The 106,531-nt window shown below is 45.5% G+C and overlaps 1 protein-coding gene across 1 annotated transcript; it reads right to left on the bottom strand.

Annotated features, from left to right (window-relative positions):
* Window positions 1-6,460: 6,460 nt before the first annotated feature.
* CFAP77 (cilia and flagella associated protein 77) lies at window positions 6,461-101,436 on the bottom strand. The gene is made up of 6 exons (XM_035102217.2): window positions 101,009-101,436; window positions 45,930-46,029; window positions 42,852-43,080; window positions 27,720-27,825; window positions 25,673-25,774; window positions 6,461-8,104 (listed from the first exon to the last, which is right to left on the bottom strand). Exons 1-6 carry the CDS (start codon window positions 101,192-101,194, stop codon window positions 7,976-7,978), a joined length of 852 nt encoding a protein of 283 aa, XP_034958108.1. The 5' UTR covers window positions 101,195-101,436; the 3' UTR covers window positions 6,461-7,975.
* Between the last annotated feature and the right edge of the window lie 5,095 nt (window positions 101,437-106,531).

Genomic DNA, 106,531 nt, shown 5'->3' on the forward strand with positions numbered 1-106,531 from the left:
TGAAAAGGCGCCCCCTTCTTTTTCTAGGCTAGACAGGAGGCCAGCTAGGCTAAAGCTCTGCACTCCTAGTGGAATTTTTTTTCTTTTTAACTGGGAACGACCAAGTCAAGGACTTCTCAAAAAGAAGTTCTACTTGCCTGGGGGCGAGGGTGGACAGCGACAGGATCCCAACAGACCGAGAGCTGCTTCGGATGTTGTTATTCCAAAGGAAGATGCTTGCTTGCTTCTTAAAGTGGGGAGGGCCATAACTCAGTGGCAGAGCGCCTGCTTTGTGTGCAGAAGGTCGCACCTTGTCCCCTGGTCTTACCGTTGCCAGTCAGTGTAGACAGTACCGAGTTAGATAGACGAATGGTCTGACGCGATAGAAGGCAACTTCCTTACCTTCTTGTATGAAGAGTAGAAACAACGAAAGAAGCAGAAGTTGAAAAGTAGGGGAGAGGAGAAGAAAGAAAACGGGGAAACAAAAGGGAGGGAGAAGGCGGGAGAAGAAAGAGGAGGAAGAGTAAAGAATTGAGGGAAGAAAGAAAAAGGAAGGAAGCAGGGAAGGGAAGCTGCTTGGGACTGAGCAAACTAATCATGGCGCTAGTTCTCAGTGTCCCACTCCAGTGTCTCTCTGGGTCTTAAATTTTTTTAGGCTGCAACCCGAGAGCCACTTCCCTGATACTTATTGGGACTGACTTCTGTATAGAATGGTATGGTCAGATGTTAAATCACTGTTAAAGATCTGGAATGCTCATCATAACTCATGTCATTGTTTCTGTAGCCTCCAGTTCTCCCAGCGGTGGGAAAGTTCAGGGACAACTTTACACAGTCACTATCCCTGCAAGGAGTTTTGAAGACCCGTGGGTTTTGGGAGGGATTGGACTGTATTCACAAATGCACCCAAGGCACCATCCATAGGAAATTAGGAAAGTGCCTTATTACAAGTCAGACCACTGGTGCATCTAGTTCAGTGTTATCTAAGAACATAAGAAATGCCCTGCTGGATGAGGCCGGTCGCCCACCTTGCCCAGCATTCTGTTTTCACAGTGGTCAAACAGATGCGCTAATGCAGTGATGGCCAAATTGGCCCTCCAGCTGTTTTGGGACTACAACTCCCATCATCCCTAGCTACGGTAACAGGACCTGTGGTCAGGGATGATGGGAATTGTAGTCCCAAAACAGCTGGAGGGCCAAGTTTGGCCATCACTGCCCTAATGTAAAGCTTGGTAAGTAGGACCTGAGCACAAGAACATTGAAACATTTACTGCCTCCAGCAGTAAAGGCAGAGCATAGCCATCAAGGTAGCTAGCAGCCATTGAAAGCCTTATCTTCCACAAATTTGTCCAATCCTATTTTTTAAAAGCCATCCAAGTTGGTGGCCATCACTGCCTCTTGTGGGAATGAGGTGTTTTTTTGTTTAAATTAAGTCTTTGTTTTTGGCAGTTTTTGCATCTATAGGCAGCCTTGAGTACCATAACAGAAAAAGGCAGGGTATAAATAAATAAAGATATTATAATAATAACTATTAAGGACTACGGTATATTACCCACCATCAAAAACCATGATTTAAATCTCTCCTCTCTATTTGTCTATCTAATTTTTGAAGCATTAAACAGCACTTCTGACAAGTTTGTTCTAGATCTTGGAAGGAAGCAATTAATGACCAGAAAACATATATTTATTACAGTAACTGACGTAACAGGGACTAACACTGCAATGACTATCATAACAGACCAGCACAATATCTTAAAAGCAAAACTTTTTCGGTTTCCATCTTCAGCTGCTGTGATGTGAATCAAAGGGCATATTAGCCAAAGTGCCACCATATCTGAAGTGCTGCTTGATGCTTTTTTATACAGTATATATAAAAAGAACCTCCTTCTCACCATTTCTGCGTGTGAGAGAGTGAGGGCGGAAGAGTTGTTTTTCAAAGCTAAATAATATGTTATTATTATATTGCAGCATTATCAGATTGTATTATTTCCAGAGGGGTTGGAAGAAGAAGAAGAGGAAGAGGAAGAGGAAGAGGAAGAGGAAGAGGAAGAGGAAGAGGAAGAGGAAGAAGAAGAAGAAGAAGAAGAAGAAGAAGAAGAAGAAGAAGAAGAAGAAGAAGAAGTGTATGTGGGGAGTGTATGTCTCGTGACTCCTGAAAGATTAACACATTTATTAAGGCATGTAAGCTTTCAGGGACTACAAATGTAGACTATGTTACGTTGTGTTTCAATAGGTTCAGAACACACAAATTCATAATCAGCTTATGGAATTCATTCCCACAACACAGCCACTAGCTGATAGCTTTAAAAAAAACCCCACACCATATCAATGGAGGATTGATCTATATATTTCTATTAGCCTGGGATCATTGGCTGAGACTTCCATATTCAGTGGCAGGCTACCTCTGAGAAGCAGATTCTGGTCAATGGGGTGGGTTTGATTTAACTTTTCCTGATATGGGAGTGACTTCAATCCTTTGATCATCTTGGTTTAAGAAGCTTGTGTAGCACAGTGTCCAAGGGACAGAGGAATGAGCTTTGAAATTGCTGTTTGCTCCATCTCTCTACTTGCCTTACCTTTCTTACCTGCAGTATGGTCGTAACAGCAGCACCCCACCTTACAGGGTTGTTGATTACTGATAATGTTTCTTTACCAGCAGCTAGGTCACTAACCAAGAAGTCTCAGGCCTTTTTTTTTTTGGTCGGCTGGAATCTTTTATTTATTTATTTAAAAAGACATTTAAAAGCCGTTTGAACACTTAGCCAGGTATAGAATCATTAGAATTGTAGAGTTGGAAGGGACCCCGAGGGTCACCCCTCCCTGCCATGCAGGAAACTGAGTTGAAACATCCATGACAGTTGGCCGTCCAACCTCTGCTTCAAAACCTCCAGAAAGGAGAGTTCACCACCTCCAGAGGGAGTCTGTTCCACTGTTGGACAGCTCTTACTGTCAGAAAGTTTTTTCCTGATGTTTAGTCAGAAACTCCTTTCTTGGAGCGTGAAGTGATTGGTTCGAGTCCTACCTTCTACAGCAGGAGAAAACAAGCTTGCTCCATCTTCCTTTAGACATTTGAAGTTGGCTATCATATCTCCTCTCAGTTTCCTCTTTTCCAGGCAAAACAGACCCAGCTCTTTCAACTGTTCCTCATAAGGCTTGGTTTCCAGACCCTTGATCATCTTGGTCACCCTCCTCTGCAAACATTCCTGCTTGTCAATATCCTTAAATTGAGGTGCCCAGAACTGGACACAATATACTAGGTTTGGTCTGACAAAGGCAGAATCAAATGGTACCATTACTTCCCTTGATCTGGACACTAGACTTCTGTTGATATTTGCATGCTAATGTACTTCATCCACTGCTCAGAGTCCTCCTGAGGGTTCTCCCCCCTGTAAAAGCTTATTTCTTTGGCATCTGGAAGACAGTCAAATAGCCATCCAGAATATGATGTCATCAGCCTTGAAATGACCAGGATTGCCTTCCAGGGTCTGTAGGTCACTGGTGGGTGGGGCCAGAGGAAAGAGTGGGTGGGGCACTGGATATGACTCTCATAGTAGGGTGTTTTCCAGCCACACAAAAATCAGAAATTTCTACACACCTCCCCATGTCCCCATCCATAGATGGGCTGTGAGGCTGTGGCTCAGTGGTAAAGCATCTGCTTTGCATTCAAAAGACCCCAGGTTCAATCCCTGGCATCTCCAGGTGTGTAACCACTGTGATAATAGGATGCTGGACCAGATGCATTATTGGCCTGGCCCAGGAGCCTCTTCTCAGGTTCTTATGTTCTAGTATAAGCATAGGCAAACTCGGCCCTCCAGATGTTTTGAGGCTACAATTCCCATCATCCCTGACCACTGGTCCTGTTAGCTAGGGATGATGGGAGTTGTAGTCCCAAAACATCTACCGTAGAGGGCCAAGTTTGCCTATGCCAGGCATCCCCAAACTTCGGCCCTCCAGATGTTTTGGACAACAATTCCCATCTTCCCCAACCACTGGTCCTGTTAGCTAGGGATCATGGGAGTTGTAGGCCAAAACATCTGGAGGGCCGCAGTTTGGGGATGCCTGGCCTATGCCTACTCTAGTACCTGCAATGATACACAGAGCCACCATTAATTCCGAGAGTTTCCTGTGAAAAGGGATTGACTGTTAAACCATTCTTGGATTTGTAGCTTTGGGGGGGGGGTGTTGCTCCTAACAACTCTCAGCACCCTTGACAAACCATAGTTCCCAGAATTATTTAGGGGAAGACAAGCTATGACTGTTGAAAGTGGTATCATAGTGCATTAAATCTATGGTATGAAGGTGGTCAAGGTTTCATGGCAATAAAAGGGGTAAAAGGGTGTCAGAAATATGATTTTTAAAAGGAAAGGAGAGCCAGCTTTTCCATATAAGTCATTCATCTCTAAAAAAAGAGATGTGAATGTAAGGAAGGGAAGAAAAAACTTGGTTGATGGGAGTTTGAAATGACATTGGAGTTACCAGTGGGTGTCACTACAGGACAAGGAGGCATTCGTGTGTGTGGGGTGTGTGTGTGTGTGTGTGTGTGTGTGTGTGTGATTTGAAAGATAGGAGGCAAGCAAGAACAGTGACTATCACATCTGGGAAGTGGGATGTTTCAAGGGGCATAAGGGAAGCCCAAGTGACAGAGAACCTCCATTACAAAATGCCCAGGCAGGGAATCCCTCTAGGGCTGCTGTTAGCAAATGCAGGTACTAGTGGGAAGAGGGAAGAGATTTAGTTTGGAGATGGGCACCAGCAAAGGTTCCCAGCAAACTTGCCTCTTACAGGTAATCAGGACTGCATTTCAAAAATTGTATGTGTGAGTCAAACACGCCAAAATTGCTAAGTTATTGAATTTTGTTGCCACAAGAGGGAGTGACTGCCACTGATTTGGATGTCCTTTAAAAAGAGGATTAGGCAGATTCATGGAGGATACTATTCGTGGTGATGGCTGCTTAGTACCTCCATGGTCAGAGGAAGAATGCCTCTGAATTATTAGTTTCAGGTGGGGAGCTTGCTTGTTGCACTTAGGTCCTGTTTGTGGGCTGAACTCGATGGGTCATTGGCCTGATTCAGCAGCCAGGCCCTTCTAGTGTTCTAACATCCACTTCTGGCGGCTGTATGCCTAGACCACACTTCATCATTCCCCGCTGCTTTCCCTCAGAAAAGCCTGCTGCTTCCCTCTGAATCAGAACGAACATCAATTGTTTTTTCCCTGTAGGTTGACATTTGTTCCAATTCAGCAGTAAGCGGAGGGTTTTCCTGGGGATAGCAGCAGGACAATTTTTTTTTATTTAACTGTTCATACCCATGCCTAGAAAGCATAAGAGGGGGCAGAAAACCCATTGGTCTTATGCTTTCTAGGCATGGGACATGCAGACATGTGTACAAATCCTCTAAATAACAGCTGCTGGGAATCACAGGTGCACAGAGTCCAGTACCCTTGTTCTTGGGTTCTTATTGTGGGCATCTGCTTGGCCACTGTGAGAACAGGATGCTGGACTAGATGGGCCATTGGCCTGATCCAGAAGGCTCCTCTTAGGTTCTTATTTTGAGATCATCTGTTGTGGTTATTTTCTTTATTTTATTTTTTTAAATAAATTGCAACTACTCTAGTGATACTGAAAGACTAACAAAACTTTGGGCCTATACTATACTTTTACTAGTTTCCTTTTACCAGAATGCCTTTGATGGTGGCTCTGTTGTTGAATGTCTAAGAAAACTTTCCATTTTTTAGAAGCTCCCTTTTGAGAGGATCAAAGCATTATCTTGATTTTGGGCAGGGTTGAGGAGTCTTGTCTTCTGTCTGGGGGTCACATTCTCATGGTGGTAATCTGTCAAGGGCCATCCTCATCTCTCATTTCCCTCGCTTTCTTCCTGCCACCTGTTTTCTCTCTCTCTGCCTCCTCTTCCCTTTCACTGCCACCCCTTTTTCTTTCTCACTGCTACCTCTTTCTCTGTCAGTCCCCTCTCTCTCTTCTCTATCCCTCTCCCACCCTATCTAGAGAATTGTCAGCGAAGGGAACAGAACACTATTGTCAAATACCTTCCAAACTATAGAGGACTCACCCCTCTCCACCTTCCATCACCCCATTTCTTTTGACTTTCTCTTCCTCCTCATCCCACACCTGCCCTCCTTTGCGCTCTCCACCTTGGGAGAGGAGACCCCATTCTTAGGCCTCTCTCCCCTGCAGAGATGAAAGAGAAAGCACTCCAGCTTAGCTAGATAGAATTGGGCACCTTTTTCTATCAAGTGTGCATTTCCTACAATAAACTTAAATTTCTTACTTTGCATACTCAGGTGTGACTCAGTGTGATGGCAGTCAGGGTAAGGTGTGCTGCAGATGGATCTATTGCTAAGCAAAGTGTCCACTAATACAGATAAACTCCAAACACTATTAGGGCATGACTTAGGGAGAGTTCTGAGGGCCAGAGGCAGGGGAGGGGCCTGCCTCTGGCCCCCAGGTCTGAGTTTCCTGAACCCATTTTAGATAAAGATCTCATGGCTGCTGGTGCTGCTTCAGAAATAAAGCAGTCATAGTCTCCATCCAGCCCCTCTCATGACAGATGGCTTGCAAGAGCGTGGCACACTGGAGTAGCTGAACACACTGCAGGGTGCTTAGATGAAACCAGAGATTTCACCATTTTGATGTTTGCATGATTTCCCCTTGCAAGTTTTTATTAATAGTGAATTATATAGCCCCCTGGCAGAACACATTATCAGCTGTGTTACAGCCCAATCATATCATCATTCTTATCCTCACATTATCCTCCATGTTTGATTGATACAGCTGTAAGAACATAGGAAGAGCCTGCTGGATCAGGCCATGTAGTCCAGCATACTGTTCTCACAGTGGCTAAGCAGAAACCTGTAATAAGCAAGAGCCCTTTCCCACCCTGTGGTTTCCAGCAACTGCCTCCAGCTGCGGAAGAAGAGCATAGTTAGTTACCATTGTGGCTAGCAATCACTGACAGCCTTCTCCTCCATGAATTTGTCTAATCCTATTTTAAAGCTGTTGAGGTTGGTGGCCATCACAGCCTCTGGTGGGAGCGAATTCCATAAGCAGATCGTCGTCTTCGTGATGGAGAGGATACTTGGTCTCCATGTGACTTTACCCTGTCTCTTATGGTACGAGGAACTCTGAAGGCAGCTTCCTCCATGGAACCGTCTTTATTGTAATACACATAACTGAATTGCCATATATTCCGGCGTATAAGACGACTGGGCGTATAAGACAACCCCCCAACTTTTCCAGTTAAAATATAGAGTTTGGGATATACTCGCCATATAAGAAATACGACCCGGCGTACAGTATAAGACGACCCCCGACTTTTGAGAAGATTTTCCTGGGTTAAAAAGTAATCTAATACGCAGGAATATGCAGTACATCTTTATTTCTACAACTGGCATAAGTGTTCCACTATACGTGCTTTTTTTGTTTCATGTATTGTTTATTTCACAATAAACATTACAATAAACATTACAATAAAACATTTACAATTAACATTACAATAAACATTTTTTTTGCAAATGACATAGTGTTCTTTCGTTATCCGCTTCTTTTATTTCACAAAATTTATACACTGTTTGATTGCAAACAGATCCTCTAAGCAGCTTACACAAAAAAACAAGAAATTGAAACATTAAAAGTGTCAGAATGTACTTGCAGTATGAACTCTGGGCTATTAGATTTGTAAGGTGCTTGGGGCAGAGACTGCCTTGTTCATTCCTGACCTTACAAGCTACTACAGTACCATTTTTGGGTGAACAGCAGAGTTTTTTATATATTAAAAAATGCTTCCAGTGAATGAACTGACAAATGAATTAATTGATTAAATGTTTAATGTAGAGACAGAAGGTGCTTAGTCAATTATGAGCTTAATCAACTTCACAAATACAAACAGACCTGAAATCTGAAACATGCAATGGAAGATTATAGTAGGGTGCCCAGGCTATGCAGAAGCTGGAGCTTTTATTCTCGGTTTTATCTCTGGATGATCCTTAGCAGGCAGTGGTGGTGTAAAGGCCCTGCGCCAGGGGCCCAATCCTCACAGGGATTTCTGACTGGAAGGCTTTCAGAGCCCTCTGGTACGATTCCTTGTCTTGGAAGGTGGAGAGGTGTGGACATATCTGGAAGGAGATGAGATGGACATTGGTCAAATTACCGTTGTTGCGGCAATGATTTTTAAAATTTAATTTGATAATGTACATGAAACAGAGAAAACAATTATAAAGATGGAAATTACGTAAAAGATGAAAAGCAAAACTATAAAATAAGCACATAGAATAAGCAAGGGACGCGTGTTCTGTTTCTGCCTGAGGCGAAACGGTAATGTAGCTGCCCTGCTGTTGCCTCGGCTTAACTGGGTTTTGTGCCACTTGCCTGCAAAGTGGCAGCAGTAGCTTCCACTGAGAGCTTGCAAGATTTCACCAAAAGCCAGAGCTGCTGCCAGTGGTGGGGTGGGCAGGGTCCCCATGGGGCTGCTGTCTCTTGGACTTTTGCCACCTTAGGTGGTTTCCTTACCCACCTGATGCATGGGCCGGTTCTGAGATCAAGTACACTTGCATATGGGTTGAATGACAAAGTCCAAGCCATCAACGAAAAAAAGCAAGTATAAAAGGTGCCTTCACGTAAATAAACATTATTATTATTATTATTATTTTGCAGATTTGCCAGGCTGCTGCTTAACGTTGTCTTGAAATGATGTTTTCACTGTATATGCAATAAAGGAATGCCAAATCATATAGAAAGGTTCTAGTCCCTGTCAAAATATCAAATTATGCATAGGTTTTTTCCATTATAAGTTCTACTGTATTCCAATATGAATGGTACCAAGTGTCCCATGTAAGTTTGGGGGCTGTTTTCCACTGAGTTGCAATTACTATTCAAGCTGCCATGATATTATTATGCTTATTATTATTATTATTATTATTATTATTATTATTACTTTTTAATCTCTTTTCTTACACAAAGGAACTCAAAGCGACTTAAAAACATGCATTAAAACCAACATAAAACAGAGTTAAAGCTAAAATCTAAAGCACCTCCATATTCACAAAAAAGGCAGGACTAAGACATCCTACTCGGAGACAGAGGCCATAAATGAGCCATGGAAGACAAGTGGATAATTGTGTAACTTTTCAGGTGGGTTTTCGATGTGTATCTACTAACTTCTTTTTTACAGCACAAGGTGGTGAACCTTTTCTAGTCTGAGGGCCACATTTCCTTTCAAGCAAGCTTTCAGGGACCACATCACAGTGGTGGATGGAGCCAGAAGCAAAAGTGGGTGGAGCCATGGATGGGGTGTGAGTGGGAGCTTACTGAAAGCTGCTTTGAGTTAATTGTATGGGAAAAGTGACTAAATAATAATAATAATAATATTAATACTGCTGTCAGGTAACATTTACATTTGTTGCTCTGGGCCCACCACCATCAGCACGTGGTCCCTGAAAGCTTGTCCACAGGGGATTATGGCCCTCTGCCTGAAAAATGTTCCCCACCCCTAAGTCAGGCAGAATGTGGAGCATGTAATGGAATAGAATTGTTTCTGCCAGTGTCCCTTGAGGGTAGCTGCTAGCCAGAGTAGACAGCACTGGTCTAGATCAGTGTTTCTCAACCAGTGTGCCTCCAGATGTTTTGGGACTACAACTCCCATCATCCCTAGCTAGCAAGACCAGTGGTCAGGAATGATGGGAGTTGTAGTCCCAAAACATCTGGAGGCACACTGGTTGAGAAACACTGCTCTAGATGCACCAACTTTCAACCTGGTCTGAGGCAGTTCCCTAGGAGAGGTCCAGGAGAATTAAGAGGCCAACCTGTTCTTGCCTGTTTTCAATGGTGTTTCCTTGCCTCTAACTATCCAACCTGCCCATGAGGCTTCCCACCCTCTGGGAATGGTTGATTAAGTCCTTTGTCTCGGGTCCATTTTGGGAACCTTATCCTACCATCATCAACAAGGCTTAATGAACTACTCCGATACCAAAGGCTAATTTTCTGATTGGCAGACGAACCTCCAGCTACAAAGATAATTGTGGACATTCAGGTATTAAGTCCTCAAATCTCATTAGAGCAGATCACTTGGCATTTTCCAAGTTAGATATCTAAATCCATAATTAGACTCCTGTATAATCAGGCTTTATTTCTTTCTTTTTTGAGGGTGAGGGTGGTAGATCTCCCTTGGCTCCCTTCGAACTAAGCAGGTAGACACTGTTAGGTTCTGCATCAATGTCATTTTCAGAATAGGAATTCCCAAACTGTCTGCTGTGTATGCTAAAAAAGAGGCATTGTTAGAGCCTTAATAATTAGAATAATGTAAACCCAAGGTGCCATTCACAGAGTGGAGTCTCTGTTGCATCTCTGCATGAGTCCCTGATCTGGCCTGGGCTCCTTTTTGTCAGGAATCATACCCAGTGCATGCTAAAATATGACGAGTCAGGTAGTGGTCGTGGGTAATTGGGGAAGAAGGTAGGGAGTGGGGAAGAAGGTAGGGAGGCCAACTGTAGGTGGTCAGAGCCAATGACAGGTGCAGCCACCACCCCCATCCTCCTCCAGCTGGTCCTCATCTTCTTACATCTAGTCCAGGAGTGACCCTTGTCTGTCAGCTTCCTCCCTCTTTGTCTCATGAGAACATCAAGAGAGCTCTGCTGGAACAGTCCAATGGCCCATATAGTCCAGCATCCTGTTCTTACAGTGGCCAACTAGTTCGAAACCCTCAACCAGAACCCAAGCACAAGAACACTCTCCCCTCCTGTGATTTCAAGCAAACAGTACTCAGAAGCATTACTGCCTCTGACCATAGCAATCGTGGCTAGTAGCCATCAAAAACCTTCTCCTCCATGAACTTGTCTAATCCTCTTTTAAAGTCATGTGGGTTGGTAGCTATCACTGCCTCTTGTGGGAGTGAGTTCCATAGTTTAAATATGTGCTATGTGAAGCAGTACTTCCTTTTATCTGTCCAACCTCGCTGGGTGTCTACGAGTTATCAGGGTGGCCCTTGTAGAAATTGGCAGGGAGGTGGATGTGGAGAAATGTTTTCAAGGCAATAGATGAAAAACGCAACTGTCAGGCTTAGTATGAGCAGCCGGCATGGTGGAATGCCTCTAATACAGACTAACACAGTGAATCATCACATCCAGCCATGAAACGCTGCTCTAGAGGCAGTGGTGGGAGAAAGTGGAAACTCTTTTACTCTGGCCAGATCATGCTGATTAGAAAGCACCAGAAAGCAGTCCTAATGTTTAAGGGGAAGATCTGGATTATTATGAACTTGGAGGACGATTTGAACTTTAGAAAAAAGACGGCAGTGGACAGTTGCGAGGAATTCCCAATTTCTTGAAGCATGGGAACCCAAATAAAAAATTCTTTAGATGATTTGGCATAACATTCGGTTTGATTGATATATATATGTGTATAATTTGAAATATTGAATGTGATATAATTGGTTTTAATTGGAAAATTAATAAAAATATTTTTTAAAAAAAAAGAAAAAAAGAAAAAAAAGAAAGCAGTCCTAATGTTTTTGTTTTGGTACAATAAGGTTTGAAAAGGTTAGGTTTATGTGAGCATCTGTGAGCCTTTCAGCAGTAGATACTCTCTGCCTCCTGAGTCTGCCAAATATTCTCCATGCAAATCAGTCCAGTTGTAATTCCCACATTATACTCTTGTTTGAGATTTCTCAGAGACAATTTTTTTCTTTGAATTCGTATGATCTGGTTTGATTCTTGGGAGCAAAATGCCTGCCTGGGCACGAACATTCCTAGTCTCAGCACCAGAGAGAAATAATGCTATTTATTTATTTCTCTGGAAAAAAATGAGAGCTTCTCTCATTATTAGGGGCACTTGAAAAGTATGGATTAATCCCAGGTCAGTCGTTAAAGCCACAGCAAGGGAACTTGAGGTTAGAGGTCTGTATCTGACAGCAGAAAGCGACAGGATTGTGCATTAAAACTGTCAGACCCTAATCACCCCTTGTTCTGCTTCTAAACTCTATATTGGCAAATAAAATGACATTTACTCTGTAACCCTTCTCTCTCCAGCTGTGACACACACATGTATACCCTGCCAAATGTGTAGAGGATCCTGAACCCCACAGCTCTGGCTGCTTTAATAGTGGACACTCAGGGCTACACCCGTCTTTTCTTAACACAGGAATGTGGAGGTGGGCTTTTTTCACTGACAGCACCATTGTTGTGCAATGCCTACCCTGCAGAAATGGGAGAGCCCCATCAGCATTGGCATTCCCCTGGCTACTGAAGTCATGCCTGTTTAGACAACTGTTCCCTTGACCTCCCAACTTGACCTGAACCTCCTCATTGAATAATTTCAATTGTTGCATTGTTTTGCTATGCTGTTTAAAGGTTTGTTGTATTGCAAACTTTAATTTTTGATGTTTTAAACATTCTGACAGAATTCTTGTATATTTTAATTACATGTAGATTTATTTTTACCAGTGGTTTTACACTTTTAAACCTCTTGGAAGCCTTTTTGGAATGTGATATATAAATAACCGTGTTTTCCCTTTTTTAAGAAACTGTCTTATAACTTTTTTCCTCAAAAAAACACAGGGGGCTTACTTTCGGTGGGATGTCTTATTTTTTTATTACCGGTATGGTTTTTACAGCTCAGGGCACTGGCTCAGGGCGCTGCTGGGCTCTCTTGAGTGCTCGGCGCTGCAGCAGCCACCGGTTCCGGGTGGCGGGGTGGCAGGTGTCCTTGGCTGGGCCAGGCGGAGGCCACTGGCTCAGGCACTCCGCCTGCCGCTGCAGGGCGCTCAAAGCTCCTTGGCCGGGCCAGGCAAGGAAGAAGCAGTGAGCCCAGCAGTGGTGGCAAGCATAGAAGTGGCAGGGACGGCGGTGGATGAGAAGGTGGAGCGCGGGGATGCAGCCAGCAAGGCGGGAGCGCGATCAGCTGTCAAGTGGCGCTCTTGGAGCTGATCGCGCTCCTGCAGTGCCAGCCGCATTGTGACTCTGTGAGCGGAGGTGCCTGTGGGGGTTGGTTTCCGCGGTGCGGAAGTATGGCTTATTTTCGGGGTATGTCTTACATTTCTCAAATGCTTAAAAACCCTGTCATGGCTTACTTTATGACTACGTATTTTAAAAGGGGAAACAGGGTACCATACATGCTTCCACACACAGGGTCAGTGAGACGAGCCCCCCGCAGTGTGCCTTTTTGTCACCCCCCATAGATGACACCCAGGGTGGACCACCCCCACAGCCCCCATTCCTACACTCCTGTTTCTCCTCACAGTTACAACAGGCTTAAGGGCAAACACACATGCAAGTGGTGCGATTTGGCCCTCCCTAGACCATGCCAAGCCAGGAGAGCTGCGATTGGTGTGCTCTGAATATTTTGTGCCAAATACCCATCCGATGTCTCAATGCATGAGGAAGATGCACAGCCAGACAGAAAACACTGAAATGGTGATATGCCCCTCACCCCACAAAACTAAACAAAACAAACCTCTCTTATCCACAGAAAAAGGAGCAGATTGTGAAGATAAGCCGTGCTAAATCCTGACTTGGTGACGTGCTAGCTTTCCCAGGGCGGTGAGTTTTTGATGTGGCAGGGAATGCTCAAGCACAGCTTCCCGCCTCCTGCATACCATGAGCGTTCCCCCTGAATGCATACATTGCTCCGGAGTGCTTGAGGCCCTCTGCCTCTGGCCTCATAGGGCTGGTACTTGTTGTGAGTGTTTTGTTGCTGTTGTTGTTGTTAAGGCACCTACTAATTTGAGTTTCTTCCATGGCAAACCCATCTCTTATTTTTGTGGCCTGGGGGAGTTTAAAGACATGAGGCCTTTATCGGAGAAGGGAACAACAGTGTCGCCCCTGGAACCCGGAAACACACAGATGTGCTCAGGTACACACCCTATGCCACATCTCTCTGTATATATATACACACACACACAGATGCAAATGATATCCGCAAAAGCCATCACTTGCGAGGCTTGGCAGAAAATAATGAGAAACACTAAATCTTTTATAAGGTCAACACTCGAGCAGCTGTCAAACAAGAAAAGATTTTAGCGGGAAAGGCGGGAGAAAAAAAAAACTTCCATCGCCTCATTAAGCCCTACAAGCCTGGGCCTGGCGTGGTGAGGAGACGCCGGGGCGCCTCCGTTTTGTGTCAGTAATTTGTGGCGGAGGAGGCGGAGGTACCATGCAACAGCCAGTGCCGAAGGGGCCTAGGGGGAAGCTGGGGGATCGTTAGCGCGCCAGGCGCGGCCTCGGTTCCTAATTGGAACCATTGGGCATTATCAACGGAGATTTTGCTTCGGATGCCTGACAGCTAGCGTGGCCCAGAATGATCGCCCACTTGTCAGTGTAAAAGACCATTAAAAACAGACCATTTTGATTTAATTGGAGGCGGTGCGCTGGGGGGCTCAGGTGAGAAGCCTCATCAGCTGATGGCGGCTGCGGAGGCCCTTTTAAAAAAATCCTTGGTATTGATGTGTTCTCAGACTTTTCTATACCCCCCCACGTCCCTTCAACCCCCCCTCCTTTTCATAAACTGTCTGGGAGTGAAAGATCGGTCTCCATCACGCCAAGAGCCACCTTCAATAGGGTTGTCAACAAATGCTGTGACAAGTGGCAGAGAGCGTGGTAGCAGGTATTTAAAAATATATATATTTGAGAAAGCTGATGTTATCTCTGTCTGCAACAGAACCAAACTCAGGAAAAGTACACGTGATCAGAGGGCCACCGTTGGTCAATCCCTCTCTCAACTGTACTCTTTTTGGCACCCTATAGAAGCATTTTTGTTTAGGCAAGCCTATTATAATCTGCGGGAGGCAGTGCAAGACAGGAGTGCCTGGCGTGCTATGGTCCATGGGGTCACGAAGAGTCGGACACGACTAAACGACTAAACAACAACAACAATTATAATCTAGTGCATTTATATCCCACCACTTCCCCCAATGAGTTCACGGTGGCATACATGGTTCACAACCCTGTGAGGTAGGCTAGGCTGAGAGGCAGTGACTTGCCCCAAGGTGCTATGGGGATTTGAACCCCGGTATTCCAAGGGGTTCAATGTCCAACGAGTTTTCTTGGCAGGCATACTGGAGTGGCTTGCCAGTTCCTTCTCCAGGTGGATCACGTTTAGTCAAAACTCTCCACTATGACCTGTCCATCTTGGGTGGCCCTGCATGGCATAGCTCATAGCTTCTCTGAGTTATTCAAGCCCCTTCGCCACGACAAGGCATTGATCCATGAAGGGGATGCTCACTGGAAGGACGGATCCTGAAGCTGAGGCTCCAATACTTTGGCCACCTCATGAGAAGAGAAGACTCCCTGGAAAAGACCCTGATGTTGGGAAAGATTGAGGGCACTAGGAGAAGGGGACGACAGAGGACGAGATGGTTGGACAGTGTTCTCGAAGCTACGAACATGAGTTTGACCAAACTGCGGGAGGCAGTGCAAGACAGTAGTGCCTGGCGTGCTATGGTCCATGGGGTCACGAAGAGTTGGACACGACTAAACGACTAAACAACAACATCAACAACATTCCAAGTCCTAGTCCAACATGCCAACCATTATGGCGCACTGACTCAGGTGTTTAGAAAGCTGGTGTGAATTTAATCCGCTTGTCTAAATTTTATTAAATAGATAATAGTAAATAATGCCAGAACTTGAATGTTGGAAGTTTCTGGGTGGAAGAAAGGCAATACTTTATCACACTGTTCACACTAATACTCCCTCAGTAGATAGTGATGGTCACCAGGTTTGGATGGCTTTAAGAGATGATTACACAAATCAATGGATGATGCTACTGATGACTAATGTGGCCCCTGCAAGGTTGCCCAGAAGGTAAGGCTCCTCATCCCTGAAACAAGAGGCCTGTTCCTGCAAACAGGACACATTGACTGCCTCATGTGTTCCCTCAATATCCACAAACTCCCCTTATGAACTTTTTATATGAGATGGCTTGTCAATGGGTCCCCTTCTGAAACGGTTCTGTCATGTAGAAAGAACAGAAAATGGAAAATCCCAACAGTAAGCAAGACAACCTATACTGACCCACTGTGTAGCAACTCCAACTCATTTTAAAACAAAACAGACTTTTAATTTCCTGACATGGAGGGCCCAGGAGGATGGTGTGAGCGCTGCTTGTTGACTGAGTTCTAAAATATCACACCCCTCCTTCTGAGAAATTGAGGAAATGTAAAAATACATTCTCTCTCTCTCTCTCTCTCTCTCTCTCTCTCTCTCTCTGTGTGTGTGTGTGTGTGTGTGTGTGTGTGTGTGTGTGTGTGTGTTAAACTTCCATTGTTTGTTTTCAGGAAGAATGTGGCTGTGAGTTAGTATCAGATCCTGCAGTGGGTGTCAAATTCTGATGACTAGGATTGTTCTGGAAAAGTTGATAGAGTGGACCTCATTCACAATCCAATTGTTGATGAGGAGGCTGATTTGGTCTGTATCACTGAGACTTGAATGAGCAGCGTGGAGTTGGTCTCAGCCAGCGGTGCCCACCTGGGTACTCAGCACTGCATCAGGGCAAACTTGAGGGTTCAAGAAGGGGAGTTGCTGTGGTCTATAAAGATTCTTGTATCCATTGGGAGCTTGATTCCAATGTTACAGCAAATGACTCTCAAGGGGTGTCCAGAACATTGTCTAGTCCTGTTGAATTGCATGAGTTTCAGGTGGTAAGGTTTGAGGATGTGGGCAAGGTACTTGGATCAGTCAAGACAACCACATGTACGATGGACCCTTGCTGCTCTTGGCTGATAAAACTAGCAGAGAGGAGACAGCTGCCTGGGCCAGGAAGGTGATGAATGCCTCTTTGTGAGACAGAGAGGTCCCTGCCTGCTTGAAGGAGGTAGTGGTAAAACCACTCCTTAAGAAGCCCTCACTGGATTTGGAAAATCTAAGTAATTACCAGCCAGTTGACAATCTCCCTTTCTTGGGCAAAACTCTTGAGTGGGTAGCCATGGACCAGATGCAGGCAATCTTGGAGGAAACTGATTTTCTACATACACGTCAATTGGGATTTAGGCCTGGTTTTGGCACAGAAACCACTTTGGTCACCCTGTATGAAGTCAGGAAAGATACAAGGGAAATGTGTCACTATCAATTGTCCTTGTCTCTTAGCATCCTTCTGGAGCAACTACCCAAGCTGTGGGTGGGTGGCACTGATTTGCAGAAGTTCCAGTCCTACCTTTCAGAGGGTGATGCTTGGGGGATGCTCTTTGGTCCTGTGGAGCCTCTAATGTGGGGGTTTTTCTCTAGGTTAAATTTTATCCCGTATGCTGTTTTAACTTCTACATGAAACCACTGAGTGGGGTCATCTGGAGCTTTGGAGTACTTTGTCAGCAATATGCTGATGACACACAGCTCTATTCCTTTACAACTGCAAGCGAGGCAGTGGATGTGCTGGACTGTGGGCCTGCCTTGGCAATGGGCTGCCAACAAACTGAAGCTCAATCCAGATAAGGCACTGTTAGTGGGTGGTTCCCTAGACCGGATGGATGGAAGGTTTCCTGTTCTTGTTGGGGTTACAGTCCCTCTGAACGAGCGGTTATGTAGCTTGAGGGTACTTCTGTCACTTGAGGCTTGGGTCACCATGGTGGTGCAGAGTGCCTTCCATCAGCTTCTGCTGTGCCCCTAAATGGACAGGGATAGCCTAACTTCTGTCATCTTTGGTCTGGTCACCTCTAGGTTAGATTACTCCAATGTGTTATATGTAGGGCTGACTCTGAATACAGTCTGGAAACTTTAGTTGGTGCAGAATTCAGCATCCAAGTTTGAGCATATGACACTACTCCCGGCCCGACTACACTGGCTGCCAATTAGTTTCTGGGTCCGATTCGAGGTGCTGGTTTTGACCTATGAAGCCTTAAACAGCTGAGAATCACAATATCTCAAGGACCGCATCTCTGCATATGAACCAATCTAGTTGGCATCTGCTGGTCTCAGAGGACAATGGTGGAGTACACCTTTGGGAGTGAAGTCAAACTGTTGGAAGGTTGCAGTGTCTGCTGTGGTTGTAGAGACTGATACAGGTGACACATGCTTTGTTGCAGCTGGGGCAGATGAAGGCGCCCGGTTGTGCTACTGCAGATGCACCATGGTAGGTAGTTTTTTCCTCTCTGCAATCTTCCCAGTGGTCATTCCTCCTCTGGCTACAGCTATGGTTGTATGAACCTGCCTGTCTGTCTCCAGGCATTGCGGTCAGCTGCAAGGGATTCACAAATGGAGGGGGTGATGTTGCCAACCTTCATGTCATGTTTACAGACATCTTTGTAACATAGATTTGGTCTGCTAACAGGCCTGGTGCCTGAAGCCAGCTCCCCGTAGAGCACGTCCTTGGGGATCCTGCCATCTTCTATTTTGTAGATATGACCAAGCCAACATAGATGTTGCTGAGACAGGAGTGTGAACATGCTGAGAATGTGGGCTTGGGAGAGCACATCTTTGTTTGAGACTCTGTCCTACCATGCGAGGCCCAAAATCTTCCTGACGCAGCAAATACAGAAGGTGCTGAGGCGTTGTTCTTGGCAGGTGTAAGTTGCCCACAACTCACTACCAGAAAGCAGCATGCTCAACATGTAAGCCTGGTAGACCTTCACTGGACGTTAGCATCACATTCTCCCATGTCCTTTTGGAGGGGCGAGCCACTGCCGTAGCTGCCTTGCCAATGAACCAACCAAGACCCTGCAATCATCACCTGAGGCTCTTCTTCATGTATCTCCTCTGTGACAGCTCCAGAGGATGTCAGAATGTGAATGAGCCTTCTCTGCTGTGGCTTCCCACTTGTGGAGTGCCCTCTCAAGGGAGGCTTGCCTAGTGCTTTCATTACGTATCTTTAGGCAGCTTTATACATTCTTTTAAATGTGCTTGTGGGAAGGGGGTTATTGAGTTGTTGCCATTAACTTTTATTTCTATAGTGCTCTTCATTTGAAGATCACAGGGTGGTTTACTATATAAAAACACTAAAAAATGCATACTGTCATCTGTCATGGATGCTTTAGTTGAGATCCATGCACTACAGGGGGTTGGAATGGATGACCCCCAGGGTCACTTCCAACTCTACAATTCTATGATACCGTAATAAAAAAACCAAAAAGAAACAATACCCCATAGCTTGTTTAATTGACCAAAGGCCTTTATATGTAAGCACTTATGCATTTTGTGTTCTCGTTTTGTATTTTTATGTTGTGAACTGCCCTGTGATATTTGGATGAAGGGCAGTATACAAATTAAAAGAATAAACAAACAAACAAACAAATAAATAAATAAATAATAAAGCATTATCATACGACTTTAAGGAATCATGGCTTCCTCCAAAGAAATATGGGAGCTGTAGTTTATTAAGGGTGTTGAGAGTTCCTAGGAGGCCTTGTTTCCTCTCACAGAGCTACAATGGCCAGAATTCACCAGGAAAAGGGATGGATTCTTAAACCACTCTGGGAACCGTACCTTCTGAGGGGAATAGGGTCTCCTAACAACTCCCAGCACCCTCAACAGACTACAGCTCCCAGGATCCTTTGGGAAGAAGCCATGACTGGTAAGATAATGCTTTAAATGTATGTTATAGACATATGTTACACAAAGCTCCTTTGCTTGCTTTCTTGGAGGTTGTTAGCCGGAATAGACAGGATGCTAATTTTCTCCTATTCCCAAAGAGTTATGTGATGCTAAGCAATTGCTGCTGTGTCTGCACTGGCAGATATACTACAGTTCAGCAACTTTTGCTAATCCAGTGCACCTTCCCCCCGCCTGTTCCTGATAGGTCAGTGAACTGGCGGGGAAACAAGCAAGCCCCGTAGGGTCCCAGGAGGCACAAATTAGGGCTATTTTCCCGCAAAGAGACGTCCAAATATGAACCAAATCGGAACGGCGGCATGAAAATCCTGTAAATCAAACGGTTGGCTTAATAGCATGTGCCATTATTCTGGGGCACTGGGGCCTGAACTCTGCATCCAAATGCGAAAAAATATTCAATTTGTCTAGCCTTTAGTGACTGAATGACTGTGTAATGTCACAGAGGCTTGGCCCGGAGGGCAGGAAAGGTGGACAGACAGCAATTAAGTGGGCAGTGGGGTGGGGGGCAGGAGAAGGGTTTCAGTTGCAGAGAAATCCTTCTGCGTGGTCCAGGAGGATGAATGAATGAATGAATGGTTTGTTTGTTTGTTTATTTATTGCATTTATATCCCACATTTCCCTCTAAGGAGTTTAAGGTGGCACATATGTTTCATCTCCCCCATGATTTAATCCCCGCAACAACCTTGTGAGGTAGGTTATAAGCTGAGTGAGGCAGTGACTTGCTTAACATCACACCCAGTGAGCTACATAGCCAACTGCAGTGTTTGTGTGTATGTTGAACCCCAGTCTCCCAGATCCTTGTCTTCATGTAATCCCCACAACAACCCAGGGAGGTAGGTTAGGCTGAGAGTGAGTCACTGGTCCAACGTCACACAGTGAGCTTCATCACCAAGTGGAAATTTGAAGGCTGGTCTCCCAAGTCCCAGTCAGGGACACTAAACACTACACCAGGCATGGGTGAAGGCAACTAGAGTGATGGGGTGGCATTAGTTGTGTTAGCCTACATGCTCCCCCCCCCGATAACACAGTGCATAGTTTAGGAATGCAGAAGCTTTTACAGCCCAAGGTCTGCATGCCCCTCGGAGCAACCTTCCGTGGGCAGGAGGGGCATTTGTTAGTGGTGGGTGGGGCCAGAGGCAAATGTGGGTGGAGCAATGGATGCAAATGTTATCTCTGTGCAGTGGGCTAGGTTCTATACAAACTCACCCCTGCTCTTTATCCCGGGAAGCAAGAGGCATTTTCAAAATTCAAGAACACAAAAAGGAAGGCGTAAAGAGCAGTTGGTAGGGCATGTGGTCTGGAGAGAGACCTGAGGGCCCCACAGAAAGGCTTTGAAGGCCCTCGGCTTTCCCAGACAAAACTATGGATTAGATAACATGACCAATCACCAACTTGCATGGGAGCCAGCCCCTAGGGGACCAGGAGGCTTCAGCCCCCCCCCCAAATAAAATATTTGAGGAGGCTGCCCCCCCCCAAATAAAATATTTGAGGAGGCTGGGCATTGCCATCCAAATGGTGTGCATGCACCGTGTCATATGATCGGTTATGCAGGGTGGGGCTTACCTAGGCCCTCCAATATTTTATTCAAGTTGGCCCCCTTGCCAACTTGGATGGCTTTGGAAGATGGAGCCCTGGAAGTTATGGCTATCAGTGGTTATCAGGGGCTGCCAGACTCACTATGTCCTGGACTGAGCATGGAGATCTTTGTGGGAGTCACTGATAGCAGTCCCTGATGGCTTGAACGTGCCACTCATATCCACCAGGAGCCATGCATCCAGTATGGAACGGATCCCTCCCAATTGAGGTCAGACAGGCCCCCTCCCTAGTGAAATTCCAGCAGCTACTGAGACTTTTAAAGTATTATTTCAGCAGGCATTTTAATTTTAACTGATTATTTCAATTGATTTTTTAAATAAAAAAATCTCACTATATTGAATTTCTCATACTGTACTCTGCTCAGAGATGATTGTAGTTAACTGGCATATATAAATGGTCTAAATAAAAACAAAATAAAATCAGAGCAGTGTGGCTCTGAATATCGGTCACTGGGAATAGGGATGGAGGACTTGTTAGTTGCAGTTACTCACCCCCCCAATCTTAAATTCAGTTTTCCACCTATCCACTATGAGCTAAAAGACTTGTAAATAATTTAGCATCTGCATTTATCAAAGAAATAGGCCTATATGAGTAAACACATTCAAGGTCTTTCTATGGTCTGGGGAATACTATTATAGTTGAGGTCTTCCATGTTTTGGGGATCTGGCCTTTACTCAAGTCTCTCTAGAAAAAGTTTGAAGAGGAGAAAAATATTGTATCTGTTCATTAAGAGGTTTTATTTTAATAGGCCCATAATTTTTAAAATAAAAATTCCTCATGAAAGTTCACCAGTATTTTAGCGCATTTTTAAAAATCTACACATTTTTGTATGCTAATATGCAAATGATTGCAAGGCAATTTTCCATTATGCGCTTTTTAATGTTATTTTCACAGATATATGCATTCTTATGCATGCTTAACCTACACCATATGCATTGCCATACGTCTCACTTGGCAGGAGAAGTGCATTGCAAAATTCAAATAACGCAAATTTCAGGGGATGACATCATTTCAGTTCATATCTCACTTTGGAAAATGGCGAATTGGGTAGGTTTGTTGCAAAATGTAAACTGAATAAAATCCCCCATTCTGGGGAAGAGCAGCAGGAGAGGGCTATTCTGACCTCTTTGTGACTTTCTCAGCGACCTCTCATTGGTCTCTATGAGAAACAGGCTAGTGAACAAGACGGCATTTTTATCTGATCCAGCAGGGCTATTTTTATGATCTGATACAGTTTTACCTTGGATCCCGAATGCCTTGGTACTCAGATGTTTTGGCTCCCAAACGCCGCAAACCCAGAAGTGAGTGTTTTGGTGCCGATCCCGGATTTTTCAATCTGGGAGTTGGCACCTATGGGCCACATGCCTATGGTAGCCAGGATAAGAGGCAAAAGTAGGCACAGTAACAAAGGTGAATTTTACCTAGTTTCTACACACATGCACCATTCTCTATCTTCCATCCACGCAAGCAGGAGGAATGATCAGACCAGTGGCAAGTCTTGAGGTCTCAAATTTCAGTGGTGCCCTCTGCAACACCAAAATTTGATGCCCCTCTGCCTCTTGCACTCCATTGTAAATCATAGCCGTGCTGTCCTAACAGAGCCTCTGAGGCTCCGCGCCCAGTGTGACTGAACCAGTCATACTCCCCTAAATCTACCTCTGATCAGAAAGGCAAAATAATTCTTGAGGAGGGTGCAAATGAGGGCTGGTGAGGGGTGTGGCCTGTGAAGAAGCCCAAGGGCCATGTAGAAAGGCTTCAGGGGCAGCATTTGGTCCCCAGGCCTGATGTTTCCCATCCCTGATGTAAACACTGCCACCACCAGGCTGAACTGGCCACAATTCAAGTGAAGAGTTTAAACCGCTTGGTTTTGTTGGACGTACCATACTGACTCAAACCACTGCAAGTGTAAGAACAGGTGGGCAGTGGGATCAGTCGTCCAAGAAAATCTGGGCCTCCTCTCCTCTCTTGGAGGATTTGGCAAAGGGCCCAGAGGGAGTGAAGTTAGCAAGCAAAGGCTCCCAACCCTGGCTTGTGAGCGAGCGACTGCAATCTGTTTGAACAGCCCCTGGGTCGTGATCTTCCACTGACACACGCTGCTGCGGCAGACCCCACACTGACAAGTAGCTGGGATAAATTATTACTGACATATGCAAATGGATATGCAGAGGAAGGCAGGGGCATAAGTGGAGTACAACGAGGCCGAGGCAAAACGGGGGGTGGTGGGAGTTTAAAAACCCAGCCACACTCTTTTCTGATCAAAGCACGGTGCTTGTGATGGCATGGAGTGGCCGTTACAGGAATCTGCATGCCCTTTTTTCCTGTCTTGAGAGTAGCATTAAATAGGAAACTGGGATGTGTGTGTTTGGAATTGCAAATATATGACACCCCCACTCCTGGGATGGCCACTTGATCATCAGCAAAAGTTAGAACAACGAGGGCAGAGGTTTCCATTAAAAATGTGCATGTGCTAATTTACAAGGCATAGAGGTAAATGTAGGAGTAAACGACTATCTTTTCAACAGATGCATTTGCCCAGAATAGGGAAGAGGATGTGCGGTGAAACTGTGTGCCTGCTCAGGCTGCTATTGAGATGCTGCTGATAGTTGATACACAAATTCGAGGCTCTCCCTGCTTTTGATTCTTTATCTCTAAAGTATAGTCGTACCTCGGTTTAAGTATGCCTCGGTTTGAGTACTTTAAGTTTAAGTACTCCGTGGACCTGTTTGGAACGGATTAATCCACTTTCCATTGCTTTGTACCGTATTTTTCGTTCCATAAGATGCACTTTTTTCCTCCTAAAAAGTAAGAGGAAATATCTGTGCGTCTTATGGAGCGAATGCGTGGTCCCTGGAGCCGAATTGCCCAGGGCCTAAAGGCAAATAAGGCTAACAAGAGGGAATGAGCTGAAAGGAACCAGCTCAGCAGCTGATTGCAAGAGATTGCGGAGGGAGATAAGAGAGCTAGTTCTCTTCCCGGCCCCTCCCGGCCCCTTGCCTAGGCCTCAATTGTTGTCTGCAGAGGGAGATGTGACTGGCTGATTAAATTATCTGTCTGGAAACAGTAGAAATGGGTCCTTTTCCTTTCCTATAGAAGAAGCTGCAGTACTGTGAGTTGAACCCCATAAAAACAGGATTTTTTCCCTTTGCAAGGAAACTCAGCAACTTTGAGCTGATCCTAAAATTGGAGCTTTGCCCCTTTGCAAAAAAAGATGCACAACTCTGAGCTGACCGCCCCCCCCCAAAATGGGGCTTTCCCCATTTGCAAAAAAAGCTGCACAACTTTGAGCTGATAAAAAAGGAGCTTTCCCCCTTTGCAAAAGAAGCTTCCTCAAATATTTAATGAGGGGGGCAAAGGCACCTAGGCCTCTAGGAGTTGGCTGCTATGCCTAGGACAATTCAAGAAAGCAAAATATTTTTTTTCTTGTTTTCCTCCTCTAAAAACCAGGTGCGTCCTATGGTCAGGTGCGTCCTATGGAGCGAAAAATATGGTAGTTTTAGAAACGGCAGCTCTTCATGCAAAATTGGGAGGGGAACCTCTAGCCTAAAGGGTGACCATGGCCCACCAGGCATCCAATTTGGCCCATGAGGCTATTTTGCTCAAACCATGCCAAGCTGTCCATCAGGTAGCATCACTGGGAAATGGGCAGAAAGGTGAGGATTAGTTCTATATTGCCTGCATCTACCAGTTCCCTGCAAGGGACTGGTGCATGCATCTAAAGTGGGAGAATTTAGCCCTAAATTCTCAGCTGATAAGCAAGAGGTTAAGTCCTCCTCAGGCCCCTGCAGAGAGCAGGGCAGAAGTCTCCACTGATGATGATGATGATGATGATGATGATAATAATAATAATAATAATAATAATAATAATAATAATAATTTATCATTTATACCCCGCCCATCTGGCTGGCTTTCCCCAGCTACTCTGGGTGGCTTCTAACAGAAATATTAAAATACAATAATTTATTAAACATTAAAAGCTTCCCTAAACAGGGCTGCCTTCAGATGCCCTCTAAAAGTCTGGAAGTTGTTTTTCTCTTTGACATCTGGTGGGAGGGTGGTCCACAGGGCAGGTGCCACTACTGAGAAGGCCCTCTGCCTGGTTCCCTGTAACTGGGCTTCTCGCAATGAGGGAACCGCCAGAAGGTGACAAGATGAGAGTTCAATCCTGCTGGGTGCTGTTTTGTCAGCCCTACCAGAAGATGTTGGGGATTGAGCCTGGAACCTTCTTCATGCAAGGTGAATGCTCAGACAACTGAGCAATAGCACTTCCTAAACAGGAACAGAGGAATGTGGCTTATGTTGAGTCAGACCGTTGAGTCAGCCCAGTGTCTGGTAGTGCCTCATCAAGGTTTCAGACAGGGAGTCTTTCTCAGCCACACCTGGAGATGTTGAGGACTGAACCTGGGACCCTCTGCATGTGAGGTTGATGCTCTACCCATGAACTATGGCCTTTCCAGAGGTTGAGTAATGTTAAGCTGTGAGCCAACTCTTCAGGACCTCTGTGATCAATGCTATGTTCACAAATGAGTCAAGGCAACAAGTCTGTTTGTATCTCCAACGTACCTTCTGAAAGTGGGGCATTTTCCAAAGAGGATCCGCCTGCATCGGAGGCAGGAATTTCCTGAACAGCGTCGTGCGTGTGTCATATGTCTTTCCTCTGCGTTTCTAAAAACAAGTACGGCACACAGATTAATGTGCTGCCAACCAGAACGTAGCTGCAGCAGAGATTCTCTTGTGTTGCATCAAGTGACAAGGGCCTAAGAGAACATCAGAAGAATCTGGCTGCTGGATCAGATCAAAGGCCAATTCTAGCCTAGCATCTTATTCTCACAACGGCCAACCAGATGCCCCAAAGGGAAGCCTGCAAGCAGGATGTGAATGTAACAGCTCTCTCCATTTGTGGTTCCTAGCAACTGGGATTCAGAGGCAGCAGAGAGGCAGAAGGTAATAAGAGTTCTGTTGAATTAGGCTACTAAAAGGACCACTTAGTCCAGCATCCAACCACAGGCAGCATCTAAGGGCATCAGCAACTCTCCCCCCTTGTGACTTCCAGCAACTGGTCTACAGAGGCACATTGTCTCAGACAGTGGAGGTAGAACACTGTCATCATGGCCAGAAATGACTGATAGCATTAGAGTCAATGAATTTGGCTGAAATATCCATTTTAGCAGAGACATATTCACCTGAAGCTTGCAAACAGACAGCAGGAAGAGAACTCAAAGGTCAGTCCAACACCTCCACCAGGGAATCCACTGCTAGAGTTCCTGATAGTTGGCCATCCAGCCTCCTTCAGATGAGGGAGGGTCCATCACCTCCTAATGTCCCTCCTAATGTACGCATGTATTGATTTCAATATTTATATCCCAACTTTTTCTCCAAGGAGCAAAAGGTGGCATACTTAGCTATCCTCCCTCTCATCACAACAACCCTATGAGGTAGGTTAGGCTGTGAGTGAGCAACTGGCCTGAGGTCACCCAGAAAACTGTTCTAATTTTGCACTTTGGAGAAAACACATCTGCTTAATTCTTTGTGTAAAGTATGATCCTTAGGACTAGCCTCTGAATGAACCCTACACCCCAAATGAGGAAACAAGTTTTTTTTAAAAAAAAAAGAGGTAAAAATTATACTGAAGCAATCCAAGACAGTAAAGTCCAATTCCTTCAAACAAACTTTCAAAGAAATTACAAATGCTTTTGGTGTCACATGTTAAACATCTCTTGTCCATGCTAACTATGAAGAAGAAGAAGAAGAAGAAGAAGAAGAAGAAGAAGAAGAAGAAGAAGAAGAAGAAGAAGAAGTAGTCACCTTTCACCATAAGCTCCCCAGTGTGGGACACAGCAATTTTAAACACAACATTAAAAACAGTTTTAAAGAAACTACCATTTGAGGGGTTCTTAAAATATGCACCCCATGCATCAAAGGCTAGGGTAAATAGGTGAGACTTCTTATTCCCCCCCCCTAGTATATAGGCACAGATCCATCTCTGTGGGGAGGGAGTGAGTTCCACAACTTAGAGGCTGCCACTCTCTCCAGGGTCACCACTATTCCACGAGATTCTGAAGGTGGTGGATCTACCATGAAGGCTGATCCTAGCATCAAAGGAAATCTGTAGGGAAGGAAGTGGTCTTTCAGATATTTGGAGCCTAAGTTGTTTACAGCTTTAAACACCAACACAAGCTCCTTAAGTTGGGCCTAGAAATGAACAAGCAACATACCTCCAATCTTTCATCATGGAGTCTGTCAAAACCCACATATCTTCAACTAGTTGCTGGAAACCACAGGAGGAGAGTGTGCTCCTGCTTAAGGATTTCCCACTGAGGCATCTGGTTGGCACTGTCACAACAGGTTGCTAGACTAGATGGGCCATTGGCCCGATCCAATAGGCTCTTCTTATGGAGATCTATTGTGATAGCAAAATCTCCATACCCAGGCACAGTCTGTCTTGGAATACCAGATGATGAGGAACAACTATTGGAGAGTTGCTGTTGCATTCTGGTCCTGCTTGTAGGCTTCCATATGCCTCTGGTTGGCCACTGTGAGAATAGGGCACTGGACTAGATGAGCCATTGGCCTGATCCAGCAGGTTCTTATGCTCCTAAGGTCTGCTCACCTTCTGCTTTTTTTCTGCCTTCTCGGCTTTGACGATGGCTCTCTGCTCGTCCATCCACTTCTCTTTGTATTTGTGCTGCAATAGATCAAAGAATGGCGTGGAGGGCCTGGGGGAAAATGGGAAGGGAAAGATCTCATGGAAGAAGGAATCTATAAATGAATCCCTAATAATAAAAAGCCATATAACTGGATCAGATCAAGACCCACATGTGCCCTCTAGACATTACTGGACTCCCAACATCCTATCAGCCTAGAGGTGGGTGGATGCATCAGTTTCTGCTGCTAAGTTCCTCTTTTTTGCAATCTTTGAATCCACTTCTCCATAGCTCCACCAGTCGCAACTTTTTATATGTCAGTCGCAACTTTTTATATGACTTTTTGACTAACATCTCTACCTGTTTTGCAATTTCCTTTAACATAATACATTATTTTCTACATCATACTTGCATGCATATATATCCCATGTGCTGCTCTGGTTTGCCAGAAGCGGCTTTGTCATGCAGACATAGTGATAGCCGCAGCAGCAATGCCGGCCGCGGCAGGAGGAGGAGGAAAAAAATAAGACATCCCTTGAAAATAAGCCATAGTGTGTTTTTTGAGGAAAAAATAAATATAAGACGTGTCTTATAATATGAGAAACACAGTATGCATTTTTGTAAACATTGTTTGGATAGAGAACTTCCAACCCAAAATTTGGGAAAATGTAAATTATGAATAACAGCTTTGTTTTCATTTGAGAAGTGTGAATTAAGTAAACAAAACTGAATTTCCCTACATCCAATCCCAGCTGGGCCAATGGTCAATGGTGATGGGAGTTGTAGTTCACAACACTGGGAGGCCAGTAGATTGTGTGGCTGGACTACAATTGCCATCACCCCTAACCATTGGCCATGCTGACTGGGGTTGATGGAAGCTGTAGTCCAACAACATACAGAAGTCACAGAAGGAGTGGGACCCTACCTAAAGTCAATGTTGAGCAGCTATAAAATGCCTTCTTCATCATAGCCAACGCTTTAAAAATAAATAAATGGTGGAGGTTGCAGCCATTTCCCCATCATGTATGCAAGTGGTCACTCTTCCCAAATCCCCCTCCCCTAATTTATTTTGCTCCTACCATGAATTTTATTACTAATTATTGCACACTGCAGGCTTCAGAGGAGCCTTTGCTAATGATGTTATTGTTGGATATTCTTTCTCTCTCTGTGAGAATCCTTTGTTCCAGAAACAGAGAAGAACAGAGAAGAAGTTTCAAGAAGCAGCAGAAGGCTGAGATTGTTTTGTTTATGCAAGGACATTTTCTATGAGAACTGTTCTTTGGACACGCACAGTATGACGGGAATGGTTCTGTGTAACTTGTTGTGCGTCTCTTGCTTGCGCCTTGCGGTGAGAGAAGCAGAGTGTCTTGGACTCTTGTTGGACTCTAAGCATGCCTTGACCATGGCAGTGGTGAATGTCTGTATATATTTGCTACCAATATGCTTTTATGCCTGTCAAGTAAACCTCTACACCTGACTGAATCTTTATGGTGTCCATGTGTGTTATTGCCTACTGTGTGTACCCTCAACCCCAAAGACGCTTCCAAGGAAGGAGTTGCATTGAGATGTAACTCTGCTGAGTATGGATCAGCGAAAGTGATGCCGGACCAATCCTTCTAAATCATCCGTCAGAGGTTGATAATGATTTACCCAACAGTTATCATACTCTCCAACATTCTGCAGAGGAAAATTGGGATGTGTGCAGTAGCCAGCTGACTTGCATGAGAACATGCCCCCCCCCCGAATATACATGTTTGCAGTTGCAGCCACAAAGTTTTCCACGGCATCTTCTGCTTTTAACGGCATCTTCTGCTTTTAACGGCATCTTCTGCTTTTAACAGAAGCATGAGACAAAAACAACAGAGAGCTTTTCAGTTTTGTCAACTTCATTAAAAGCACTCTGTGATTCTCTTACAAAAAGAAAAAAATAAAATAAAACAACAAGACCAAAGCAAATAAGAAACCTAAAAAATTTTTTCCACCTCGTGGAAAATTTCTTCCCTGCAAGTACCACTATTTAATTGAGCAGCAAACACATGGATTTTTAAATGGATGGGCAAAAAGAGGAAGCATGGGTAGGCATTTCCCCCTCCATTGACACTTTTTTGGTGCTATGCAGTCAGAAGACAGTTCTGGGAACTAAAATAGAAAAGGGAGGAAAGGCACCATATTCACACACACACACCTGCACAACCAGGTCTTCCCCGTGAGTCTCCTCCTGTGCGTGGGGACGTTGCACACTCTTTCTCTCTCTCTCTTAACAAACCTGTTAACAATTACTGCTTCTCCCATCTTGCCCTCTCACTCCTACTAACTGCCACCTCCTTTCAATCCTTGGCCTTTCCTTTTCTACTCTCTGCCACCCAATGCTCCCACCACACAGCCACCTCCACCTTCTGGCGCACCTAAGCCGCTACTTTCCAAATGCTTTTGGGTGAGGAACGCACAGGGCTTCAGAACTATAGACCTAAATCAGAGAGTCCTAAGCAGACAACCGTACAGTGCAGAGAGAAAGAAAGGAGAACCCTATTCCCCTCACAGAACTACAATTCCCACAATTCCCTGGGAAGAAGGATTGTTAAACCACTCTGGAATGGGAAGAGGGGGTTCCCCCTCTCAGCCCAATGCACAAACCACAGCTCCCAAAATTCTTTGGGGGAAGCCACTGCTATTTCAAGTGGTATCATAGTGCTTTAAATGTGTGGTGTGAAGGTGGCAGGTGGGCATGACTTAGCCAAAACTGCCTCATGTACCAAATGGGGAGGCTGGGAGTGCCTAATTAAGGCTCTGTGGGCTGGATCTTTTTTTAAAAAAGGCTAATGAATTATTAACATTATTTTAAAATCAAAACTGTGTAGGCCTTAAACGAGCTACAAACTCTTCCCTGTTGGATACAAGCCTGTGGCATGTTTGTGACAGAGACTAGGAAATCAGGACTTCTCTATTTGAAAAAACAAAAACCCTAAGGTATTTGGTGGGGAGGACAGTCAACGCAAGGAACGATAATTATAATTTGCAAATATAAGGCTGACATTTTTCGGCTGTAGGTATGTATAAATCCTGACAGGCGTGATTCGCCCATTTGGCGAAACAGTTCTCTACCGAGAGCAGAACAGCCTGTTCTCATGATGGCCCGTCACATCCCTGCAGCTCATTAAAACTTTTTATTTTATTTTTTTTATATGGAGGATTAAACTTCCCCAAAGCATCAGAACCTTCTGAGGGACTAAGTACACACCGGTTGAAAGGTGTTTCAGGGGAAAAGCCTTGGGTCTGACAAACTGGATTTTTAGTAACGGCTTCCCGTTCACAGCGGGGCAAAATAATTGGTCATCAGTGACTACTAATTTGGTTGAATAGCCAGAGGCGGGTTTCCCCCCCACTTCCCGGAAAATCAATGACAGCTCCGAAGTCTGTTCAGCTGAAGACAGAGAATTTCTTTTTTATTATTATTTTAAAAAAAACCTTTTTAGATGTTGATGATCCTTTTGCTGGAGACAGCTGTTTTGTTAAAATTAAAATCTATGCACAACGCCGACCTGTGAGCAGGCAGCCAGGGACAAAGTGACAACACTATACTCTAGGGGTGGTGTGTCAGTTTCCTCTGAAAACTTTTCCCTCTGAAAAACTTACAAAATTCTATTCTGCTTCCTTCTCCCCGTGCAACATAAGCCTCTGATACCTTCTCTGGGCATCAAGAACATATGGAAAACCCTGCCGGATTAGGTCAATGGCCCATCTCGCCCATCATCCCCTTCTCAAAGAAAGGACACTCTCCTAGCCCAGCCTGAATGTGTTAGGGATTGAACCTAGGAACCTGTTATTTCACTTAGCTGCAGCCTCATGCTCCAAAGAAGAACATGCCCAATGGCTAAGAAACCAAGAAGAGCCTGCTGGATCAGACCAATGGCCCACCTCACCCAGCATCCTATTGCCACAGATGCCAACCATTTACCTTTGAGAAACCTGCAAAAGCAAGACCCCAGCAAAAGAGAACTGCCCTCCTGTGGTTTCCAGCAACTCTGGAGGCAGAGCATAGCCATAATGGCTAGTAAAAAAGGGTAATGGGCCCCTGGACGGTTAAATCCAGTCAAACTTGACTATGGGATGTGGTGCTCATCTTGGTTCAGGCCGAGGGAGCCAGTGTTTGTCTGCAGACAGCTTTCAGAGCCATGTGGCCCACATGACTAAGCCGCTTCTGGTGCAATGGGACACCGAGTCAGAAGCCGGAGTGCACAGAAACACTGTTTATCTTCTTGCCACAGTTGTACCTATTTATCTGGCTGCACTGGTATGCTTTCGAATGGCTAGGTTGGCAGGAACTGGGACAGAGCAACGGGAGCTCACTGCGTTGTGTGGATTAGAACCACTGACCTTACGATTGGCAAGCCCAAGAGGGTCAATGGTTTAAAGCACGGCGTCACCTGCTCCCCCATGGCTAGTAGCCATTGATGGCCACATTCTCCGTGGATTTGTCCTATCCTTATTCAAAGCCATCCACATTAGTATACATCAATACCTCCTGTAGTATATTATTATTATTATTACTTCTACCCTATTCCACAGTTTAACTACCATGTTTCCCCTTTTATAACTTTTTTTCCTCAAAAAAACACAGGGTGGCTTACTTTCGGTGGGATGTCTCATTTTTTTTTATTGCCGGTACGGTTTTTACGGCTCAGGGCGCTGCTGGGCTCTCTTGAGTGCTTGTCGCTGCAACAGCCACCGGTTCTGGGTGGCGGGGCGGCAGGCGTCCTTGGTCGGGCCAAGCGGAGGCCGCTGGCTCAGGCGCTCCGCCTGCCACTGCAGGGCACTCCAAGCTCCTTGGCTGGGCCAGGCAAGGAAGAAGCAGTGAGCCCAGCGGTGGCGGCAAGCACGGAAGCGGCAGGGACGGTGGTGGACGAGAAGGATGCAGCCAGCAAGGTGGGAGCGCGATCAGCTGTTAAGCGGGGCTCTTGGAGCGCCGCTTCACAGCTGATCACGCTCCTGCAGTGCCGGCCGCATGGAGTGACTCTGTGAGCGGAGGTGTCTGTGGGGGTTGGTTTCCGCGGCGAGGAAGTATGGCTTATTTTCGGGGTATGTCTTATATTTCTCAAATGCTTAAAAACCCTGCCATGGCTTACTTTATGACTACATATTAAAAAGGGGGGAACAGGGTACCATACATGCTGCCTTTATATTGTCCATCCTGAATCTTCCAACTTTCAGCTTCATTGGATGTTCATGAATTCTAGTGTTAGGAAAGTGGGCAAAAAACTTTCCTCTGTCTGCTTTCTCCATCCCACACGCAATTTCATAAACTTCGGTAATGTTGCCTCTTACTTGGATTTCTCTAAATTGAGAAGCCCCAAATGTTGCAACCTTTTCTCGTTTTATTTATTGCATTTATATCCCACCTTTTTCTCTGAGGATCTCAAGGTGGTGCACAACTCCCCCATCTCACTCAATCCCGATTACACCCCTGTGAGGTAGGTTAGGCTGAAAGGCAGTGACTGGTCCAAGGTCACCCAAATGAGCTTTATGTCTGTTTGGAGATTTGAATCCTGGTCTCCTAGGTTCTAGTCAGCTGTTCCACCATTCCCTGATCAGTGTTACCATGCTGTGCAATGCTAGGGCTCCTTCCCCCCATTCTATCTCCATCCCAAATGATAACTGATGAACAGCATCTGACAAAGTCAGATATTTCTTCTGCTCTCCTTGTCCCAGCAACAGAGAATGATGCACCCAGATTCATGTCTTTCCTAGGCAGCAGATAGAGCCTGCTGTTCCTTGAACCTTCCTTCTTTCTCCCTCCCTCTCTTGCTGGCTTTAATTGTTCCGATTTGGGTAAGGGACCTGTCTGGTCTAACAAGCCCGACAGAAAGTGGGAGGGGGAAGCAGAGAAAGAGGAGAGGCAGGGAGGTAATTGAAGCGCTTAGCTCCCTTCCATAGCCCTGGTGCTCACACCTTAATTAGGAAAGAGGACCGCTGGGCATTTGGTTATCTTTTTTAATTGTTTATGGCCTGGCGAGCATAAAAAAAGTAATGGCAGGGGAGGGAATGTGGATGCAAGTGGCCGGAGGGCCTGAGCTTCCAGGTCAAGCTGTAAACGCCCATTTGCAGTTTGTTAGCTTGTTAGTATCCCCTCTTCCCAAGAAGGGGCAGATTCAATTAGTAGCAGTGGGGGAAAGGAGGACAAGGAATGCAGGACTATAAAGGAGCTGTCCTTTGAAGCCGGATCATGCAGCCCCCCCACAGCTTTACAGATAGGCCTCTAAACAGACCCCAGAAATAAAGCCACTGAGAGGCCTGGAGGATGATTTTGAAAATGATCCCCATTTGTCCTCATTTTCCCTTCCTCAGAAAAAGAAAGAAGACCCATCCCCACTGACAAATCCTAAATGCGTAGGTGGAAAACATTTGGGAATCGGGATCCTGAATGCCAGCAAAACTACCCAGTCAAACAAATGGTTAGCTTGCATGCATTTTAAAGCACACTAAATTAAATTAAAATGCCTTATCTTGGGTAGAAAAAGTGACTGTGGTTCCCCCCCCCCGCCGCCCACCACTAAAACTGCAGATGACCTCAGATTTCCATATGCCTTCATGCCCCCACCCCCAGTAAATTGCAAGGAGGGGAAAACCAGTGATATAAATTACTTCTCTGTGGGCAGCCAATAAGGAAAATGCTCTTTTCTAAGAGTCGAAAGATCTGTTATTTGACTCAGAGGGCTCGTATGAGCTGATGCCGTCAGAAGAATAAATTCTCTTGTAAACAGAACGCTTAAAAAGATTTATCCGATGTTCATTGCCATGCTTAGAGGAGTGTGCGTGTAGTTATGAGTGTGTCAAATTTGCTTTGCTCTTGCTGAAATGTGTCTGAAGCAGAGTACAAAGAAGTCTGGGGAAGGAAGGGTGGCAGCTCAGTGGGCTGAGCGGAAGGTCCAAGGTTGAAGCCCCAGTCACATCTCCAGGTAAGGCTGGGAAGAGCCCTGTCTGGAACCCTGAAGAGATGCTGCCAGTCAGTGTAGACAGTACTGAGCTAGATGGACCAGGAACTTGTACTGAGCTGACTCAGGACAAGGCAGCTTCCTGTGTCAATTGGCTGTTTATTCAGATGAGAACTAGAATCTTACTTTATTTTTAGGGGAAGGGCCATGGCTTAGTGATGCAGCATCTACCTGGGATGCAGGAGGTCCCAGGTTCAATCTTGTGCATCTCCAGGTTGTGCTAGGGAAGTTCCCTGTTCTGAAATGATCGAGAGCTTCTGACAGGCAGTGTAAACCAGGGGTGGGAAACCTCAAGCCCAGGGGACAAATGTGGCCCTGCAGATCTCACTATCTGTCTCTTGGGACACTTCCTAGACCTTATCCCTCTCTGACCCTGTTCCACATCCACCTTGGGTGTTTTTGGCAGGCTGGGATTTGTCATTAAACTCTGATAAATGATCAGTGTTTGTCTGCATGGAGGATAGAGAAGCGTGCGTGTGGAGGAACTACCCTACTGTAAAAGGTAAACTTTACATTCATTGCCCAGACCACTTTTGTCTCTGACCCTGCTCATCACTGGCACATGCCACCACCCCCCTCCCGAAGTTTGCCCAGAAGGGAACAATACTAAGTTAGGTGTACCAGCAGGTCTGACTCTTTAAAAGGCCATTTCCTGTGTTCCTAAATTGCTGGTGTTTTCAAGGAAGCTGAGTAAAGAACATGTAGGCCACATTCACATCATATGCTTAAAGCACTATGATACCACTTTGTAAACAGCCATGACTTCCCCAAAGCATCTTGGGAGCTGTAGTCTTTTAAGAGTGCTGAGGGCCGCAAGGGTGTGTCAGAAGGAAAATGGATATTGAGTTATATATATTAATGTAACATTTTTCTATGAAACTCTGTATTTTTGCAATATTTTGTTTATCCGTGGTTGCTTCAGTTTTCTATACACCACTAAATCTTTATTGCGGTCCAAAGACCAATAGAACAATTTCGGAACAAAATACAGTTAAGACAGCCAACCACAAGAGAAAGAAACCGAGGCAGTCATTTTGTTTTGTCTCGAGCTTGATGATCTTTGTTTCTTTTATCCACTTAGGGATTTTAAAAAATATTTTAAGCTGTATGTGGTGTTGTTGTTTAGTCATTTAGTTGTGTCCGACTCTTCATGACCCCATGGACCAGAGCACGCCAGGCACTCCTGTCTTCCACTGCCTCCCGCAGTTTGGTCAAACTCATGTTGGTAGCTTCGAGAACACTGTCCAACCATCTTGTCCTCTGTCGTCCCCTTCTCCTAGTGCCCTCAATCTTTCCCAACATCAGGGTCTTTTCCAGGGAGTCTTCTCTTCTCATGAGGTGGCCAAAGTATTGGCCAAAGTGTCACTGCCTTGTCGTGGAGAAGGGGCTTGAATAACTCAGAGAAGCTATGGGCTATGCCCTGTAGGGCCACCCAAGATGGACACGTCATAGTGGAGAGTTTTGACTAAACGTGATCCACCTGGAGCAGGAACTGGCAAGCCACTCCAGTATCCCTGCCAAGAAAACTCCATGGACAAAGAAACAGGTATTAAGCTGTATAGAAATTAAATAATCTAATTTATTCTCCCAGAGCTCCAATTTCCAGTTCCCTGTGAAGAGGGATTGACTATTAAACCAATCTGGCAATTGTAGGTCTGTGAGGGGAATATAGGGGTCTCCCAGCAACACTCAGCACCTTTAACCAACTGGAACCCCCAGAATTATTTGGGGGAAGCTGTGACTGTTTTAATGTGGTATCACAGTGCTTTAAATATATGGTGTCTATATGTATGTGGCTATACTTGCAAAGCTAAGCAGGATCCAGTATTGTTTCAAAGTGGATGGGAGACCACATGTTGGGATTCTTGCATTGTACGTGATTGGACTAGATGACACTTGTGGTTCCTTCCGACTCTATGATTCTATGGTTTGTCTATGATTTGTTTAGGGAAATAACTGGGGAACACAAGTTAATCCTGAAGTCCCACTTGTGTGAAGAACTACCAAAAGAAAAAATGGCTGATTACCTGAATTTAAAAAAGGATGCAGGGCTTAGCTCGCTTTTTTAACGAAAATAGCCCTCACCAGAGTTTAAAATACAGATTTATGCAGCACTTGGAAAGCACAAGAAATATAGGTTGACTTTTAAACGTTCCATTACTAAGCACTTACAATTCTCCCCTGCCTCTACTCTTCTCTAAGTGAATAGACCACAAACTTTAGTAAGTTTAAATGCTTTACTTATAGTAATCACTGGTCTCATGTATGCATCTCAATGCTACAGTAGAAACAACAGAAGTAAGGCATTCTTGGGTTGCAAAATACAGAAGTTAGTCACAAACATGCGGTCCCAGCCTCAGATGTGTGCTTAGCTTACATGGTTCAAACAGAAGAGGGAGAAAGAAGAACGGGGGTGGGGGCATGACAATACTTCCTTGCTCCCCCAAGGTGAGTGAGCATGACCTAGCCATGCTTTCTCTGTGGTCCTTAGGCCCTTACTTACTGGCGGTTATGCACAGTTATGTTTGGCTGCATTAAATCTCCCACTGTTTGGAGGCGGTGGCTTTTCCTTTGCTGGAAGTGCATAAGCAGAAGCTATCCAGTTTTCCAGCTGTCTGTCAGCACGGGACAATGTAATTTAGGGTTGAGGAACCTGTTCGTCCTCCAGATAGGAAGAACCAGGAAACTTATACAGGAGTCAGGGAGAAACACACAATCCACTCTGGCCTATTAGATGCAACTATAGCAAGGCTGGGAAACTTGTAGGCCTTAGCTTTTACAGGAGGGGCACAACTCTCCAGTCCAGGGGCCAGCAAACTTTTTCAGCAGGGGGCCGGTCCACAGTCCCTCAGACCTTGGGGGGGGGCAGACTATATTTTGAAAAAATAATAATGAATGAATTCCTGTGCCCCACAAATAACCCAGAGATGCATTTTAAATAAAAGGACACATTCTACTCATGTAAAAACATGCTGATTCCCAGACCGTCTGCAGGCCGGATTTAGAAGGCGATTGGGCCGCATCCGGCCCCTGGGCCTTAGTCTGGGGACCCTGCTCCAGTCTATTGTGTAGGGTTGTAGCTAATTAAGTTATACTTGGAGTAGACCCACTGAAATGAATGAGCCTGAATTCGACATAATCCTCAATTCCAGTAGTTCTACTTTAAGCAGGATGAATACTGGGTACAACCCAGTGTGATGCAGTGGTTAGAGTGCTGGACTAAGACCTGAGAGACCAGGGTTCAAATTCCCTCTCATCCATGAAGCACACTGGGTAACTCTGGGCCAGTCATTGCCTCTCTCATCTACCTCATAGGGTTGTTGCTCCGAGGATAAAATGAGGAGGGGGGAGAACCAAGCATGCCACTTGAGCTCTTGTGGGGGGGTGGGGGGAAGGTGGGCAAATAAATGCAATAAACAAACAGATATAAATGCAATAAACAGACAGACAAGCAAACTCAGTAAATGTCTTTTAAAAATCTGATTAATCATCGGGCCCTTTTTAATCAAAATGGTGTTTGATACATTAATCTAACCAATTTACTAAACATTAAAGTCACACTGTATGTGTGTAAATGCATGCTCTCTCTCTCTCTCTCTCTCACACACACACACACACACACACACACACACACACACACACACCTACTTTCGCTTGAAAGCAAGGCTTGGAGGATGAGAGCAGGGGTCTCTTGGATGAGAGCATGGATGCAGCAGAGTTATCTGTTACTGAGGCGCTCTGCGCTCTGAGGGCAACCTCCCTGCGGCATATCCTGGTTCACAGAAGGCAGCCCTTGTAAAAATCAGAGGATGGAGTGCGGATCCGAGCGATCTGATTGGAGGATGCCCCATGGGGGCGGCCGGGGACCCCACCACATCCTCGTTAGCGCTGACCTTGGCAGGAGCGCCGGCTGCTGATGAATAGGCTACAGTCCTGGACAACGCTCCTGGGAGCGGCCATATTATCTATTATTGTCCCATCAGCGCCTTCCTGAAAAGCCCCTCCCAGCTTAGCACACCACAGACCTTGGGAAGGGAATAAATCTATGTCTGGGATGAAGAGAAGGGGAAGGAAAAAGAGGAATGAAAAATGTCCTTTTTATGGCTCTTTGCAACAAAAGGTGGCCACGTGGCCTGAGGAAAACAAGTTTCCTAGGGAAGGAGAGGGAGGTGGCGAACACACACACACACACACACACACACACACATTGAACAGCTCCTCTAATCATGATGCAATGTCGCTTGACCTAAACTGGTGCATGACCTTCCAAGGTAAACAGCCAGTTAAAACTGCCTTACCATGTTTCTATAGAACCTATGAAAAGCCCTGATGGATCAGGCCAAAGGCCCACCTAGTTCCATGGCCAACCGGAAATCCTGGTGGAAATTCAAAAACAAGATCCAGGCAAAAGAGAGCCCTCTCTCCTGCGGTTTCAAGCTAGTGGTATTCAGAAGCATTGCTGCCTCTGACTGTGGAGGGAGAGCATAACTACTGTGCTTAATAGCCATTGATAGCCTTCTCCTCTATGAATTTGCCCAAAGAGAAAGCTCTTTTAAAGCCATTCAAATTGGTGGTCACCATGGGCTCCTGCAGGAGTCGGAAAAAAAAAATCCTTCTAGTAGCACCTTAGAGACCAAGCTTAGAGAGATTGAAGTGTTCCTCTCAATCTCCCAGGACATTCTATACAAGATCTTAAAGTAGCTGTCTCGTTACAAGACAGAATTTCAGAAATAGACTGGAAAGAGAAGTTGCTGAATTGCAGTTTATGTCCAAACTTAAAACCATGGAGAGACCTGGTCTGAATAGAGACATTGGATTCTTATCTCATTATACATGAAAAAGCTATATTTTAAGCCATCTCACCCCTTGCCTTTTCCCTGTAAGACCAATTGCAGTCGTTAACAGTCGTCAACAGGTTTACCACACCTATCAGCCATTCACCCATTCCCACCACCCTTCTGAGTAATACCCCTCCCCACCCTCTCACTATACCGTGTTTTTCCGAAAATAAGACACCGTCTTATATTCATTTTTCCTCAAAAAAACACACTATGGCTTATTTTCAGGGGAAGTCTTATTTTTTTCACCTCCTCCTGCCGCGGCCGGCACTGCTGCTGCACCTGTCACTATGTCTTATTTTCGGGGTATGGCTTATATTCCTTGAATGCTTAAAATCCTGCTATGGCTTATTTTATGACTATGTCTTAAAATAGGGAAAACGGGTTATATAAGGGTTTGGTGACTTCTGTTTCAGTGTATCTGAAGAAGTGTGCATGCACACGAAAGCTCATACCATTGACAAACTTAGTCGGTCTCTAAGGTGCTGCTGGAATGAATTTTTTTTAATTTTCTTATTTTGCTTCAACTATGGCAAACCAACACAGCTACCAACCTGTAACTAGAATCCTGCAGAAGTGAGTTCCATAGTTCCATATCTAGCTCAGTGCTGCCAACCTTGACAGGTAGCAGCTCTCCAGGGTTTCAGAAAAGAGCTATTACTAGCCACCATGCCTGGAGATGCTGGGGATTGAATTTAGGAGCTTCAGAAAGCAAAGCAGATGCTATGCTACTGAGCTACTGGCCCTTTTCAGGAACGTAAGTTGCCTTATGCAGAGTTGGTCCATTGGCCCATCTAGCTCTGTATTGTCAGCACTGACTGGCAGGGTTTCAGAGGAGGGTCTTTTCCAGCCCTACCTAGATATTCAACCAGGGACCTTCTAAATGGAAAACAGATACTCTACCACGACCCAGGAAGAGGCTTTATACTGAGTCCGATCACTGATCCCTCTAGTTCAGGGGTGTTAATTGTAGTGCCTTACACTGTGGTCATGGATGTGAGAGTTGCAGGCTAGCAAAATCTGCAGGGCTCCACACTGGCTAGCCATAGTCTGCTTTGACTGGCAGTGGCTCTCCAGAGTTTCAGGTGGAATGCTCCACTTCCCAGGTCTACCGGGAGATGCCAACTATTGAATCTTGAAGCTTCTGTATGCACGGCAGATACTCTACTGCCACACTACCTTGAGTCAAACTATTAATTCATCAAGCTCAGTATTATCTACACTGACTGGCAGCAGCTCTCCAGGGTTTCAGGCAAGGGAAACTCCCACCCCTACTAGGATTGAACCTGAGACTTTCTGAATGAAAAGCAGATTCTCTGCCTCTGGGTGACAGCCCTTCCCCCCACTGCAAATAAAGTAAATAAGAATTGCGTGCAAAACAGTTGTTTATTAAGGATGCCAGGAACTGTAGCGCTTTGCGGGTAAACTACGGTTCCCAAGATTCTCTGTAGGGAAGGCATATGCTTCTGAATGCCAGTTGCTGAAAACCAGAAGAGGGCAGAGTGCTTTTGTGGTGGAATCCTGCTTGTGAGTTTCCCACAGGTCTCTGGCCAGCTGCTGTGAGGACAGGGTGCTGAACTAAATGGGACATTGTCCTGATCCAGCAGGGGTGTCCTTATGTCCTTATGCTTTAAATGTGCTTTTAAATGTATGGTGAGGATGTGGCCGGCATCTGGCCCAGCAAGCACTTCTCTCCATTGGTGGTAACTCTTAAACCTGCCACTCAGAAGAGGAATGGGTTAAATACCACCCACCCCAGTTTTCTTTCCTTTTTAACCTAAAGTGGGTCTAATGAGCCAGTAATTTGATTTGGTCTATAACATGCTTTTAAAGCAAGGGGATAAATACAGCTGGCCTGCCATAAAAGGTAGCTATTAAAGGCGATCCAGGATAGGGCATAATAACTTTGAATTAATAGCTCCCCCTCTTCTCTGTCAGATCCCACACTTTGGCCTTGCTCGGGATTTTGCCATATTTATTCTTTAAAAGGGGAGGGGGAGAGCAAACTTTCAAACCGTGCCTGCTGGTCTCTCGGGCAGCCATTTAACCTCCGTTTATGAAGAAATAAAGGGAAATTGATGCTGATTCCAGCCTGCTTCGGGGGATCATTGTGCGGTGTAAGAGCTATTCTGCCTGCAATTTACCGGTCGGCCTTGTCATCCCCATGACGGCTGCTTCTGATCAAGATAAAGCTTTATAGCCAGGGCATTTGCTGCTAACAGCAACCTAATGCTGCATTTTCATTTGGCTGCAATTAATGTTAATGCCTGCGACGAAAATTGTCATTAAAGACCATTTTAAAATCCATTCAATTTGCATAGGCGCAGCCCATTTGCTATCGGGTAAAATACTTGCTGTCATTCATCACATCTTCCTTTTGCAGCCATTTCCTCCCCCTCCCTCCCACCTACTCCCTTTTTTAAATAGAAAAACCAACTTTATTAGCAGTTCGCTTCCCACTCCCTCTTTTTAAATGTGAGATCTGTAACGTCACAGCTGACCCGACACCACACAAGGAATAATAATAATAATAATAATAATAATAATAATAATAATTTTTAAATTATTTGTAACCCGCCCATCTGGCATTTCATAAGGTATGCAGAATATAAGAAGAGCCTGGCCGCTGGATCAGGCCAATGGCCCTTCTAGTCCAGTATCCAGTGGCCAACCAAGATGCCTCAGTGGGAAACCCATAAGCAGGATCTGAGCCCAAGAGCACTCTGCTCTCCTGTAGCTGGTAAGAGATTGAACCTGGGACATTCTGCATGCAAAGCAGATGCTCTTCCACTGAGCTATAGATGCTTCTGATAAGCACAGGAAATCTGTCAGGCCATTGATCCACCTCCCTCTGTATTGTCTGTACCCGGAGCAGGGAACCTTTGGCCATCCAGACGTTGCTGAACTACAACTCCCATCAGCCCCAAGAAGAATTACCAGACTATATCTCCATTCCATTTGCCATGAATTTATACCAATCTCCGTCAGTGGGGATGTCAGCGGAGATCTGGAGTGCTGCGGCATCCCTGTGGGGGCTCAACAGGTGCCAACCTGGAGTTCCCCTGACCTCACCACTTCTAGCTCATCCTGCCCCATCCTTACTGGTACTGGGAAGACACCACTGGGTCCGCCCACTCCCCCAAGCCTCTATTATATGAGATTGGAGGATACAAAAAAAGAGAGGTAAATAACAGGGGCAATACAATCAGTTTCTCCACCGCTACCCCTCTGTGGAATCCCTCAAGGAGGTGCCCCACTTTCTTCTGCTCACCGTGGTGGCCTCCCATATGTCATGTCCGCAGGTACTTTCGGAGGTGTCCTCTTGAAGCGCCTCTCGTCATCCTCGCCGAGGCGGATGTTCTTTTCCTTGCGGTACAGGTTGGTCTCGTGTGCTGTGACAAAGCCGGCCTTGATGGCTCGGACGTTGCAGGCCTTCTGGTCGCGGGGCCTCTCCTTCTCCGGAATGGTCTTGGGCTTCATAGAATTCCAGTGGCCAATGGCTATGGGGAGACAACAGTATACAGTTGTACCTTGGTTTTTGAACAGAATGCGTTCCGGAAGTCCGTTCAACTTCCAAAACATTCGAAACCCAAGCTTCTGCGTTCTGGAAGTCCGTTCAACTTCCGAAACGTTGGGAACCCAAGCCTGCAGCCAATCGGAAGCCATGCCAGATGTTCTGCTTCTGAGGCAAAGTTTGCAAACCAGAACATCTACTTCCGGGTTTGCAGTGTTCGAGTTCCAAGTTGTTCGTGAACTAAGCTCTTCGAAAACCAAGGTATGACTGTATTTGTGTTACGCAGTAAAGAATATTTGTGGAAGCCGTTCCTGTGCAGACTGGCCTAGCAGACAGGGTGGTGGTTGTGGTTAAAGCAGTTCATGAACTGTATAGCTTTCAGGTTGAGGACTGCGTGTTTGTATTTGTGTTTATATATTTTGGAATTTTTGAACACCCTGCCTTGAGTGAACTTTTCTCAGCATCTGCTAAAAACATTTTTGTATGGGCAAGCCAATACAGATATATAAAATGCTGACTTGTTTTAATCTGGTTTTCAGCATTGGGTTTTTTAAATGTTTCAAATAGTTGTTTTTAACTGTGGGGTTTTTTAAAATGATAATCGCATTGTTTTAATCCAGGGGTCCCCAAACTAAGGCCTGAGGGCCGGATGCTGCCCACTCGCCTTCTAAATCCGGCCCGTGGACGATCCGGGAATCAGCATGTGTCCTTTTATTGAAAATGCATCTCTGGGTTATTTGTGGGGCCTGCCTTGTGTTTTTACATGAGTAGAATGTGTCCTTTTATTTAAAAAGCATCTCTGGGTTATTTGTGGGGCATAGGAATTCGTTCATTTCCCCCCCAAAAAAATATAGTCCGCCCCCCCCCCAAGGTCTGAGGGACAGTGGACCGGCCCCCTGCTGAAAAGGTTTGCTGGCCCCTGTTTACAGGGCCGGCTCTAGGTAGACCCCCGGTGGCGCAGGGCACCACGGCGCCGGCCCGCCAGGAGGGCGCCGCGAGCTGCCCCTGCCCGCTGGCCAGCCGGTTCGACGCGCAGCTGTGCCCACAGCAACCACGCTGTGCCTGCCTGCCCGCCGCGCAGCAGCGCCTGTGGCAGCCGCGCTGGGAAACGGGGCAGGGGGGCGCCGGAGGGATCCGTCGCTCCATGGCGCCAGGGGCGCTTAAGACGGCCCTGCCTGTTTAAATCTTTTTATAAACCACTTTGAAGTTTTCCCTTTTGTTTTTACAATGAAGCGTTATATATATTATGGTGTGTGTGTTTGAGAGAGAGAGAGAAACTCCCAGCACATAGAAAGCTAGTTGCGTGTTTAGACCTTTAAACCTCCCCCTTAAATAAATTCAGACAAGACTCAAATTTTGCTTTGGTTTTTGGCAGAATTTAGGCCACAACTTTATTGATTAGAGCAAGTGAGTGGTTGCATAGGCTCTGGTTCGACTAGCTCCCTGCACCGTTGCAGGTCGCGCTGACCCAGGGCACCAGCATAGGTCAGCCTAGAGTGAACACCTGGAATGGCGGAAAGCTGGGGACATGCTATGTCCACCTCCCAGATGTCCCCCTGGACTCAGGCACGGGCACAACCCTTCTCAGGGTTGACCAAACCATTGAGTCCCTGGATTCCTTTAATAGAATACCCTTCACATAGGGATGGCGAGAGCATTCCCCCATCCCTATCACCTGAACCAGAGCCTATCCGCAACCTTACAAGTTGTGACGATTTGCTACATGGCAGGCGAAACCCAAATGGCACCAGCCAATCAGCCAAGTGGGGGAAAATTCAGCCATGCCACTGTCCCAACGACAGACAACACACGATGGCATAGCAAGGTCAAGAGTGCAAGCCCTAAATATAGGGAGAGGTGGGTGGGTGTTCCGATGCACTGAGCAAGAGAGAAAGCTCAGGGTCACGTGCACAGGCATATATAGGTCCCTTGATCTATTTTGGCTAGTGTCCCACTGGTCAGATTGAACCCAGCACCAAGGGACCTACCAATAGGGTGTTGTGGCTATCCAATCGTACCCACCCACAACACAAGGGTTTGGTTGCCAGGTCTCACCGCAACACATGCCCTCTTTGGGGGAGGACACGATTTGTAAGTGAGAAGTCTAAGCTAGAGACAATATTCTTGAGGCTTTCCCCCCCCCCCAGGGGTGGACCCAGTTTCCCACTGTCGCACTATTTGTGTTGTGTGAGATATATACTGTATATGGGTGGGGGTGGGGGAGACAGAAATCATCCGTGCAGTGTCTGTATGCATAAATAACATCCCTTCTACTTTAGTCCTAAGAATGGGGAATATTATGCACAGTGAATGGCCTCTCGAAACTAGGGTCTTTTACATGGGTGTTTGCTGCAGTATACCATTGGTGCAATAATAGCGTACCCGTGCTGGATTAATACTGGACTGTCTGCACATCATTTCACATCGTTAGTTGTACTACAACACTTCCCCAACACTACCACATTACTACCTATGCACCCCGCCCGCTGCCTTAACATTTATGGTACAAAAAGTTACAGGATTTCAGCAGAAAGTTACGGGACATACACTGACTGGGAATGAAGGAGTGCATCCTCCCTGGAACTTTAGTAGAGCATTGAAAATGGGATGGTGTAGCATCTCTCCCTCCCCAGACACCACTCTGAGTTCAATATCATCCATGAATGCACAATTTTTAAATGATGTTTTGGAGGTCCAGGGTAATGCCACATGAAAGGAGAGATTCAGGAAATCACAAAAATGCAATAGAAAGCACACTTGCTTCCTCCAAAAAGTGTGGAAAGGTGAAAATATATCAGCGGAAATTAACAGGAAAATGCATCCTCATGGGCCTACCTTCGGCAACGCCTCCGTCCAGCCCATGCAAATATAACCCATAGTTGAAAGCATAGCCAGGGAGAGTGTAGCAACTTCTGCGGGGTTTCCCAACCTCCGGCTGCAAAGAGAAGTAAAACAGTCATCTTAAATATTCTACCAGCTAAATAATTTATTTATTTTCAGTCATGAAACCCTCCTTTTCTGTGAGCAGAATAAATCACACAAAGTAAATTCACATGTAGAAATGCCTGATTAGTGCCTAGGCTTTGCTTCAGCATAGGAAGCTGCTTTATACTGAGTCGTACCATTGGTCTGTCTAGCTCAGTATTGTCTAGACTGACTGGCAGTGGCTCTCGAGGATTGCAGACAACACCTATCTTTCTCAGCTTTTCTTGGAGATGCTACTGGACATTGAACAAGCGACCTTCTGCATGCTGGGCAGATGCTTAACCAATGAACTACCGTATGGCCCAATTCCAAATAGGAACAGAGGAAGCTGGCTTACACTGAGACCAACTTGCCCAACCCCGCCCCAGGACAGATCAATCTAGATAAGTTTGGCAATCTGTCCAATCTGTGATTTTGGTAGTTGTCATTCTTCAGGATTATCAGTAAAGTATTTTGTAAAAGTATGCCACATTTCAACAAAATCGTCTACATCATTTGTATTATTCAATGCATTTAATCTCTTTGTTAATTCCTCTGATACAGCAATAGACCATACATTCTGTTTCCAATGAGCGACACACAGATTTTCCCATCCTTTCCAATTCTGTGCCACTAGTAGGCATGCCATACTAAAAGAAAAGTGATTAGTTCATTATAACGAAGGTCAGATTGCCCTTCTTTGAAAGTAGTAGTTAACAATTCCAGATTTGGAGTACATTCCACATGTTGACCCGTAATATACCTCATTTATGTAAACATCACAACCTTGATGGCAGAAAGTGAGGAGGAATTAAAGAACCTTTTAATGAGGGTGAAAGAGGAGAGCGCAAAATATGGTCTGAAGCTCAACATCAAAAAAACCAAGATCATGGCCACTGGTCCCATCACCTCCTGGCAAATAGAAGGGGAAGAAATGGAGGCAGTGAGAGATTTGACTTTCTTGGGTTCCATGATCACTGCAGATGGTGACAGCAGTCACGAAATTAAAAGACACCTGCTTCTTGGGAGAAAAGCAATGACAAACCTAGACAGCATCTTAAAAAGCAGAGACATCACCTTGCCAACAAAGGTGCGTATAGTTAAAGCTATGGTTTTCCCAGTAGTGATGTATGGAAGTGAGAGCTGGACCATAAAGAACGCTGATCGCCGAAAAATTGATGCTTTTGAATTATGGTGCTGGAGGAGACTCTTGAGAGTCCCATGGACTGCAAGAAGATCAAACCTATCCATTCTGAAGGTGGAAGGACAGATTGTGAAGCTGAGGCTACAATACTTTGGCCACCTCATGAGAAGAGAAGACTCCCTGGAAAAGACCCTGATGTTGGGAAAGATGGAGGGCACTAGGAGAAGGGGACGACAGAGGACGAGATGGTTGGACAGTGTTCTCGAAGCTACGAACATGAGTTTGACCAAACTGCGGGAGGCAGTGCAAGACAGGAGTGCCTGGCGTGCTATGTTCCATGGGGTCACGAAGAGTTGGACACGACTAAATGACTAAACAACAACAACATGTAAACATCCTCTGCCAGAGCGGCTTTATATGTTCAACACACCCATCACATTTGAAATGTTGTACCTATACTATTGCAGCCTCTCCAGCACAATGGTGGGATAGTTTTATTAATATAACTACACTATGTAATGGTGTCAAATGCCATCAGTGTAGTAATTTTCTCATATCCAAGTTGGTACTGATTTTAGTGGGTTTTTAGCCCACATTTTATTCCAATCCACCTCTGCAACCTCTATCCCTGACCGGCAGTGAATCTCTAAGACTTTGGATGGGTCTCCCAGCCCTGCTTGGAGATACCTTTAGGGACTCAACCTGGGACTTGGGACCTTCTGCATGTAAAGCAGGTGCTCTACCACTGAGCTACAACCTTTCCCAGCATCTGTTTTCAAATATTATTTCATGGCATGAAGAAAGTGGATATAGATTTTCCCCCTCCCCCTCTCATTAATACTAGAACTCAGTTGACATCCAATAAAGCTGAATGTTTTAGGATTCAGGACAGACGAAAGGAAGGACTTTTCCACACACCACAAGGTTTAAATATGGAATTTGCTCCTGCAAGAGGCAGTGATGTCTGCCAACTTGAATGACTTTAAAAGAGTTGGCCACTATGATGGACTAGATGGGCCATTGGCCTGATCTAGCAGAGCTGGAAAATATTTTGTTGGGTTTTTTTCCAGAGGCAGAAAAAAAAAAATCTCCAAGGGTTTCTTTGGGTTGGTGGTCACCATTAGCAGCAACTCTTTCTTTTTTGCACTCTTTCCCTCTCCATCAACCTAGCGTTGTTCTGAGAGATTTGAGTGCATGGGTTCATATGTATGGGAAATGGTGGTTTCCACACAGAAAAATATGGTGGAGAATATTTAGGTGAAAATCTGTATGGTGGCTGCATTTTCCCTTAGGACAAAAGAGAAAAATATTAAAAGAAATATTCCCAGAGAAACTGTCTAACCCACACAAGATCTGAAAAAATTTGTTTAAAGCATTTATATCCCACCCTTTTATACATGGTTCTCCCCCCTCCCCCCATCTGGGCAGTGGTTGGCCCAAAGTCACCCAAGTGAGCTTCACAGCTGAGTGCAGGACCTTTTCTAGGTCTTAGTCGGACACTCTAGCCACTTCATTACACAGCCTCTCCTCACAAAATCCGGGCTGCTCTTGATCCAAAGCAGCAAGACCCCGACTCAAAGATTCCCCTTGTAGCTACACAACCCTACAAAGGAGACCTCCAAATTGCGCTGGAACCGTGAAAACATTTGTGTGAGCCCCTACAAAGGGCCCCTCCCTTCCCAGGCAGAAAAAGTCACTAAAATACCAACTGATGGACAAGAACGAAGTGGGTGAAGGAGGACAATATGGGGGTGGCCAGAGGAAGGCTCAAAAGAGGGCAGGGGGGCAGGAGTGGGCACACAATAGCTGGCCTCTTTTTATTTAGTTTTAAAATTAACTCCTTTTATTCCCTTCTGTGTACCCTGGCTTTGTGGTGTCTGTGGGATTAACTGACCTCTGATCACATCTTTGTGCCTTGACCAGGGTCTCCATGGTGAAGCCAGCCAGAGATTAGCCCCCATGATGACATCATACTGTCTTAAAGGGGAGGGCTGGGCTGGGGAGAGCCAGACCACACCAGACCAGAGGCTTTTGGCAGAGTGGTTTGACAGGAGGCCTGGAAGGGCAATGCCTTCAGGATGGCCCATGTTTTGTGAATAGGGATGGAAGGATCTGTCGGTTTTGGTGTCTCATTTTTCCAATCTTAAATTCAGTCCTCTGCCTTTCTTTTATTTAAAAAAAAGTACTTATGAAAATTTGGCAGCATTTATTCAAATCAACAGAATTGTGTATGCCATTTTGACTAATATATATATTTTTTGCAAACAATTTATTTTAATGTGCATTTTTTTATGTTGTTGTTATTATTCCACCCTTATTTTGTTTGGTTATTGCATTTACTGTATATCATACCTTTCCTCTGAGGAGCTCAAGGTGGTGTATGTATGCATAGCTGCCAAGTTTTCCCTTTTCTCGCGAGGAAGCCTATTCAGCATAAGGGAATTTCCCTTAAAAAAAAGGGAGAACTTGGCAGCTATGGGTGTATGTGGTTCTCCTCTTTTAACCCCCTGTGAGGTAAATTAGATTGAGAGGCAGTGACTGGCTCAAGGTCACACCCAGTTGGCATTATGTGCCTGTACATTTCATCCACTTTGGCCAAAAGCAGAAGAAAATTACAGCTGCATTTAGATTCCCCATTATTGTTAATGGGAAAACTTGGAACTTTGTTTTATACGGGGCAGTTTAGGAGCCAAATTGCAGATCAGATCAAATATGAGAGCACCCACAGTGACCCAGGAACACTGCAGAATTTTAAGACACACACAAGGTAGTGATATTTCAGTTTCCGGTTAGCAAAAAAGCTACCGGTAGTGGATTAATCTTTAGCATCAATGAGGAGATGTGCAGAATGGCAGAGGGAAATGCTGCAATGTGACACAAGGTGGCAGCCTTCTTTCCATCCACATCCACCACCTTATCCCCTTATAGCAGCCTGGCCGCATCTTTGTCTTTTCACCAGCTTTGGCTAGAATGCAGATTCCCCCGCTTTCTTCTCCTGACAGCTGTCCCCACCAACAGACAACTTCATTAAACCTAATTAAGATGTAATTTCGCTGCCTTATTTCCACTCTCTCCCCTGTAATTAAAACCCATTTCTTGCTATCTTCCAGGCGGGCCTAATAATTTTCTCTGGGCACCTTCTGAAAGCTTTGCTCCCTTTATGGCTTCGGTGATGGCAATTGAGCCTCCTAAACACTATTTATATGGCCACATTTGGAGACATTCTGCCTCAAATGTAGAAGGGCACAAAACCTTTAGGGAACCTAAAATTTAATGCCAGATTTACACTGTCTATTATAGGAACACAGGGTGCTGCTTTAGATTGCTTTGCTCAGATCAGGGGTTCTTCCCTGCCCTACTTGGAGATGCCAGGGATTGAACATGGAACCTCCTGTGCACTTAGCTACAGGCCTTCCAGTAAGACACAGGAGCACAGGAAACTCCCTTATACCAACTCAGACTAATGGTCCAGGTAGCCCAGCATTGTGTACTCTACATGGACTAGCAGCAGCTCTTCGGGGTTTGGGGCTAAGAGGCTTTCCAAGCCCAACCTGGAGATACAGATGACTGAACCCAGGACCTCTCTTGCTCTCGGACCGGCAAAACTCCATTGGTCAGCTACCTATCCTGATGCATGCACATACAATTCTTTGCAGTGGCCCGTTTACATCTACAAGTGCAATACAATGTTGTAGTGTGTGGGGTATGCCAGCCAGTCCATTCCATTCCATTCCCTCTCCTCCTTGATTGTTTGATGCAGGTCTCCAGCCTTAGTAATGGGTGCAAAAGTTCATATACTGAGGTGCGCCTTAAAAAGGCACATATTCTTGAAAGGAACATACCAAAAGAAAACAGAACAAGAGAAAATGACTTCGCAAAAGATTTGTGTTGTAGGCAAAGTGTGTGCATTTGAGGAAATCCTCAAAAAGGCTGTTTCCAGATTTGCAGTGAGTGCCCCCGGACTAACAGCTCTCTGCAGCACTATTTTGTAGCTGCTATGAAATTAGGGGTTAATATTTGGAGGGAAATAAAAACATGAACAAACAAATGAAAGAAAAGCAAATGGGTCCAAGATTTCAAATTTATTTGTTTTATTTACATATTTATTTATTATTTGTAAAAACCACCCTCCATATGAAGATCTGAGGGCTGTTCATAGCATAAAAGCACAAAAGCACAAAATACATAATAAAAACAAGAAGAAAAACAAAACAAACCCATAACCCATCCAAATGTGTCCTGTGGGTTGCTGCAACCACTACTGCTTCCTTGAAAAGCGACCTTGTGTACTTGCAGGGTGGGGTGTTCAGAAAAGGGGTGGAGCGACCCCTCTATGATGAAAGGTTACAGTGTTTGGGACTTTTAGGAAAGGTGAGTGAAATATACTCGGAGTCAAGAGTGAATTTCATGCTCTTTATTCAGCTCATAGTCATCAAGGAGGAGAAGAGAAGACGAATGGCTCTTTTCCCAAAACCATCTGCTTATATACATTATTTACACAATGGGCCTTGCGTGATTGGCTACTTCAGGGCTACACCTGTGGGCCAATTATATTGTGGATTGACTTTTGCCTGCAGCCTGATTGGCTGCTCCTACAGGCCAATCAGGTAGCAGATTCACTTCTGCCAGCCGCCTGATTGGCTGCTCCAGCAGGCCAATCAGGTTGCGGATTCACTTCCACCTGGAGTTGGATTGGGTAGCTCCCGCTGATTCTGAATCCTATTGTTCTAGGATTCAGCTCAGTACATAACACCCCTCCCCTCTAAGTTCCAGTCCTGCCCGGGAAGTTGCATTCGTAGTCCCCAAGGTCTGCTGGCCGCCTCCGTGTGCGTTGTGGCCTGGGGTGTTCCTTGGTCAGGGGTTCTGGTTCTGGCTCGTGTTCCGAGGCTGCTGGCTGTGCCGGGGCTGTCTGGTCTGGCGCCACTGAACCACTAGGTTGTAGCTCTGGTTCCGGTGTCCTTCCAGCCTCGGGGCGCCCCTCTGTGCCTACTGCTTCTGCTTCCTCTGCCCACCCCTCTCGCTCTACAGGCCTCACTGCCCTGCTGTCCCCTTGGGACCCCTCTGTCCCGCTCTCCTCCCGGGTTCCTCCTGGGAATCGTCGCCGTATCTGGTCGCAGTGGCGGCGCCAACATTGCCCCCCTTCCGTTAGTACCTCGTACGACACGGGACCGGTCACCTTGGTGACTGTGGCGGGTACCCATGCTGGGCCTGCCCCAAAATTCTTTGCATACACTGGGTCCTGGGCCACAAATGTCCGGGGGTTCCTGCCTTTCCCCACCACTACCTCATCCTGAGCTCTGTCGGGGTGAAGTCGGTCCAGTCTAGTTGCAAGGCGCCGGCCCATTAGTAATTCAGCTGGGCTCCGGCCCGTCGTTGTGCTTGGGGTGCTGTGCTGTGCTAGAAGAAATGCGGCAAGGCGGTATTCCCAGTCCCCTTGTGTCATGCGGCGGAGGCTGTCCTTGGTGGTCCGCACCATGCGCTCCGCTTGGCCATTGGTGGCAGGGTGGAATGGTGCTGAGCGGATGTGGCGGATGGCGTTCTGCGCTGTGAAGGTCTGGAACTCCTCTGACGTGAATGCGGTTCCATTGTCCGAGACGAGGGTGTCAGGGAGCCCGTGGGTCGCAAACAGCTTACGTAGTACCCGGATGGCTGCCGCCGTAGAAGTGGATGGTACCAGTGCGACCTCCAGCCATTTGGTGTAGGAATCCACCACTATGAAGAATGTTTTTCCCTGGAAGGGGCCAGCGAAGTCCACGTGCAAGCGTGACCATGGATGTCGGGCGGACTCCCAGAGCTGGACTGGGGCCCTTGGGGGATCCGGGCGGGATTCTTGGCAGGTCTGGCAGTGTTGGACCCAGGCCTCTATCTCTCTGTCAATCCCCGGCCACCACACATAACTCCTGGCAAGGGCCTTCATCCTCACTACCCCTGGGTGTGTCTCGTGTAGGGCTGTGAGGACCCTTTTGCGGAGGGGCTGGGGAACAACAACCCTGCTTCCCCATAACAGGCACCCCTTGTGGGCCGACAGTTCATGTTTGCGGTTTGTGTAGCCAGCGAATTCTGGCCCGGGGCTGCTGCTGGGCCATCCTCGCCACACCCAGTCCAGGACCCGGGAGATGACCCTATCTTTTGTGGAATGGTGCGCAACTTCTTGTGCCTGAATGGGTCGGTCGGGAAGCAGCTCCAGGGTCATAACCTCTTGCGCAGGCGCTGGGTCGGGGCCTGTTTCTGGTAGTGGTAGCCTGCTGAGGGCGTCTGCGTGGCCCATCGCCTTCCCAGGGCGGTGGATTAGTGCATACTGGTAGCCGGCAAGGAAAATTGACCACCTGAGGACACGTGGAGACAACACTTGGGGGGTCTGCTTCTCAGGGGCAAACAGGCCAAGCAACGGCTTGTGGTCAGTCACTATGGTAAAGGGCCGCCCGTACAAGAAATCATGGAATTTTTTTACGCCCTTCACGATTGCCAGACCCTCCTTGTCAATCTGTGAGTAGTTTCGTTCGGCTGCAGCAAGCGTCTGGGAGAAGTATGCCACCGGCACCTCTCTTCCATCCGGGAGTTGGTGTCCCAGGACAGCGCCGATGCCATAGGGAGAGGTGTCGCATGCCAGCACCACTGGCAGCCTCTCGTCGAAGTGTGCCAAGACCGAGTTCGAGACGAGCAAGTCCTTGACTGCCTGGAATGCGGCCCTTTGTCGCTGGCCCCACACCCAAGGGGCCCTTTTATCTAGGAGTCTGTGTAGGGGCTCCGCTACCGCTGCCTTATGGGGAAGGAAGGCATGGTAAAAGTTCAATAGTCCCAAGAATGACTGAAGTTCGGGCTTGCTCTTGGGCGCTGGGGCCTCACAAATGGCCCGTACCTTGTCACCGGTTGGATGGACCCCTTCTGCGTCCACCTTAAATCCCAGAAAGTCCACCTGCGGCACTCCCAGTAAACACTTTTCCCGCTTCACCTTGAGGCCCGCCGTCTGGAAACGGTGCAGGACGGAGCGGAGGCGGTCCTCAAATTCCTCTGGTGTGGGCCCGGCGATCAGTACATCATCGAAGAAGGGGGTGACACCAGGAATCCCTTTAAGGAGAGAGTCCATTAGATTCTGGAATATGCCTGGTGCCACGCTAACGCCAAATTGCAGTCGCTTTACTCTGAATGCCCCTCTGTGCGTCACAATCGTCTGAGCCTCTGCTGTGGCTTCGTCCACAGGCAACTGTTGATACGCTTGGGCCAAGTCCAGTTTGCCAAAGATTTTTGACCCAGCCAGGGTGGCGAGGACATGGCTGACCACTGGCACTGGGTATGCATGGGCCGTGAGAGCCTTGTTTATGGTGCATTTGTAGTCTGCACAGACGCGGACCGAACCGTTAGGCTTGACGGGTGTGACAATTGGAGTTTCCCAGGGGGCGTTGGGCACCGGCTCCAGCACTCCTTGCTCCACGAGCCGGTCCAATTCCTCGTCTATGCGGGGTTTCAGGGCAAACGGGACCCGGCGGGCCTTGTGCCTGATGGGTCGTACAGCGGGGTCTAGCTGTAGGGCAATGGGGGGTCCTGTATATCGTCCCAATGCCCCATCGAAAACCCCTGGAAACTCTTTGCATATGGCGTCCACGTCCACTTGTAAGCTAGTGCGGTTCACCCCGGTAACGGCTAGCCCCAGAGGTCCAAACCATGCCAGTCCCAGTAAGCTAACGTAGGGGCCCTTAACTACCAGCAAGTCCAATTGTTGCTTTCGCCCTCGATATTGCACCCTGAAGGTCCCCACCCCCATAGTAGGGACCTTACGTTTCTGGAAGTCCCGGAGGGTGAATGGGGCCGGCCTTAGTTTGGGACCCCCATTAGGGCACAGTTCCCTTAATGTTCGGGCCGAGATTATGGATAGAGTTGAACCTGTGTCCAGCTCCATGCGGCATGGGGCTCCCTCTATCTGTACCTCTATATAAATTTTCTCTGTGCTGGGATGGGGCAACTGGAATACCTGGTAGTCCGTGATCTCCGTCGAGTTGCCTTGGTGCATGGTGCCGTGTGACCTGGGGCTCCTGGGTCGGTCATCTGATGCTTGTCGACGGGTGAGTCGAGCCCGACACACCCGGGCGATGTGTCCCAATTTTCTGCACTGCCTGCACTCTGCGTTGCGGAAACGACAGGTCCTCCTCTCGTGGTTCTCCCCGCAGCTTGCACAGTTCCCTCCTTCTCGTCGAGGCTGCTGTGGTGTGTGTGCTGCTTGAGTGCGCCGCTGTACTCGGTGTACTTCCTCCCTGTCAGATTCGGATTCGTCGGTGAGGTCTTCGTGGTAGACCCTCGGTTGGGATGGCGGGGCCGGTCGTGCCTCTTGCGTTGACCTCTCGGCGGCTTCGGTTGCCAGGGCTTCCTCCAGAGCAATCTGGAACGTGAGGTCTTTTTTGGCGTAGAGGCGTCGTTGCAACATCTCGTCCCTCAGGCCACCGACGAGGCGGTCACGAAGCATGTTCTCCAATTCTGAGAAGTTGCATAACCGGGCGGCTTGGCGGAGGGAGGTCACAAACCCAGTTATGGTTTCCCCCGGGGCTTGCCGTTTTGCGTAGAAGGCATTTCGGCAAGCTACCACCGAGGGCTGTGGTGAGAAGTGCTCCTTCAGCCGTTCCATTATTGTTTTGTAAGAGACGGTAGCGACATCTCTAGGTGCAAGGAGAGCCCGGGCAATTTCAAACGTCTCCTCTCCACAGACGCTGAAGAATGTCGCCCTCTTCATGGCATCGTTGGTGACTTCTTTCGCTTGCAGGAGGAAGTTGAAATGGGCGGCGTACCCTTCCCAGTCTCCTGATGCTGGTTTGAATGGCGAGAAGCTGCTGTCGGTTGCCATTCTGGGTTCCTTGGGTCCTGGAGCTGAAGCCTGGATGCACGGTGCGATGCAGCGGTGCAGCAGGTGGCGGTGCTGCGGTGCAGTGCGTGGTGGCGGTCAGCTCAGCAGGATCCCACCTTCGTCGCCAGTGAAATATACTCGGAGTCAAGAGTGAATTTCATGCTCTTTATTCAGCTCATAGTCATCAAGGAGGAGAAGAGAAGACGAATGGCTCTTTTCCCAAAACCATCTGCTTATATACATTATTTACACAATGGGCCTTGTGTGATTGGCTACTTCAGGGCTACACCTGTGGGCCAATTATATTGTGGATTGACTTTTGCCTGCAGCCTGATTGGCTGCTCCTACAGGCCAATCAGGTAGCAGATTCACTTCTGCCAGCCGCCTGATTGGCTGCTCCAGCAGGCCAATCAGGTTGCGGATTCACTTCCACCTGGAGTTGGATTGGGTAGCTCCCGCTGATTCTGAATCCTATTGTTCTAGGATTCAGCTCAGTACATAACAGTGAGTGAGAGGTTAGAAGTTGGTAAAATTGTGCATGGTATGGAGAAAGTGGATAGAGAAAAGTTTATCTTCCTCTCTCATACTATTAGAATTTGTGGCCACCCAATGAAGCTGAACGTTGGCAGATTCAGGACACATTTAAGAAGTACTTTATGCTGCTCATAATTAAACTTAGTTAAATGTTGTTGTTTTTTAAGTAAAATGATTTAATATGCATTAAGGTTACTTTTCGACTTTTTTTGAAATCAATAGTTGTAATTGTTTTGATTTCTACCATGGAACCTTTTTATAATCATAGACTGCACATCCGTTCCCTCCTGGGATGTTTTCTTATCAACTCAGTAAATCACACAGCTGTGTCCTATATTTCCTTATTGGCAATCGTAACAACTTAACATTCCTGAACTATTTTTCTTTCATTTCCTTTTTCTGTAACCTGTTATCAAAATTCAATAAAATATATTTAGAAATTAATAAATAAAAGTTGCTGGAAGCCCCAGGAAGGGAGAGTGCTCTTGTGCTCAAATCTTGCTGGCAAGTTTCTTGCAGGCATCTGCATTGCTACTGTGAGAATAGGATGCTGGACTAGATGGGCCATTGGCCTGATCCAGCCGAGCTCAGGACATTCTTTCTGCAAAGCAGGAGGCCTCAGTGAAGGCTCAGGAGGGCTAAAAACAGCTATGGGGGGAGTCTGAACAGGAGGTGGTGACAGCAGTTGAACAGCTTGTCACCTAAAACCAGGCAACGCCTTCGCAGAGGGAAGCAGACCCATCCTCTCTGACAGAGCTCACCTTCGCAACCCCAACACCAATATTTCCATGATGTGTGTGCCCCACCTTGTCTTTAAAAGTGTTGCAGGTGGGGTGCTGAAACTTGTTGGGACATCTTCATTGCTTCCATCCATTTCTTGCCCTGCTGCTGAAGTGTAACTTCTGAGCACTGGCAGGGCAGTCTCGAGCAGGTCGGGCGCCCTGGCGCTGAGGGGTGGAGATCGCTCCGGCGCCCCCGCCCTCGCAGGGCGCAGCATGGTTTCCGCGTGGCTTTGCCGCGCAGCGCCCCGCCTACCAGCCCGGCTCCCCCGGCGCACCACGCCACCAGGACTCTACCTAGAGCCGGCCCTGAGCACTGGGTCTGTTGCTAACCCTGTACCATTATCTGACTGAATATGTATCTCTTTCTTTCTTACAAGCCAGAGCCTTTGTCTGCATGTACTGTCTGGGAGAAGGATACGAGGGTTGAGATTTGTGGTGGTAGTGAGGAAAACATGTTCTGCATGTTTGCAGCAATAGCCAGAAGCTAGTGGTTGGTGTGAGCTGGCTAGTGCCCCTTACATCACCTATTCACTTGCCACAAATCCCCAGAGCATTGTTGACAGTATTTTTAAAATGTTTGTTTTCTTTAAAAAGAAGAGGCAAATGATGAATCTACAAACTGATAAATGCACATGATAAATGTGGTGTATTAACATTTTTTAATTTTTTTAAATGCAAGCAGCCTACCTGAAGCATAGGATTAGGGTACGTGAGACTGACAACTGACTTAGGGTTGCTGTGTCTGATGATAACAGACCCACTGAAATACATGGGTCTGGCTAATTTTGAAATCCATGGATTTCAGTGGGTCTAATCTGAGTAAGGCTAGCATTGGATACAGCCCCTAGCGCTCAGAGTGATGGAAAGCCTATCTGCCATACATGTTGCAAAGTCAGGAGGCAGCCATGCTCACAGTGTGGATAAAGAAACTGCTCCAACATCTCTTTAAATATGATGTCTTTCTTCACCCCTAAATGAGTCTGTTCCTCATCAGAAGCTTCTGCAAGCCATGAGGTCACACCATTCCTTAATCTGTTCACGAGCCCTGCTTGTTTCCTTTCCTTCTGCTCTGCTTCGGGTGTGTTTTTATTATTTCATTACACTCCCTTGCATAGTCAAACTCCTCATCATGCTCCCATTACGATTATTATTTCTGATTTACTGGTCCATGCCAGGCGGAGCAAAGGCCCGAAGTCTTCCCCCCCCCGCCTCCTTTCCTCCACAACAGCTTGAAATCAAGCCGTTCATTTGCATTTACATGATCTCGCTGCGCAGCTTATGAGATGGAGAGATTTATTTGCTACTTAGCTTGATGTTTGATTACACTTGGAGAAGGCGGAGAGCTACAAAGTGTGGGGGTGTGGAGAGGCATGTGTTGGAGAGCGTCCCTGAGGGAACTGTAACACGGCACATCGAGTTTAGTTAGATGATGAAGAAGGAAAGGTTTCATGGTTTGGAAGGGGACGGTCATTTTATCAAATATGTGGGCATAAAAAGGGTGTGTGTGTGTGTGCGTTGGACGCCATTGCATGTTGTGTGTTGTTTAAAAGAAGCAGTTCTTTATTACTGCTGCTAATATATCATTGTATTAGGGAGGGACAGATCTCTCTGTATTGGTTTTTCTCAGTTTCTCTTGAGTTCACTTTGCCATGTCTTCACCTTGGCTTCTAATTATTATTATTTTAGAAAGTTCTGGTGAAAATGCACCAACATTTTAGTGATTTCCTCCTAGAATACAGTGGTACTTCGACTTGCGAACGACTCGACAACCGAATTTTTCGACTTACGAATGGGGGTAATGGCCACGCGCTTATGAATGTCTTGACGTCCGGGGGGAAACCGCGGCTTCTTTTAGATAGGGATTTTTTGACTTACGAATTTTTAGATAGGGTTGCTTTGACTTACGAATTTTTCCGTTTCCAATGCATTCCTATGGGAAATCGCGTTTCCAATGGCGTTTTTCGACTTGCGAATTTTTCAATTTACAAAGGTGCCTTTGGAACGGAGGCACCACTGTACACATTTTTGTATTTCCCCCCATATTAGAATGAAATTTTTAATACATTATTTTCACAAAGATGTCTGCAAACAGGACATGAAGGCTGGCAACATTAACCCCACCGTGTGGGAATCCCTTGTAAACAACCACAGTGCCTGGAGACAGACAGTCAGGTCGTGTATCCACAGCAGTGACCAAAGGAGAAATGACTGGGAGGAGCGCAGAAAGAAGAAATGCTATGGCACACCTGCATCAGCGCAACCAGACGCCTTCATTTGCCCCAGCTGCAAAAAAACACATATCTGCTGTTGTATCAGTCTCTACAGTCATAGTAGGTACTGCAACTCTCTAATGGTTTGACTTCACCCCCAAAGGCACACTTTTTTATTGTCTCCTGAGACAGACGGGTGCCAACCAGTACAAATTATGGTCCAAGCATACTTGGAATACTGCGAACAGTTCTGGTTGCCTCTTCTCAAAAAGGATACTGTAGGTTTGGGAAATGTTGAAAAAAAGGCAACTACTGTATGGTTATCAAGGGGTTGGAGCAACTCCCCTTTGAGGAAAATCTACAACATTTGAGTTTGGGAAAAGAGAAAAGGTGAATAAGGCAGGACATAATAGAGGTGTGTAACAATGAACATAGAGTGAAGAAGGTGAATAGAGATAAGCTTCTAGAACCCAAAGGCATGCAATGAACAAGAACATTGGAAGATTTAGGACAGGCAAAAGACAGTACTTTACACAGTGTGTAGTTAAACTATGGAATCATTCCCACAATATGTAATGATGGCCACCAACTCGGATAGCTTTAAATGATTAGACAAATTCATGGAGGAAAAGGCTATCAATGGTTACTAGTAATGTACCCTGTTTCTCATATTTTAAGGCATCCCCATAAAATAAGCCATAGCAGGATTTTTAAGCATTCAAGGAATATAAGCCATACCCCGAAAATAAGACATAGTGATAGGAGCAGCAGCAATGCTGGCCGCAGCAGGAGGAGGAGGAAAAAAATAAGACATCCCTTGAAAATAAGCCATAGTGTGTTTTTTTGAGGAAAAAATAAATATAAGACGTGTCTTATAATATGAGAAACACGGTACTACTAGCTGCAATGGCTATGTTCTGCCTCCACTGTTGGGCAGTGGCAGAGGAGCCCTCTTTGGCACCCAGGGCGGCGCATGTGCAGCATCCCGTACGGAGTTTGCATGTGCGGCAGCCTGCACGGTTGCCGTGCGAGAGGCAGCCCGTACGGAGGCCGCGTGAGTGGCACCCCTACGGACTGCCATGCCCTCAACCGCTCTACAGCTGGGGGGAGGCAGGGGCCATCTTGTCACACACCCACACCCCAGAGTGGCACCCGGGGCGGACCACCCCCTCCATCACCCCTTCCTACGCCCCTGCTGTTGGGAATCGCAAGCAGGAAGAATGCTGTTGTGCTCCTGTTCTAATTGCCAGTCTCCCATTAGGGCATCTGACTGGCCACTGTGGGGGCTAGATGGGGCTAATGGCCTGATGCAGCAGATGGCAGATGAACAATCATTGTCCATATTCGATTGTGTCAGAAGAAAATAGTTGGAATTTAGCTCCGAGGCTGCCAAATTACCAAAAGATCTGCTGCCTTAATGAAGTGAAATTACTAAAAGGCTGCCTTGGCTGAGGAGTACCCTCACTGTCATTGGTGAGACTGCCTGGAGGATCACAGACTTAATTGCTGAGGGCTTACAAAAACAGAATAGCCCATTATGGCTAAAAGAACGCTTGTTGCATCCCCCTGTATCCGACTCTCAAAACTGGCAGGCTTATTGCAGGCTGGCTGAATCTTGCCTCGTGTCTATATCACACTGAGCACAAGCTCTTGAATCTGAAGTGAACATTTTGAGATGGGGTTGGGTGGGAATGACTAGACCAGGCTGTAATTACTGAGGGGGGGGGGAGTGGCGGAGGGGGGGGGAGGAGAGAAGAGTGAAAAAGAACAGCGGGTTTTTCTAATGAATGACAAGCTACTGGGTGGAAATCTAATTTGGTCTAATTAAGCAGCCTTTGTGAGGATTTGTCTTCAGATGAGAAGGAACCAAAGGAGATCTAAATGCAAATGAACTCTTAGGAATTCGGTTTTAAAGGGCCAGCAAGATAGAAAAGCACTTAAGCACAGGCTCTGTGTGTGTGTTTGTGTGTATGTATGTGTGTGAATAGGAGGGGGGATTGGTAAGACTTTAACTTCCTACTTGAAAACCGGGTGTTTCTAAGCAGAAATAACTTTCTAAAAATATTTTTGCATGCCTAGTGATGTGCACTGGAAATTGGCAAGGTCTGTGCACCAGAAATTGATAGCAAGACTTTACTACCGGTATCTACGGTAGCCCCAGTTGCTTAGTAACTTTAAACACATGATGTACAAGTCTATGGCGGTATAATAGTTGCACAAGTGCATACTTGCTGTTCAGTAAAGTTTGTGGAGGCTTTAAAGCTACTCAGAACCAAATGATAAAGCCATCTGTGTAGCAATACTGATCACTGTCTATCACAAGTGAGTGTGTTTCGAGAACAAGTGAGGCTTTTATATCATTGTGAATCACAATAATATTTAATCTTTACTTTTTGTAAAAATAATAATGAGTAAGGGATATGAAAGGGGTGCTAGTAAACAAAAGCGACAAAAAGAGCAGCAGGAAATACTTCAACGTTTAAAGCTAATCCCGTCATATGGCTTTGTACAGCAGGCAGAAGCAGTCCTACATAATCCCTCCGATACGGAAAACTCATGTTTACAAACAAAAGAAAATCAAGTAAACTACACACTGAGCAGTCTGAGCAGACTGATGAACAACCAGTCAACCATTTACAGAATGCAGCCTCCCAAGAACTTCGATGAGAACTGTTGTCAGTAACTACCACTACAGGTACAGAAACTTCAGGAGAGGAGAAAATGACAATGAAGTGCCTACATGCAAAGAATTAATACAAGGTGCAGAAGGAACATACCCCAAGATAGTTACACCAAAAGAAGCAGTTCATGTTCGTTACCGTCTTAAAGAATTAAAGGAAGTCCAAGTGTTGCAGACACAAAAAATACCAACTGTTCATGCTACTAGTGACATTTCAGAGGCAATAATGATACAGGTTTCTGGATGACACTTAATAATGAGGAAATATTCTGAATTGAGAAAGGTCCATTGGAATTGTCAGCACTGGGATGGACCTATTACTTAGAAGCAAATGTACAGAAACCAAGGCCAGTTCTGCTCAAATAATTTATTATATTCCCACCAAAGTAAACAGAGAAACCTACCCCCCTGCACTTCCACCTGTACATCAAATAAGCTCAACCAGAAAAAATACATTTCAGCCACCAGTATATATATTAAATAATATTCTGTCATGGCCTGGTTGGGCTCAGAGGAATGGTGGGAAGAACCAGCTGGGGAACCACCAAGAGAGAAAGGTTTGGAGCCCAGGGACTGGTGGCGGGAAAACGTCGAGTTTGCGTGGTGTAATTTACTACCAGCTCACTCCTGACATATTCTAGGAGAAAATTCAGACAGCTTTTCCAAATGTGGAAACACTTTTCAGATTGTTGCTCTGTTTACAAATGGTTACAAATGGTGCTGGTGAAAGATCACTCTCTAGACTTAAAGGGATGAAGAGTGATCTATGGTCAGCAACGTCCCAAGATCTGTTGTGCGATCTAAGCATTCTCTGCATAGAAATCAATAAATTGTGGCTTGCTGATTTTAATGATATAATTGATAAGTCTGCATTCAAGAGAGCATGAGAGGAACTGTTCTGACTCGGTATGTAGTGTATGGCTATGTGAATCGTCTATGTGAACATCTTCATTAATGCCATAACTTATTAAGGGTTATATATCTATAAACAATACTTTGGCCACCTCATGAGAAGAGAAGACTCCCTGGAAAAGACCCTGATGTTGGGAAAGATTGAGGGCACTAGGAGAAGGGGATGGCAGAGGACGAGATGGTTGGACAGTGTTCTCGAAGCTACGAACATGAGTTTGACCAAACTGCGGGAGGCAGTGGAAGACAGGAGTGCCTGGCGTGCTCTGGTCCATGGGGTCACAAAGTCCCCGACACGACTAAACGACTAAACAACAACAACATCTATAAACAATCATTTTATTAATGCTAAAATTTCAGCAATTTTCTATTTTCATTGTGTAGATAAAGAAGAGAACGAGGTTTTGTTTCTCATGATCAGATGCTATCAAGTTTGGGCCTCCCAAGGTCTCCTAGCCCAAGGCTTGCAGTTGCTTTAGTTTGGACCCAGATTGCTCCAGATATTGCACCTGTGACTGTGTTTGCCAGGTCAGTCTGGGCAGCAAATTCCTTATAATGTAAGAACATAGGAAGAGCTTTGCTTGATCAGGCCAATAGCCCATCTATCCTGCGTCCTGTTCTCACAGTAGCCACTGAGAAGTCTGTAGGAGACCCACAAGCAGGACTCAAGCACAAGAGGCCTCTCCCCTCCTGTGGTTTCCAGCAATTGGAATTCAAAAGCATTAGTGCCTCTGACAAGGAAAGGGAGAACACAGATATTGTGACTAGCAGCCATTGATAGCCTTCTCCTGCTCCATCAATTTGTCTAATCCTCTTCTAAAGACATCCAATTTGGTGGCCATCATTGCCTCTAGTGGGAGCAGGGAGCACGTAGCAAGCTGGCCAGCCAATGGGTGTGGCTTTGGATCCTGAACATTGGTGTTTTGTTAACGTAACAACACTGGCAGAGGAAGGACCCTGCCTCTAGCAGCCTTGTACCCCACAATTCCCATAAGAAATCAAATATAATCCTATTTAAGAAGCTTTAAATAATTTTGAGCTTTCATATTGACTTATTAAAATGCAGCTTACAATGCGCCTCACTTGCAATCCTTTTACAAGATAGGGATATTTTTTTAAAAAAAAAAAGATGGAAGGGAAGATGATTGGAAAGATCAGTGAGTGAGAGAAATAGATATTTTCTTCTCCAGTCCTTGTGAGATCCAATCTCTCTCTTCCTCTCCCCAGCACCCCTGGCACCCAGTCCAGTCCCAGACAGCTGTATGACTCTGGCTGGACTATTAATAGACACCAAAGCCTTTGGGAAGGTGTTATGGAGGGGGTTATATCTCCCTGCTTTTGACAGTCTCGTCTGTGCAGCACAAGAGGCCCCAGGAAGTGGGGACAACGAATGGCAGACCAAGGTTGGGGAGCCTTGCTCAGAGCTAAAGGGAGACACTGTCTCTGTGCAAACACCACCTGCCCTGCCCCTTGCCAAGTCCCTGGATTTTTGTGCCATGGTGTGGGGACAGGGATGAGAACAGCAAGAGGCAAGCAGTCCCATGGGGACAGATCACCCTAATATAGCAATGAGCCCAGTCCTTGTCTGTTCTACTACAGGGTGTGGAAAGAGCAGACTTTAGGGGGGGAAGACATCCGCTGGGATTTTTTCATTTTGCTTTTTGGCAAGGTGGAACATGCCCCTTTCAAAGTGGCATCTTGAATCTTCACCACCAGGCATGCTTCTGGCTTGGGCTCTTTAATGTAAATTGGTCTACTTAAGTAAAACTTAGATAAAACATAATGTGAACTTCCTGGATCAGGCCACAGGTCCACCTAGCCCAGCATTCTGTTCTCACAGTGGCTGGCCAGATACCTACGGGAAGCCTGCAAACTGGACATGAACTCTTCTTGAAGAGGGCTCTGAGGTCTGATCTCACAGTCAAAGATGTAGGCCAAAGCCTTAGACCACAAGTTATTCAAGGCAACAGTTGCTCATCTCTTACGGCTGTGTGACTGAAGCAGCGGGGAAGTCTGATGTAGTTCCACCAGTGATATTTGAGGTAGACCTTGTACCTTCAATGGAGGTAGCTGAAAATATAGAACAGGGCTCTTTGTTTAAGGGGTACTCCCTGTTACCCCAGTGACTGGCTTTTCACGGCCCACGGATCAGTCAGTTTTGGGGCTGACTAATTATCCATCAACTGGTGCTGCAAATCTTAGTAGTCGAGTGTTAAAATGTGTGTGTGTGTGTGTGTGTGTGTGTGTGTGTGTGTGTGTGTGTGTGTTAAATTGACTCCCTGAAACCAAACCAACTTTCAACCACTTAAAAATTAGCCCAAGGTTCAATACTGACATCTTCGTGGAACTCTGCTTTATCTCACAGTCCCCAACTTGCAGGCATAACAGAATGTCTTGTTGTGTCAGAATCATGGTGTGCATGTGTGTGTTTTTAAAAAAAAGCATGGAGAGGGGAAAAAATGTCACACACATCCTGTGACAGCTGCAACCAAAGTCCAACCCTCAGGCATGAATAAAAAAGTTATTAGTTGCATTACTTTCCCACGAAGTGGTTTGACATATTAGAATGTCATGATCACTAAAAAATGTGTAATGAGCAGGGTGTGTGCTGTTGCCCATCAAGCTCAGCCTGTGAAATTTTGGCATGTTGAACGCACATTGCTGTGGGGTATGGCTTGCAAGCATAGGCGGATAACGTGACTGTGTATTCCAGGGAAGTGCAAGTCTCAATTTAATGGACACAGGCAAATTTATTGCATTTCAGGAGGGTTTAGGGTTGCCAGTTCTAGGTACAGAGGAGAAATAAAATTCTTTTTGCATTTTGATGAGAAACTAATTCACACTTCTTGAATCAATATGTGAAGCAATCTTTAGAAATTTGCACTTCCCTGAATTTTTACAGTGCAGTTATTGGACCAAAAAAAAATGTGTTTATTAGGGGAAAGTGTGCATGAAAATGCATATATCGGTGGAAATAACATGCAAAAATGCATTATGTGAGGAGAAGGACTCTGTGTTGGTCATAAAGTAATGGCTGTTTCTACCTGCCTTGCCTCACCCTCTATCCATAGACACCTTCACAAGGGAGCTACCATTGGGGGGGTTGGTTGGTTTAATCTGTGCTGCCCCCCTCCAGAGTGAAAGATTATGAGTCATGGGGGTGTGCAGAGTGTGTGTATGAACTCAACAGTGCTTAGTTTATTTTTTGGCTGCAAGTTTGTTAACATTGTTTTATAGATTATAAATTGTTAACATTGTTTTATAGATTATAAATGCTGTATTGATTTGTTAATTATATAGTATGACTTTTGCTTTAATTGTGGTAGTTAACATTTTTCAGTGTCCTCTACATTTTAATTGGGTGTGAAGACCCCCCCCCAAACCACCCCCAAATAAATACACAATAGACACAGAATTTTAGTTTAAGGTTTTGGCATTAATTTTGGCCACAACTTTATTACTTACAGCATGTGAGTGGTTGCTTAGGCATGGATCCAGACTACTTGAACCTGCACTGAGGCACCACCAGAGGGCACCACCAGAGGTCAGTAAGGGAAAGCATTCTGGGGAAATACAAAGCTGGCTTCAGTTTCTCAGCTCACCCCAGATGCTCCCAGGGACTCTGGTGTGGCCCTAGCCTCCCCCCCCCCCGACAGGGTTTGGACAAAAGCAAGGCGAGCCCCTGGATTCCTTTAACAGAATTCCCTAGCAGCAGCAAATGGAGGAGCAGGCACAGCCAACCACTTCCCCTCCAAAAACATTGAACCAATGCCTAACCGCCAACCTTACAAAGTTGTGACGATTTGCTACACGGTAGGCAAAAAACAGAGGGCAACAGCCAAACAGTCAAATGGCAAAATTCCTACCGGGCCCCTGCTCCAAAACAGACAACCCCTAGACAGGCATAGCAAGGCCAAAAGAACAGCCCTATATATAGGGAGAGAGGGCAGGTGATCCAGTGCACGTTGCAAGAAAGAAGAAGCTCCCAGCGACGTGCAGCAACTTAAATAGCCCCTTGGTAGCCAATAGACAACCCAACAGGCCAAATTTCTGCCCCAGCAACCAAGGGGCAACCAATGGGGTGTTGTGGCTATGCAAAGGGTCCCGCCCCACAACAAGGAAGCAGTTCAGGTGATCTCACTGCAACACGTGCTCTCCATGATGGGTGACACAATTCGTTTCACTGATGATTTGTTAATTATTCTACTGTATATGACTTATGCTGCATGTGTGATATTCTCTTACATTCTGTAATGTTATCATTATTTATTGTTTGTAAGCCGCTGTGGAATTCATTTGAATAAAAAGTGGCATAGAAATATAATAAATCAAATCAAATATACCAAGGCTTGAAAAATTCAACAATGTGTATATTGGTCAAAACTGCATTCAAATAGAATCGCAGTAGAGCTGGAAGGGACCCCAACCAAGGCTGAAATGTTTGTTGGGAGAGATTCACACTTAAATGCTGATGTATTTTCGTGAGGTTTTTTTTTAAAATGTGGAAGATTTAATTTAACATTGGGGGGGGAAACAGAATGGGAGAAACAAACAAAAAGTACATATTGTCCATCCCTGCTTCTCACTCAGATCATACTGTACATACTTGACCCTTTAACAGAGCACATGCTTTGCACTGAAAAGGTCCCAGATTTGAAACCTGCAGTCTGGCGGCAACCATAAATTACATTTAGAAATTACATTTTGTTAGGTTGACTCATGTTGTTGTTGTTGTTTAGTCATTTAGTCTTGTCCAACTCTTCGTGACCCCATGGACCAGAGCACGCCAGGCACTCCTGTCTTCTACTGCCTCCCGCAGTTTGGTCAGACTCATGTTGGTAGCTTCGAGAACACTGTCCAACCATCTCATCCTCTGTCGTCCCCTTCTCCTTGTGCCCTCCATCTTTCCCAACATCAGGGTCTTTTCCAGGGAGTCTTCTCCTCTTCTCATGAGGTGGCCAAAGTATTGGAGCCTCAGCTTCAGGATCTGTCCTTCCAGTGAGCACTCAGGGCTGATTTCCTTCATAATGGATAGGTTTGATCTTCTTGCAGTCCATGGGACTCTCAAGAGTCTCTTCCAGCACCATAATTCAAAAGCATCAATTCTTTGGCGATTAGCCTTCTTTATGGTCCAGGTTGCTGAGCTTCTTTACCTCCAGGTTGACTCATACATGCACATAAACAAGCAAGGTCTTCTGTGTTGTGGCCAGGCATGCCAATTCTAGGGGTTGGAGGTATTGCCAGCCTCCTCAATATTCCTTAGCAGGTGGCTCAGCCTCCCCCACAAATATTGAGGGGGTGGAGGAGGCCAAAGCATTGCTTCGAGCACGGCTGGTGCAGCATCAATGAAAGGCTGCACTGGCCTGTGTGGTGTCAGGAGGTGCTGCGCAGGTTGGTGCAACCTCATGCCAGGCCGACACTGGTCACCCACATATGACGTCACCCACGTGTGGTGTGTGGCACCCCCGATTCTTGGGGGCAACCCAGCGCCTGTGGTTGTGGCACCTGCATTATAAACCATATTCACCAAGCACTTAATCGGCATACTTTTAAGTACCAATTTAGAAATGCAGTTTTTGCTCAGGCTACTGATAAACAGCAATGCTGAATTTTTAGTGCTGCGTCGGAATATTGGGTTGTCGCCAACTAAGTACCCATTTGCACTACACATTTAAAGCAGCACCATATCACTTTAAAGTCATGGCTCCCCCCCCCCCAAAAGTATCCTAGGATCTGCAGTTTGCTAAGGGTGCTGAGAGCTGTTTTGCAACCTATTCCGCACACATGAGCTACAATTCCCATAACTTCCTGGGAAGAGGGATTGATAGTTAAACCACTCTGGGAATGGCAGCTTAGGTGAATGGCATCCCACTGGTATATTATGTACCAGCTCATTAGCGAAGCAAAGTGTAAGTAAACATTGCATGCGGCTCGCGTAACTTATTTCAGGCATAGAATTCTCAGGGTAACCTCAGAGCAGAATGTGGGGAGTTTGTGGCTAGGACTATTCTAACAGCCACTATAGCAACCCAGCATTGGCCCTGCTAAAGTTTCAGGTCCTTGAAGCTTGGCCGCCCAAGTAACATCTCCTTCACATGCCTCCCCCCCCACCCTTCGCAAAGCCACATTCAGCTGGTGTGCTGTTTCCCTTCATTACGTCGGTGCCTCCAGACTGTAAACCTCTCTAATTTTCTACATCGCCGCTATTTATTTAAATGCTAACTCGCATTATGAAGTGATAATCCACCAGCGCAGGAGATAATTTATGAAGCATTTAAATTAAGAGAAGCAGCTAATTGGGAGCATGTGTCTTATAAGCCTGGCTAACACCAGAAGACTACAAATTAGGGAGGAAATGGAAGATCTGTATGTATTATATATTTATATATTTGTTTTCATCTGAGCATAAAGGCACGGAGGGCCAAAATAACAACATCATACACAGTCATACCTCTGTTTAAGTACGCTTCGGTTTGAGTACTTGCAGTTTAAGTACTCCGTGGACCCGTCTGGAACGGATTAATCCACTTTCCATTACTTTCAATGGGAAAGTTCGCTTCAGGTTAAGTACGCTTCAGTTTAAGTACTCCGCGGACCGTCTGAAACGGATTAATCCACTTTCCATTACTTTCAATAGGAAAGTTCGCTTCAGGTTAAGTACGCTTCAGGTTAAGTACAGACTTCCGGAACCAATTGTGTACCACTGAGGTACCACTGTATATGTGCATATATGTGTGTGTGTGTGTGTTTTATATATCTATATAAAAAAATGATATCTATATCTATATCTATATATCTATCTATCTATATATATATAAAAGAGAGGATGAATACTCAGTCTTCCCCTCAGAGGGGATGAATACTCAGTCATAGAATCAGAGTTGAAAGGATCCCAAGGGTCATCTAGTTGAGCCCCCTGCAATTCAGGAATCTCAACTAAGGCATCCAAGACAGATGGGTAGACAAGACATATGGCCTTATCTTTCTTATGTGTGAGGTCATGTAATGTAACATCTATCCTGCTGTTTTCTTAGTTCATCTTTTGCCAACCCTCTGCCCTCTAGGTGTATCAAAGGGGAGAATGCTCTTCTACAGAACAGGAGCCACCAAACTGCAGGCCCTGCTCCAAGGTACTGTGGAGTAGGCTTCTGACATCTTTGGGGCTTCAAGGACAAACCATATTGCAGAACACAGTGACCTACTATGTATATACAGTATAGGGATTTTACTGGAAACTAGTAAATGCTTTAGTGAGTTGCACCCCATACTTTCCCTTCCTGGCATCCCAAACTGATCACCTTTGCATAAGGATGTGTATGGAGATAGTGGGTGCAGTCTGAGTCACTTTTGGCAGCTATGTGGTTCAGACTGCACACACTTTCCCCAATTTGCAGTGAAAACAACAACAGGGCAGGGTCAATATATTTATCTGCCCTAGGTGAGGAGGGGCAGGAATTAAAAATAGCTGCATTTAATAGGTAGGATTTCACACATTCTGAAACAACATTCAAATCAAAGCACAACCCTTCTTTCACAGAATCATAGAATTGTAGAGCTGGAAAGGTGCCCCCCCGCCCCATGATCATCTATCCCAGGCTTCCTCAACCTCGGCCCTCCAGATGTTTTTGGCCTACAACTCCCATGATCCCTAACTAGCAGGACCAGTGGTCAGGGATGATGGGAATTGTAGTCTCAAAACATCTGGAGGGCCGAGGTTGAGGAGGCCTGATCTAGCCCAACCTCCCTGCAATGCAGAAATCATAGCTAAGGAATCCTTGACAGGTGGCCATCTGACCTCTGTTGGAAAACCTCCAGTGAAGGAGAGTCCACCATTTTCTGAACTGTTCTTGCCACCAGAAAGTTATAATGTTTAGTCAGAATCATCTTTCTTGTAATTTGAATGAATGAAAACATTAGATCATTCTGCCCTGGAGAGGGGTTTGCACTGACTATTGGGTTGGGCTCGCTCTGAACAGTTAAGGGGGTGGGGAACCAAAAACCCTTCATCTAAGGAAAGTCATAAATCCAAAACTTCAGTTGTGTGTTTATGTCCATTCAGCAAAGGAAAGTGGGAGATTAATTCAACAAAAAAGGGAACGGCAGGGGGTTATTGCAGTAGCTATTGGTTTAGCTAAGAAACAATAGTTCTCCTTGGTGTCTCTGGGGAGCATCTGATGTGTGTCCATGTCATTGACAATAACAAGGCAATTATAAGGAACAAGAAGATGGACAGATGGGTGGCAATGGGATTGTGTATGTGTGTGTGTTGTGCAAGGACAGGCAGTAGTGGTGAGGGGAGAGTGTGTTCAGGCTTTGTTGAAGGTTGCATAGCAGTGCCCAAAGTGAGACATTTTGTGTGATTCAATACTTACCTTCAATATTTTTTATTAGCAGCCCATGACTCTGAGGACCCACAGCCAGTGTTTTTCAAAATTCTTGTTTCCCCCTCATTCTGTTAGAGATCAGACATGACAGAGAGCATCATGGAAGAACCAGCCAATAGCAAAATGGAGAGGATGCCTCTCTCTGCTTTTCCCACCACAAGTCCCTGGGCACTAATAAAATCTGTATGGTTCACTCATAAATGGAAGGGCCATAGCTCAGTGGGAGAACATTTACCTTGCATGTGGAAGGTCCTGGGTTCGTTCCCCAATGGCATTTCCAGGTAGAGCTAGGGGGGCTCTACCCCAGAGAAGCACTGCCAGTCAGTGCAGTTAATACTACCACCTTAGTATAAAACAGCTTTCTGTGTTAAAAATTAAGATAAACCCTTTTGGCTCAGGCCACCTTCAGGCCATCTATTCACACACTCATTTTTCCAGTATGTGTTCCAGCTATGTTCCAGTATGTGTTCCTCGGGAGAGCCTACCTGAAGGGCAGGGATGGAGACTGAAAATAGTATGCAGACCGAAAGGCAGACTGAAAATTTGCACTGCTCTGAATTTTGCAATGCAATCCTGCAACCAAATAATGTGTGCACATTATTATTATTATTTGCATACACTCAGGTAAAGTGTGCATATAATTGCATATGATAGAGAAAATTACTAATTAAGAAGACAGGGCTGCAAGGTAGGCGGATAGAGAGGGAATCTGGTTAAATTAAAGTTTAAATGAATAATAGGCCGTAATATGGGGCCCTAAATATTCCTGGGAGAGGCAGGACCGCAACTCTTAAAACAGCCGATTAATTAGATTTATTTTTTTTAAAAAAAAGGTCAAACCTGCACACTCCCTTAATTAAAGGAAGGAAAACGTTGCACTTTTCATTTTGCAAAAGAGCAATCGCCAGTTTATTCCCAGTGGCATTTCCTTCTATGCCACTGCATTGCAGGCGTCCCATCACACCCCTGCCTCCTCCCACGCTGCTTTGCTTTCTTTGTGAGTCATCACAAGCGGCTTCACCTGGGCCAGCAGAAGAGGAAGTTTTGAAATATTACAGAGAAGGGCAGGGGACATTCCCTGTGGTCGTGCCCCTGGTGGCACACAGCCAGACATTTAAACAAAAAAACAAAAAACAAGCAACTACAAACACTATCAGTAACCTGTCGCCAAAGCCCAGCTCCGAGGCAGGAGTTTTCCTCCCTGCCGTGGCTGTTAACCACGATGTATATCTTTCGGCACTAAGCACCGTCTTTCCTGGGGCTGCATTAGAATGATTTATAAACCCCATTTCTGTGGCAAACTAATAGATCAAAGCGAGAGCGGAAGGATGACTCCGACAGCTGGAGAAAAGCAGTAGGAACAGGGAAAAACTAGAGGATGAAAAACTAGATGGTGACACCACTGCGCCTCTCCATGCTGTGGTTTTATTAGAGGGGGGAGGAATAATAACAGGGGCAGCTGTATTTTAACCTCCTCTAATTCTTTTTCTTTTAAATGTGTGATCCATCTGAAGAGCTTCTTCTGAACAGTGTACATGCTTGTACATGGGAAGGGGGGGGAACACATCTGTGTGATTAAACCAGAACATTTGTGTTGACATTTTTCAGCCCCAAAGGTGGCTTATCGCCAATGCTTCAAAGCCTTGTCCACATGCTTGACACCAGGTGGCAGACACCAGGCAGGCCTGGTCTGATGGCAGAGCAGTGATGTCAGACCTTAACCAGAGTCAGAATCTGTCAGATCATAGAGCCAGGAGAGGGCTGTTGTGGCCTGATCCTGCTTGCAGGCTTTCCACAGAGGCATCTGGTTGCTCACTGCGAGAGTAGGAGTCTGGACTAGATGGGCCTGATTCAGCAGCCAAGCTTTTCTTATTTTCCGCTTCCAGTATCAGAGGCAGTCTGCCTCTGAGTGCCAGCTGCTGGGAATCACAAATGGGGAGAACACGGTGCACTCATCTCCTGTTTGTTGCCTCATCATTGAGGCATCTGCTTGGCTACTGGCAGTGCTTTTTTTTTCTTTAAAAAATGTTTAAGGGTACTCTCATTTTGACTCAAGAAAATTACCATCAGGGGAAATAAATAAAGTCAATGGACAAAAGTACAAAGATTCACAAAATGTTTAGGGGTATGCATACCTCTGCATCCCTCCCCCCCCCAGAAAAAAGCACTGGCTACTGGGAGAACAGAAGGCAGGGCCAGCTGGTCATTTTGCCTGGCCCACTAGCCAGGCTCTTCTTGTGTTCATAAACCTGTTTCCAATGCCCTAGGTTACACCCACGATTCCCAGATTTTATGCCCGGATGCAGGAGCAGATGTTGAGGCAAGCTGGAATGTCCCTTGAGAAACTAAGTCACCAGGGTAGCTGCATTTATGTCCTCCACGTAGGTACATAAGCTGATCTACTGATAGCCATCACCTTGGAGGATTGACACAAATTCATTGAGAACAGCTACCAGCCGCCATGGCTATGTTCTCTCTCTGCTCTCTGAAGCAACATGCCCCTGAATACCCATTGATAGCCCCTTCTTGTGAGCTTTCAAATGGGGCACCTGGCTGGCCACGGTGAGAACATGATGCTGAACTAGGTGGGCCCAATCCAGGCCAGATCTTCATTCCCCAAATGCATTGGGATACCCTAATGCAGGCTGCAAGATAACCAGAGCCCACCTGCCCATGGAGCGGGGGAGGTGGCTGCCTCAGAGTGGTACTCAAGGGAGGCCTCACTGCTGCATGCCAGCGCTCGCCACTGCTGCTTTACATGGTTGTTGCTGAACAGTGCCTCTAGTGCAGAGAGCAATACCTCATTTTCACAGAGAGAGCTCTGTACAAAAACAGCGAGGCCTCCATTTCACTGAGGCTGGAGAGGGGTGGCTTTGACTGATTAGGAGACACAACTGCCACAGTTTTATACAGCAGGCTTGGGGGGGGGGGAAGAGAGAGAGGTGGCATTGTTGCTGGCCAGGGAGTGTGTTCAGCAGGGCTGCCTTTGATATCACTGGTGTGCTGGGTTCCCTGCCTTCCTGCTAACTCAGTGAGTGAAGCTGGGCTGCTTCCTTCCTTTCCCTCCTGCTCCTGGAGAGAGATGTGCTCAGTTCCTAATGCATCTCTGCAGGGTGATGATGGGAGAAACGTTCTTTTTGGAGCAGCAATTGAGTAAATGACCTTTGAGGGTGGTAGCCCCGATCTGTGCAGTACACCAGGCAGCTGGTACCTATCATGATTTACACAGGAGTAACTACAACTCCCATGATCCCTAGCTAACAGGCCCAGTGGTCAATTCCCAAGATGGGAATTGTAGTCCAAAACATCTGGAGGGCCGAAGTTTGGGGATGCCTGGTCTATACAAAAGAAAATCAGAATGAGTAGCTGGAAGCTTAAATTTTCAGGAAAGAGCTGGGAAAAAACACTTGACCTTCTTTGGCCCATCCTTAATGATGTTAGAGGTGCCATAATACTTGTTCTGCATTTAATGTGGCAGGACCCACACTTTGGAACTCCCTGCCTATTGGCAAGTATCTTCATTTTATCCTTTTTGGCACCTGCTAAAAACATTATTGTTTAGGCACAGCTACCTAGACATGAATGTTAACATGTGATTTAATATGGTTTTTAGCTTATTGTTGATTTTAATTATTATTTTGAATGTTTTAAATTGTTTTTAACTGTTTTTTATACTGATGATGATGGTTTTGTAAACATTAGGGATTTCTTTTTTAATAATAATAATAATAATAATAATAAAGTTATATATATATCTTAGGAACTAAATAAATAATAAGATTAATCATCCAATGGTTTAAGAATTCATGCCTGAGTTTGATTCCACCACCCTGCTTCCTTCCCTCTCCATTTTTCCTTGTGTGTCATAGAATTTTTGTTTTAGATTGTAAGCCTATGGGCAGAGACTGCCCCTTTTCAACTAATTGTACCGGTATGTAAACCACTCTGGGAACATATTTAGTGGAAGATCAAGGTAAAATGCTCTAATTCATTCATTTATTAACTTCCTTACTGGCCTGGGTTATCTCCATGCAGTTCACTGCTTCTGCCAGCAATGGATGGTGGTTCATTGCCACTGGTCTGAAACCTGCCATGGGCTCATCTCTAAGGTATTGAGAGCTCAATATCTTGATGCTCAAATATCTTTCTGAAACAGGTATCCTAACAACTAGATGCCACTTTCTACAATAAGGTGTGTATGTGTGTGTGATTTTCATTTGCTCAGAGGCTTCGAAAGAGGCTTTATGGCTTGCAAAAACACAGCTGCCCTGCCTCAAATTGGATGGAAAAAATGAAACCTGGTAATTTATTACTCTCCTAAATGTGCAATATTGTATCCATAAATTACTCACCCCCACCAACCCTGTTTCTGAAGTTGGGGAAAGGAAGCAGAAGGGTTGTAGTCTGGGTTTGTTTGCAATGTACTTATTAGTTTCATAATTTATTATTATTGCGCTCCTGCAGCAAACGTGCCAGCCAATAAAAAGCCAAATCTATTAAAACGACTGCGTTGCTTTCTCCAAGCTGCCAAGGGACACCACTCCAAAGGAATTGGGGATAAATTGCTAAAGGCAATTCCCACAGCTCTGATGTTACAAAGCAGTGGTTAGCAAGCATGCAAGATGCGTGTGTGGTTTTTTTAAAGAATAATAAATACGAAAAACAAAAATGTAGGTGGGTTAATTCAGGATTCAGCAGAGAGGGGCTGGATGAACTAGGAAGTAGTCCATAAAACACCTCTCTCTTAATTGCACTGTTGCAGCAAGGAGGAAGAGTTATTTGATTCCAAACACCTATTGATTCCAGTGGAGATGGTGGGTGGTGCGGGTCAGGACTTAATAGGGTAGAAGGCTGCTAGCCCAACAGTAAGTGGCACCAGAGCCAATGGTGTGCAGAGCCAACTAATTCTGCTTTGGTTCCTATTCTCCTTCCTGCTGAGTTGTATAAAGACAATGCCAAAGAGGAGGAAGTGGACAGCCAGTTCCTCTCCCCTCCCTAAGTGGTTGTAAATAAGAGGGCAGGTAAGGGGTGCTGGCTGAGAGGAGACTGAGGGTAGTAAGGCAGTGCCCCGTTCACTCTAATGGATCAGCCTCCACTAATGATCCAAGACTGGAATAAGATAAGAGGAGCCCCTTTGGATTGGACCAATAACACATCTGTTCCAGCTTCTTTTCGCACCTGCCTGCAATGGCCAAAAGGATGATCCAGGGAAGTAGGATGGTTGGTGGTGGGAGAGTAGTCCTGCTATGACTGCTTGTCACCAGTTCTGATACCTGGATGTGCTGCTTCTGTTTAGCTAGCATTATAACTAGGTAATAGCTGTTTTGTGTTCTTAAGCAATGATAGAGACCCAACCAAAAATGGGTCTTTTTAGTTTAGAGCCACACGAGTATTTCAATACGAAGCCCGCAGGCTGCACACTGCCTTGTCATGAGGGGGTGGGAGAGAGAGCCCCAAATTTGATAACGCCAACACCACCAGCCCTCTTGCTGCCTTGCCTAAGTTGGCTAACCTAGGCAAGGTGGTGGCCTTTGGAAAGGAGGCACAAGGCTCTGGTTAGGTCCTAGAGCCCTCCCACCTTCTTCATAAAGCTGGGAAAGCACTAAGTAGGCTTTGGGAAGGAGGCTGGAAGACTCTAAGACCCTGTGAGAGCCCTCACACTTCCTTCCCAAAACCCAGCACCCTGCTTACCCGGCTGTTGCTGAGGCCAGCCAAGAAAGGCCTTGAGGGCCTTGTGTTGGACTGCCCTGTGATAGATGTTTATCTCACCACCATGGCTACTCAGCTGCCTGTTGGAAACCTGCAAGCAGGCTTCGAGCACAAAAACACTCTCTACTGCACCACACTCTGTGGTTTCCAGCAACTTGTATTCAGAAACCTTATTGTCTCCAACTGTGGAGGCGGAGCATAGCAGAGACTTCTCCATGAATTTGTCCAAACTTCTTTTAAAGGCATCCAAGTTGGTGATCGTTTCTGCCTCCTGTGGGAGAGAGCTCCATAGTTTGGATTTCGCACTGAACAAAGAAGGGCTTTCTTTTGCATGTCCTGAGTTGCGTTGGACATCCCTGAGTTCCAGGAGAGAGGGAGGAAGATGTTTCTCTAGCCACTTTCTCCAAACAATGCATATTTTTTTATACACCTCTTTTGTGTTTCCTCCTCCTCATTGTCTCCTTTAAACTTGTGAAGTCCCAAATGTTATAAGCTTTCCTCATAGGGCAGCTACTCCATAAGAACATAAGAGCACATCTGGTCCAGCATCCTGCCCTCACCGTAGCCAACCAGATGCCTGTGGAAAAACAGTCAAGCAGGACTCGAGAACAAGAGCAGCTGGAATTCTGAAACTACTAGCTCCTACTGTGGAGGCAGAGCATAGTCATCATGGGCAGTAGTCATTGATCGCTTTCTCCTCCATGAATTTGTCCAAATCCTCTTTTAAAGGCACCCAGTCCTCTGATAATTTTGGCTGTACCTTTCTACAGTACCCTTTTGGAGGTAAGGCAAATGGGGAATAGCTGATTGAGGCTCACTTGGTCATGATCTCCCCTGTCTTTGAACAGTCTCTACTAGGAACAGATGGAAGGTTTATGGTCAAGTTTCCCTGGTCCTTTTTAAAGGCAGGTGGTACTCAGAGCAGTTTGGAACAGATGGACTGAACCAGGGATGGGGGGAGGTCAGAAGTTAAAGGCATCTGTGCACAGGTACAAGCCGGGGAGAAAGTTCTTACGAAAGCTGTTCTTTCAAAAGAGGAAAGAAAGAGGAAGATTTGTAGCAAAAAGCATCTAGAAAATAGAATCTCCAAGGCAACCCCCTTAGAACAGGGAAGAGAGGAAGGGAGAAATGCATTTCTATGCACAAGCATTCATCATTTATGAAAAAGTGAGGATATTTCAAGGAAAATGGGGCTGATCCATGCATGACAAGGTATCTATGGGCCATGCAAGGTGCAGGAAAATTGTGGGGCACTTGACAGCTTGTTACTGTAGAGTTGCTATTCTGCTGAAATACTGCAATCTGGTAGTTCGTTTGTTTATTTTGTCTGAAAAGTACAAGACGGCCCCTTTATTAGCTGTGAATCAAACAGAAATCACACATGAGACAGCACAGATGCAAGAGGAGAGGTTTGCATGTTTCTCCCAGCTGACAGAGCTACTCCCCCAAAACAAAAAGGGTTGGAAGCCTCATTAGTATTCATAATCGCCTGGGCTTATGACAAACGGGAAGTGGTGTACTTGTACAATGGCTAGGGTTCCGTTTAGATTTCATATAACTCCTGTTTTAAAACAGCTGGGCTGGTTGCCAGTTTGTTTCTGAGTCCAATTTAAGGTGCGCACATTTGTGTTGAAAGCCCTTAATGACTCAGGCCCCCAATACCTGAAAGAGCACACCCTCCCCTACAGAGCTTCTTGGGTGCTAAGATTGGCAGAGAAGACCTTCTTGGTTGTTCCACCAGCCTCAGAAGCTTGGAGCAGTAGAGGTGTGCCAGGAGAAGGCATTCTCTGTGGCAGCCCCCACACTGAGGAATTCCTTCCTCTCAAGTTGACACGAGTGCAGGGAGGAAGCGAGGGCTGTTGCAGGAAGGCTGTCTGATGGCACATGATGCCAATTTGGTCCTAGTTCTGAATTGGTGCCTGGATGAGAGACCACTTTGGAACCTCATGAACACCACCCCCATGTTCCATGACGGAAGAAAGCTAGGAAGGAAATAAAGGTAATAAATAAATAAAGTTCTTTTAAAAATAAAAGCGACCATGAATCTTCCATTAAGGTACCTTCATGCATTACAAACAGGCGTGTTTAAATAGTAGGTGGCCACCAATTTAGAGGAAAATGATCAAAGGGGTGGAATGACTCCTCTACGGGAAAAGATGGATTTTACTTTAGAAAAATGGGAAGTAAGAGTACAGAAGTTTATAAAATTATGCATGGAACGCAGAAAGTGGACACAGAAAAGTCCCCTCCCCAACATAACTCTAGAACTTGTGGCTATCCAATGAAGCTGAACAGGAGTGCCAACTTGGGCCCACAACTGTGGGTGCCCAGGGCCATGGGTGCCACGCACTGTGCATGGCCCTGGCACCAAAATTTGTTGGTGCCCGGACCCTTCATGGGGAATTTTGTGGGTGCTCGGGTGCCCAGGGCCCCAGAGAGTTGGCACCTATGAAACTGAATGTTGGAAGACTGAGGACAAATAAAAGGCAACACTTCTTCATGCAGCACAGAGTTACTTACGTAAACTATGGAACTTTCTCCCCCAGGAGGCAGTGATAGCCACCAGCTTGAATGGCTTTAAAAGAGGATAAGACAAATTCATGGAGGAGGAGGAGATTGTGCTCTCTCTCCACTCTGATTACCAGCTTCTAGGAAATGCAGATAGGCATAGTGCTGTTGTGTTCAGGTCCTATTTTGGGGCTTCCCACAGGCATCTGGCTGACAACAGGATGGACCTTTAGACCTGATCCACCAGTCAGACTCTTCTTATATTCCATCTCCACTGTCAGAGGCCATACATGTCTGAATACCATGGGCTTGTGATCACAAGTGGGGAGAGCTCACTGTTGCACTCAGATCCTGCTGGTGGGTTTCCCATATATACAGTATCTGTTTGGGAGCTGTGAGAACAGGATGCTGGACAATGCTGGAACCTTTTGCCTGATCAAGCAGCCATGCTCGTCTTTTGTTCTTAGTTGTAGTTATTGCTTTTAAGAAACCAAGCCAAACAATTCAAAAATAGTCCCTAAGGGAGAAATACCACCAATGAAGTTTAGTAAGTAACTGTGCCTGCCAGGCCTCCTTCTAGCCAGGGGAACCTGTTTATGAATTAAGCCGTCCATCTTTTTCTCTGCCTTTCTCCTCACAGGTGGCAGAATCTTCCCCCATTGTAGGACTTCAGGGGTGGCTAAGGGATGTTGTTTTTCAATGATCAGAGTGGAGATACATTGTAGGAGAGATTAAATGCTTGCCAAATCTTTTCCTTCTCATTAAGTTTGTTTACGGTCTGGGACCACCTTGGCTTAGCTGGATTTTTCTATCTCATGAACCCTGTGTTGAAAATATCCAACATTCATAAAAAGAAAAGTGGAAAGAAACAGAAATGCTACCAAAGCCCCCCCCCCCCCAATCCTCCTTGTCTACTTTGGGGAAAGTGTGAGATGAATTTTGTAAAGCAACACAAACACGCTCACAAACGTGCTCTGGAAGACAAAACATCAGGCTAAACTAAAGGATGTGTGATCTTTTTCCAGACTAAGGGCCGCATTCCCTTCTGGGCAGTCTTTTGAGGGCTACATGCTAATAGTGGGCAATAGCCTTATCCTCCAAGGAATTTGTGGGGCTGTGCTTTTTATTGCTCTTTGGTTTAAACCTAAACTGGGCAGCCCTTCATAAGTACATAGGAAGAACCCTGCAGGATGAGGCCAAAGGAGGCACATCTAGTCTAGCATCCTCTTCTCACATGGCACCCCAGATGTCCCCCAAAGGGAAGCCCACAAGAAGGACCTGAATGTAGGAGCAACACTCTCCTCACCTGCAATTCCCAGCAACTGGTATTCATAGTTATGCTGACTAAAAAGGGGGAGGGAGAGCACAGCCATTGTGGCTGGTAGTCATTGATAGCCTTATCATCCATGAATTAATGCTTTGTTAATGTTCTCCAAGTTAAGTAGATCAGACCATCAACATGGGCACCTTGGACAGCAATCTGAGCACATACCAACGTGGCCTAGTCATTGTCTCTCCCCAACGTGGTGATATCTATTGTATTTTTTACTTACATTATAGTCATTATTTCTAAATTCGCTCCTGTACATCCAAATTAGCCTACACAGATTTTATGCAAATATGCGTACCTTGGAGGGAGGTGAGATGTATGAGAGGCTAACCTACCATATTTTTCTGTGTATAACACTGAAGTCAAAGAGGCAGATGAAACAGATAAACTAACTTTCCAAAGCACCCTTCCACAACTATTTAAGCAAATCAATTATTGCAAACTTTTGATTGGTTGACAGCTGAACTTAAGAGGTTTAAACAAATAACTCCTTATTTATTTAAAAACCCTCCAATACTTTCAAAATGGCCCCTTTAAATCCAGATGAAGAAAATTGTAGCACAGCACCATAAACAACCATGCCCTATAAAAAAAGGAGTCGCCATTAGGAGGAGCAGCTGTTTACATAAAATATAATTAATCCATTACAATACTATCCCCATCCCCTTTTTAATGTAGCCATATGCTGATTTGTTTAACGACGATTCCCAGCCATCTTGATGGGTTAACTTTCTTTCCTTTTTTTCAGGCAAGGCAAACCATATTTTCTCACTCTGCTCGTAATCACTGTTATCACCTCATTAGTTTATTTGGATGGTATAATTTTCAGGAATGATTGTTGAGGGGGGTGGCCTTGTTCCTCCTCTTTCCACATGCCTTCCTCATCTGACAAACCTTATTAATTGCAGACTTGGCATCGGTAATGGGGATGGCTGCTCATGCTCTTAGTGGAGTTTTAATTTCCCTGTGGCGAGTCAATATTGACTTAAAGTGGGGTAATGTCAGCAAAAGAGACACTCTATCCCCCCCCCCTGCAACAAACACAATAATCGAACGGCTGAAGGAACAATACATACAAATGACTCTGGAGATGAAGGCCGTTTTATGCAACTCCCTGTGGTGGCTGTCTTCATGGGATTCGACGCCACTGTGGGAGTCCCCCCCGCCACGCTAACAAAACCTTGATTTCTGGTAGCATGCGAAAGTGCTGCATATGCACCACAGATTTAAAGTTATATTAGCAAACTACATTTCCCAGGATAATTTGTAAGGGTGACATTGATACCATATATTTAAAGCACTGTGATACAGCCACATTAAACTGCAATAGTCACTTTAAACAGCCATGGCTTCACCCAAAGAATCCTGGGAGTTGTGGTATCATTAAGGTGCTTAAAGTCATTAGGAGACCCCCCCCCCTATTCCCCTCACACAGCTAAAAAAGAACATAAACTTGTCATGATGTGGAGCACATCAATTCATTGTGTAGCAAAGACAACTTTGAAAGGCCAGCCCAAGATGTTCCGCTGCCTGAGGCAAGGCAAGATGGTGCCTCCCTCTCCCCTCCCCATTTCCAAAAGCTGAACGACTCGTTGTGAGTGTCCTCTATTGAACCCAAGGAGATCAAGCTAGCTTAGGGCAATGGAGGTTGGTCCATTTGGGCAAATGGGGCACTTCCCTATGAAGCTCAGTCTGCCCACAGTTGCCTGCCTTTCTTAAAACCATTACAAGGGCTGTCAGCTTTGTCCTCCTCCTTGGTCTCAGGACACACCCACACACCATACCCACACCATACATTTAAAACACTATTATTCAGCTTTAAACAGTCATGGCTTCCTTCAAAGAATCCTGCGTTCAGTAGTTTGTTAAGGGTGCTGAGAGTTGTTAGGAGACCCCCCCCCGGTCCCTTACATAGCTACAGTTTACAGAGTTGCCTGTGATGACTGACTGATTGTTAAACCACTCTGGGAATTGTAGGGTAAAGGGACCCCTGATCATTAGGTCCAGTCGCAGACGACTCTGGGGTTGTGGTGCTCATCTCGCTTTACTGGCCGAGGGAGCCGGCGTACAGCTTCCGGGTCATGTGGCCAGCATGACAAAGCTGCTTCTGGCAAACCAGAGTAGCGCACGGAAATGCTGTTTACCGTCCCGCCGGAGTGGTACCTATTTATCTACTTGCATTTCGTGCTTTCGAACTGCTAGGTTGGCAGGAGTAGGGACCGAGCAATGGGAGCTCACCCCGTCGCGGGGATCCGAACTGCCGACTTTTTGATTGGCAAGACCTAGGCTCCGTGGTTTAACCCACAGCACCACTCACGTCCCATGAGGAGAATAGGGGCCTCCTAACAACTCTCAGCTCTCTTAGCATACTAGAGCTCCCAGAATTTTTTGGGGGAAGACAAGACTATTTAAAGTAGTATCACAATACTTTAAATGTGTGGTGTGAATGTCTCCCTTGTACGCTTTATTTTCTCTCTGTTCTGAGAACTTGTGGAGAGAGAATGGTAGAAGAGCTACAGACAACCACTTTACCTCATACATGTACTGACGATGGCCAGTTACCAACTGATAAATAAGTGTATTCACCCATTGTTTTCCTACAAATGTGCTTAGGGGCTGGAGTGCACCAGAGAGATTTGTGGTAGAAATACACCTAATTTATCTTTTCAAATTCTGTGTCAACGGACACAGAAGGAGCCATTTGTTAATGACACAATCACATTTTAGGCTGATTATAATTTTGTAACAGTACAACGAAATGATGGCCGCAAGCAGGAATACACATGTTTTGTAAGCACACTGTTTCTGAGACTGATGGATGCCATCGTTCTCCCAGCCTTCCTCTTTCACAATCTCCCCGATCATAATAAGTCTGTCCAAAAGTGATGTTGCTCATTCCGTTGAAAGATGGTTTCATTTTCTACTCAAAATTGCTATGGAGAAGGAAGCGGGGGGGGGGGGGGAGGAGAAACAGCAACCCTAACTTTGGTGAATGAATGTTGCGTACAAAACCTGACAGATTCTCTCTCCTGACAGAAATAAAATATAACTCTGGGTAGCAGAGCTTAAAACAGATTTAACAAGGCAACTGAGACGGAAACAGAACATGTTTCCTTTGAGGAGGCAGGAGAGGCAGGATTAACCAGGGTGTTGTGTATGCTGAAGAGTGCACAGGCCAGAGCAGTGAATCACTCAGAGTGGCAGTGGGCAGCCTTCCCTGTGGGTGGGGTACTTTAGGCACCTGGTGCATATGTGTGTGCCTTTTACTATTTAATTTAATTAAGGGGGGCAGTGTGGTGTAATGATGAGAGTGTCAGACCAGGAGCTGAGAGACCAGTGTGCAAATCCCCACATGGCCTTGAAGCTTAGTGACTTTTGGCCAGTCATTGCTTCTCACCCCAAATTTACCTCACAGGATTGCTCTGGGGCTCAGATGATAAGTGGAAGAACCATGTACGCCACTTTGAGCTCCATGGAGAAGGTGGGATACAAATGCAATAAATAAATGATAAATAATTCTTATAGGACAGTGGTTGTTCCCTTGTAAACACAACACATAAAGCCCCTCCAAACTGGGTTTTTTTGGCAGGTGTATTCTGAAATGTGTCATTCGTGTAGTAATAGCACGTTAGTTGATGGTATTATGAGTTTGCCCTGTGGATATTTCCCCAGTGTTACTACATTATTGTCTGGAGTGGTAACTCTTCTGCTACAATACAATAAAAGTGAGACAAAAATAAAATAAAATAAACTTGAGCATTTGCAGTATGAAAAGTTACAGATTTTCAGCGGGAAGTTACAGGATATATACTGATTGCAAATGAAGCAGGAAGTCCACCCTGAAACCTTTGCAGGTAGAAGCAATAGTAAAAGTGGGAATGCAGATAACTGCCCCCATATCATCATGAACACTAATTAATGCACTTTTAAAAGGATGTCTAGAGGTGCCTCTAGACTGCCCCCACCACAGGACCACTGCCCCCACCACAGGCCCAATGAAAATAGAACATTGCTGAAATTTTAGCATTGATAAAATGTTTATAAATGTATAACCTTTAATAATTTTACAAAAGTATGGAATTAATGAAGACATTCACACAGAACCTTCATAGGGGAATCAGAGCTATGTTATAACATTACGCTACATACAGAGTCAGAGCAGCTTCTTCTGAGCTTCTTTTGAGATCTTTTGGATGCAGACTTATCAATTATTTCATTAAAATATGTACGTCACAATCTATCATTTTCTATGCAGAAAATGCTTAGATCACACAATCCATCTTGGAACATTGTTGACTGTAGATCATTATTTATCCCTTTTAGACTAAAAAATGATATTTTGCAGGTACATTTTGTAACCAATTAAACAGTTGGGAAAGCTGTCCGAATTTTCTACGGGAATATTACTTGATACACATCTTGGTGGGTGAAATTTTCTTTTTCAGGGTGAGCTTGATTGATGTACAGGTACAAGTGTAAGAGTTCGTTGACTAAACTAAGGTCAACATCCTTTGGATACTCTTGCATCAACATCTCAATGCCATTGTGAATATGTTCCTTGGTTGTCTGCAGGTTTACCACAAATGAAGAATTGTCAGCTACAGTTGTATATACTGTTGCCCTTCTGTTTAGGTTGGCTTCAAGAGGATCCATGACAGGGATAATTAATTTTCCCTAAACTTGTCTTTTGGAGAAAGTTCATCTAAGTTTTCGGATGCTCTCTCACAATTTTCCCACACCCCTAGAATCTCTGCTTTCTTTGACAGTTTTGTACTCTACATCTGGTAGAGTAAATTTTGTTTGCTGTTCAATTTCATCAAAATTAGCTTGAGTGTTAGAGATACGAGCTGCAATAGTGAGCTGTAAATATTTGCTCAACAAAACTTGTGAAATTTCTGAGTGCTTTGTTAACTTTATGAAATTGGTCTAAAGGTGAAGCATGAAGTCAAATTACCTATTCAATTTTCTGCAGAAGAGTTTCAGCCTGTCATCTAGTACAGTGGTACCTCGGGTTACAAACACCTCGGGTTACAAACTCTGCTAACCCGGAAGAAGTACCTCGGGTTGAGAACTTTACCTCAGGATGAGAACAGAAATTGTGTGGTGGCAGTGGGAGGCCCCATTAGCTAAAGTGGTGTCTCAGGTTAAGAACGGTTTCAGGTTAAGAACGGACCTCCGGAACGAATTAAGCTCGTAACCAGAGGTACCACTGTATCTCCTGTCATACGTCTGGATTTTTCCATAAATATGATTGAGCAATTCAACAATGTTAGCATAACTTTCACTAATAGCTGCAGTAGCTTTGGCTTGAGCCTCTCATCTTGTGTCTGATAAATGTTTAGGAACTTTTGACTCAAGAGGCATTTTTTTTATCATTGCCCATCTTTTTGTAGAAGCTGAGAAGTAAAATAAACCTTGCAAACTTGTTCCTCTCCAGAACTTTTTGTTGAACTCTGTTATCCTTGCCAGCCATATTGGCTGCATTGTCATATGACTGTCCCTCTACATTTGCTGGAATCTATTTCAAGTTCAGTATCAGCTCAGCCATACTTTCACTGGTGTGATCTCTCAGCTCAAAAAGACTCAGAAAGTGTTGAGCTCATAATCCATCATGAAGAGAAACATATTTAACAATAACAGTAAACTGAAAAACATGGGAAACATCAGGTGTTGAATTGACTAATAAACAAAAATAACCTGTCTGTTTGAAGTCGCTCGGTATTGCTTCTTGAACTGTAATAACCATCACCTAGATAACCTCGTCGCATATGGCTTTGGATAAGTATGATGGGTGACCAAAGCCTTTACCTCCATACTGATTTATGAGAGCACACAGGAAGGGATCAAATATGGCAACTAATTCAAGCAGTTCCAGAAAGTTACCATTATTTGGAGAACCCAAATAATCATTTCCCCTGAAGTGGCTAGGTTCTGCCAAAAGAGAAATTGCTCTTTGTTAAGTATGTTAGTGTAAAGTTCATATTTTCTGGGTTTGATGAATCCAGTAGAAGCTAAAGCTATAGTTGAGGTAGTGTGGTTACAAAAAAGTTTGCAAAAAAAGTAGACTTTTCCTTTTGTGGGAGAATACACTAGCCATTCTTGAGGGTAGGTTTCTCCGTTTACTTTGGTGGAATATAATAAATTATTTGACCAGAAGAGGGCATGGCTTGCTTCAGAGTAGTAAATGGTCTATCCCAGTGCTGACATTTTGATGGACCTTTCTCAGTCGAGTATGATATTTTTCGTTATTCAATGTGGTCCATAAACCTATGTCTTTATTGTCTCTGAAATCACTAGTAGCATGAACAGTTGGTATTTTTGTGTCTGCAGTGTTAGGGTTTCCACTGAGATGATTTGATTTGTTTCCAAATAATGTAAAATGGTAATGCGCTTGAACTACAGTACTTCTCAGCACTCTCAGCATACTAGAACTCCCATAATTTTTTGGGGGGGAAGCAGCTCTCCGGACTTTAAGATAAGGAGTCTCTCCAAGCCATAGCTGGGGATGCCAGAGATTGAACTTGGGGTCTTCTGCACACAAAGCAGGTGCTCTATCACTTTGTACATCCCCAAGCCCACTGAATGTGCCTAGTTTTGGGAGGCTTGGATTGAGTGCAGATTAATTTGATGTGTGGTGTGGGCAGTACCAGATTTACATATGTGCTGAGCAGACTGCAGTCCAGGGCCTCATAATTGATGGCGGCCTGGAGGATGTGAATGGTGGTGTGGCGGGGTTGGGCCTTCCAAACCCTTGGGACCCTCAACTAGTGCCCAGTTTGGCTAACTGCTGGAGCCAGGCCTGCTTATAAGGAATGTAAATGGAAGCTAGAATAAGGCACCTGGTGCTTCTTGGACCATTGTCCACCCATTAGGACCCTACTGGCATAGCTCAGTTGGTAGACCATAAGACTCTTAATCTCAGGGTCATGGGTTCAAGCCCCACATCAGGCGAAAAGATTCCTGCATTGCAGGGGGTTGGATTAGATGGCCCTCATAACCCCTTACAACTCTACAATTCTATGATTTTATGACCCATCAAAGGACAGTATCTTTGCTTACCCTGGCTGCCCCTGAAAACCTGCACAAGCAGAGTTTATATCTGCATGGGAGTCTGTTCACGCAGCCTTCTGAATGCATGGGTGTTGGGTTGTGGGCTCCAGATATGACTCTGCTCTCCTCTCCTCAATGGTGCATTTTCTCACTTTACATAGTGTTATAGGTTTGTGGAGGTCAGTCCACATAATGCACATGTGATCACAGGTCAGTATCTATAAGAGGAAACATGCTGAACCAGTCAGACCAGTTTCCATGGAAGTTCAGTGCTGCCGTGTTGTTGTTGTTGTTGTTTAGTCGTGTCCAACTCTTCGTGACCCCATGGACCAGAGCACGCCAGGCACTCCTGTCTTCCACTGCCTCCCGCAGCTTGGTCAAACTCATGTTCGTAGCTTCAAGAACACTGTCCAACCATCTCGTCCTCTGTCGTCCCCTTCTCCTCGTGCCCTCCATCTTTCCCAACATCAGGGTCTTTTCCAGGGAGTCTTCTCTTCTCATGAGTTTTGGAGCCTCAGCTTCAGGGTCTGTCCTTCCAGTGAGCACTCAGGGCTGATTTCCTTAAGAATGGATAGGTTTGATCTTCTTGCTGTCCATGGGACTCTCAAGAGTCTCTTCCAGCACCATAATTCAAAAGCATCAATTCTTTGGCGATCAGCCTTCTTGATGGTCCAGCTCTCACTTCCATACATCACTACTGGGAAAACCATAGCTTTAATTATACGCACCTTTGTTGGCAAGGTGATGTCTCTGCTTTTTAAGATGCTGTCTAGGTTTGTCATTGCTTTTCTCCCAAGAAGCAGGCATCTTTTAATTTTGTGACTGCTGTCACCATCTGCAGTGATCATGGAACCCAAGAAAGTAAAATCTCTCACTGCCTCCATTTCTTCCCCTTCTATTTGCCAGTGCTGCCATGTACTTGTCTAAAAAGCCATGTACTTGCCTGTTGCCATCAAGATAAATAGGTGGGCCTCATCCTACCTCACCTGGCTCGATGCCATGCCATCCAAGCATAAAGACCTACATGTGAAGGGGGGCTATGTGAGTTTTGGCTGATGCTGGTAGCTGAAGAAACAGAGGCTTGTATTGCTCTGTGGTGGACCCCAAAGCTATGGGTGATCTTCCTCAAAACCTAACGGGGAGAGAAGGTCTAAGAACCTAAGCTCAGGTTGTATACATACGTAAATAAAACAACACACCCCAAAGACACCACAGGCTCCACTGACCTTCTCTCCAAGGAAATCAGAGCCAGTGTGGTGCAGCAGTTAGAATGCCAGACTAGGACCTGGGAGACCAGGGTTCAAATCCCCACTCAGCCATGGAACTTCTCTGGGTGACCTTGGACTAGTTACTGCCTCTCAGCCTAACCTACTTTACAGATTTGTTGTGGAGATTAAATTGGGGGTGGGGGTGGGGAGACAACTATGTAAGCCACCTTGAACTGAACTCTGGGTAAGCATTGGAACCCCTGGAGTTGCTTACCACTCAGAAATTGGAGTTTGTGTGACCATAAGAAAAAGCTTCAGATGCCTAAGATCTGTACAGATTGTTCTAGTTTTGCTCTTTCCAAAAGTTTTCAGCAGCAGAATACTCACTCCCCCCCTCCCGCTCTTATGGGGGGGGGCAGAGAATCTATTCAAAGGTGTGCTTAAATATAACCACGGTAAATGATAGCTGTTTCATTATATCGCCCATCACACCATCTAAGCGACTTCTTTCCCTATTAAAATTGTTGATTGAAGGTGGTTAGCTGTTTATCAGCTCTAAATTACATTTCTTCTCTCTTAGGGCCCCGTTGGTTGGAAAACCGGGGGGTGGGGGGAATCATCAACAGCCCTCCTAGTTAGTCACAAGGAAAGCTTCCAAAAGCTGGATTTTCAGGGAGTGGGGAGTGGGGTGGGGGAGATCGACAAACACAGATTGCACCTCCAGATCTCCCTTGAGACATCATGCTTTCTTTGTTCTGCTAAGAAAAATTAACCTCAATCTTGGCTCAAGGTCCCCGGATTGATTATCATAGTCATTTAAATACTGTAATCTCATTTGCAGCATCAAGGAAAGGGAGCGAAAAGGAGAAGGAATTAGAAAGGGAAAAGGAGGGGGGGGGAGACCAGAGAAAAGAGTGTGCAGGGCGGGTGGTGTCTTTGGGGGGGAAGAAAACCGCATAAATTATCTGACAAAAAGAGAAGGCTTTTGGCTTTCTGCTTATGGACCCCATTTCAAGATCTTTCCACTTGATTGAAAAAGTTGATGAAGTTTAAATGAAGCAGAATTAGGAAGCGGGGGTGGACGAGTATTGACGTCGGCCCAGCTGAAGAATGTACAATTCAATAGGGCTGGGAGGGTGTGTTTTTTCCCTCCCTCTCTCCCCTTTTCAGTGGCAAAGAGGGGGAAAGGCCTAAATGGTATAATCTTCAATCAAATCTAACATTGAGGATGACAAGGCAGGGGTAATGAGAAGAGGCCAAAGCAGGCGTGTTGGTTAAAGAAATTAATCCCTCTTGCTGAGCCCAAGAGTTCAGGCTTTGATGTCTATTGTGTAGCCCTGGTGCCATCCTATCTAAATGCTAACTAACTAGGAGAGGGATGTGGGACTGTGCTTTTCATGGCGGAGGCTAATCTGATAATAACTATTTTATCCTCTCAATTCATACGCTCCAACTGTCCCCATTTCCCAGGGAAGGTCCTGTTTGTTTCGTCGTCGTCGTCCCCTCCTTGTACCTGATCCTGATAAAATACTGTCCTCAATTTGGGGGGCCAAAAAAGGAGAGTTTTAATTCTGGCTTGGAAAGAGCCACTCACTTTGTATGGTTGCCTGGGGCACACAAGGATTCCCTTCGGGTAACCCAAGTGCAAAAAGTTGACAACACCCAGTTCTTGGAGTGGGGATGCTTCCTCTTTTAAGCCATAATTCAAGGGCAAACTCCACTTGATGGTGGTGTGGGGGGCAGGCATCTGTGTCTAAACTCAGGTCTGCCCTATTCACTAAAATAGCAGAGTACAGGATCTTTGTGTTAAGAGTCATGTGGTGAAGACTCTTGACTTAATGGTTCCCTCTTTAGATGCTAAATTTTCAAAGGTAATAAGCCAGCCCTGTTGTGTTTGGAGACCCAAGTGGGGCTCTAGGCTTCTGCCCCAAGCTACCACCCTTATGATGCCACTACGGTACTTCCCAGCTCTCTAGAGATGGGGGAGAATGTGTTTCAGTTCACATTTAAAGGCCAACCTACCAACTTTGCCCTTTTCAAAACTATATGCAACCCAAAATGCAGCCATCTTTCAAAGTTCACACTTCTCCAAATTTTGCAATGCAGCTACTCAGCCAAGTAATGCTCACAAAAATGCAAATCCTAGAGTAAAGTGTGCATAAAAATTCATATATTAGTGAAAATGACATATAAGTATTCATTATATTATGGAAATTTGACTCTTATGTATTCAACACTAGTCCTAATCAGAGTAGACCCATTGAAGTTAATGGGCATGGATAACTTATAGAATCATAAACTTGTAGAGTTGGAAAGGACCCTGAGGGTCATCTAGTTCAGTCCCCTGCGATGAGGAATCTCAACTAAAGCATTCATGATAGTTTGTCATCCAACCTCGGCTTTAAAACTTCCATGAAAGTAGAGTCCACCACCTCCAGAGCGAGTCTGTTCCACTGTTGAACAGCTCTTACTGTCAGAAAGTTTTTCCTGGTGTTTAGTCAGAATCTCCTTGTTTTGGTCCTCCGGAGCAGGAGAAAACAAACTTGCTCCATTTTCCATGGGACAGCCCTTTAGATATTTGAAGATGGTTCTCATATCTCCTCTCTCCCCCCTTTCCCGGGCTAAACATACCCTACTCCCTCAACCATTCCTCATAAGTCTTGTTTTCCAGACTCTTGATCATCTTGGTTGCCCTCCTTTGCACACGTTCCAGCTTGTCAATATCCTTTTTAAATTGTGGTGCCCAGAACTGGACACAGGACTCCAGGTGGGGCCTGACAAAGGTGAACAGAGCAGTACTATTACTTCCCTTGATCTGGACACTAGACGTCTGTTGATGCAGCCTAGGATAGCATTTGCTTTTTTTGCTGCTGCATCACACTGTTGACTCATGTTAAGTTAGTGGTCTACTAAGACCCCTAAATCCTTTTCACTTGTACTACTAAGTGCACACAATCTTACATTTTTCCCTGTTGAAATTTATTGTGTTAGTTTTGGCCCAGTTCTGTTAAGGTAATATTGAATCCTGATTCTGTCTTTTGTGGCATTAGCCACCCCTCCCAGTTTGGTGTCATCTTCAAATTTGTTAATTTCAGTGGGCCTGCTCTGAGTAATATGTAGCCAAATGCTACCCTAAACATTCAAAGCATGTGGCTTCCCTCAAAGAACACAGGTGCTGGAAAGATAAAGGGTGCTGGAAATTGTAGCTCTATGTGCAGCAACCCATAGTTCCTAGGATTCATTGGAGTAGTCATATGCATTAAATGTAGGTATGCATGCAGTGAGAACTCTTTGAAGGCCCTCGGACACAAGAGGTACCCTGTTTCTCATATTTTAAGACATACCCATAAAATAAGCCATAGCAGGATTTTTAAGCATTCAAGGAATATAAGCCATACCCCGAAAATAAGACATAGTGATAGGCGCAGCAGCAATGCCAGCCGCGGCAGGAGGAGGAGGAAAAAAATAAGACATCCCTTGAAAATAAGCCATACTGTGTTTTTTTGAGGAAAAAATAAATATAAGACGTGTCTTATAATATGAGAAACACGGTAGAGAATTGTATTTCAGTGCATATCAGTGCTTTAAGGCTCCATAATGTGTGGTCATTATCCTGTCATTTCAGCCAGTCTTGAAACAACATAGAAGGGACTCACAGATTAAAATTACATTACACTCGTCAAAGCAGAGCACATAAATTCATTGTATAACAAAGACAACACTGCAAGAATAGTCCAAAACGTTTTGCAGTTTGAGACAAAGGACAAGAGGACATATCCCTCCGCTCTCTCCATTTCTATGTGCAAAAGCTGACCACACACACTAGCTGTTGAATCTTCCTTCAGCATCCCCCATTGCACCTGAAGGATTCAGGCTAGCTTAGGACAGTGGAAGCTCCACCAAACTCAGTCTGCCCTCACTTGCCTACCTTACTTAAAAACAGTCCAGGGGCAGCACTGGCTCACAGCTTCATCCTTAGTTTCAGGCCACACTCACACTAAACATTTAAAGCACTATGACACCACTTTAAATGATCATGATTTCCCCCAGAGAATTCTGGGAGCTGTAGTTTGTGAAGGGTGCTGAGAGTTGTTAGGAGGCTGTGGTCTAAACCACTGAGCCAAGGGCTTGCCGATCGGAAGGTCGGCGGTTCGAATCCCCACGATGGGGTGAGCGCCTGTTGCTCAGTTCCAGCTCCTGCCAACCTAGAAGTTCGAAAGCACATCAAAGTGCAAGTAGATAAATAGGTACCACTCCGGCGGGAAGGTAAATGGCGTTTCCATGCGCTGCTCTGGTTTCGCTGGCCACGTGACCCAGAAAAACTGTCTGCGGACAAACGATGGCTCCCTCGGCCAGTAAAGTGAGATGAGCGTCGCAACCCCAGAGTCGTCCACGACTGGACTTAACTGTCAGGGTTCTTTACCTCCCCCCCCCCTTCCCAGAGCTATATTTCTCAGAGTTCTCAGGGAAGAGTGACTGATTGCTAAACCACTCTGGGAATTGTAACTCTGTGAGGGGAATAGGGGCCTCCTAGCAGCTCTCAGCACTCTTCCCAAACTACACCTCCCAGAATTCTCCAGGGAAAGCCATGTCTGTTCACCATGGTATCATGGAGCTTTATACATATGATGGTCTTCTTTTTGTCCTTTATATACCGCAACTCATCAGGAAGGAAGATGGAGACAAAATTGAATTAATTGGTTCTGCCTGTCATTGGCTCTCTGGCACCATCTACTGGTAGGCTCCCTGCCTTCTGCCCCATCAGTCCCAATGGCCACAAGCCACAAACTGGATTACAGGCTGCGCAACCGGATGCAGGGCACATGAACACAGACACAGAGCTCTGTCCATTCAGCACCATTAAGCAGCTGCCACATGAGGCAGGGCCTTATGGAAGGGACAAGTTTCAAGGGGCGATGCCAGCTACGGTAAACAACAATAGCACAGGCAGCTCCAGTTTGCTCACTGCTTCTGTATCACTGAAGAAGGCACCCTGGTGGTCAACCAGTCTAATCCTATGCTCAGTGCAACTGCCACAACCCCACCAGGTGAATATTCAACCTCTGCTAAACTACTTCCATGTTGTTCCACTATTGAATAGCTCCTCCCATTAAGACAGGGGCAAGGAACCATTTTCAGTATTGGCTAAGGCGGACGTCAGCTATAGTCCCAATGAAGTGGAGGCACCAGATTGGTGAAATCTGCCTTACCTTTTGATTCTGAACCAAGGACAGAATCTTAACTTTGTGCAAGGCATCCAAGAAAACACTGTGAATATTTCAGTGGTTTCCTTTAATATTTCAGGGCATTTTGAGAATGGGCTTTTGCTTTTTTATATATAGAAATATTGTGGAGGGTTTTCACTCTTTGAAATATCAGCATTTCCAGAAATGTTACGTCTATATATATACAAATGTAAACTGGGCATGTGGGTTATTATCCGCTCTTCTCCGAAACCGCGTCACCGATTACGTTCAAATTTGAACACAACATCACATGTGAATGTCCGAAGGCTCTTATAAAGTTTGCTAAGACAGATGTCACACCTGTGCCACGTAAAACCCCAAACACTGTGTTTCAAAACATACCACTCAGACAAAAATGCATGCTGGGAAAAGAACCAGGTTGCAAACCAGCACCCTCTAGAGGCGGCTATACTCGTACTGCACCTATAAAAACTTCCCTCTCAACAGCATCTCGGCTCCAGTTTACATACTAGGCCGAAGCCTTTACAGATTAGGCCGAATGGAGGTACTGACCTGGATGGCAGTTGGGGGGAGGAGGGGACGGGATAGGTCAGGACACGGTGGGGCCAGTCACAGAGATGACCCGGAGGTGGGGGCATAGCTGCCAACTCTCCCGTTTTTCATGGGAAACCCCTGTATTTAAACCTGTTTCCCGCTGTTATCCCAAATAGAGAAAAATCCCGTAAATCCCCCAGATTTCCTACCTGCCAGGGAGGCTCCTTCTGCGCATGTCTGGACATGCGCAGAACCGATTTCGGGTGCCGCTCTGCCCATGTCTGGGCACCAGAAATCAGGCAGAGTGGCACCGGAAGTCGCTTCTACACAGACATGCGTAGAAGCGACTTCCGGTGCCGCTCTGCCCACGTCTGGGCACCGGAAACCGGGCAGCGGCAGCACCAGAAGTTGCTTCTACGCATGTCCAGACATGCGTAGAAGCGACTTCCAGTGCCGTGCCGCAGTTGATCCTGGATTTTTCTTACCGGGAGTTGGAGGATAGGGGGGGGAAGGGGGCGGTATACGTCATGGATTGGCATAGGGTGGGGGCAGTCACAGGGCCAGCTAGTCTCTAGATAAAACTGCTTTGGTTGCTGTCCATCTGTACCCTGGGCAGAACACTGGGTATTTCCTGTCCAGTCTTATTGGAGAGAGGGAAATAGAAGTTCTTGTCTAGGGTTCGGCCATGACCCCAGAGTCCAGCAGCTGCCAGGATCCTGACTCAGTTGGATCCCCACTAGGTTCTGCGAATTTTTTTAATGGCAATTAATTTGTTTTTAAAAAGTTTATATCCCAATTTTCACTGCATCTGAGAGGATTGGAAAATAAAACAAATAATAGACAAAGCTAGAAAATAATGCAATATGATCGTTAGCATGCTGTGCAAATTTAAATATAAAGGGTTGCTGCCAACTTAAGTCCTTCTCAGAGTAGACCTACTGGAACTAATGGGTGTAAATTTGTCGTGTGCATTAATTTCAATGGCTTCATTATTTCAATGGCTCTTCTCTGCCCCTCCCCCTTTTAAAACATCCCATCCACTTAAGCAATGCCTCCAGGATGTAAATACTGTATATGTAAAGACAAGGATAGGGGAACCTATGCCTCTTCAGGTGTGGCTGGACTACAACTCCCATAATCCCAGACCATTGGCTATGTGGCCTGGGACTGATAGGTGTTGTAGTAAAACAAACAAACAAAAAATCTGGAGGGACACAGTTTCCTCCAGTCCTGTTATAAGCAAACTTTTCTCTTTTTTAAAAAACTGCATCTTATGCTATTGATAAAGGCAGTGAACTAAGGAAACTTATGTGAGGTTGCCGCCTAGAGGAGGAGGAAGAAAGTAGGTGCTGCAGAAAAGGCACTCTTGGTGTTGCTAAAACAGAGGGTGACAGCGTTGCTATAAATATATTTATTTTGGAGGGATGCACAGAAGGGGCAAAGCGAGGAGGACAGTGGTGCTTCATCCCACAGACTAGATTTCTAAAAAGGAAGTAAATGGATATGCTTTGATGTCAAAACACATTTCCTGCAGTGAGCCCTGCTAAATTTTGATGGGGTTAAGTTTAAACAGAGCAGTGTTTGGGGTTTTTTCCTCCTTGTCTTAACTTCCAGATTGTAATCTTGTTACACAATTTGTATGTGGAAAATGCAATCTGATGGTGATGATGACTAAGAGGCTTGGCTTCAGCAGTTGGTACCCTTGGGCAGCTAACAGGACACATCCTCAGTACGGGCTATGAATGGAAGCTGCAGGCTTGCGCATATTGTACGGTGTAGTGGTTAGAGCAGGCATCCCCAAACTGCGGCCCTCCAGGTGTTTTGGCCTACAACTTCCATGATCCCTAGCTAACAGGACTAGTGGTTGGGGAAGATGGGAATTGTAGTCCAAAACATCTGGAGGGCCAAAGTTTGGGGGTACCTGGGTTAGAGTGTCAGACAACGGTGCTTGGGAGGCCAGGGTTCAAGTCTTTCAATAAGCCATGAAGCTTGCTGGGTATCACTTAGGCCAATCACCGACTCTGAGCCTAATCTACTTCACAGGGTTGTGGGGATTAAATGAGAAGAGGCAGAACCATACATGCCATCTTGATCTCCTTGGGAGAAAAGGTGGGATATGAACACAATAAAAAGAATAGAATAGAATAGAACAGTCATGTTATCTAATAACACTCCTGGTCATTAATCTTTCAGATGTTTTTTTAACAAAATGTATACAGAAAACCTTTAAGCAGGTTTACAAAAATAAAAAAATAAAAAAATTAAAATTATAAATAAAAAACAGTTAAACAGGTACTTTCAATGTTTTTAAAGATGATTAAAACCAACAGTAGCTAAAAAGAAATAAAACACCTGTCAACATTCTACAGGTCTGGAGAGGTCTGCCTAACCAAATAGGAGAGCACAATGAAGGCGCTTGCCTATTGGCTAGGCAGGGAGTTCCAAAGTACAGGTACTACTGCATTAAGAGACTGATTTATTAAAAGTGTGGAACAAGTATTGTGTGACACCTGAAACAGTGCTGAAATGATCAGCTCCCCTATAAAGAAAGGTTTCAGCATTTGGGACTTTTTAGTTTAGAGCAGGCACCCCCAAACTTTGGCCCTCCAGATGTTTTGGACTACAATCCCCATCATCCCTGACCACTGGCCCTGTTAGCTAGGGATCATGGGAGTTGTAGGCCAAAACATCTGGAGGGCCGCAGTTTGGGGATGCCTGGTTTAGAGAAAAGGTAAGAGGCAAGATGATGGATGTTTATAAAAATTATGCCTGGCACAGAGAAAGTGGATTAGGAAAAAGAAAAGCCTTTCTCCCTCTCACCAAACACTAGAACTCCTGAACATTAGGACCAAAAGTACCGGTACTTCTTCAAACAGTGCATAGTCAAACAGTGATGACAGTGATAACCACCAACATAGATAACTTCAAAATATTAGACAAATTCATGGAGCAGAAGAAGGCTATCAGTGGCTACTAGCCACAATGGGTATGCTCTGTCTCCAAAGTTGGAGGCAGCAATGATTCCAAATACCAGTTGTTGGGAACCACGGGAAGGGAAGGTGCTGTTGCACTCAGGTCTTGCTTGTGGGCTTCCCATAGGGCCATCTTGTTGGCCACTGTAAGAACAAGATGCTGAGCAAGTTGGGCCAGCAGGATCACCTTACGTTCTTATGCCAGTTCTGCAGATCAGTGCAGTTGAGTGGGCATGTATGGGTTAAAGCAATCCCAAAAGTAAACTGGTCCCAAGTTGTTAAGGGCAACGCCTTAAACTTGGCCCACTAACAAAAAGGCAACCAGATCTCTTCGTAGAGGTGATATAATAGTATATATTGCTATCACTAGGCCTAGAGATTTCTGCTCCATACTCTGTTGGAACCAGCACAGTGTAGTGCAGGCATCCCCAAACTGCGGCCCTCCAGATGTTTTGGCCTACAACTCCCATGATCCCTCTAGCTAACAGGACTAGTGGTCAGGGAAGATGGGAATTGTAGTCCAAAACATCTGGAGGGCCGAAGTTTGGGGATGCCTGGTGTAGTGGTTACTGTCATGAAATTCTACTCAATATTGATCCAGAGCAAATTCCAACGTATAGTTAGCAAAGTAAAAACTTAAACATGTTGTAGGATTCCCAAAAAAATAGACCAGAGGCAATTGTATTTCATCCAGCAGAGCTTTACTGCTACTGATAATGGTCACAAATCCAATACATTCAAGATTGGCACTGTCCATAAGAAATCCAGTTGCAGCAGACTTAATTTAAACTTACAATAACTTACAATAAGACTAAACCTTAACACTATATACAGAACACCAAAGGAAAAGAGATAGAAAGATAAAGTGAAACCCAAGCTCCTTCTGGCCTTATTTTTATAGTCAGCAAGGCCTTGACTGAGAGATAGCAGAACCAGTTTAAGCCAGCTGTACTCAGCTTCTCTGAAGGAATAACCCAAACATCATTCTCCTTGTTTCTTCTTTCACACAGAGAAGCTTCCATAACCCTCTTGAATTAATTATAATAGGAAAGATCTCAACACATTAGATAAATACTTTCTGCACTAAGAAATGCAAACTGGCAGTTACAGTGCCGTACTCCATACCTGGGAGACCAGAGTTCAAATCCCCAGTTGGCCATGACAGCTCACTGGGTGACTTTGGGCCAGGCACTGCCTCTCAGCCTAGCCAACTACACAGGGTTTTTGTGAGGGTTAAATGAGGATGGGGAGAAGAACCAGGAGCAAAAAAATGGGATATGAATACAATAAACAACTGTGCAAAGGAAACAGAATCTCAGCTCATCCTTAAACTATTAGAGGATCACGTGCTTCCCTCTAGTGTTTAATCTGGCACCTGCAGACAGTTGCAGTTCTAATTCTGTGTTATCATCAATATTCAAGGCCACTGGAACTTTGCTGTTTACTAAAAGTAGTCAATTCCCCTTCATACTGACCTGCATTCCCTTCCATACTGACCAGTTTATCTTATTAGCGAGCAAATCCTGATGTCTGCCATTTGCTAACAACCATCCCAGACCCTGCTCTCATCTCTGAAGGGTGGCAACAGGAGAGGGAGACTTTTCTGAGGTGGCTTCCTGTTTGTGGGATGCTCTCCCCAGGGAGGCTTGCCCAGCGCCTTCATTACGTATCTCTGGGCACCAGGCAAAAACATTCATCTTTGTCCAGGTCTTTGGCTAATGAAACTGTATAATGGTCAGGGTATTGTTTTTGTTTGTTACTATGTTATGTATTTTTGTGTTTCTGTGTTGTAAATTGCCTGTGATCCTTGGATGGTGGGCAGTATAGACATTTATTTAATATAAACAAACAAACAAACAATTAAAAGCATTTATTGGTGTCCCTTTTGTAACATATAAAAGAAAATTGGTGGCAAAATGTATGTTCCCTGTAAGGCAGCCTTGAAGCACCTTAAAATTATTATTCCAATCCAGTGCAGTGAGAAGACAGGAAAATACATACATGCATATATACATCTAATGAAAAGGTCACATCTAAACAAATGATGCAGGACATCATGTATGTAAATGTGCTTGGCATCCACAATTTAAGGGGCAGTCCTTATCAATCTATCTGCCCGCCCCAGGCAGCTGCTGGGGACCTCGCACCCTCCCAAGACCACCACCACGTGGCTTCCATGTGAGCCCCTGCACCATGAAGCTGGGTGTGAAAGCTGCCATTTTGAACTTCCGCCACTCTGTATCACTAAGTAAAATTCCCTCAGTGAGAAGCTGTGAATAGGTGTGTGTCGATCTTAACTTTTCCTATGGTTTATTACTGTACGTTAAAGATTGGCATAACTTAATATGAAAACAGGTTGCCATGGTTGCCAGAGAGCAAAATAGAAAATGGCTACTGCTACAGCCAGGCCCAATGGAGGGGAAAGAGCTGTAGCTCAGTGGTACAACATCTGCTTTGCAGTCAGGAAGTCCCAAGTTCAACCTGCTAGGGTTTGGTAAGGCCCCTGTCCGAAACCCTGAAGAGCTGCTGCCAGTCAGTGTGGACAATACTGAACCAGATGAGCCAGTGGGTCTGACTTAGTTTTATGGCATCTCCCTGTGTTCCTATTTTAAGTAGCCTTTAAAACACAACGAGGACTGGAAACTTGCCTTGTTTTTAGTGCTACAGGTCAGGGGCAGTCCCTGGTGCCTCCAGGTAGAGCTGGGGAAAGTTACTCCATAAAACCCTTGAGAGCTTCTGCCAGTCAAAGTAGACAGCACTCAGCCTGATGGACCAATGTTCTGACTCTCTATGTCCCAAAGCAGCTGGGGTGGGGTTGTGAAGGCTGTCAGAGGTCACTTTGCTGACAGTCCCACCAACTTGTGAAAATACCACATGCATACACAAATCCCAAGAGGTCCCCCAAAGCGGCCTGGGGACCCCCCCTCCCTCCAGTCCCGCGGCATAGCCTCCTCACCTTAGCGATGAGATGGTTCTGGAGCATGCTCTCGCGGGCCACTCCTAGCCGCTCGTTCTCACAGCCTGGGTACAACTCTGCCAAAGTCATTGGCCTCCGTGGCGGGGGACAGATCTGGCTGACGCTGCGGCGCCGGGGCAGGCGCACCTTCTGGGCGGTCTTCTGCGCAGGGGTGGCTGCTGCCATGGCTTCCCACCGGTGCCACCCTTAAGATGCTCACCACTGCTCTGGAACAAGAGGGATCTTGCAGTGGCTCCCGGCTGGCTCCTTTTGGGCTGCACCACGTTGGAGGGGAGAGAATGGATGCAGAGGCAAGCTGAGTAGAGAGACAGCCCCTCTGGGTTACCTCAAGGCCTTGAAAAGAAGGAAAAGAAATCCTGAAGAACCAAAGGTACACATACCTTCTCCTTCTCCTCTCTGGGGAATGGTGAGGCTGGTTGCCGTGGCAACAGGGGACGCTAACCGTGTTTATAAAACAATAGCCAACAGCAGGGTAGGGCGCAGCAACACCACACTAGCGCAAGGGGTTGCTAAACAACCGAGTGCAAGGAAGCACACACACGCATATCAAACTGTAAAATCCTCTGGCTGAGATGAGATGGAGTCCCAGGGCAACTTTGCACTTAGGAGCATGTGCCAGTTTATGCATTGTCAAGTCTGCCATGAACTTTCAGGGCCTAGAGGCCAGGGCAGTCCCCCCCCCCACCGGCAATGTATTTTTTTGAGGGAGCCAAACCACTTCAATTTTCAGAGGGTGTTCGGCTCCACCCCCTGGTTCCTTGCGATGTCATACATGCGAGGTCAGGTTGGGGCCCCTCAATAATCTGGAGAATTAACACCTCTGCTCTGGGCAAATCATAATCAAAATATAAACAGCTATTCAAGCTCTAGTGCTCAAGAAAGGAAACATGCACAGTTGTTTAGGAAAATCTCAACTACTGTAAGTGGCTGGAGTGCTGGGCCTGGGAGTGACCAGGATTTGAATCCTCACTCGGCCATGAAGCTCTCCTGTTGACCTTGGGCCAGCCACTCCCTCTCAGCCTGGCCTACCTCACAGGGCTGTTATGGGGATTAAATGAGGTGTGAACCACGTACGCCACCTTGAGCTCCTTGGAGAAAAATGTGTGCAATAAATAAATGGAGTAAAAATAATTTTAAAATGAAAAGTAGAACATTTAAATCAAAAATAGTATACAAATGCAACTTTGCATTCATTATTAGAAATATCTTGACACAGCTTTTAAATTAGATTAGTTACATTAAAAACAACAACAACAAGGTTCTTTGGAGATTAAAGGTTGTTCTTTTATAAAGTGGGGGTGGGGAGACCTGGACAAAAGCTTGCCGAGATGTGTTGTGTATGTATGTACCGTGTTTCTCATATTATAAGACACGTCTTATATTTATTTTTTCCTCAAAAAAACACAGTATGGCTTATTTTCAAGGGATGTCTTATTTTTTTCCTCCTCCTCCTGCCGCGGCCGGCATTGCTGCTGCGCCTATCACTATGTCTTATTTTCGGGGTATGGCTTATATTCCTTGAATGCTTAAAAATCCTGCTATGGCTTATTTTATGGGTATGTCTTAAAATATGAGAAACAGGGTATGTAGTTATGTATTTATTTGGCAAAAGTGTCACTATGGGGAGTTGCTTTGCAACTACGGGAACCTGGAACAGTTAGAGGAGAAACTGACCAATCACCAGGTGAACTAATTGTAGGTCTCAACAGTTATAGGTCACTTCATTCTACCATTTGTGAGAACAAGCAGTCATAGATTTTACTTAAACCCATTAAGGGGGAGCTATGACGATCAAGAATAGCCCAAGTTTTTTAAGCTAAAAATCTAGAATGCTCTAAATACACACCCAAACCCACACAACATCACAGCCAGAAGGGAGAGGAAGGCCACATTCACCCCATATATTAAAGGCCTTATGCTACCACTTTAAACAAACATGGCTTCCAACAAAGAATTATGGGAGATGTAGTTTGTTAAAGGTGCTGAGAGTTGTTAAGAGGCCCCTGTTCCCCTTACAGAACTACAATTATTATTCATTTCATTTCTACACCGCTTTATATTTTTAAGAAGAAATCTCAAAGCGGTTTACCACACATTAAAATATTAAGTAAAACAATCCGGAATAAAACATTAGTGAAGAAATTCAAACATAAAATATACAAAAGACCCCACCCCTCCACACATCCTCCCAAACGAAATACTAGAGTTCTCTGCTCCTCCCAAACTGAACTTAGTGTGGCCTGTGAGAAAACTTTAATCTCTCAGCAAAATTGCCTCTTGAAGTCACAGAATGGAAGTGGGGAAGGGAAGGAGTAGCTAGTTAGGCTGAAGAATTACTTGGCAGCCGTCTGGGCAATCAACTCTTATTTTGAATAAAGGAGATACTCCCTTTTTCATCTTAGAATAAACTGGATGTGTGTGCCGTGTGTGTGTGTGTGTGTGTGAAGAATTAAGGTACGAATGCAGTAGACAAATTTGTCATCTTTTTCTCTCCCATGATGCTCTTTTCTACTTCCCTATGCTCTCACAAAAATGAAGCAACAAGCAAAAATTGCAAGGTCCAGTAGCTGCTGAGCATACCAGAGCTGTTTATTTTCATGAGGTGAAAATGAAATGCCTATGTTTGGTAGACAAAGCGTAAATATTCATATCCGGGAAATGAGCAGATCATTTACATAGAAAAGTCTCCTTTAACTTGATGTGCGTGGAAGAGGCATTGATTCTGTTTAGCGATTAAGGTTGCATTAGGATAATACATAGGCAGGCAGCACTCAGGACTGCCCCCATTACAAACACTTTGCACCACAAAAACCCATTATTTGATGAAGATAAATCACCACCTGATTAATTACCATTGCTTTCTCACACTGCTGGTACATAGCACTGGCCCACCTTGTTGTGTCATTTTGACATCTTGGATTAATTTCCAACATCAGAATACCAGCACAAGTGACAACAATGGCTATTTCCTGTGAGAACAGTTTCCCTGCTGATTAAACCTTTCCCATACAGTGGTACCTCGGTTTAAGTACACAATTGGTTCCGGAAGTCTGTACTTAACCTGAAGCGAACTTAACCTGAAGCGAACTTTCCCATTGAAAGTAATGGAAAGTGGATTAATCCGTTCCAGACGGGTCCGCAGAGTACTTAAACTGAAAGTACTCAAGCTGAAGCGTACTTAACCCGAGGTACATGTCATCACCCTACAACTCTTATACAAGCCAAAACAAGTCTCCATTAAAACATCCTGCATGTGTGAAGTGTACCTCAATTACTGCAGCATCATAAACATTTACTAAGAAGTATTATCAGTTCAAGGGACCCAGGTGGCGCTGTGGTTAAACCACTGAGCCTAGGGCTTGCTGATCAGAAGGTCGGCGGTTCGAATCCCTGTGACGGGGGAGCTCCCGTTGCTTGGTCCCAGCTCCTGCCAACCTAGCAGTTTGAAAGCACGTAAAAATGCAAGTAGATAAATAGGAACCGCTACAGCGGGAAGGTAAACGGCGTTTCCATGTGCTGCTCTGGTTTGCCAGAAGTGGCTTTGTCATGCTGGCCACATAACCTGGAAGCTATACGCTGGCTCCCTCGGCCAATAATGCGAGATGAGCGCGCAACCCCAGAGTCGGTCACGACTGGGCCTAATGGTCAGGGGTCCCTTTACTTTACCTTTTATTATCAGTTCAATTTCCTTTCAGTAAGGGTGCTAGTCTTATTTTCAAAGCCAGCTCAGCAATATTTGAAAATGCAAAGATTTAAAAGGGCAAGGAAGTATTTCACTCACAACTGTTACCACAGTTCCTTATTAAGTGGGATTGTTAAACCTCTGTAAGTTGCAGCTCTGTTAGTGGAACAGGAACCTCCTAACAACTCTCAGCATCCCTAACAAACTATAGCTCCCAGAAATCTTTTGGGGAAAGCTGTGACTGTTTAAAGTGATAGCATAGTGCTTTAAATATACAACCGAAACAATAATATTGAGGGGTCCTTCAACTGGACCTTCGGAGAGAGCGTACCTTTTAAGGCTCAAACCAGTCGGGAAATGAACAGAGACCAGACCAGGATATACGAAAGCAAAGCGGCTATAAGCCTGATCTTTATTAAAGCTGTTGCAACAGGGTGCTCCCCCCCACACGCAGGAGAGAGGAGGAGGACCCCGGACAAAGGTGTGCAAGCCCTTATATAGGCTTTGAAATTGCCCACCTTGCAGCTCAAGACCACCCCCGGAAACATCATACATACATCACAGAAAGGGTGTAGCCCAAGACCACCCCCAATACATCATGCGTACAACAGAGAAGGGGCGGGTGAACTACAACAGAAATCTGAGTGCGTTGTTTTTTCCTCCTGTCTACTTTGTTGTTTAGTCGTTTAGTCGTGTCCAACTCTTCGTGACCCCATGGACCATAGCATGCCAGGCACTCCTGTCTTCCACTGCCTTCCGCAGCTTGGTCAGGCTCATGTTGGTAGCTTCGAGAACACTGTCCAACCATCTCGTCCTCTGTCGTCCCCTTCTCCTTGTGCCCTCCATCTTTCCCAACATCAGGGTCTTTTCCAGGGAGTCTTCTCTTCTCATGAGGCGGCCAAATTATTGGAGCCTCAGCTTCACGATCTGTCCTTCCAGTGAACACTCAGGGCTGATTTCCTTCAGAATGGATAGGTTTGACCTTCTTGCAGTCCATGGGACTCTCAAGAGTCTCCTCCAGCACCATAATTCAAAAGCATCAATTCTTCGGCAATCAGCCTTCTTTATGGTCCAGCTCTCACCTCCATACATCACTACTGGGAAAACCATAGCTTTAACTATTCGGACCTTTGTTGGTTACTTGATTGGATTACCTGGGTATCCTGGCCACTCTTTTGTTTTCCTGAATCCAGGTCACAGGTTACAGGCTCACCCTATTCATATCTTAACTGTGCCATTGAGACAGGATTTGTGAGCAAAGAGACAATGGGGAGGTTCTCAATTTTTGAGGTCAATTTGGCAGAGACAAATGGTTTCAGGACTTTTTCTGTGGGTCTCAAACATGTGGTCTATACATTTATGTATGTGCTTGCTTGGTACATTTATGAACATTTACTTTATATATATGACCTTAAAATTCTTAAAACCCAGACTGAAGATGCTGTATCTTTACTATTAGGTCCCCTGATGTCCCCTGATGTTGCAACTCCCATCAGTCCCAGCAGACATGGCCAACAGTCAGGGCTGATGAGAATCCAGGCAGTATATGTGGAACCCAAGATTGTGGGACACAGGTGGCGCTGTGGGTTAAACCACTGAGCCTAGGGCTTGCTGATCAGAAGGTCAGGTCCCTGTGACGGGGTGAGCTCCCGTTACTCGGTCCCAGCTCCTACCCGCCTAGCAGTTCGAAAGCACGTCAAAGTGCAAGTAGATAAATAGGTACCGCTCCAAGCGGGAAGGCAAACGGCGTTTCCGTGCGCTGCTCTGGTTCGCCAGAAGCAGCTTAGTCATGCTGGCCACATGACCTGGAAGCTGTACGC

This window comes from Zootoca vivipara, chromosome Z, assembly GCF_963506605.1.
Source record: "Zootoca vivipara chromosome Z, rZooViv1.1, whole genome shotgun sequence".
In the NCBI taxonomy this organism is placed as follows: Eukaryota; Metazoa; Chordata; class Lepidosauria; order Squamata; family Lacertidae; genus Zootoca; species Zootoca vivipara.

Coding starts and splice junctions, on each gene's coding strand:
- CFAP77 (XM_035102217.2), bottom strand. CDS start 101,194: ATGGCAGCAGCCACCCCTGCGCAGAAGACCGCCCAGAAGGTGCGCCTG. Junction 43,081..45,929: donor GGACGGAGGCGTTGCCGAAG/GTAGGCCCATGA, acceptor GTCTCCCCATAG/CCATTGGCCACTGGAATTCT. Junction 27,826..42,851: donor ACATATGGGAGGCCACCACG/GTGAGCAGAAGA, acceptor ATTTTCCCCCAG/GCCCTCCACGCCATTCTTTG.